Source organism: Lotus japonicus, chromosome 5 (genome assembly GCF_012489685.1).
Source record: "Lotus japonicus ecotype B-129 chromosome 5, LjGifu_v1.2".
Classification (NCBI taxonomy): Eukaryota; Viridiplantae; Streptophyta; class Magnoliopsida; order Fabales; family Fabaceae; genus Lotus; species Lotus japonicus.
Window position 1 is genome coordinate 6,151,529 of NC_080045.1, and position 144,179 is coordinate 6,295,707.

At 41.4% G+C, this 144,179-nt stretch overlaps 7 protein-coding genes, 1 long non-coding RNA gene and 1 pseudogene across 16 annotated transcripts in view; 4 read left to right on the forward strand and 5 right to left on the reverse strand.

Moving 5' to 3' along the window:
* LOC130721411 (annexin Gh1-like) overlaps positions 1–872 on the forward strand; it is an 11,351-nt gene extending 10,479 nt beyond the window's left edge. For all 4 annotated transcript variants that reach the window (XM_057572212.1, XM_057572214.1, XM_057572213.1 and 1 more), the window contains 2 exons: positions 315–389; positions 489–872. In XM_057572212.1, the coding sequence (XP_057428195.1) occupies positions 315–326 (12 nt within the window). In that variant the 3' untranslated portion in view covers positions 327–389; positions 489–872. The remainder of the gene's footprint in view (positions 1–314; positions 390–488) is intronic.
* A 26,373-nt stretch (positions 873–27,245) lies between these two features.
* On the reverse strand, positions 27,246–29,223 carry LOC130718221 (uncharacterized). Its single transcript, XM_057568744.1, has 4 exons — positions 28,944–29,223; positions 28,665–28,860; positions 27,980–28,066; positions 27,246–27,536 (listed from the first exon to the last, which is right to left on the reverse strand). The coding sequence occupies exons 1-4, from the start codon at positions 29,171–29,173 to the stop codon at positions 27,387–27,389; spliced, it is 663 nt and encodes a 220-aa protein (XP_057424727.1). The 5' UTR covers positions 29,174–29,223; the 3' UTR covers positions 27,246–27,386.
* A 3,739-nt stretch (positions 29,224–32,962) lies between these two features.
* Positions 32,963–33,663, reverse strand: LOC130718977 (AT-hook motif nuclear-localized protein 28-like). Its single transcript, XM_057569631.1, has one exon. It carries the CDS (start codon positions 33,533–33,535, stop codon positions 32,963–32,965), a length of 573 nt encoding a protein of 190 aa, XP_057425614.1. The 5' UTR covers positions 33,536–33,663.
* A 3,196-nt stretch (positions 33,664–36,859) lies between these two features.
* Positions 36,860–38,238, forward strand: LOC130718719 (uncharacterized). The gene is made up of 2 exons (XR_009012768.1): positions 36,860–37,059; positions 38,025–38,238. It is a non-coding gene; the product is annotated as an uncharacterized LOC130718719 (long non-coding RNA).
* Positions 38,239–52,636: 14,398 nt separating this feature from the next.
* Positions 52,637–56,643, forward strand: LOC130717837 (squalene monooxygenase SE1-like). Its single transcript, XM_057568213.1, has 8 exons — positions 52,637–53,042; positions 54,014–54,125; positions 54,220–54,394; positions 54,810–54,978; positions 55,220–55,438; positions 55,536–55,811; positions 55,962–56,240; positions 56,342–56,643. The coding sequence occupies exons 1-8, from the start codon at positions 52,803–52,805 to the stop codon at positions 56,450–56,452; spliced, it is 1,581 nt and encodes a 526-aa protein (XP_057424196.1). The 5' UTR covers positions 52,637–52,802; the 3' UTR covers positions 56,453–56,643.
* A 278-nt stretch (positions 56,644–56,921) lies between these two features.
* Positions 56,922–69,599, reverse strand: LOC130718978 (cinnamoyl-CoA reductase CAD2-like; annotated as a pseudogene).
* A 13,409-nt stretch (positions 69,600–83,008) lies between these two features.
* LOC130720529 (uncharacterized) lies at positions 83,009–87,077 on the reverse strand. Of its 5 annotated transcripts, none has more exons than XM_057571179.1 (7): positions 86,693–87,073; positions 85,938–86,060; positions 85,391–85,614; positions 84,957–84,993; positions 84,242–84,299; positions 84,030–84,154; positions 83,009–83,151 (listed from the first exon to the last, which is right to left on the reverse strand). In XM_057571179.1, the coding sequence occupies exons 1-6, from the start codon at positions 86,795–86,797 to the stop codon at positions 84,075–84,077; spliced, it is 627 nt and encodes a 208-aa protein (XP_057427162.1). In that variant the 5' UTR covers positions 86,798–87,073; the 3' UTR covers positions 83,009–83,151; positions 84,030–84,074. The 5 variants fall into 5 exon arrangements, with proteins under 5 accessions (XP_057427162.1, XP_057427161.1, XP_057427164.1 ...); XM_057571178.1 differs by lacking the exon at positions 83,009–83,151 and adding an exon at positions 83,171–83,390; XM_057571181.1 differs by lacking the exon at positions 83,009–83,151 and having other exon boundaries at positions 83,777–84,154; positions 85,938–86,052.
* Positions 87,078–87,881: 804 nt separating this feature from the next.
* On the forward strand, positions 87,882–91,177 carry LOC130718177 (probable pectin methylesterase CGR3). Of its 2 annotated transcripts, none has more exons than XM_057568693.1 (7): positions 87,882–88,041; positions 88,139–88,274; positions 88,399–88,438; positions 88,526–88,567; positions 89,418–89,795; positions 90,313–90,368; positions 90,553–91,177. In XM_057568693.1, the coding sequence occupies exons 2-7, from the start codon at positions 88,182–88,184 to the stop codon at positions 90,703–90,705; spliced, it is 762 nt and encodes a 253-aa protein (XP_057424676.1). In that variant the 5' UTR covers positions 87,882–88,041; positions 88,139–88,181; the 3' UTR covers positions 90,706–91,177. The 2 variants fall into 2 exon arrangements, with proteins under 2 accessions (XP_057424676.1, XP_057424677.1); XM_057568694.1 differs by having other exon boundaries at positions 89,421–89,795.
* A 14,391-nt stretch (positions 91,178–105,568) lies between these two features.
* On the reverse strand, positions 105,569–107,158 carry LOC130718979 (uncharacterized). Its single transcript, XM_057569632.1, has one exon. The coding sequence runs from the start codon at positions 107,156–107,158 to the stop codon at positions 105,569–105,571; it is 1,590 nt and encodes a 529-aa protein (XP_057425615.1).
* Between the last annotated feature and the right edge of the window lie 37,021 nt (positions 107,159–144,179).

Below are 144,179 nucleotides of genomic sequence, written 5' to 3' on the forward strand. Positions count from 1 at the left end.
AAAACACTACTAAACTAGGGTCATCATTGCTTATATGTATAATTCTTGGCTTATAAACGGTAAATATATAACATATCTTCACAAAAAAAGAACTCCTTAAATGATCTCTCAAGAGTGTTTTTTAGTGAATTAGAAATGGTTAGGAGGGTAGTTGTATATTGTCCCAAGTTATGAGACAGAATTTACTTTACTCAATCTGCATCTGGATTGTGCAGAATTGACTATTCTTTATCGTCTTGACTATACTCAATATGTATCTTCTATTAGGGGTTTTACAATTTCTTCTTTTTTCTGTTTCTATTTGGATTGTGTAGTGGATCAACTGATAGAAACATAAGCATTTGGAAGAGAGATGCTTTTGGGTGAAAGAATTAGATCTGAAAGCAATGGTATTTTATTAGCTCTTCAATTATTGAATATGTCTCTTTTGCTTCAATGATTATGGTCATGTAGATTATTTCCTATCTAATATGATTTTTCATCTTCAGTTAGTGCAGCATGTTGACACCACTGACTCTACTATGCTGCCAGCTGAAGAATCACAAAAGTGGTTGAGCATAAACTTTTATTTTTCCTTTTCTCAACAAGTTTATGTTGCTAGGTTCATATGAAATGCTATTGGGAGAGGAAATGTCAGAGCCGAGATAGAGAGGGAATTGGAAGCTCCACTAGAATAATAGAATTTTGAGATCACGTTTCTTGGAACAACTTCGCTGTGAGGATTTTTTTTCTAAGTATTTTGTAGTGAGCTTATGTTTGCTCATTTATCAAACAATCTGTTGGTTTGTAGATTTGTTGTCTCTGAATTGCATGTCCAGCTTTTTGTTGAACGCTTTGTGGTTTTAGTTCAATGCAGAGAATGTTCGGTGTCTCATGATGAGATATCTCTTCTTGCTTATATAAATAATAATGAATGAGAACCGTAACATGTAATTGTTGAGGATTGTTATCTTAAAGGTTCCCATGAACTGTTTTGAATTTCATGTACCAGGAATCAAGAGGCTGCAGGTAATGCTTATGCAGATATTGAATTGATACACTGATATCTGTAACATTAGAAAAGGTTTTATTTTAACATTTTGATGGCTTAGTTTTTTATGATTTTGAAGTAACACTAATGGTTAGTTATGATTGTCTTTGGAAATTGGGTGTGTGAATGCACAAGAAAGAATTATATACTAATGAATTCTGGTCAAATCAATTCCCCTTTTTTTAGATTCTGATATTTTTTTACTTGCATATCACTGGAATTCATTGTCAAGCTCAGCAGTAGTAGGAAACTATTGTATCTTGGTTTTTCTGTTTCATCTATGCTTATATTGTAATTAATTACTGATTTCATATTTGAACTACACTAAGTATAGTTTTAGTATGAATAATCTTTCATCTATCTTTGTCTTTGTTGTTGAGTACTAAATGACACATAGAGTCCTTCAAGTTCTTCCTCTCTACTTGAATGCTTGTACTTTTTAAAATACATGAGCTTTTTTAAAGTTCTAGAATCTGGCCATATGTTTCATCATTTATCTAGAATACTAATTAGTGTATGCTGTTTGTTCTTTTTTGTGGCTTGCAATATATTTTGTGGTTTGGAGTTTATCACTTGAAGCATGAAAATCGACTATGCTAAAAGAATTGGATCAGAGAAAGAAAGATCTGGTTTGTATGAACATTTTTATTCATCCAATTCTCTTTTTTAGATGGCGGCGAGAAACATTGCCAAAGATTTCATTTTAACTCATTAGAGTGAAAGCATTTACAAGCTTAAATGGCTACTTCATCGTGTTGCTTTATAACTCAGGTTTATTTGCAAAACATTTAACAAAGGGAGGGCTTTTATTGTTTCATGCTATTTTGTTTTTATGAGATGGAGGCTTATGAACTGCAATCCCACAATTCCTCATAAAGTGATTAACAAATATAGTGATTAACAAATTTCTCAATGGGTGCATTGGATAGTGAAAATACTTTCACGGGGAGTAATATATATTATAAACACCCACGAGAGCAACGAGGTTTAAGAAATTAAAAAATATCATGCTATAACTAATATAATTTTTATATTTTAAGAAGAATAAAAAACTGGATAAAAAAAGGAATTCCAATGAAAATATATAATTCCTTTTTGTTTAGTGTGATTGGAAAACTGAACTCTTAAGTCTTAACATAATAACATAATGCTATCGAAGATCATTAGGAAGAAGCAGCAGAACTGGTTAGAGCATGTTTTGGTGAGGAAGACTCCACGATGTATCCAAATTAAGCACATCTCTTGCAAATTAAGCACAATGATTTATACTATTTTACTACTTGGAAAATATATAAGATCCTAAGTGAGAATCGTCCAAGTAGAAAAGCTCCAAGAGAGATATTTATAGTCTTTTTCATAATATGTCATACAAAAATTAGAATATATATATATATAGTATATATTTATTTATGTTTAAATTATAATTTGAAAAAGCTCCCACGGGGAGGAACATTTTACATCAAAATAATTTTAAATGATATTAAATCTAAACCACTCATTTATGATTATACACTCACGATTTGATACTCTCACATCTCACAAAAATAGACTTCTTGATTGATATATTTCATTGTTTATGTCCACAAAATATATAAAAAATTATATTTTTTTTACACTGGATAAGTTGCTTTAATACAAATGATTTTTTGATTTATATTAATATTTCAAAATCATACAATAATATATATTAATTTTTAATCTTTTAATAGAACATTAACCGTGCAAAGCACGAGCTTAGATACTGGTAATATTGTTAATGCTCATGGTAGCATCAATTTCCGGGTGAATATGATTTTCCTCAGCAATTGAAAAAGAATATACGTGGTTTCATTCTAGTGAGGAATCGAAATGGTTCTCTTACAGTCTGTTTGTTTGAGGTGATTTAGAAGAGAGAGATGGAAGGGAGAGAGATAGAGGAGAGATGGGCCAAGCACCCTTGTTTGGTAACCAATTACTGTAGAGAAGAGAGAGATAAAGGGTGAGTTTTGATGGCTTTTTGTAGTCTTCGCGTTTTGCGAAGAGATTGGGGGCCAGCTCATTTTTTTTTCTTGTTCTCTGCATTTAGTGGCGGTTCTAAACCGCCACTATATGCTTCTGACCCACTAAAGTCCACTTTTCAGATAAAAAAATATTTTTTTATTCAAAAGTTAATTTTTTTCTCTCTCTTCCACATTAATATTTTTCATCTCTCTCTCCTCTATTTCTACCATACCAAACAACCTCTAAATCTACTCTATTTCTCACATATTTCTCTATACTCAACTTCTCTCTTCTCTACTCTCTCTTCTCTATCTCTTCTCTATCTCTCTCTTCTCTACCAAACAGAGCGTTAACGTTCATGGATGACAGCTCCTTCTCCAATGATTACTTTTGATTAATTTTTTTCCCTTTCCATTTTTCCACCTTCCACTAGAAGTCTAGAACGTGGATTATTGTAGAAGTCTTGGGGCAATTTACAAGAGTCAAATAAATACTAAAAAAGTTTCATGTGAATAACTAAATAAAGAGAGAAAGAAAGTAGAAAAGGAAGCAAGACACTATGTAGGACCCGGTGCTCCCTTGCGTATTTTATTGCCTAATGAAAGGGGTTAGGTATAATTATAAGGCTGACCAAGACACATAGACGTAGTGCTTATTATATGATTAGCCTAATTTTGCATTTTAATATGCCTCGGGTTAGTCAGATACCCCATTTTTAGTAGATTATGCAGTTTATGACATTTGTTACCAGAATTGAAGAATTTTAAAAAATCATAAAACGTATTTATAGCGATTTTAAACTATCACAAACTGTTCGGACATGAAAATTTACGAGTACTTAGTGAAGGTTTCAAACAACCGAAAATGTGTTTGATGTTTTTTTTTATTTAAACTTCACAATTTGTGATCGTAAAAAATTACCACAAACTACAAGCTTGAGTGTTGAATAAATGTTCCAATTTCGGGATGTCTTGCAATTGTTTTCCTTTCAATATCATCTTTCAAGGGAGCATAATGCTCGTCAAAGAATCCACCAACGTAATGCAGACATCATATCATATCGCTCAAAATAATTATGCAGTCAACAGAGATTTAGATTACTCACTACAAGGATTGAAGATCCAATTGTCAATAACTCTCATAGCTTACCTATAGGTTTCATACTAAAATTATTTACTCACCATGTTGGGATTATTTTGCGAGATTTTTCAGTTTCCTAGGGGCCTGCACAACGTTATAGCTAGTTGCCAAAAATAATTTAACTAATTTTGATTCAATTTTAAAATATGGCTAAATATATTGGCCCATCTGAGGCAGTTTGCTGAATGCCACCCAGTACCGCCGACAACTTTATCTATATATATATATATATGTATTTTTTAAATAAGGGTCTGAAAAAATTAAATATTTAAATAATACTTCTGAACATACGCATTGTTGATTGGGGTGTTAGTCTTTTTCTTTAAGGTATGCACCAAAGGTATTTAATTAGCCAACAACCAGTGATGAGTCTCTTTTGAGGTGTAAGATCATTGAAATGAGTTTACCTCTCAATAAATATTTTTCCATACACACTCAAGTCAATGTTTGAACTCTTGTCACCTTTGTAAAAGAACCTAGTAATCCATAACTATGTATGATTTGTTGGTGTTATGATGTTAGTGTATTGACACTAAGGACATATAAAGTCTTCGAATGTTAGCTCAAGTGGTAAGGACAAAAAGTGTTCTTGGAATGAACATTGAAGAGAGGTATAGTACCTAGAGGTAGAGAGATTGTGCTAAGAGAGAATGAGAATGAGAGAGAGAATGCTGAATTTCATGTATGATTTCACCAAATGAGCCAAAAAAGTCCCTTACAACTGATAACTACCTCCTATTTATAGAGCTTGGGTACTACCTATTGGGCCAATTGGGCCCCCGAGATCGAGGCCCAATTTAAGGCCAGGGTCCCGCCTCAGGGCGGGATACATGCTGGGCGTTGCCCCTCTAGGGGCTCGCCCAGTCCACTAGTCCACAAGACACCGAGCTCGAAGCATGAGAGCTAAGTGTGTCTTTTAAATGCTTTTACATACGTCCTACAGTACGCCGGAATCTACGCTGCCAACATGGCCTGAGAAAAGAGAAGTAAACTATATTGCCAACATGGCATGAGCAAAAAGAAACTAGCATTCTCAGTTACCCCGTCCACTGACTTGGCGAGCAACCCGAGCCGGCAAGTCCACAAGTCCACAAGTACTGACTTGGCGAGCAACCCGAGCCGGCAAGCCCACAAGTCCACAAGCGGCGAGAGCGATCACTTCGTACTGGCGATTAGTTGGAGCAGGTGTATGATCGTTCGCCGGCGGGAAGGGTAGCACGCGATGGTGTTTGGTTTTTATAGTGGCGAGGCCTTTCGCGCTTTCCCTTGTTTTAAAATCCTTTCAAATCCCTAACTGCCCCACGTGACTGCCCCACGTGATGTGTCAGTTACATCAATTTCCCTCTTTCTCCGGAACCGTCACTTCACTTTTCATAACCGTCCCATCGTGCGCAGTAACTCCCCATTGCACGCGACCCACCTTCCCAAAACCATCATGACTTCCAACCTTCCACACACGTCCAACACGCGTCACCCTTCCAGCTTCCCCCCCTCTCCTATAAAAACCCTTCTTCCCCACAATCATCCCTTTCCGCGACCTCTCTTTACTTCCTTAATCGCTTACCAAACTCCCTCTGCCCACTTCCGTTCCGGAGCCGTCGCTTATCACCCTTTCCGCTACCCACTCTTTACCTCCTACTCCGGTGAGTCCCACTGTCCTTATCTTTGCATCATACACATACTCATCTTTTCCTTTCTTTCACTTCACTGTCTTCTAAAAATGGCTTCAAACCCTACCTCCCCTAATCATCCCTCTTCCTCCTCCGGAAGCGACCCTGACGCCACCGCCGCCGGCGGCCTCCGTTTAGAGGTCCCGGAGATCCCTCCTTACCGACTAAAAACCTACGCTACTCTGCCCCTTCCAGTCCAAGTAGCCCCCAAACATGAGGCTATAGACCAACCTTCTATTTTCCAGAGTAGCGACCTCATTGTGCAGTTCGTGAACTCCCTGGGTGGTTTGTCTAATGACGATGAGTTTAACGCCAAACTCAGGATCTGGATTTGCAGTCCTGGGGATCGCCCCTGACTTCATAAGCCAGACGACGACGTAAAGAGATCCCATTTTTTCTTTGCGTATGAATACATGTTTAGTGAGCTTGGAATCAGGCTTCCCTTCTCGCCCTTTGTCCAAACCGTCCTCCGCGACATCAACGCGGCTCCCTGCCAACTTCACCCCAACGCCTGGGCCTTCATTCGGTGCTTTGAAATCTTATGCGCCGCTGTTGGCATCGCCCCATCCCCCACCAGTTTCTTCTACCTCTACGATGTTGACCCCAAGTCCATCAAAAACAAAGGATGGATCTCCTTGAAGGCCAGGGCCGGCCGGAAGTGCTTGCATCCCCACAAAAGTAACGCGAAGTCCTCTTTCGCGCGGAAGTACTTTCGTGTGGCGGTTCACCCCGCCTACCCAGAAGCATTCACCCTTAGGGACGGGACCGCCCTTTTCCCTCTTTACTGGACGGAGAAGCCCAATGGGATCACCGATCCTTCAGAGGAATCTTTGTCCGCCAACGACAAAGCCTTTCTTAATCTTCTCGCCCCACTCCCCATCCTTGACTGCACAACAGTCCTTGAGGGCGCTGACCTCTCAAGAACTCCCAAATACTTAGGTTGTCCATAGCTTACTTTTACTGTTAACATTTGCTTTCTTGTTTCCTATGCTGTCACTGATTCTTTTGTATTGTTGCAGAAGATATGAACTTCACGAACGCCGAGCTCCTGAAGGCTCGCGAGAGGAGAATGGCTCGCTTTTCCCCAAAGTTCAACGCCGAGGGCGAGGGGAAAAAACGGGGCGGCGCCGAGAACCAAAGTGAGGGCGCCAAGGCCCCTAAGAGGAGAAAATTGGTCAAAGCCTCCTCCGTCGCCGACACTTCAAACCCTGGCGCTCAGCCCTCCGCTGCCGCCGCGTCCGAAGGCGAAAGTGTCGCAAAAGCCTCCGCCGCCACAGCTACCGAGACAACCACTGTCCCGGCCTCCAATCCTGCCACCACGGACGTGGCCTCCGCAGCCGCCGCCAAGTCCGCTACTGTAGGTGCCACAGCTGCCTCCACCGGTGATGCAACTACCTCTGCTGATCAGTCACCAACCGCCGACACGACCGCCAACATCTCCCAACCTTTAACTGTTGGGGAGTCCGCCACCATTGATGCCACAACAGCTGCTACGTCATCTAATGCTCCCGCCGGGGGAAAAGGAAAAGAAAATGAATCCCACCAGTCTCCTCCCCGCCAGGACGCTCCTCCTAGCCCACCCCCAACAAATGATGGGGACTCCATGCCTTCCCCGCCTCATCAAGAGGAAAGATCCTGCCCTGGCGCCGCCATTACTTCTGAAGCAGCCCGGATTGAGCAAGCTCCTGCCCCCGAGGGCGGTTCTTCAAGCTATTACAATATGCTCCCCAACGCCATTGAACCCTCAGAATTCCTGCTCACTGGCCTCAACAGTTCACAAGTGCAGCGGGTGCCCCTGTACTGGTTTCGACAAGATTGGTGGTGAGGATAGGAGTTCCTTGAGGCGAACAAAAGCTTCCTCACACTCCGCCGTCCACTCAAATTCAACATTCTTGCGAAGGCACTTGAAAAAAGGGAAAGACTTGTCACCAGACTTAGGAAGAAACCGAGATAACGCTGCTATTCGCCCTGTCAAACGTTGGACCTCTTTCACATTAGAAGGGCTTTTCATCTGCTGAATCGCCTTGCACTTATCCAGATTTATCTCTATTCCTCTGGATGTGATCATGAATCCCAAAAACTTGCCACCCTGAACACCAAAAGAGCATTCATCTGCTGAATCGCCTTGCACTTATCTCGCCAAATGCTTCCTCTAGGTCTTGATGGTGGTCCAAACCACGTACTGATTTAACAATCATATCATCAACGTAAACCTCCATGTTTCTTCCCACCTGCCCAGCGAAAACCCTATCCATCAATCTTTGGTAGGTCGCCCCAGCGTTCTTTAGTCCAAACGGCATGGTGCGATAGCAATAATTGACTCTGGCGGTCATGAAAGCCGTTTTGTCCTCGTCTGCCGGGTGCATGCGGATTTGATGGTAGCCAGAATAAGCATCCATCAGGCTAAGCAGTTCGTTGCCCGAGGCACCATCAACAAGGCTATCGATGCTGGGAAGGGGATACGAATCTTTTGGACATGCTTTGTTTAAATCTGTGTAATCTACACACATTCGCCATTTCCCGTTCGCCTTCTTCACCATTACGACGTTCGCCAACCACGTCGGATACTTCACTTCCCTGATGAACTCTGCCGCCAGCAACTTGTCAACCTCCTGTTGCACCGCCTTCCCTTTGTCGCCACCCAAACGCCTCCTGAGTTGTGAAACTGGCTTGACACTTGGATTTAATGCTAATCGATGGCAGATGAAGTTTGGATCAAGTCCAGGCATGTCTTTGCAGCTCCAAGCAAACAAGTCTAAGTTCTCCCCAAGCAGCTTTGTCAAGCGCGTCTCCTGCTCTTCCGTCAGTCTGGTCCCAATCTTCAAAGTGCGATCGCCAAACTTTAGCGCCTTCGTTTCCTCAATTGGCGTGGGCCTATTTACTCGCCCTTCGCCCCGTGGGTCAAGATTTTCATCCGAAGCTTCAATTTCGTAACACCTATGACCGACCAACGCACTCTTCTTGCCGTACAAGTTAAGGCAATTATTGTAACACTCCCTCGCCATCTTCTGGTCTACCTTCAGCTTTCCAACCTTCCTACTGCTTAGCGGATACTTGACCACCAAGTGGGCTGTTGAAATTACAGCACAAAGGCGATTTAATGTATTTCGCCCAATGATGACATTGTAAGATGCCACCACCTGGAGAACTAGATATCTCACCTTCAAAACCCTGGCACACTCATCTTCCCCAAATATTGTGTCTAGGTCAATGTATCCTCGCACCATTACTTGCTCCCCCGCGAAACCTACCAAGGTTCCTGCATATGGAGTCAGATCATTGTCAGTTAGTCCCAACTTGTCAAATGCATCACCATAGATAATATCAGCCGAACTCCCCTGATCCAGGAGTACTCTTCTAACATTGAAACTGTTCATCCTTAACTGCACCACGATTGGGTCATCCTTATGAGGCTTTATCCCCTCAAAGTCTGCCATCGAGATTGTTATGTCAGGATGCACGAATCCAAAAGCGACCTCATGAACGAAATTAACGGCACGAACATGGCGTTTCCGCGCCGCATGTGTCGCCACCGCCGCCAAATCCTCCGGCGATGGTGTTTATGGTCCCGACGGGCGGTCCTGAGTGTTGAGCGAAAGTGTCATCAGCCCCTCTTGTGGCGATAGCCGCTGATTCTTGTTTTTTCTTGCCCTTAGTGTCCGCTCGCTCCTCCTCTCGCTTATGCGCTTTGTTTTGATCGCCACCATTGCGCCACGGACCTTGGCGATTTCCTTGATATCCCGCCCGAATCAACTTATCAATCTCCAGCTGCAAAGTCCAACAGTCGTCCGTATCGTGCTCGGCGGACCGATGAAACTCACACCACTTCTTGGGATTAGCGTCCCGTGGCTGATATTTTGGGGCCTCCGGTTCATCCACTAAATTTGCGTCCCTCGCCTCTCGGAGCATATCCGATAAACCTGTGTTCATCACCATATCAGTTTCCTCCCGCTGGCGATGAGACTTAGATTGCCAAGGCCGGCACTGTTCATAATCATCGCGCCGTGGATACAACTGCTCCTTGGTCGGTTTGAATACCGCCTTCCCCTTATCTGGCCTCTGCTGCTTGCCATCCCCCTTATCTTCGCCACTCCTATTTTTTTTCGCGCGCTTGGGTGATGTGTCGCCTTTTTCCAGTTTCGCGCGCTTTCGTTTGAAAGCATCGTCCTCTTCGTCTAGGATATAAGTGCTGGCGCAAGCACGCATCTCTTCCATCGAGCGTGCCGGCTTGCGTGTCAACTTGCTGTTCAACCCTCCCGGCAACAAACCATTCTTGAATGCCAGAGCACATGCTCGAGGTTCTTCATCCTCTACCTTAACCGATGCAGCGCTGTACCGTGCCATGTATTCCTTCAGTGACTCTCCATCTTGTTGTCGAATGTTATACAGGTCATTGATTGTCACCGGCTGATTCTTATTCGCCGAGAATTGCACCAGAAACTTGGATGAAAAGTCTCTGAAATTTGAAATCGATCCGCGCGGCAAAGTCGTGAACCACGCCATCGCCGTCGATTTGAACGTCGACGGAAACATCCTGCACTTCACCGCATCTGACGCCGCAATTATCACCATCTTCGTATTGAAATACAGAAGATGATCCTTCGGATCGGAATCTCCGCTGTAAGAATCCAGAACTAACGTTTTCATATTATCCGGAATCGCCACGCTCTCAACATCCTCCGAGAACGGACGGAACTCAGCCACGGAATCTGCTTCTCTGCTTCCATCGTCTCGCTGCTCGCGACGGTAGAAATCCAACTGAGCCTGTAGATGCTCATTCCGTTGCTGTATGTTGCCGATGCTGCGCATCAAATGGCGCCACTGCTCCTGTGTTACCGCCGGTTGTTGCTCCGGAGCAGGTGAATTCTCTGGTGAGCGCTCCAGAGATCCAACCTGTGAAGGCGATGGAGGAGGTGGTGGTGATGGAGGAGGAGAAGGCGGCTGTACTCCCGTCGTTCGTACCGGAGAATCCAGGACCACACGATGAGGCCGCCGAGGCGGCGAAATTCGCTGTCGCACTGGTGAATGATGCTGCCTCCTGCGTCGAGTCTCCATCCAAACCAGGAGTGACGCAAACTCGATCGGAAAACGAACACCGGTCACAGAAGCAAAATCAGAAAACCAGAGAATTGCCTAATCGCAATCAGAGATAACTTCCTGCACAATCAATCCACGTGAATGGGAGTAGAAAGTTTACAGTTCCCCACAGTCGGCGCCAAATGTTCTTGGAATGAACATTGAAGAGAGGTATAGTACCTAGAGGTAGAGAGATTGTGCTAAGAGAGAATGAGAATGAGAGAGAGAATGCTGAATTTCATGTATGATTTCACCAAATGAGCCAAAAAAGTCCCTTACAACTGATAACTACCTCCTATTTATAGAGTTTGGGTACTACCTATTGGGCCAATTGGGCCCCCGAGATCGAGGCCCAATTTAAGGCCAGGGTCCCGCCTCAGGGCTGGATACATGCTGGGCGTTGCCCCTCTAGGGGCTCGCCCAGTCCAAAAAGATTGAGTGAGATGAAAGGTGAAGGGTCCAAGTTCAAATCTTGAGGAGAGACTAATTTACAAACATTACTAACAACTAACATTTGCCTGAAAAAACTAAGGACATATAGAGCTGTCAATATGGGTTGACTCATGCTCAACCCTACTTATAGATGAGTTGGGTTGCAAAGTTAAATCATATTTTTTCAGTTTATTAGTGGCTTGTCTCACTTAACTTGCAGGTTCAGTGGGTTAAAGATGGATGTATTGAATTTACCTTTATTTTATTAATTTTTCTTAACAATTTTTTCTATACTTTTACCAGTTTTATATGAATTAAGAGCCTATGGGCAGGTCACCTGATAACCCTGAAACACGGTCACTACCTCAGCAGAGCGTTCTACCATAAACTTAAAATGTTAGTCATGCCATGACGGACATATGAATCGAGGTCAAGATCCATTCTATGGGTATCTCGCAGTACTCTTGACTCCTCTACATTGTTTCCTGCACTCTTTAAGCAGTTAATAATTTCCTTCCATTATGCAAATTGTCTTCCAATTCAAGCAAGTGTTTCTTCACCAAAAGATCTGGAGATAGGTAAGCCAATACGAGTTAGCAAAATTTCCTAAACAAATCAAAACAACTACTGAAAAAAAAGACCTAAAGAAAAATTAAGGGAAATAAAGCCCACATTGCCCCCGAAGAAGAGCTCGCTTAAATCTTGAACTGGGCTCATGCAGTGGCGGATCCAGGACCCCGGGTCAGGGGGTTCAAAATTTTCAAATGAACACACCGATACAAATAGTGAGATTTATACAAAAGAAAGAGAAAAAAAAAACAAGGCATATGTTCACTTCTATTCATAATTTTTCTAATATCAGGTCCATATATAAAAACATGAAAACCATAAAGGATCGTGGTTCTGATTATATCTTCTGGCCATAGACTATGCAGCTAAATATAACCTCCACAGAGGAAACTACAACTTTTTCCCCATTCAGTAAAAGATACAATCTAGATAAAGAAACGAAGCATATGAATAGAGACATTAGCAAGTTGTGTTGAAACAAATTTTTTTCATCAGTTGCACTAGCCTTCGCGTAAGCATACAACTACAAAGTATCTTTAGGGATATCATGGAACTATGACAAAAAAGCCTTATCAAATACTAGACCAATGTGACAAAGTGATTAAATCCATTACACACAAGATCAATTCATATCACAACTTGATTAGTCTCACCTCTTTCAATTAATCTCATCTTTCCACTGTATCTCCACAACTTCAAGCCAAAACATCGAACATCACATTAAATGATATAAGTCAGGAATTGTAAAGGCACCTAAGTGTATTCTGCATTTAGCTTTTTCAATTTTTATGATGCAAATGAATAAGAACAAAAGGTAACAAGGGTTGAGAATATTGCATACAAATTCTTCTGCTTTGGACATTTAGATATAGTCATCTTCAGTTGATTCCTCTTCCTCATCTTCAGTTGCTTCCTCATCTTCATTTGATTCCTCTTCTGATTCCACTTCTTCATCATCAGTTGCTTCCTCAACATCAGCATCTTAGGGAAAGTGTTCTTGGAATGAACATTGAAGAGAGGTATAGTACCTAGAGGTAGAGGATTGAGCTAAGAGAGGGTGAGAATGAGAGAGAGAGTGCTGAATTTCATGTGCTATTTCATCAAATGAGCCAAAAGTCCCTTCCACTTGATAACTACCTCCTATTTATAGAGCTTGGGTACTACCTATTGGGCCAATTGGGCCTCCGAGGTCAAGGCCCATCTGAAGGCCAGGGCCCTGCCTCAGGGCGGGATACATGCTGGGCGTTGCCCCTCTAGGGGCTCGCCCAGTCCACTAGTCCACAAGACACCGAGCTCGAGGTATGAGAGCTAAGTGTGTCTTTTAAATGCTTTTACATATGTCTTACAGTACACCGGAATCTGCACTGCCAACATGGCTTGAGAAAAGAGAAGTAAACTATATCGCCAACATGGCGTGAGCAAAAGGAAACTAGCATTTTCGGTTACCCAGTCCACTGACTTGACGAGCAATCCGAGCTGGCAAGTCCACAAGTCCACAAGCGGCGAGACCGATTACTTCGTATTGGCGATAAGTTGGAGCAAGTGTATGACCGTTCGCCGGCGGGAAAGGTGGCAGGCATGGGTCATGTGCTGATCATTCAATCATTGACTGGCGGTAACCCCGGCGAGCGACTGAACTTTGTTGTTGGTGTCACCCGTCAGGCGATGGTGTTTGATCCTTATAGTGGCGAGGCTTTTCGCACTTTCCCTTATTTTAAAACCTTTTCCAATCTTTATCCGCCTCACGTGGCTGCCCCACGTGATGTGTCGGTTACATCAATTTCCCTCTTTCTCCGGAACCGTCACTTCACCTTTCATAACCGTCCCATCGTGCGCGGTAACTCCCCATTGCACGCGACCCACCTCCCCAAACCATCATGACTTCCAACCTTCCACACGCGTCCAACACGCGTCACCCTTCCAGCTTCTCCCCTTCCCCTATAAAAACCCTTCTTCCCCACAGTCATCCCTTTCCGAGACCCCTCTTTACTTCCCTAATCGCTTACCAAACTCCCTCTGCCCACTTCCGCTCCGGAGCCGTCGCTTATCACCCTTTCCGCTACCCACTCTTCACATCCTACTCCGGTGAGTCCCACTGTCCTTATCTTTGCATCACACACATACTAATCTTTTCCTTTCTTTCACTTCACTGTCTTCTACAAATGGCTTCAAACCCTACCTCCCCTAACCACTCCTCTTCTTCCTCCGGAAGCGACCCTGATGCCACCGCCGCCGGCGGCCTCCGTTTAGAGGCCCCAGAGATCCCACCTTACCGACTAAAAACCTACGCCACTCTGCCCCTTCCAGTCCAAATAGCCCCCACTCACGAGGCTATAGACCAACCTTCTATTTTCCAGAACAGCGATCTCATCGTGCAGTTCGTGAACTCCCTGGGTGGTTTGTCGAATGACGATGAGTTTAGCGCGAAACTCAGGATCTGGATTTGCAGTCCTGGGGACCGCCCCTGGCTTCATAAGCCAGACGGCGACGTAAAGAGATCCCATTTCTTCTTTGCGTATGAATACATGTTTAGCGAGCTTGGAATCAGGCTTCCTTTCTCGCCCTTTGTCCAGACCGTCCTCCGCGACATCAACGCGGCTCCCTGCCAACTCCACCCTAACGCCTGGGCCTTCATTCGGTGTTTTGAAATCCTAAGCGCCGCTGTCGGCATCGCCCCATCCCCCACCAGTTTCTTCTACCTCTATGACGTCGACCCCAAGTCCATCAAAAACAAAGGATGGATTTCCTTGAAGGCCCGAGCCGGCCGGAAATGCTTGCATCCCCACAAAAGTAACGCGAAGTCCACCTTCGCACGGAAGTACTTCCGTGTGGCGGTTCATCCCGCCTACCCAGAGGCATTCACCCTTAGAGACGGGACCGCCCTTTTTCCTCTTTACTGGACGGAGAAGCCCAATGGGATCACCGATCCTTCAGAGGAATCTTTGTCCGCCAACGACAAAGCCTTTCTTAATCTCCTTGCCCCACTTCCCATCCTTGACTGCACAACAGTTCTTGAGGGCGCTGACCTCTCAAGAACTCCCAAATACTTAGGTTGCCCATAGCTCACTTTTTATTATTGACATTTCCTTTCTCGTCTCCTATGTTGTCACTGATCGTATTTCTTATTGTTACAGAAGATATGAATTTCACGAACGCCGAGCTCCTGAAGGCCCGTGAGAGGAGAATGGCTCGCTTTTCCCCAAAATTCAACACTGAGGGCGACGCGAAAAAACGGGGCGGTGCTGAGAACCAAGCCGAGAGCACCAAAGCTCCCAAGAGGAGAAGATTGGTCAAAGCCTCCTCCGGCGCCGGCACATCCAATCCTGGCGCTCAGCCCACCACTGCTGCTGCGCCTAAAGGCAAAAATGTCACTGAAGCCTCCGTCGTCGCGACTATCGAGCCAACCACCGTACCAGCTTCTACTCCTGCCACCGCCGGTGCGACCGCTGCTGCTGCCGCCGAGTCCTCTGTTGGCGCCACAGCCGCCTCTGCCGGCGCCAACGCCACAAAAGCTGCTGCGTCTTCCGACACTCCTATTGGAGAGAAGGAAAAAGAAAATGAAACTCCGAAGTCTCCCCCTCGCCAAGATGCGCCTCCTAGCCCGCCCCCAACACATGATGCGGGCTCCATGCCTTCCCCGCCTCATCAAGGGGAAAAATCCTGTCCTGGCGCTGCCACTACCTCTGAAGCGGCTCAAATTGAACAAGCCCCTGCTCCCGCGGTCGGTTCCTCAAGCTATTATAATATGCTCCCCAACGCCATTGAACCCTCAGAATTCTTACTTGCTGGTCTTAACCGTGACGTCATAGAAAAAGAAGTTTTGAGTCAGGGCCTTAATGACACCAAGGAGGAGACTCTTGCTTGCCTCCTATGCGCTGGGTGCATTTTTGCTCACGCATTTGAGAAGTTCAATGCCGCCACCGTTGAAGCTGAGCGGTTGAAGGCCGAAAGTGCTAAGCATCAAGAAGCCGCCGCTGCTTGGGAAAAGCGTTTCGACAAACTGGCGACGCAGGCAGGAAAAGACAAAGTCTATGCCGACAAGATGATTGGCACGGCGGGGATTAAAATCGGCGAGCTGGAGGATCAGCTGGCGCTGATGAAGGAAGAAGCAGATGAGCTTGATGCAAGCCTTCAAGCTTGCAAAAAGGAAAAAGAGCAAGCTGAGAAGGACTTGATCGCCCGAGGCGAGGCGCTGATTGCTAAGGAGTCAGAGCTTGCCATACTGCGCACTGAGCTGGAGTTAGTGAAGAAGGCGTTGGCGGAGCAAGAGAAAAAGTATGCGGAGTCCTTGGCCTTGGCGAAGTCTGATATGGAGGCGGTGATGCAGGCTACGTCCGAGGAGATCAAGAAAGCGACCGAAACTCATGCCGAGGCCCTCGCCACGAAAGATGCTGAGATTGCTTCCCAACTGGTAAAGATCAAAAGACTAGAGGACGAGCTAGCGACGGAGAAGGCCAAAGCCACTGAGGCGAGGGAACAAGCCGCTGATATCGCCCTTGACAACCGCGAGCGCGGTTTCTACCTCGCCAAAGATCAGGCCCAACATTTGTACCCGAACTTTGACTTTAGCGCCATGGGAGTAATGAAAGAAATAACCGCCGAAGGACTGGTTGGTCCCGACGATCCTCCCCTGATTGACCAAAACCTCTGGACAGCGACTGAAGAAGAAGAGGAAGAAGAAGAACAGGAGAAAGAAAACAATGAATAATGTAATTTTAACATTACTTTAGCTTTTACTGTCGCCTTGTAGTGTACTTTTCCGCCATTCGTCTATGTTTAAGCAACCCTTCGCCATAGCTTTTTATATCGCCGTTGGATATTTTGTAAATCATGTTGGAATGCTTCCGCCGTACATTTTTTAGTCGCCGCCTTCTTATGGCTTAAAAGATTTAAGAATAAGTTTCATAGTTTAACCCCTCAACACGCCAGAGTAGTAAAATACTCAACATCCTGAGTGACCAAGCACTCGCCTTCCACCTTATTCATTCGCCGACCTTATATCTTGCGCTATTTTTCACGCGTCATATGATTGAATTACGCCTAACGATTTCGTGCCTTAATTTTAACTAGGACTTGTTGCTTGGTATTCCACCACCAAGACTTTAGACGTTTTCCCCAATAGGAAGAAACGGCCTCCATTCTCGAGGACTTCGCCCGGGGCTTTGCCCGCTCGGGGCTTACAATGCTTGGATCCCAATGGCCATTTGGGGGTCCCAAGACTTTTGCCTAGCTAACGGCGCTCGTCGTATTCTGGCGAGACTTACCCAGCACATCGTTTACGGGACCGGCGATCACGTCAGACTTTCCGGAGGGTGATTCCCAGGCGTCAAAGGCCATTTGTGGAATCGCCACAACCTTCAGGGTTCCAGCAAGCCCCTTTGGGGATCAAGCTTGTCCCACTTAGTGATCGCCGTAATTCTTTATGTCGATCGGCAATTCCGATCGTCAGGGAATCCCTGGAATTTTTGGACACGAATTTCGTGAATTTTCGTTTTCTTTTATTGATGGAGCGCCTCATTAAAAAAACTCCTTTCGGAGAAAAAGAGCACGCCTTGTTATTGCAATACATTGGAGAATTTGAAAACACTTCAGAAAATCTTAAAGATATCTGGCTCCGGCGATTCCGCCTTGTTCACTTTCTCGCCTGCGATCAACTATAAAAGTAGCGCAAGCTCAAACCATTGAACGATCGAGGTAACCGCCTTCCATCCAGCTCTTCTAAGTGATAGGCCCCATTACCAAGAACTTTAATAATGCGGTAGGGCCCTTCCCAGTTGGGAGTAAGCTTGTTCCCCGGGGCTCCCGACCGCCACTTGAGGACAAGGTCGCCGACCTGCATATCCCGGACGCGAACCCTGCTGTTGAACTTTGCCGCCACGCGCTGCTTCATCGCTGTTTCCCGAATGTGCGCCTCGTCGCGCGTTTCCGACAAAAGGTCCAGCTCCATCGCCATGTTGGCCTGATTTTCCCCTTCAAAACCTGGTTGAGTCCGCCATGTAAAGTTGTCAATCTCCACCGGCAACATGGCGTCTACCCCATAGGTCATTCTAAAGGGGGTTTCCCTTGTAGTAGATTGCTCGGTGGTGTTGTACGACCACAGCACCACCGGAAGTTCATCCAACCACGCTCTCTTAGCCTCCGCAAGCCGTCGTCTTAGTCCTCGCAGGATTACCCTGTTTGCAGATTCCACCTGCCCGTTCGTCTGCGGATGCTCAACAGAGGCGAACCTCATCTGTATGCCCATTTCCCTGCAGAACTCCCTTGTTTGGCTGCTTGAAAACTGGGTCCCGTTGTCAGATACGATCGCCCTTGGGATTCCGAACCTGCAAACAATATGCTTCCAGTAGAAATTGACTATCTTTGCAGAAGTAATCTTGGCCAAGGGTTCGGCCTCAATCCACTTAGTGAAGTAGTCCACCGCCACTAATATAAACTTCATTTGTGCCCTGGCGGTCGGAAAAGGTCCGACTAAGTCCACACCCCACATGGCGAAAGGCCACGGGGCGCTCATCGTTACCAACTCCTTTGGCGGTGCCTTAGACAAATCCGCAAACACTTGACATTTCTTGCACTGCTTCACGAAGTCCATACAATCTTTCCTGAGGGTGGGCCAGTAAAAACCCGCCCTCAACACCTTGCAAGCCAAAGACCTTCCCCCGATATGGCTCGCGCACACTCCTTCATGTACCTCAAACATTATCACTTCGTACTTCTCTGGCGGTACGCATTTCAACAATGGCGTTGAGAAACCACGGCGATACAAGTGTCCGTCAATGAGAGTATAGTGACTCGCCTCCCGCCGTAAACAGCACCACCGGAAGTTCATCCAACCACGCTCCCTTAGCCTCCGCAAGCCGTCGTCTTAGTCCTCGCAGGATTACCCTGTTTGCAGATTCCACCTGCCCGTTCGTCTGCGGATGCTCAACAGAGGCGAACCTCATCTGTATGCCCATTTCCCTGCAGAACTCCCTTGTTTGGCTGCTTGAAAACTGGGTCCCGTTGTCAGATACGATCGCCCTTGGGATTCCGAACCTGCAAACAATATGCTTCCAGTAGAAATTGACTATCTTTGCAGAAGTAATCTTGGCCAAGGGTTCGGCCTCAATCCACTTAGTGAAGTAGTCCACCGCCACTAATATAAACTTCATTTGTGCCCTGGCGGTCGGAAAAGGTCCGACTAAGTCCACACCCCACATGGCGAAAGGCCACGGGGCGCTCATCGTTACCAACTCCTTTGGCGGTGCCTTAGACAAATCCGCAAACACTTGACATTTCTTGCACTGCTTCACGAAGTCCATACAATCTTTCCTGAGGGTGGGCCAGTAAAAACCCGCCCTCAACACCTTGCAAGCCAAAGACCTTCCCCCGATGTGGCTCGCGCACACTCCTTCATGTACCTCAGACATTATCACTTCGTACTTCTCTGGCGGTACGCATTTCAACAATGGCGTTGAGAAACCACGGCGATACAAGTGTCCGTCAATGAGAGTATAGTGACTCGCCTCCCGCCGTAAACATCACCACCGGAAGTTCATCCAACCACGCTCCCTTAGCCTCCGCAAGCCGTCGTCTTAGTCCTCGCAGGATTACCCTGTTTGCAGATTCCACCTGCCCGTTCGTCTGCGGATGCTCAACAGAGGCGAACCTCATCTGTATGCCCATTTCCCTGCAGAACTCCCTTGTTTGGCTGCTTGAAAACTGGGTCCCGTTGTCAGATACGATCGCCCTTGGGATTCCGAACCTGCAAACAATATGCTTCCAGTAGAAATTGACTATCTTTGCAGAAGTAATCTTGGCCAAGGGTTCGGCCTCAATCCACTTAGTGAAGTAGTCCACCGCCACTAATATAAACTTCATTTGTGCCCTGGCGGTCGGAAAAGGTCCGACTAAGTCCACACCCCACATGGCGAAAGGCCACGGGGCGCTCATCGTTACCAACTCCTTTGGCGGTGCCTTAGACAAATCCGCAAACACTTGACATTTCTTGCACTGCTTCACGAAGTCCATACAATCTTTCCTGAGGGTGGGCCAGTAAAAACCCGCCCTCAACACCTTGCAAGCCAAAGACCTTCCCCCGATGTGGCTCGCGCACACCCCTTCATGTACCTCAGACATTATCACTTCGTACTTCTCTGGCGGTACGCATTTCAACAATGGCGTTGAGAAACCACGGCGATACAAGTGTCCGTCAATGAGAGTATAGTGACTCGCCTCCCGCCGTTGTTCCTTCGTGCATTGCTCCACTTCTGTCGGGTCCCCCGCCAAGATAGATTTTATGGAATCCATCCATGTTCCCCCTCTGTTCACGCAAGCCATGAGCTCGCCTTCGATGCTTGGGTACGCCAGCGTTTCCTGAATCACACTTTTGTTATTGCCGGGCTTCCGCGTGCTCGCCAATTTGGCCAGCGCGTCCGCCCGCTGATTTTCTGCCCGAGGAACGTACTCCACCACGACCTCTTGAAAAAGTGTCATCAAATACCGTACCCACTCAAGGTACTTGATCAGATTAGGATCTTTGACCTGGAAAGTTCCCTTTACTTGATTCTCCACCAATTGTGAGTCCGTTCTTATCAACAAACTCCCGATCTTCACTTCCCGCGCCAACTTCAAGCCGGCGATGAGAGCTTTATATTCTGCTTGGTTGTTCGTTGCTTTGAACTCGAATTTCAGGGATTTCTCCAACACTAGTTCTCCCGGCCCTTCTAACGTTACTCCCGCGCCGCTGCCACTACTATTGGAGGATCCATCCACGAAGAGAGTCCACTGAGTGTCCACTCTTTCAAACCGATCTGGAGTCAACTCGACCACAAAGTCAGCTAGCGACTGCGCACCAACCGTGCCCCGCTTATCATATTGCAAACCATACTCTGACAATTCAACCGACCAGGCGACCAATCTACCTGATAAATCCGGTTTTTGTAATACTTGTCTCAAGGGCAAATCCGTCCGCACCTTCACGGGAAAACTCTGAAAATAAGGTCTCAACCGCCGGGCGGTGACGAGGACCGCCAGCGCCGCCTTCTCAATTTTCTGATATCTGACCTCCGCGCCCTGGAGTGTGTGACTAACAAAATAAACAATTCGATGCTCGCCATCTATCTCCTGCAACATCACAGAACTCAGAGCACTATCGCTCACAGCAAAATACAAATGCAGCGGGTGTCCCTGTATTGGTTTCGACAAGATTGGCGGTGACGATAGGAGTTCCTTGAGGCGAACAAAAGCTTCCTCACACTCCGCCGTCCACTCAAATGCGACATTCTTGCGAAGACACTTGAAAAAAGGGAAAGATCTGTCACCAGACTTGGGAAGAAACCGAGACAAAGCTGCTATTCGCCCCGTCAAACGTTGGACCTCTTTCACATTAGAAGGGCTTTTCATCTGCTGAATCGCCTTGCATTTTTCTGGGTTTATCTCGATTCCTCTGGATGTGATCATGAATCCCAAAAACTTGCCCCCCTGAACACCAAAAGAGCATTTCTCCGGGTTGAGGCGCATATTGTGCTTCCTTATTTCGCCAAATGCTTCCTCCAGATCTTGATGATGGTCTAAACCACGTACTGACTTAACAATCATGTCATCAACGTAAACCTCCATGTTTCTTCCCACCTGCCCGGCAAAAACCCTATCCATCAATCTTTGGTAGGTCGCCCCAGCGTTCTTTAGTCCAAACGGCATGGTGCGATAGCAATAATTGACTCTGGCGGTCATAAAAGCCGTTTTGTCCTCGTCTGCCGGGTGCATGCGGATTTGATGATAGCCAGAATAAGCATCCATCAAGCTAAGCAGTTCGTTGCCCGAGGCACCATCAACAAGGCTATCGATGCTGGGAAGGGGATACGAATCCTTTGGACATGCTTTGTTTAAGTCTGTGTAATCTACACACATTCGCCATTTCCCGTTCGCCTTCTTCACCATTACGACGTTCGCCAACCACGTCGGATACTTCACCTCCCTGATGAACTCTGCCGCCAGCAACTTGTCGACTTCCTGTTGCACCGCCTTCCCTTTGTCGCCACCCAAGCGCCTCCTGAGTTGTGAAACTGGCTTGACACTTGGATTCAATGCTAACCGATGACATATGAAGTTTGGATCAATTCCAGGCATGTCTTTGCAGCTCCAAGCGAACAAGTCTAAGTTCTCCCCAAGCAGTTTTGTCAGGCGCGTCTCCTGCTCTTCCGTCAGTCTGGTCCCAATCTTCAAAGTGCGATCGCCAAACTTTAGCGCCTTCGTTTCCTCAATTGGCGTGGGCCTATTTACTCGCCCCTCGCCCCGGGGATCAAGATTTTCATCCGAAGCTTCGATTTCATAACATCTATGACCAACCAACGCACTCTTCTTGCCATACAAGTTAAGGCAATTATTGTAACACTCCCTCGCCATCTTCTGGTCCACCTTCAGCTTTCCCACCTTTCCACTGTTTAGCGGATACTTGACCGCCAAGTGGGCTGTCGAAATTACAGCACAAAGGCGATTCAATGTATTTCGCCCAATGATGACATTGTAAGATGCCACCACCTGGAGAACCAGATACCTTACCTTCAAAACCCTGGCACACTCATCTTCCCCAAATATTGTGTCTAGATCAATGTATCCCCGCACCATTACTTGCTCCCCCGCGAAACCTACCAAGGTTCCCGCATATGGAGTCAGATCATTGTCAGTTAGTCCCAACTTGTCAAATGCATCACCATAGATAATATCAGCCGAACTACCCTGATCCAGGAGTACCCTTCTGACGTTGAAACTGTTCATCCTTTACTGTACCACAATCGGGTCGTCCTTATGAGGCTTTATCCCCTCAAAGTCCGCCATCGAGATTGTTATGTCAGGGTGTACGAATCCAAAAGCGACCTCATGAACGGAATTAACGGCACGAACATGGCGCTTACGCGCCGCATGAGTGTCGCCACCGCCGCCAAATCCCCCGGCGATGGTGTTGATGGTCCCGACGGGCGGGCCTGAGTGTTGAGCGAACGTGTCATCAGCCCCTTTTGTGGCGATAGCCGCTGTTTCTTGCTTTTTCTTGCCCTTAGTGTCCGCTCGCTCCTCTTCCCGCTTGTGCGCTTTGTTTTGATCGCCACCGTTGCGCCACTGACCTTGACGATTTCCTTGATATCCCGCCCGAATCAACTTATCAATCTCCCGCTGCAAAGTCCAACAATCATCCGTATCATGCCCGGCGGACCGATGGAACTCACACCACTTCTTGGGATTGGCGTCCCGTGGCTGATACTTTGGGGCCTCCGGTTCATCCACTAGATTTGCGTCCCTCGCCCCTTGGAGCATATCCGATAAATCTGTGTTCATCACCATATCAGTTTCCTCCCGCTGGCGATGAGACTTAGATTGCCAAGGCCGACGTTGTTCATAATCATCGCGCCGTGGATACAATTGTTCCTTGGTCGGTTTGAATACCGACTTCCCCTTACCTGGTCTCTGCTGCTTGCCGTCCCCCTTATCTTCGCCGCTCCTATCTTTTTTCGCGCGCTTGGGCGACGTGTCGCCCTTTTCCAACTTCGCGCGCTTTCTTTTGAAAGCGTCGTCCTCCTCGTCGAGAATATAAGTGCTGGCACGAGCACGCATCTCTTCCATCGAGCGCGCCGGCTTACGTGTCAATTTGCTGTTCAACCCCCCCGGCAGCAAACCGTTTTTAAATGCTAAAGCACAAGCTCGAGGCTCCTCGTCCTCTACCTTTACCGACGCCGCGCTGTACCTTGCCATGTATTCTTTCAGTGACTCCCCTTCCTGCTGGCGAATATTGTATAGGTCATTGATCGTCACCGGCTGATTCTTATTTGCCGAGAATTGCACTAGAAACTTGGATGAGAAGTCTCTGAAATTTGAAATCGATCCTCGCGGCAAAGTTGTGAACCACGCCATCGCCGTCGATTTGAACGTCGATGGAAACATCATGCACTTCACCGCATCTGACGCCGCAATTATCACCATCTTCGTATTAAAATACAGAAGATGATCCTTCGGATCGGAATCTCCGGAGTAAGAATCCAGAACTAACGTTTTCATGTTATCCGGAATCGCCACACTCTCGACATCTTCCGAGAACGGACGGAACTCAGCCACGGAATCTGCTTCTCTGCTTCCATCATCTCGCTGCTCGCGACGGTAGAAATCTAACTGAGCCTGTAGATGCTCATTCCGCTGCTGGATGTTGCCAATGCTGCGCATCAAATGGCGCCATTGCTCCTGTGTCACCGCTGGTTGTTGTTCCGGAGCAGGTGAATTCTCTGGTGAGCGCTCCAGAGACCCCACCTGTGAAGGCGATGGAGGAGGTGGTGGTGCAGGAGGTGATGGAGGAGGAGAAGGCGATTGTACTCCTGTCGTTCGTACCGGAGAATCCAGGTCCACACGATGAGGCCGCCGAGGCGGCGAAATCCGCTGTCGCATTGGTGAATGATGTTGCCTCCTGCGTCGAGTCTCCATCCAAACCAGAAACAATGCAAACTCGATCGGAAAACCAAACACTAGTCACAGAATCAAAATCAGAAAACCAGAGAATTGCCTAATCACAATCAGAGGTAACTTCATGCACAATCAATCCACGTGAATGGGAGTAGAAAGTTTACAGTCCCCACAGACGGCGCCAAATGTTCTTGGAATGAACATTGAAGAGAGGTATAGTACCTAGAGGTAGAGGATTGAGCTAAGAGAGGGTGAGAATGAGAGAGAGAGTGCTGAATTTCATGTGCTATTTCATCAAATGAGCCAAAAGTCCCTTCCACTTGATAACTACCTCCTATTTATAGAGCTTGGGTACTACCTATTGGGCCAATTGGGCCTCCGAGGTCAAGGCCCATCTGAAGGCCAGGGCCCCGCCTCAGGGCGGGATACATGCTGGGCGTTGCCCCTCTAGGGGCTCGCCCAGTCCAGAAAGCAAATCAAAATTCCAGCCAACAACATTCGAAAGCTCCTGGACCTGGTACTGGTAGTGCTCCTTTTGACAAATTCAACATTCCAGCCAACAATTGACAAACTGATTTCAGCAAATTCAACAATTGACAACATACACTACTTTCAAACTCAGCAAAAGGGAAAGCAAATCAAAATAATAGAAGTTAGGGTTTTCAATTTGGGGTTTAGGTTTTCAATTTGGGATTTTTCAATTTGGGGGTTTTCAATTCCAACCAACCTTCAAGCTTCAACAGAGAGAGAGAGAGAGTGGGTGGTGGCGTGCGCCGGCCGCTGGTGGTGCTGTGGTGGTGGACTGGTGGCGTGGCCGCGTGGTGTCACTGGTGTGTGTTGTGCTTGAGAGTTGAGAAGTAGAAGTGAGGAAGAACCAGAGTCGTGACTCGTGAGAGAGAGAGAGAAGGTAGTGAGCAGAGAAGGATTGTGGTGGGCTGGTGGCCGGTGGCGGTGGTGCGTCGGCTGGATCGGTGGAGGTGGTGGTCAAGAGAAGGAGAAGAATCGTTCGTGAGTGTGGTGAGAGAGAGACTGAGAGTGAGAATGGCTGAATGAGTGCGTGAGAGAGAGTGAGGCTGCTGGGACCTGGGTGCAAATTTTTAATTTCAGGGGGTTCAAAAAAAAATTACTATAGGGGGGTATGTAGGAATTTTTTTTTTCAGGGGGTTCAACTGAACCCCCTGAACTGAACGTGGGTCCGCCCCTCATGTTGAGATTAGTTAAAGGTGACAAGGTGAATAGCGTTTCAATTTTTACATGTTCCAACTTTCTTTTTCGGGATTGTCTATATGACCCATGATAAAATTTAGGTTAAATAATTCATCATCCAATCACATTTAAGATAAATGAGTTGGAAATAAATTAATAAATAAAATATAGAAATTCCAACTCACTTATCTTCAATGTGATTGGATGATGAGTTATTTAACCCAAACTTTATCATGGGTCATTTAGACAACCCCTTCTTTTTCACCTCATTTTCAATCGTTTTATTTTCATACCTAATGTTTTATCACATGACATATCTATCACTCATTTCTTCTCTTTTTATCTCTCTTATGGAATTAAAGTGTGAATGAAGTATTATTATTAGATATTACCCATTCACTATGAATGATATATTCGCTCACGGCCTTTTATTCCTCACAAACACATAAAACTCTCTTTTTGTGCATATGGAATGCAATTTTTTCTACTCATTTCGCTCCTAAAATTATACTCGCACTCTAAACTTGATGCTTCATGATTAAACACCATTCAAGGTCAAGTTTAACCAACGAACACCACCACATAGTAAAAGTAGTTGTCTGAATTAAAAAAAATAGATTAGTTCCATGCTAAAAGTTAACATAAGATGCGTAACTATATGAAAAATTAGATGCAAATATCATGCAGTATACACATACATCAAATCTACCATACACATACATCAAATCTACCATAATACCCTTAGAGCTATTATGGTTTGGGCCAAGAGTTTCATAAATTCTTTTTGATTCAGTTATGGTGTTTCTAATAACAAATCTACCATACATCTAACAACAAATCCAACTTCTCATGAATGATCTAAGTTTGTAGATATTGAATATCTTTTATTAGGGAGCATATCTGATGTGGTTTTCAGAAGTAAGTTAATCCATGCTAGATCATAGCATCAACTAGCAAACATACAAAGCCATTGCCTAAAGTTTCAGTTCCACTCAATATTGCACTTTACCTTCCATCTTGAGGGGGAGTATTAGAACTGAAAGATGAATTTTCAATTCTATTATTTCTTTTATGCTAGTTATTAGTTGCAGGCGGTTAGCAAAAGTCAGTTAGTTATGCAGATATAACATTCAGTCTAATAGAATGTAAATGCAACTTACGTTCATTCTTTCTGCTTGATGACAACTTGGCTCACATTGAGCTTTCCCCTTCCTTGATTCAACATCCTCTCATCCTCTGAATGAAACTTAGCCCATTTTCAAGCCATTAAATCAAACCATGAATTCAGAATTATTACAATATTGAAAAAAAAAATACTTGTTCTAGTTTTCAAATACAGAGCAGCTATTTTCTGAGGCTGACTCCTTAACAGGCCATGAATAAGTGTTGTTTTGTACTGAAGTTCGGGACTTTTTTTTGTAAAAAGATAAAGAAGTTATGAACATGTCAAGAGAGAACTCATCATCTCAACTTTCATAAAAGCATTATGCTAAATCATCAACTAATAAAAACATTTACATTATAAAGGCTCATAAAGGCTCACGGGAAAAATGACACCTTTATGTGAACCTACTTCTATTAGAGACAAAATCCTTTGAATGTAAGCCATTTATTTCTCTATTAACATTCTACTCTCTGTATTACATATTTTAGAAATTAATCAGCAAAGTTGTGTTAGAAATGTAAGCAAAAAAAAGAAACTTCAATTTGGCCACAGCTTAAGCACTAAAATATCTGATAATAGTAACTAATACTGTCCAACATTGAAGGAAAAGACACTAACAAGGAATAAAACTAGCAGACCCAAGAAAGAACAGATATTAGTTGTTATTTCATTAGTTGGTCTGACACTATCTACGTCAATTTTTTCTCTTCCTTTTAGAGCTCTTGCTTGGATTGGTCTTAGGGTCTTGATTCGATTGAGATGCTGATGACTTCCCTACCGCACAACTCCACAGAGCCCTTTCTACATCAGATGGGGTAAAGGAGGCCCCTTCAGAACTTAGTTCCTGCAAAACATTTTCCCACCGGACATTCAAGAAATTAACACAGCCAAATTCCCTGTAAGCAAAGGGGCATATTCACTTCATCTTTTACAGTGGTTCGTACTTCATATCACTTGACAGAAGATGGTCACAGTACTTAATAAAACATGATTAACTATTACTTTTGCAACCAAAATCGATGCCCAAATTAAAACCAAAAGAGAAAAGGACATGTAATGCCCCAGGGCCTCCATTGGAAATTTAGACAAAAGAGTACTTATTTTAATCATGTCAATTGCTGATAAAATTGTTTCATCAACATAACTACAGCATCATCACAATGCAGTCTAATATACTCCAGAAATGAATGGAATATTATCAATCGATCTCCCCCTATCTTATATTAAAATTCAAAACACAAGCATCAAGCATGAACCCCTTCTATATTATAAAGCATAGAATAATACCTTCGCTTTTGTCTGCAGTTTATTGACGAAAATTAGATATTGCTTCAGCGTATAATATTTTGAGTTTCCAAGAGCTGCTTCCATAGCCTGCATTGCAATTCAGTCAATAATCTCATAACTACTTAAAAAAAAACTTATTTGAGCTAAACTTATAATATAAGGCCGTTTAAGAAAATATCTTGAGTACCTGTAAGTTCTTTTAAATTTATTTTGATAAAGTTCTCATATTAGCTTATCAATAAATACTTAGAGTATGTTTGAGTAAATAACTTAACTAAGTAAGCGATAATGTGATAAAGAGTTTATTTATAAGTTAATTTGAGAAGCTCATTAAATAAGCTCAAAATAACTTATTGGTAGGTACGCTTGTCCTAAAGCTAATATCAACAACTTACGAAAATAAACTCAAAACAACTTTAGATTATAAGCTAATTTTAAGAATTTGCAAAAACACTTGCATAAAACTGCTTATGCTATGAAATAAGCTCTTCCAAACGCGGCTTAGGCTCACTTATTAATTTTCTTGACCTTATTTGATTAAGTTTCCTAAATAAGCTTATCAAAACGTAAATACAAACACACTCGGCGCATATTTGCAAATCCTTTTATAATTGATTCTAAAGACAAAATACTAATAATGATAATGACAAGGTGAGTGAACATGTGAATTGAATTGAACAAATACCTCGTCGGACATGAACGGGGCTAACTCCGGCGTGAAAGCAGCCAAGACAGCAGAAGCAGTGGCCGGACCAACGCCTTTCAAAGCGCTCAGCTCAGTAACCGCTTTCGACACATCTGGAAGACACTGAAAAGCCTTCTCAGAAGCAGATTTCACAACAGCATCATCTAGAGAGGAAACAAAATTCAACAAACGCGGCCTGAAACAAGAAATTCAAAAGAACAAACATCAACAGATAGCGATTATGCAACTCCATGAAAATTGAAACCAAGAAATAGGAACCTCGATTTTCCGCGTGTGAGCTTCCATTGCATGAGTTTGGAGAGTTCGAGAGTGGTGATGAAAGGGTTAGGGTTTCGTTGGTGAAGAAGGGAAGGGAGTTCGTTGCGGTAGAATTCATCGAGAGATACCAAATCAGGTTTGTTTTTGTGGAGAGTAAGAGATTGGATTCGCGATGGATATGCAGAGAGTGCTTCCTGCCAAACACTCACCTCTGAGCATCCAAAATCCATTTCCTTTCTTCACCCTTGCTGCTGGACTCCAACGTCTAGTTAATTAATTCCCCCTTCGAAAGAAAACTTTTCAAATTTTAAATGTTTTTCCCCACGGTAAACCCAATGCCGACATGTGATAGCTTTGAGACTAATCTGCCAAGGTTCAAGTGGGTATGTCTCCCTCAACAAATGTTTTTTCATAAGCACCGCTCAAAATTGAACCTTAAACAAAATATTTAAGGAGTTCAACTATCTACCAGTTGTGTTACACCTTCTTGGTTCAAATTTTCAAATGTTTATAGGGTTTTAATTATACTAATTTTGTTATTGATTTTCTGTGGATGGAAAATTATAGAGATCAAAAGGGGTGGAAAATGGTATAGTCATGTGTTTGGGAGACATGGGAGACACATGAATGAATTGAAGTTTGAAGAAAGTACTCCCACCATTCGAAAATAGTTGTTGTTTAAGGTAATGCACACAGTTTAAGAGCTAATTAATTAATATACAATTTGACTGTAACACCCTTATTTAAATTTGAGTTATATTAAAAAGAGAGAATGAGAGTTATTGGTTAAGTTAGGTTTTTTCCAATAATGTTTTCATAGTAAGGTTTTAACGAGACACTTTTATAAAGACTTACTTTCCGCGGAATTTGGGTTTTATGTTGTTTTTCATTCACTTTTTTTTTAGTTGTCTAGTTGTTTCCTTTATTTGTATTGGGTTGAAGTACCCCTTATACTTCATTCATTTCAATAAAATTTGGCTTATCTAAAAAAAATGATTAGTGAAAAGTGTGATAGGTGGAAATTGAAAGTTGTAGGTAAAAGATATAGTACTAAATATAGGTATATATGGAAGAAGATGCGATAAGTAGTTTCAAAATTTCTAAAACAACTATTTGGAAAAATAAGTGAAAAACTAAAATAACACCCATTTAGAACAGAGGGAGTACTGTAGAGCAAAAACGACATGTCAATTTTCTTCTTTTTGTAGTGAAAATCAAAATCGAGATAAGAATTAATGAAATGTTTGAAAGAGGGGAAACAATTGGAAAGGAAATTAGTGCCTTGAAAATGGCATGAAAAAATAAATGTGAGTTTATTTGGTCGGCATGGAAAACATCAAATCAAGCAAAACTGTAGACATGGGTCACAATAACACTTTTTTTGTGTATTTTGTGAGGAAGAAAGTTGGTAGGATCGATTATGTGTGAAAATAACGTTTTGATATGTTTAAATGAGAGTAAAAAGGGGGGGTCTTCAACATCGCCTTGATATCGAAAATACTCTTCCGTTCCGCACATATAAAGTGTGGTATTACTTTTACAACTGCAAATGCAAAGTGACAAATTATTTTTTAAAAAAGTAATAAAAAATTAATTTCGCGCTGTATATGTGCGGTAAGTAATACCGCACTTTGTATATGTAGAAAAAGTAAGAACTTTTTTATGTATACCGTGTTTATATGTGCGGTCAGTGGTGTTTATATCGCGCTTCTGTGTGTCGTGTATGGCATTTCTTCTACGCTTATAAGTCCGGCATTGAAACTTATCAAATCGCACTTACAAGTGTTATTTGCTATTTTTTCGTTTGAGTATCTGTTTTTCTGCCCCCTGTAACTGTTTTCTTTGTTACTTTGTGTTGTTTTTCTGTGTTTTCCTAGCTGAGTAGGCTGTTCTCAGCTCTAAACCCTCTTTAATTATATATATTATCTTCTATTTTCGAAAAAAAATATCGTTTGAGTTCTAACTCAACACATTATGTCACCAATAGATTTATCAAACCGGACTTATAAGGGCGAGAAGCTATTTTTATCGCACATAAGTGCGAATACATTTCTTGTACCAATAAATGAGAATCCAACATAGTTCAGTTACAGAAAATATGTTAATATTCTTACATACATAATACATAAATAATACTTACTGTACAGTGACCGACCGTGATTTTTTTTTTTTTGTCTTAAATGGTTTAATTTGGTGGTGGTTACTAGTTGATGCATTGATGGTTGTTATTGCAATCCTTTGTCACTTCTTTAGCTCTCTGTGGAGATTCTTTCTGATCTTAGAAAATTTGTACTTTTTTTCCTTCACCAGGTTTTTCAATGGGGTTTTTCCAGGCAAGGTTTTAATGAGGCATTTTTTCTTTGGTCTTTTCTCCATTGAGGTGTAGGGTTCTCTTTGTTAGTTGGAGGAATAATGTTTTTTATTAGATGTTTTTTTTTTCTTTTCTTTCTAGCTTCCTATCATCTTGTATTGGGTTGAAGTACCCATTGTACTTCATTTCAATATATTCATTTTGGCTTATAAAAAAATACATATCTTACATCAACACGTGCTCTTTAGGTGTTCATCGTCCAATATATGCAAGCCCAAGTAATGACTCTGCTCTTTTATTGTTTTGAATGTCACAACACTTTTAGCATCCAATTTTCTTCAACCTTCCAAGGTTTGACTCTTAGCTTACAAGTGCACTCACACTTTCTTGTAGGTGAATTGTGTGTCAACTTGTTCTTGTATGATACTCACACAAAAACACACCTATACATATATGTCAGGATCATGTTTTGTGAGCTTCTATAAGACCAATTTTTTTAGGGTAAACCAATGAAGAATAATATCAAAACAACTATGGTAATTTAACTCATCTCCAAACATTGAGTATCAATATATAACCAATTACCATTTGGGCTTAAAGTTTGGAAGAATTTAAAGAATTTTTTGTTTGTTTGAGGATTACATTTTTTTCCCGAATTCAAAAGGCTTATTTTTGAAATAATATTAAACTCGAAAACAACCATCTCAAGTGGAACACTTTTCTCCAACCATAGTACCACCCTCATAGTAGTAGTGAATTGTTGTTATATAATCACCCCTTACATATAGAAAATGTATGAAATATATATCCCCAACATCATAATATCATCTTACAACTGAATAAACTCATTTTAACTGATAAAGAATTATAGATTGAGCTTGAAACCCCTAAATCATGTTTCCTCGCGTAGTTTAGAAGAAACCTAATTGATTGTGAATGTTAAGAATCAGCAATGCTACATGGTACGGACTCAACCCATTACGAAATGTAAGAATTAGTTATCTATCTAATTAAATCTTGTGTTTGACGGAAATTACGGACCCATGACACATCAATAACAATTGTTTAGCCAATCACAATTGTTCCTTGTGTTCCGTCAAGTTATAATTTGTAACTTCAACATTTTCCATTAAGAATCCATTAAAATAATAAAGCATACTAAAGTTGTGTTAAAATTATTTTAACGATATTTTAAACAAGTGATATACCTTTTTTACTAGCGTATTCTAGAATCCCTTTATTTTTAACTTTTAATTAGCGATGTCTTTAAATCCTTGCTCATTTAAAAAAATCCTTTGTTGATAGATTAATAGAGAATTTTAGTATAATATCATCCACGGTTAATGTTTTAAACGCTCACATATACTCACATGTATATGTTTTACATAATATAATATTGTAGTCTGGAAATAATTCAACTAGACTACTAAAAGTCTAAAACCACCAAGTATTTGCAAGGGCATAGAAACAATGGAACTACATGCACATAAAAACAAACATAAAATATCATTTGATAAAGACATGGAAGCTGACAGTAAGCCCATCACTATTTGTCTTAAGACATAGAGACACAAAAAAAAAACGCATATAACAAAGAAAACATAACAAACACACAGAAGGTGACATTAAACTTTAACTCTCAAACTCACTTCAACGGGTTTGACTTAACACCAAGAAAAACACCATAAACAGACATGTTGGAAATGACCTACGCATTGTTGGTGTTGACCACTATGATATTGGAATCACTTGAATGCTGATCACTGAAAGAAGAGGAATGCTCTTCGTCTTCCTCAATCAGTATGTTTCCATCGATGGAACGAGCCTTGTGATATTCAAAGTTCTTGGATATTAAGGCGTTGACCACTACATTACTCGCAGCCATGACCTTCCCTGCAACAATCCCATTATAAACGACACCCTGACTCCCAAATACGCGAATCGTGAAGTTTTTCACACAAGGAAGGTTATTAGCAATGGAAAAAGAGTGAGGGAAGTGAAAATTCATGTAGGTTCCACTCAGAGAAATCATTCTGTAGAGTCCGGGGTAGATCAAAGTAGAGCCATAGAGAGGATCAGGATGGCGAATATGAATACCTGACACAATACCAGAACCACTTGTAACAATGAGGTTAACTTGATGGGAGCAAGCAAAGTCGATGAGAAATTGAATGACATCATTGTCAGGAGGGATTTCAATTACGATGGAATTGAGGGTGTTGTCAATGATTGGTGATTTGGGCTTGTTCTTAGAGCCACGGGGCCTTCCCCTTGGCCCCATGGAGAGTGGTGAAGTGTCTAGTTCCTCCTTTGGGAAGGTAGGGTGCTCATATGTGGGTGGTGGTTGTGGATGGGAGGGTGGAGTAGGGATTTGTTTGTTGTTTGTGCTGGTGTTTTGTGGTAGGCCAATCATCATGTTGTCTCCTCCTCCTTTGGTCGAACCACCTAAGGCGGAGGGGCGACCAATGGGCTTCGAGGAGCCATTCTCGGAGGTTGGGGAGATACAGGGTACACAACTGTTGTCAACCATTGTTGTCTAAGAGAAAGAAAGAAAGATCTACTTGTGCAATGTTCTTATTTTAGTCATCGCAATTTATAAGTCTCATATTCACTATGCATGTTGAACATTAATTATTATTATTATTATTTTATAAAAAGAAAAATTTTAATGACTATAAATAAATTATGTAAATAAAATTTACATGGAAATCAGACATTAATTATTAATATTTTATTATTATAAAAAGAAAAAAACTTAACCAATGATTATATTGGTCATGGGCTTTATATGGACATCTAATTATATTTCTACTACCCTTAGTCAAGAAAAAATTATATGGACATCTAATTATATATCATTATCTTATCACATCATAATTGAATTAAATTTGTACAAATAAATAATATAATATTTTTTTGGAAAGGAATAGATAATATAAAATTACTAAACATTGATATAAGGTTTAATACTAATACGTGGTCTTCTCAACAAAAAAAATTACTAATACGTGGTCAATATATAGTTATTGATATCAACAAGCAAATGTTATTTTATCAACAAATACAAACAAATAGTTACAACCTTTTGGATTTAATGTTTTATCTACAACCTTTTGTATTAAATGTTATTTTGTTTGGTCAAAAATTAAATCAAAATATATATATATATATATAAAAGTAAAATTGACTTGACTTATACATTAATAACAATAGTAATTAGTTATTAACAGCCTTTTGTATTAATCATTAAATTAATTACTAATGATAAAATATTATAATTTCTTATATTTAAAAAAATTACTATTTAAATTTTAAATATTTGTTTATCACAAATTTATAAATTTTCTTCAAAACAAGAAAAATAAAAATAATAATAGTAATAAAGTAAAATATACTTAACAATCACATTAAAATTATTGATTAGTTATTAATAATATTTTATATTATTCATTATATTAATTAATAACAATATTTTTCAATATATTAAAATGAAATATTAATATTATTTATGTTATTAATCATGAGGTTTTTGAAAATAATAATAAACTTTACATTAATAAAAATATCAAATTATATATATATATATATATATTAATAAAAATATTAACTAGTTATGAATAGACTTTATGTTTCTCATTACAATACTTTCTAATTGTAAATTATTTTAGTTTCTCATATTTAAAAACAAAATAATTATTATTTGAATTTTAAATATTTATCAAAACTTTAGAAGTTTTTATAGTAATTAAAATATTAATTAATTAATTAATTGAAATTTAATTTAATAAAAATATTAATTAGTTAAAAATAACCTTTTATATTTTTCATTATAGTAATTAATAATCGTAAAAATCTCCAATTTATCATAATTAAAACTAAATATTAATAAGATATATATTTTATTAATAATAACAACTGGAGGAATAATTTTTAGTTAAAATAATAATAATAAATAATTGACTTGGGATTTACTTTAATAAAAATATTAATTATTTTTATCATATTTTATATTAATTACTTTTTTTTAAAAATCAACTTTTCATATATTAGAATTTAAATTTAATCATCAATCACACGTTGAAGAATTGTTTTTTCTTACAATAAAAAGAAATTTGTTGGCATAAAACACACTATTGGAACAAACTCTTCCATGTGAGAAAACATTCCTGGCACATAACTCACCCATTTCAGCACCTATCACCAAAACGATAAGCAGCACCCCCAAGGCACTAAAGCCACGCTTACATCAGAAGAAAAAACATAACCAAATTTCTACCACACAATAAGTTGTATCTATAACACGAAACGTTGCAATCACTTTAACGCTTTGTTTGGTAGAGAAGAGAGAGAGAGAGAGGGCAGAGAAGACAGAAGTTGATCAGTAGAGAGAAGAGAAATATAGTAGATTTAGAGGTTGTTTGGTATGATATAAAGAGAAGAGAGATGACGGAGAAAGAATGTTACTTTTTGTATTTAAAAATAATTATTTCTATTGTAAAAACTTTCTAGCGGTTGAAAGTTAATTACTGGCGGTCTCAAACCGTAAAACGCCAATAAAGTGCAATTTGAGAAGAAAGTCAGAAAAAATATAAAAAATCATATGTCATTTCTGACCGTCTGGTGTGATTACTGGGGGTCTCAGACCACCTGTAAAGTACAAAATTATGTAAAATAAATTCAAGCACCCACTCATCTCTATTCAATTTGGAGTGACAAAAAAAGTGGTGGGTCCCACCAATTTTTCTCCCCTCTATCTCCCTCCTCTCATTCACCAAACACACATACTTTGTAACATCCCAATTTTTAGCATAGTTTATAAATATAAATTACTATCATTTAACCTTCAAAAGAATTTGCTCAACCTTAAATTTAAATTAATATGAATAATTATATTGCTGGTCTTGTGAAAGTTTTCTGAAAATTATATTTAATGATAATTAATATGAATAGTATGAATTTTTAGATAAAAATTATATTTTCAAAAGTACTAAAATATCTAGATACATAACATTAAAATACTAGTATAAAATAAAATATTATTTTTAGAGTTTTACAAAGAGAAGCCACGTGGTGACATATAATGGGTATGTAAAGAAAGATCTAGTTTTGTAAAATATATTATAGGTACATTTATGAAATTAGGAAATTAGTATATTAACACTTACTAGAGATAGATAGAAAGAAAGGACAGATAAATAAGTGATATAATTAATTATATAAAGAAGAGAAAGATAAAGAAATAAGTGAAAGATATAATACAGGATATGAAAGATAAAATTAATAGAAATAAGATGAAAAAGAAAATGAGTACAAATACATTATATGATGAATTAAGTCATAACATATTTATAACTCATGATGATGATAAAGAGCTACGTGTGTGGCACTGCTTAAAGAAAAAACAATGGTAATGAAGAGAAGTTACCAGAACCTTGCTACGTGTCCTCCCAAATTGAGAAGAATCTGTTTCTTAATCATTACTTAATAAATTAAAATCTTTGATCTAACCAATGGGAGAAGGAAATGTGGCCATGGTAAATGATTACACTGGTTAGAAACTTGGCTATAAATAGGAGGGGATATGCTTCGCATGGACACAGGGAGAAGTAGAAGAACAAAAGTTTAGTGGAAAGAGAGATAGTTAAGTGTGAGGAAGAGGGGAGAAACAAGTGAGGGAGAGAAAGAGTGAAAGAATGAAGAGAGACGGAGTGCTATGTGTGAGGAAAAATGTAGAGAAAGAAAGAAAAAGTGGAGATGGAGCCGAAGGAAGGAAGGAAGACATGAGGGAAAATATAAATTAGTAAGGTGATAACTTTATCTACTCCTTTTTAATTTTAATCACTCTATCAACCTAATTTGTCGTAACCATATATATACTTTATTTTAGTTTTATGATCACATATACTCTCTTTTATCTATCTCAACTTTACTTAACTTTACTTAATTATGTCTACTTTATTTAGAACTATTATCTTTTGATCTGTCTATTCCCTTTTAATTTTAAGTTTATGTTTTATATTTCTAACATTAACTTTTATTAATATAATTTGTTATTATATTCCTATGTCTTGAAATGGTCGGCTCTGCCGCCTCTCTCTAGTTACTTGAGAAGTTCAACTTATTCCTATTTAGCTGTTTTTATCTTAAATGAAAATGTGCATAGACGAATTTTATGCCGTTTTAGTTTCATTTAGTATTTTTAAACTTTGTACACTCACAATTTAACTTATATGATACTACTTAAGAGATCATGTAACATTGTGGGGCAAACCTGGTGACCTTAAGATGACCAGTATAGGCAAATCCCGAATGTTATGTTAAGAACAACACTGCAGGGCAAACCTGGATACTCAAAGGTCGGATCCAGTTGAAAGGCAAATCCTGGGTGTTAAGGCATAAATATGAAATGTTAATTAAAAACACTTTAAGTGAAATGATCCTCCAGCAGTTGAGGTGATCTAGTTGCATAGTTCCTGGAACACAGGTTCCTAGGCAGGGGGACGCCCTTGCATTCGGATAGAGCTCTAAACCGCAGTTGGGAATATGCAAAAGTGGTCGAAAAGGCCAAGAAAGTGATAACAATGAAATAAAGAATGATCTTTAGTTTTAAAGAGGATTAAATGTGTGATTTTCATTGACTAAACTAGTATCTATTTTTGAAATGTTTACCATCCATATAACTATTTAATTTATGTTTGTTTTTAGAGTGGATATGGTTATCACTGAGAATTGTAAAACTCTCATTCCTTCACTTTCATGTTTTTTTTCAGAGAAAACAAGCAACTCGCTTGAGACATTCCAGATAGTAGACGGAAGTATGTGTCGTGTACGCAGGATCACAAAAAGTTAGTTAGAGACACGTCAAATAGTCGGATCATGGTCACAATATAGGTCACCATGTGCATAAGGAGTCTTTAAATTATTTTCATGACTCTGATAATGTAGTTTTGAAAGAACTATTAAAAATAAATTGATTTGTCCATTCGATTTTTAGTATTTAAGTATTTCAACACAATTATTATTCTTTCTTTTTACACGTTATTTTTAATATATGATATTTTATAGTGTATAAAATTAGGGGTGTTACATACTTCCTCCTTCCCCCTAACTCTATCTTCCTATCTCTCTCTACCCAAACCTCTCTCTACCAAACAAAGCCTAAAGGACCCTCCAAAAATCTGCCATCAACCTTAAAACAAACAAACCACGCTTCTCACTTGAAATCAATCCCACCCTTAATCCAGTCATAACTCACCTCAACAAAGCCAGGCCCAGTGTTCCATCACGAACATTGAGATGAGGTATAGTACCTAAGATGCAAGGAACGTGGTATGAGATTCCTAGAGAGAACGAGAGTGTAACCACTTAGAGAGAGAAAGTAACTGAATTTCAAGCTTGTTATTTCTCAAATGAGCTAAGAGTCCCTTACAATTGACATCTCCCCTATTTATAGTTGGGGGAGTTGGGCCTAGCGCCTCTAAGTCATCTTAATGGGCCAGTTCCGCCTCTGAGACAAAAGCCCAAGTCACTGACGTGAATCCTACCTTAGGCCAGCGCCCCTGGGCGAGGGACTCGGGGGTCTCGCCCAGTCCACAAGTTCACAAGACACCGAGCTCGAAGCATGAGAGCTAAGTGTGTCTTTAAGCAGAAAAAATGAGGCGATGGACGCGAGAAACTAGCTAATGCCAAACACAAAGCACAAGAATAAAGAGCAATTGCCAACATGGCTTGGTAATTTTAAAGCTTTAAAAATTTAAAATTCCGAGTGCCTCGTCACGCTCCCCCGGCGACTTGAACCGCAACTTTTTGACATGTGCCGAGCCTGCGCCTCACGTGGCATCCTGAGGTGACATAAAGGTCAGCGAATCCGGGGAATCCCAACCACTATCTTTGAAACGTCCCCTCGAATCGTGGTAAATCCTGACAGTTTGAATTCAAACCAATAAGCTTCAACCGTTGTGACCATTCATTTAATGTGATGCCTTCTTTTCCCGAAATCTACGCCACACTCCTTTAAGTGATCATTCCACCTCTGCCATGATGAGGCATGACTTCCCAACCGTTGCTTACCCCAACTTTTAAAACCCCCCTTCCTTATTCATTCACCACTTCCGGAACTCCCACAATCTTTTGAAATCGACAAACTAGCACCCCCTTTTTCACCCCTATCCTTCCTCTCCGCAAGATGACCTCCCAACGCCGCACCAAAGGATCCTCTTGATCCCGCAGTGCCGCTCCCGCTTCTCCTCCTATAGTTAACCCTTCCCCCTAGGGATTTCCTCTTCCGGAAAATGAAAAGAACGCTTTCTGGCATCGAATCTTCGCCACCTTGCCCCAGTCCACAACTCAAGAGCCATCTCAGGAGGCCATCTGCCAACCTTCTGAGCAGTCCACTGATAAGTCCATTGCCAAGACAGCCCGCCAGGCTGGTGGGCTTTGCCGCGAGAAGTCCTTTGAGGATATCCTCATCACCGGTCGGGGTTTGGAGGTTCGCCGTCCCTGGAAGCACCGTACGATCGAGCAAGGCGTGGAACAACCCCACTTCTTTTACGTTTATGAGTACTTCTTCCTTGACCTGGGGATCAAACTACCTTTCTCCCCCTTCCTCTGCCAGGTTATGTGGGAAATCAATGTCGCCCCAAGCCAACTTCACTTGAACGCTTGGGCCTTCATTCGGTGCTTTGAGATTCTCTGTGACGCCATTGGTCTTGAAGCAAAAACCTCCCACTTTTTCTACTTCTACGACGTGGAGCCGAAATCTCTGAAGACTCCAACTCCTGGGTGGGTCTCCCTGAAATCTCGTACGGGTCGGCAGCGCCTCTAACCTTACAAGAGCAACGTCAAGAAGGGACCTGGGCGCCGATACTTCCGCATACTCGTGAATTCTTCCTACCTTGAAGCTTTCACCCACCGAGACGGGACTGCTCTATTCCCCTTTTATTGGACTGATAATCCTCGCGATGTCTCGGCGCCGTCCGACACGTCACTGAGTAATGAAGATAAAGCCATCCTTGACTTTTTCGTTGGGCTCCCCATCCTCGAGTGTTCATAGCTGCTCAAAAAACACCCTCCGCTCCTTTTTAGGAAGGTTAAACTTTACTGAAGTCGCGCTCAGGCGCGCCCTAGCCGCCGACCCGCCTGTGTTTCTTCCCACTTTCAACACTAACGGGATTAAAAGCAAACGCGCTGCCGCGAATGCTGAGGCTAAGGTCGCCGCTTCCCCTCTAAAGAAGCGGACCAAAAAATCTGGTGCAACTCTTTCCGAAACGGCTGTGACGGCCGCAAACGTCGTTGCTACGGGGTCTGGCGAGCCAACACCGGACTCCATCCCTGGCGAGCCTGTACCGGGTTCCATTCCCCCGCCGGAGGGGGACCAACCGATTCTGGCCTCCACCGGCGGGGCTGAGTAGCCTTCCTCCACAAGAAAACCCCAAAAATCCAAAAGAGGCGCCCTTGGTGTAGACGGAGAATCAAGGGTAGCGACTTCCTCGCTTCAGAAGTCGAAAAAGAAAAAAGAGAAAACCAAGAAACCCAGGGCTGGCGAGACATCTGCCTCTCGCCAAGACCTAGATCATGCGGGCGAAGTGGAGCCCTCACCCCTTCCTGAGGAAATCACCGCCGATCAGCATGCTCCCGAAGATGTTCCCTCTTGTGCTCCCCAATCGACCCTCTCACCAGATCATTCATGTCACCAAACCGGGACAAGCCCCCCTAGGGCCTCCCCTGACCCCACCACTAGTCTCGGCAGTGGAGGCCAAACCCCCGCTGCCCTGCTTCCGCTTCAACGTTCTTCCCCTGCCGCCAGCCATCCGATTGTGGACGAGCAGATGTGCCCTTCTCCAAGTCAGCGGCCTTCCCCTGCCGACTTCATGTTATCTGACCCTTTCCTCGCCAGTGTGAGAGGAACCGAGAATCCTGATCTTGACGGTGTGGCGCGAGAAGCCATCTTAAGCCTTTTGCGTGCGGGGTGTCTCTTCGCCACGCTGTCACAGGACTCGGACACAGCCGCTGAAGCTGAAGAGCTTCGCCAAAGGGCTGAGGGTTATCGCCACGCTACACTTAAAGCGTATGGCGAGCGGGACAAGTTGTTGACCCAGGTAGCGACTCAAGTGACCACATTGAACAACTTGGGTAACGAGATGAGTTACCGCGAGGATGACTTGTTCGCTGTTGAAGGCAGAGTGGAGGAACTGGAGGACGAGCGGGACGGTTTGCAGCAGGAACTGAGGGCAAAGGCCGAGGCGATCGCCGCGAGTAGGGCTGCTTGCCTCATAAACGACAAAGAGATCGCGTTTCTTCAAAGTGAGTTGGGGTCGACGAACGAATCCCTCGTCGAGGTGAGATCTGAGTTGGGAGCTAAGGCCAAAGCTATTGCGGATGCGGAACATCGTGCGGATTCTGAGGCCAAGACTCTCCGGGCGAGGTTGGAGGCCAGGGCTGCTGCTGAGGCCGTTGAAGAGCGTGGTCGCGACTTCTTCCTCGTCAGAGCTCAAGTCCAATATCTTTATGAGGGGATTGATCTCAGCGGGACGGGAGCCTTCAAGAAAGTCACTCCCCATGGATTGGTCGGTCCGGACGACCCCCCAGACTTCAACGCTGCATATTTCGCGGCTGCTGAAAAGGCGAGAGAAAAAGAGGATGTTAATGTAATGTGAATATTTTGTGTTGATTTTTCCTTACCTTTTTTTTTTCATTCATTTCTTTTTTGTAAATATATCGCTCGACATTATTTAGTGAAAATTTGCCGTAATTTCGTTTGTTTATTTCTTTCTTCGTTCGCGCCCTCATGCCCTTTAGGCTTTGCGTTTTATGCTCGTGTAGCGATTTTGAACGTGTGCTATCGAAACTAGGACTTTAGCTCAGCCTGAGGCTGAGGCTTTCTCCGCGCACCAATATTTCCCGGAAGAGCAGGTGCGGCCTCGCCGGTTTTATCCCGGCGAGGGCTTACGATTGCTAGGGACCCAATGGCCATATAGGTTTACCCAGACTTATGCCTAGTTTTTTTTTTCTCGCCCATATTTCGGGGAGGTCTCGTTTGCCCATATTTCGGGGAGACTTTTTGGGATTGACTGCCCGCCCTTGAGCAAGGAGTCTACCCGCACACATCGCCAACGAGAGGTCAGCGATTCGCGCCAGACTTTCCGGAGTAATCCCCGGACATCAAGGTCTTGTTGGGATTTCCACCTTTAGGGAATTTTTTCCACCGGGCGAACGTGACATGTTAGTTGAATTGCTACCTGGGTAGCAGCGGTTCGCGTCGGACTTTCCCGGAGCGATCCCCAGACATAAAGGTCGTGTTGGGATCGCCACCTTCGGGGAATGTTTCCCATCGAGCGACCATCTTATAGTAGTCCAGCTAGGAGTATTACTTGGGAATATCCTTTTGTATTTGATTTTCGTAAATTTTTACATTGAGGGATGCCTCCTTAAAAAACTCCCGTGTCGGAGAAAAAGAGTGCATCTTTATTTTTAATCCTAGTTTTTTGGTTGCTCCCTGTGTCGCGTCCTCAGCCCTGTCTTCCACACACTTCTGCGTCTAGTCCCTTGGGTCAAAGTATCATCCCCATCACCATATCCTTCGTGCCAGACGTGCTTGCTAGCCACTCATTGCCATTTCTGGGCTGATTTCCTTCCATGCCCGCCTCGTGGTGGTGAGGAACTTCCCCCATCTTGCCCTTCTGCCTGTCGTGCTTGGACATCTCTGGCTTAAAAACTACTGCACCCACAGGCTTCCAATATTTCAACTCTCTTTTTGCCTTCCCCCGGCGACGACTCACCGGTTTCCTTCTCCCCGCCCTCCTTTTGTCCGTAGACCACTCGCGCGCCTCAACATCCCTTTTCTCGCCACTGCCCTGCTGGACGATGCGCTGGTCCATTTCCTGAATCATTATTCCCTTTCCCTTTTTCTCTTCTCGCTCTGAACTCGAGAGACTCGGTTTTCTGAACATCGGTAATTTCCAGAATTTTGGGTCTTTTGGGCTCCAGCTGAAGAGGTCAAAGTTGTCCTTTACCAGCTTCTCTAAACGTCTCTCCTGACTAACCGTGAGCCTGGGCTCGATCGCTAACACCCCTCTGCTAAATTTGTACGCTTCTAAGTCTGCGATCACGTTCGCCCAACGCTCCTCTGCATAGGTGTCTGTAAACTGCCCATCTTTACCTGTCCTGCCACCTGCTCTGACCTGTCCTGCGTTGCTCCCTGATCTTGCTACCCTCTTACCAACGCTCCTCTGCATAGGTGTCTGTAAACTGCCCATCTTTACCTGTCCTGCCACCTGCTCTGACCTCTCCTGCGCTGCTCCCTAATCTTGCTACCCTCTTATCAACTTCCTGCTTCGATCCCCCTTGCCTACCTTGATTTCCTTGGACGATCTCAACTTCATGACAACTGTGCCCCTCGCCAGCTCCTTTTTTCCCATACAAGCTGAGACAGTTGTTGTAGCATTCCCTCGCCCTCCTTTGTTCAACTGCAATCTTCCTCACTTTTCCACTTATCAGCGGATATTTCACCGCTAGATGTGCCGTCGAGATTATTGCGCAGAGGCGATTGAGTGTGTTCCTTCCAATGATGACATTATAGGATGCCACAACCTGCAATAAAAGATACCTTACACGGAGTAGCTTGGCGTTATCGTCGATACCAAAGACTATGTCAAGATCTACATGTCCGCGTACCCAAACTTGCTCGCCCGAGAAACCTACCAATGTCTCTGTATAAGGCATCAAATCCTTGTCCGTCAGTCCCAGTTGATCAAAAGCATCCCCATAGATGATGTCAGCGGAGCTCCCTTGGTCCAAATGAACCCGCCGCACGTTAAAACTGTTGATCCTTATCATCACGACCACTGGATCGTCTTTGTGCGTCCTGATCCCATCGAAATCGGCTGACGATATCACAATATCTAGATGCTGGAAACCGAACGGAGTTTCATACTGTTGCACTGATGTCACTGCTCTCACGTGCCTTCTCCTCGCCGACGCTATATCTCTGCCCCCGCCGAATCCACCTGCAATTGTATTTATTGTACCGACTGGCGGCTCAAGGTCTTTATTAAAGGTCTCCTCCGCCCCCTTCTTCCTCGCGGCCAGTGTTTCCTTCTTGTCTGCGGTTAGCGTGCGCCGGCGGTCGTCTCGCCTGCGGTCATCCTGCTGACGGCCCCCTCTGTACTGATTTCCTTGTTGCTGCTCTCCATTCCATCGATCGCCACAGTCATTTATCTGCGATCGTCCTGCTCGAATGAGCCTCTCAATCTCGTTTTTCAGGGTAAAGCAATCTCCCGTGTCGTGGCCGGCTGAGCGGTGGTACTCGCACCACTTTGTTTTATCCAACGCCACTCGGGGCGGGCCAGTATCTTTCTCGCCTTCCTCAACTGTGTGAGTTGCTTTGACCTCTCGAAGCAACTCCGTCAGATGGGCATTAAGACTCTTTCCTGACTCCTCTCGCCGGCGAGGGTCAGCTTGATGCCACGGTCTACGGCACTCGAAGTTTTCTTTCCTAGGATACAATGGCTCCTTCGCAGTCTTTTCTCCTGTCCTTACCTTCTTGTCCCGCTTTTTGCTGCTCTCTCCTCTTTCCTTCCATTTTCCTCCGGTGATGCGTCCCCCAACTCGCTGTCTTTCTCCTTTTTCGCGCGCCTTCGCTTGAAAGCATCATCCTCTTCGTCCAAGATGTAGGTGTTTGCTCGCGTCCGGTTCTCTGCCATGGACCGAGCCGGTTTACGGCTCAATTTGCTGTTCAGCTTCCCCGGTTGCAACCCGTTCTTGAAGGCGCGCGCACAGGCGTGCGGCTCTGACTCCTCAATTTTGACTGATGCTGCGCTGAATCGTTTTACATATTGCTTCAGAGTCTCGCCCTCAGATTGACGGACGTTGTAGAGATCCTCGATCGTCACCTGCTTGGTTTTGCTGGCGGAAAACTGGACGAGGAATTTTGACGAGAAATCACGGAAGTTGGTGATGGATCCTCGGGGTAGTGTGGTAAACCACGCCATGGCTGTGCCTTTGAACGTAGCTGGAAACATCATGCACTTCACAGCATCCGAAGCGGCACTGATCACCATTTTTGTGTTGAAGTATAACAGGTGCTCTTTGGGATCAACTTTCCCGTTGTATGTCTCAAGGACAATATTCTTCATGTTATCTAGTATGGCAACCTCCCTTACTGCTGCTGAGAACGGCCTCCGCCTCGTGTTCCCCTTCATCTTGCTACTCATAACGATATTACTCGAGCTGTTCTTGCAAGTAATCGTTCCGCTGTCGTATATCATCAAACTACGGATCAAGCGCCTCCAGTCTTGGTCAGAGATCGGTGCCTGAGGTGTCGGATTCTCCTCTCCCGAAGCTCCGGGTGAGTGCGTTGGTGATCTCTGTTGCTCCGGTGAAGTCGGCGGTGAAGGTAACGGAGGTGTTGGAGAAGGAGGTGGAGGTGGTGGTGGTATCGGAGGAGTTAACTGATCGGTTTCTTCATGGCGAACTTGTTCGCGTCGCGGCCTGCCTATCACGCGACGTGGAGGTGAGCCGCGACGCCGCTCCTGATCTTCGTCGCGTCGTCGATGACGTGTTTCCATCGATCTTGATTGGTGAACCGAAGAACTTCAATCGAAAACTAAAAACTGAGGAAAATTCCCTTGGAGAATCGAATTTCTCCAAACCGAATTGCAATCCACGTAGTATGGGAATCAAAATCTACCGTTCCCCACAGACGGCGCCAAATGTTCCATCATGAACATTGAGATGAGGTATAGTACCTAAGATGCAAGGAATGTGGTATGAGATTCCTAGAGAGAACGAGAGTGTAACTGCTTAGAGAGAGAAAGTAACTGAATTACAAGCTTGTTATTTCTCAAATGAGCTAAGAGTCCCTTACAATTGACATCTCCCCTATTTATAGTTGGGGGAGTTGGGCCTAGCGCCTCTAAGTCATCTTAATGGGCTAGTTGGGCCTCTGAGACAAAAGCCCAAGTCACTGACGTGAATCCTACCTTAGGCCAGCGCCCCTGGGCGAGGGACCCGGGGGCTCGCCCAGTCCACCCAGAGACCCGCATCAGTTCTAAAGTTCGGCGCCATAAAAAGGAGTAGAACATAGCACTTCCCCATGTCATTATTCAATGCAAACCAAAATCCTCAATCTTGTCTGGTTCAACCAATTTTGAAGAGACAGACTCAGGCGAGAGGGAGCCCGAGCACGAACGTTTGGTTTCTTGTTATTGTAAATGCGATGGAGTTTAAATGTGGGCCTTATTCTCTTTTTGTCATCTTCCCGATCTTCTTCTTTACCGCGTGTGTATTTTTTATTTTTTTATTATGTTCTATACAATGACAGTGCAAAACACCACAAGTTGCTTTGCTGACTGCCACAATTATTTATATGTTGTATTTAAAAATATTTTTTAACACAAAAATTATTTTTTTCTCTCTCCTTTACATCATTTGCTCTCTTCTCTTAGCTTTCTCATCTATCTTTAATGTACTAAACAATCTACAATCTCTACTCCATTTTTCATATCTTTTTCTCTACTTATCATTTGTTTTCTATCTTTATCTCATCAACTAAACAAACCGTACAACAACTTGTGATTTGTGTCATTGTGTGCTTCTATTTTTTTTTTTTATCCTTGAAATCTGTATGGTAAAACAAAGTTTAAGGCCAAATTCAAAATCAAAACGGTAAAAACATGTATTTTGGTGGTTAATATATTTCAAGGGCACAATTTTAAATGAAAAAAAAAAACACATTTGGAAACTGTTTGTTTCGCATGTTAGAAACTTTCAGTAGATAAGTTACAAATAGATGCTAATGAGTACACATGATTTTGACTATTTTTTTACTCTTAAGTCTTAATACATTCTTTGTTATTAGCAAAATTTAAGTGTAAAGCTCGTTAAATCACGTGAGCGCCATACCATTTACGCTTTTGGGTATATCGGGAAAACAACATATGAAAATATGTTTAAAACAATTTACAAGTACGTTATAAGTTATTTACATAAATTTTTTTAAATACTTAAATAAACATTTACGCTATAAAATAAATATTAGGATCTACATAGACTTGTGTGACTTTTTTTTAATGGACCCTCTTGCCGTCGTTCCCTTTGTTTTGATCACATACGAAGTCAATATATAGTTGGCTAAAATCCAACTACGTGAAGAAGACATGTTATATAGAGATGACTTGACTTGTAGTTGTAATTGTAGGAGTAGAACTTATATATAGAAGACTTGGAAAATATAATGGAAGACTTGGAAAAATAATGCCATTTTGACCTCTATGGTGTTAACATATTTTAGACCACTTTACCTTCAATATTCCTTGAATATATAGTCATTACAAGACTACCGGTAGTTATTGATGACTTTTTACTAAGGTCAGCTAATATCCATTAGTAATTTATGCAGTGCATGTACTCCGGAGAAGAAAAAAAAGGTTACCGATGGCTATGACCAATGGTAAGTTGCGAGAAAGCTAAAGAGAAATCCAAAGTAGAACAAATGAATACTCTACTATGGAGTTGTGAAGGAGGAGTGCTCATAATACTTGTAAAGGATGAATCATAGGTAATACTTGGTAAAGGAGGACTCTCGAGAATACTCGGTAGAGAAGAAGTCTTGCTAATACTTGTAAAAGGAGAAGTCCTGCTTATATATACTTAGCTCAATTGAGTAGAAATTTTGGTTGAAGACTAAGGGCTGGACGTAGCCCAGGTTGGGGTGAATCTGGATAAAATCTTGTGTGTTTTTCTTTTACCTTAATCTCTTGTTTACTACTCGGCTTATATTTCCGCTGCAATATAATAAAGGAGTTTTCTCTTTATGAAAACTGATTTGGAAGTTACTCAACAAACCAATTGTTATTTGCAAAAAAAAAAATTCATTGGCACAATTCAACCAACCCCCTTCTTGTATTATTCCATTTTATTTCATAAACAACTATGATAAACTATCATATCATCCTCAATATAAGAAATCACTTTTGCTCAATAAAAAATATACGCCGAATAATATAATTACTTTTTTTTGCTTCATCAGAAAATTACAAAACAAACTAACGGAACCTAAGGAATATAAAGGGAGTCCTTCAATAGAAGGTACTCAACATCATGATCCAGATTGTCAATAATCCAAGACCCAAAATGACACATTTCATGACGCCCTTCGCATCTCAGACACACAAACATAAACCATGAGCCTTTGGTCTCCTCGAGATAATTTCCCAGATGTCGGCATGTCTCATTACTCCGAGTTACAAAGCTTTAATTCGACATACATCCAAAGGTCTCCCCCAAATTATGAACGCCAGGCTACACAACCCACCACTTGGAGGCACAAACGATAGGTCGGCCCACACCCCAAGGAAAAATACAAATTAAATCCCCTTCAAGATCTTTCCTGTTCAAAGCTTGTCAACGACACACTGCACTAGACTTCCCGCACTCAAGGATAGATTGGATGATATTCAACAAGATCTCCACCACCCACTTCACGAGACACCAAGACAACCACGGAGGATTGACGTGTCAAACGCAAAGAGGATTGCACACAAGAAAAGGAGCGGCGTTGAAATTTCCTTATCCTCCTCGACCCTCACATTTAAACTAAAAAAAAAATCATTGTTGTCTAGGACTTACCATCAAGATGATTTGAGGGATGATCGCATAGCACACTACATTGGAGACAGCAAATGATGTCGACGTTACCTTAGTCTCTGCGACCATTTCCTACTAAATGGAGAAGACCAAAGCTAGGGGATTAGCATATATATGCAGCTTGAATATCTCTTTATTTTTGTTCTTTTCGTTCTTGTTTTCTCTTCTCTTCAAGTCTTCTATTTATAATCAGGTGGAGTGTATCACTTGAGAGATGTGAGCTTGAGCTCTTCCTTCTATCATGTTCTTTTGTGAATCCTCTCTCTTTGTAATGCTAGAGTTTGAGTAGCATTAAATGAAAATAGTCATTCTAACTTCTCGTGTGAGTAAGTCGATTCATACCCATGATTAGGGAATCCTTGAGGTGTGGGTCGACCCATCGCTTGTGTCTCGAAGTGGTGAGTTGTGAGGTCTCGTGTTCATAGGTAAGTGGAGGCCTTTGGATTTATGGCAGCTTAGCACTTTGTAACTTGGAGTAAGAAGATATGTCAGCATCTACGACCCAAAGCCCATGGTTGATGGTGTGCTGAGATGCGAGGGGTGTCATGCAATGTGTCATTTTTTGGGCGAATTTACTTGGGAGTTGCGAGGATGACTCAAACTTGGGTGGTTATCTTGGGTGTCTTAAGTATGTGTCAGTTGACCCATGAATTTTAGCCGCTTCACTTGGGCTGAATAATATAGCGAACATATAGGTGAACCAGAGATATCGAGAACAACAATTGATCGACTTCGGTCAACAACAACAGTGTTGGTCTGAGTAAATGAATTTACCGAGCTCGAGAGTATCAGAGAATCCAGAACCTAATCCCCTAGCTTTGGTCTTCTCCATTTAGTAGGAAATGGTCGAAGAGACTAAGGTAACGTCGACATCATTTGCTGTCTCGAATGTAGTGTGCTATGCGATCATCCCTCAGATCATCTTGATGGTAAGTCCTAGACATCGATGATTATTTTTAGTTTAAATGTGAGGGTCGAGGAGGATAAGGAAATGTCAACGCCGCTCCTTTTCCTGTGTGTAGTCCTCTTTGCGTTTGACACGTCAATCCTCTGTGGTTGTCTTGGTGTCTGGTGAAGAGGGTGGTGGAGATCTTGTTGAATATCTGCCAACCTATATATCCTTGAGTGCGGGAAGCCTAGTGCAGTGTGTCGTTGACGAGCTTTGAACAGGAAAGATCTTGAAGGGGATTTAATTTGTATTTTTCCTACATAGAGAGCGTGGTTTGAGAAATAAGTCAATGTTACAACTCAGGTTAGTTACATGGTATCACGATTCTTAACTCGTGCAGGTAAGTCGGTTCGTACCCATGATTTGAGAATCCTTGGGGTGTGGGCCGACCTATCATTTGTGCCTCCAAGTGGTGGGTTGTGTAGCCTGGTGTTCATAATTCAGGGGGGACCTTTGGATGTATGTCGAATTAAAGCTTTGTAACTCGGAGTAGACATGCCAACATCTATGCAATTAGCACGAGGAGACCAAAGGCTCATGGTTAATGTTTGTGTGTTTGAGATGCGAAGGGCGTCATGCGATGTGTCATTTTGGGGTGGCTTAACTTAGGAGTTGTGAGGATGAGTTGAACTTGGGTTGTTATCTCGGGTATCTTAAGCATGTGTTAGTTGACCCATGAATTTGAGCCACTTCACTTGAGCTGAGTCATATGACAAACATATTAGGTAAATGAGATACCAAGAACAACAATTGTTCATCTCCGACCAACAACAACAATATTGGTATGAGCAAATGTATTTATCGAGTTCGGGAGTATCAGAGATATCTAGAACCTAGCTAATCCCCCGACTTTGGCTAGCTAGCAATGAAAGTGTTGGTTTGAGCTAAGATGAAAAATACCAGGTTGAAAAGTATCAGAGATATCCAAAAGAGTCTCCAACCTCAGCTTTAAATACCAAGTAGTAAGACCGGCTTTCTTTCATACACAATACTCAAATGTGAGATTTTACTTAATGATAATGAGACATGTATCATTAAAATTAACCACACTTTATTAAGATGGATGAACATGTTAACTTTTTTAGTTTTTCAAAATATCCTCACAACCAGCAGTCATGAGACTATCCCCTCGAGATTCAGAAATCACATAAATCCTTACTGGTGCCAATTTTCTAGTTACAAGTATCAAACATTACTCTGCTCGCATTTTGTCCCTGTTAACTGAATGTTCATTTAGATGCATTGCCAGCATGCCCACAGCCCCCATATTTCTCTTTTCCCCAATATTTTTTGGATTTACATGCAGCCCCTTGATTTGCTACCCTCGGTTTTGCTTTTTTTTTCTTCTTTCAAATCGGGCTACTGTTTATTAATTAATACATCTAACAACTAACATATCCTTTTCTTTTTCAAAGGAGCTAGTAACGTATAGGTGCAAGAAAAAAATGAAATAAAAAATAAGCCATGCTTTCCACGCAGAGCGCGCGAGGATTTAGCTTACTTGGTCAATGATATTTTTTTTCTTAAAAAAAAATTGGTCAATGAGATTGGTCCCAATATTCATGCTGTAATTATTTCAATATTTATGTAAGCTTGGGTTGAGTTATGAAAGATCTGTATACCACATGCACTATAAGTAGTCATGAAATGATGGTAAAAGTAAGGTATAAATCATGATATTTTGACGCACATCACCCATTAACTAGACGTTATAATATTCCTCCAAATTATGAATCCTACATATAATTGCTAAAGGTTAATGTCTCTCATGGACTAGCTGACATAGATGCAAGTAAACCAGACATGTCCTTAGCTCTATATAAGCATTATATTGAGTCAACTTGTATTCACACCAACCTCGTGTACAAGATATTGATGCTTCACCCGTCAAGTTAGATGCTATATATAATGTATGCAACCCTCCAAGTCCTAAGCATTTTACTTAGTGAATTTGTATTTGCGACAACCATGTTTAGATGACAAGTTATCAACCAAATTTGCTTAATACTATAAGTAGAGGAATTTAGTTGAAAAAATTGAAACTCCATTGATCAAAACCACACATTCTTCAAACTATAAGGTCTAAAATGCAATAAAACCTATTTTTTTTAGGTTTAATTACATGTCTTTATAGTTTAAAAAATGTGTGATTTTAGACCTTCTAGTTTGAATGGCTTCAATCAAGTCCCTTTTACTTACAAATCTGAACAAATACTATTCAAATACTAGATGGCTCTACCTTACTAGATTCCTATCCAAAATGTAAAGAAAAAAGCTAACATAGATTACATTTTGATTAACTTGGAAAGTGACATCACATGTATCGTCATAACACGCAACCCACATGAAAAATTGTGATAAAAAGTCAATTTTTTTATATTAATTATCGGATAGTTATTTAATACTATGAGTTTAATGAATATGCACTGTCAGTGTAAAATAGTTTTACACAAACATCCAATCAATGTTTATCACGTAGGAATGAGAGTTACATTTATTTTTAATTTTAATTAAAATAAAAACATACTTGCTTATTTGATGGAATTCAATTGGATGTCAGCATATCCATTAAATTCTTAATGTATTTGGATCATATTTATTGATTATTTAAAGTAGATGATTAGATTAGAACAATTAAAATTAAAGGATCAGAATTGTGCATTTGTAAAACTATAGGGACCGAAAGTGTAATTAGGCTTATTTTGTCTCTATCTTTCAGATACAGCTCCCGTGACCGTCGTAAAACCCGACCCTCGCATCTCGCACGTCCTTATAAAATGTCCTGCATTCGAAGGCGCTCGAGATTCCGTTACTCACACCAACCGAAAACCGTTCAAAACTCTCTGCCAGCGTGGCAGAGAGAGAGAGAAACTAGAGCGAGAGAGCCACCACCTTCTCCTCCGTCGCCGTCGCCGCCTCTTCTTTCCGGCGAGATTCTTCCTATTCGCATTTCACGATGGTGGATCCTTGCATGCTCGGTTGGATCCTCTTCTCCGCTCTGAGCCTCTTCGCGCTGTACAGCGTGGTCTTCGCCGGGAACAGCCGTGGCTCCTCGCAGGGGAAGGCGGCTCCGCGTTCGGAGAACGTGACGACCGCCGCTGGAGAATGCGGATCGGAGAAACTTGACGGAGATGCCGATGTCATCATTGTTGGAGCTGGTGTTGCTGGCTCCGCCCTGGCTCACACTCTCGGCAAGGTAATTTAACCGTCTGTTTCGTTGTTGATGCGTGCGTTCCTCTTGCTTGTGATTCTCAATGATGAATGAATATGGCTTTGTCGACGAGAATACTAGCTATCATTTGAGAAATTTGCTATTGCTTTTCTTCACGCGTTTAAATTTTTTGGAAATTTTGAATCTCTATTGAGAAGAGTTGTTTCATCAATGAAAATATGGCATGTTCTGTTTCTGAATTATATCTACCTGTGTTGAATAAAAATGGCTTCATTACAATAAGTCCATTTATTTGAACTTGACAGTTTTTGAGCTGGATTTAATGTATCTGATATAGAATGACCAAGATGTTTATTACTTTTTATTAAGAAAAATTGAAGAGAATATATTGAAGGACAAGAAATCAATAATTGAAGTGCGTGTTTGGAAATCCTTTAAATCTAAAATTAATTCTGGGGGAGAAACTTCTGTGAGTGACTTATGGGGGTGTCAGAACTGATTCTGAAAAAAAGAAGCTGATCTGAACATGCTAGAAGTGTGAAATCTTATTTGTTTGATATCAAGATGCAGAGCATTAGTTAGGGGCGGTGAACTTGTTTCTGCAATTGGAGATCTCATGGGATTGTGATTTTTGTCATTTCTTTATTGCTTGTTGGATAGCAGACCTCTGTTTAATGAATTGACTATATACACTTGACGATTCTGTGAACATGCTTTACACATCTGGTTTAGGTGTCATACACTTTTCAGTTATACTATATGCTATTAGGACCACATAAGAGAATCAACCTTAAATCTGGGTTATGCCGCATACCTTTCCATGGTGGATCATCTATATTCGCAGTAGTATGTTATTGTGTGTTTTGTGTTGTTGATCAGTTGGATTCAGGACATACATATTCTTCAGGGGGGGGTTATAACTCTTATGAATTGAATTAAGGTAGTATTGTTTTCCAGAACAGATAGGTTGACTGTATAAATTTCATGTATTATAGGATGGACGTCGAGTGCATGTTATCGAAAGAGATCTGAGCGAGCCTGACCGAATTGTTGGGGAGTTGCTACAACCTGGGGGCTATCTCAAATTAATAGAACTGGGACTTGAAGGTAGTGTAGATCTTAACTATGTGCTTATTGTTTATTGTACTTCAAGACTCTTTGCTGATCATAAGACCTGGATCTGTCTTGTGTCTAACTGCAGATTGTGTGGAGCAAATTGATGCTCAACGAGTGTTTGGTTATGCTCTTTTCAATGATGGGAAGCATACTCGTCTCTCTTATCCCTTGGAGAAGTTTCACTCAGATGTTTCTGGCAGAAGCTTTCACAATGGCCGTTTTATTCAGAGGATGCGAGAGAAGGCTGCATCCCTTCCCAAGTATGATTTCTTCCTTTGTGAATAGTTAATATATGCTTGTCTATCTTTCCTTTCATAGATCTTGTTTGCCATATATAAAGATTGACTTGTTACAGTGCTGCAAGGATTACTTTCTGTTGTAAATTCAAAATTTGACCTTGGTTTCTACATTTCAGATAGATTCCATTTGGCTTGATTTGGTTAGATACTTTAATCACGTTACATAAATCAAAATTGTTCATCGAAAGTTGTTATGCTATTAGCTTCTGTCTCCTAGTATTTGATTTTCATCATCCTATGGACAACCAATTGATATAAATTCGAATACAATTAGAAATGATATTTGAGAATTTTGAATGTAATTTTTCGTTCCTCGATTGTGCTAAAGGTATTTTCTCATTTTACATGGTGTATTTCCTTTGTAAATCTTCTGTAGCGTACAATTGGAGCAAGGAACGGTCACTTCCTTACTTGAAGAGAAGGGAACAATAAAAGGTGTGCAGTACAAGAACAAAGATGGTCAGGAATTGACTGCATATGCTCCCCTTACCATTGTTTGTGATGGCTGTTTCTCAAACCTGCGTCGTTCTCTGTGTAACCCTAAGGTGAGAGTTCCTTTCAGTTTGATTCTCCAAAGGAGTTTCAAGGGTCAAATCGGTCAACTTCTTTCTATGCAATTACAGACAATACTAAACATTTTGCATTAGAGTTGTTTTTTGGGTTTACAAAACAAGCCTGTTTAGAGTTTTTTTTTTTTTTACTACTGAAGGTTCTTTGTCATGCTTGTAAGAAAGAGCAATTTGTGGAATTCTGGGTTATTAATATGCCATTATGCTTTATTTGCAGGTTGATATTCCATCTTGTTTTGTTGGCTTAGTTTTAGAGAACTGTGAACTTCCATGTGCAAATCATGGCCATGTCATACTGGGAGATCCTTCGCCAGTTCTCTTCTATCCTATAAGTAGCACAGAGATTCGCTGTCTGGTTGATGTACCAGGTCAGAAGGTTCCTTCTATTTCAAACGGTGAAATGGCAAAGTATTTAAAGACAGTGGTGGCTCCACAGGTACCCATTTCTTATAAATTGTTTTTTAACCCTGGCATGTGGTAATCCTTTGTTCACCTCCATTGTTAAATGATGATGAAGTGCCAAATTATTGCAGATTCCTCCTCAGCTTTATGATTCCTTCATAGCTGCGGTGGACAAAGGAAACATAAGGACAATGCCAAACAGAAGCATGCCAGCAGATCCTCATCCTACACCTGGAGCCCTTCTGATGGGAGATGCATTCAACATGCGGCATCCACTAACAGGGGGCGGAATGACTGTTGCATTGTCTGATATTGTGGTACTGAGAAATCTTCTCAGGCCTTTGCGTGACATGAATGATGCACCCACACTTTGCAAATACCTTGAATCCTTTTATACCTTGCGCAAGGTAATGTTGTCTTCCTTTTTTTTTTCGCCCCTCTTACCTATTTTTTCTATTTCTTTCCCTTTGCGTCTTCACCCAACAACTTAAGTTTTTGGATAGTTGGTTGATGACAAGCTTAAAAACTAATGCTGGTCCTCAACTTTCAATTTGCAGCCTGTCGCATCAACCATAAACACACTGGCAGGAGCTCTTTACAAGGTTTTCTGTGCATCCCCTGATCAAGCAAGGAAGGAAATGCGCCAAGCTTGCTTTGATTATCTGAGCCTTGGAGGCCTATTCTCGCAAGGACCAGTCTCTTTACTTTCAGGATTAAACCCTCGTCCGTTGAGCTTGGTTCTCCATTTCTTTGCTGTTGCTGTATTTGGTGTCGGCCGTTTACTATTACCATTTCCTTCACCTAAGCGGATATGGATTGGAGCCCGGTTACTCACTGTATGTATTTCTTATAATCAAATTGTTTTTAATTCAGTATTTCAAGCCAGAACGAATATCAGTGAGATTAACTCTGCAAAACCAACTTTATCTTTTGTCAGGGTGCTTCTGGAATAATCTTGCCCATAATAAAGGCTGAAGGGATTCGTCAGATGTTTTTTCCTGCCACTGTTCCAGCTTATTACAGAACCCCCCCTGTTGCAGAACAGTGAGTATCATCGAATACATTTTGAAATGTTAATGTGCTCTCAAGATGTGCTAGCTTTATTCTCAATTCTGTGGAATTGGAGATAAGGTTGGTGTTCATAGATCTGCAAACATTTTGGCCTTTTTTTAGTGTGTATTCTTTGTAGTCTCTGTAACAGGCACAATATTATAAGTGAATGTATGATTTCTTTTTTTACTCCTTTTTGCTATATAAGAAATTAAATTCGTTATCTCAAACCAAATTATCATCAGCACCAGCTACTTAAAGTCTTAAACTATGCATAGCATTGTTGCATAAAAAAAATTATGCATTTAAACGAATCTGTTTGATTTAATAGTCATTTTAAAATTAGATATGGGCAAAATGCCAAACGATATATTCTTTTTTAACATAACCACTTACAAACAATATGGGCTTTGATTACTTATATATACTATCGTTCTCTGCAAAGTGCATGTCCAAAACATGACAACTGTATGTCTCATTATTTTTGTCACTGGCCACGTAATAAGTTGTGATTTTGTTTCCATGATAAGGTTTACAAAATGTCCATATGCCAAACAACACATATTACCATGTGCTTGTTGAGAACATGGTTTTTGTGCCTTGGAGAGTAACTCAAAGGTCAAAATTGCTAATTATACAAAAATTAAACTTCTCTGGAACTTGAAATGTAGGATACGTATCATGTAAAATCTTGGTAAGTTCAGAGAAGTGTGCCACTCATACAGCTAGACAATATCTTCCACTAGCTGAAGCAGACTCATATGCTTGAATATGGGCTTCTGCAACATCTTTCACATTGATCCATCCAAAAAGTAAAATTTGGAAATCTTTGCAAACCTGCACCGAGCAAGTGAAAGAGTTCTTCTATTAAGTAAATTGGAATCTATTTGGCAGACAGAAATCATGTTCTCAAGAATCTCAACAAGCACTTGAATGGTTAAAGTCTTGCATGTACCACAGACCAATCCAAGGATGTAGTTGTGTCCATCTTATCTTTTATAGCACAATAATTTTTTTTTTTATGATGATTTCAATCAATGGTTTTATTTAGATTGTTTGAGGTTTCTATACTATAATGTTTATCATTGTGACTACTATGTACTTTGAATTCCCTCTCTTTGTCTCTTTGATTCTTGTGCTACAAGTTAAGAAACAAAACCTTGCAATATCATTCAATTTGGCTGTTAAGAACAGTACTAAACAAAGCACAAGGTGTTATGGTTAAGAACTTAAGATGCCAATACCTTAAACATCACGTTTAACTAAAGATTCATAGTTATGATGTTCATCTCCTTATACTTTTTCCTTTTCATTTTCTCATACATCATATAATCCCGATGCAGATAAAGCAGATGATAAATGCTTGTAGAGCAGAAAACTTTATCAGTAAATAAAAATTACCATTTATAAGGTTAAAATTGAAGCGACACCTGAATTAAGTTCTGGTTGCAAGAGAGGCCCTATGCACATTGCTGGGTTCATAACAATCAAGTCAATATCGTTTTCATTTAGAATTTCCTGGCAGCAATTCTCGGCTGAAGTCTTCGAAAATGCATACCACCTCTGAAAAAAGACTTGTAACATATTTGGATCAGCTTCTCTTTCATCAGCACCAGCTCTACTCAAATAAACTTCTTCCCAAAATTGATTCTGACTTCAGAAGCACCTCCATAAGGGTTTCCAAACATGCACTTATATACAATGAAAACAAAAAATAAGCACACAATGTCAACACAGTTAAAGGGCATGTTAACACACTACTCATGACAAATTATTACATTTGTGTACAATGCAGCAAATATATTAGCATTATTTTTCAAAAGCAATTGTCTAGTGAATAGTAGGCTAAAAGTACTACTGCTACTCAAATAACGTTAATTAGCAAGAAGATTGATTCAGTTTGACATGCTTAATGGACCAGGTCTGCATTAGAATTACAGGCACTGAATATCAAAGTTGTATACAAGGAACTTACTTTGCATATAATGTAACTGATCGGGATGATCACGGAGTGCTGGGGCAGCCAAGAGGGAAGAAGGGCTGGTGTGCTGACGAGCTGGGTGATCCCGGGAGGGGCTCCTGCAGGGGACTCCAATGCCAAAGTGAGTAAGGGAATCGAGTAAGTGAGTGGTGAGGTGAAGAGAATAACGTACCTTAGAATGGATGTGTCGCCTCCCTTATATACACGTTGGGGTATTAGGGTTGGAGCCATGCAACGTCATGCATGGTCCGTACCGGTGGACTAGGAGCCGTTGGATCCTTATGCTCCTCCTGTTGTTAACAGTGATCCAACGGCCTAGAATCCCTAGGGACCCACCTTCCAACAACCCTAGTTCCGTAGGGTGGTGGGCCTAGGTCAACCTCTAGGTGGTGGGGCCCAGGTTCTTGGATCAGGGGAGGATGTCGTCTTGCTTGTGATACAGGGCCCGGACATCCCACCCCGGTCGTCCCCTCGGGGCCTTCACCGGGTAACCCTGATCGGGTACTAACCATACTGGGGGTAGAGGTCGGTGTGTCTCCGTCCGTCCCAGAACAGTAGTCCCTCAGCTCTGGTCGACTACTTTAGTGGGCCTGGAGCTTTGGGTGAGGCCCTCCTAGGTGAGGCTCGCTTGAGCGTCCTCCCGTCATTTTGGTCGGTTCCTGTCAGCCCCTACCAGAACAATAGTCCCCCAGCTCTGCCCCACTGTATGAGTGGGGCATGAGCTTTAGAGTTGTGTCCGGACGGGTGGAGGAGGAAAGGTGGGTGCTCCGGACGACCCGGCATACAGTGGCGGGAGAGGGGTAACCGGTCGGCTCCCTTCGTGGTCTTGGGACGACTGGGCTGTCCCGAACTCCAAACGTTATGCAACAGTAACGTGAAGCGACGTTTATACGGCGTAATTAATGCGTCTGACAAAGTGTGGCACGCGTTACGTCGTTTCGTTCTCCTTGCTGACGTGGCGGAAGCGGATTGGACGAGATTTTTCCCGCCTCCCCTAGCGTCATCATTACAGTCGTAGGGTTTGGTGAAGCGTCGCTTCCCATTCCTGAGTTTCCTTATAAAAGAGAAGGATGGGCTTCATTTGTGCTTTTTCGCACCTCAAGCTCTCCTATTTTCTTCCTTAAAGTTCTGAATTTCTGCGTCGTTAGACGTTGTTTTCGAGGTGGTCGTTCCTGATTTCCTGGTGGTCGTCCCCGTCATTTCCTTTGTAAGTTCTTCTCAACTTCTTCTGCCTTTTATTTTATTTTTCTTCCCTTTCTTCCTAGTTCCGTTCTCTAGGGATTTCTAGGGTGCGTCTTCCGGGTGGGAGTGGTCTCCTCCCCCCGCGCGACGGAAGGACGGTCCATGGACCGTCCCTTCGGCGCAGGGTTTGTTCTCCCTGCCGGGGACAAAGGCGGATCCTGGCGGGTTTCCCCTTTAAGTCGTGATCAATGAATTGTAATATTGAGACGACGTTTTCCCTTGCGCAGGTTTCGATATGGCTGGTGCCCAAAAGAGAAAAGGTAAAGCAGTCGGGGAGAGTTCCAAACCGAAGCTGAGTAAGGACGCTCCAAAACGGAAGAAAATCGATTGGAAGAAGTTTCCCCATCTGGAGGGTGACTTGGCACCCTTGGACGACTGGTGCAAGGAGATCTTGAAGATCGAGTCCTGTTATGCTAACAAGGACGAGGGACACTTCCGGAAGCAGTATTATCTGTCACAGAAGCAAATCGATCCTGAGCATGACGTTCTTGCTCCTGGAAAGACGGAGAGGCTCCTGCAAACTCCCCCATTCGGCATCTATATGCATATTTATACGATGAAGAAGGTGAAGGTGCGCATGCCGCTTACCGATTTTCAGGTCGCTGTGCTCAGACACATGATGGTGGCCCCCTCCCAACTTCACCCAGGGGGTTGGGGTTTCGTGCGGGGCTATGAGACTACTTGCGCTCTCTTTAGGCAGGTGCCCTCCCTGCCTCTATTCTTCCATCTTTTCGCGGTCGTCTATACCCAAGGGCACGGTGGACACGGCCTGGTGACCTTGAGAACGGTATTCCCGATATTTAAGGCCTTTGCCGATTCGTATAAGGATTTCAAGGACTAGTTCTACCGGGTGGTGCCAACCTCGCCTCCTCCCTACTGGTGGTTTGAGCGGGGTCCGAGCGGCGGAATGCGACCGCGCTTCCCGTTGGCCTGGAATGCAGCTCATTATAGAGAGAAGGTGACGTCGTTTAGTTTCTCGGACGAGGGCGCCCTATCGGAGACCGATATGGAATTCAAACGGTTGTTGATGGGTGTTGTTCGTTATGTCATGGAGGGGGACAAGAAAGTCCCGGTTCGTCCCCTTCGTTGTTATGACTTGTGTTCCTTCAGCGTTCGGAAGAATGCTAAGCTATTGCGTAAGTTATCTATATATTATGCCCTCCGTCGTTTCTTTCTTTCTTTTGTTTGCTAATGTCGTTCTTCTTTGGGCAGGTGCTATGGCAGACATTGATCGGACCCTGTTGGAGGCGTTGCAGGTGGAAGACGGTCATACCACGGATCAGGAGGCAGATCAAGAGACTAAGGTTCCCGAGGGTGAGCGCCGATCGGGGGGGAGGAAGGTGTTGGAGATCAGCCGGTCCCCGATCCTAAGAGTGCGGAAGGGGTTGAGGTAGGAGGAACTTCTGGGTCTGCGGAGAAGGCTTTGGTGGAGGGTGGCCAGGGAGGTGGTTCTCCTTCGAGGGGTGTATCCCCAGGGGGTCGGGGCTCTGTTCCCGTCCACGAGGAGGGTCGGTCGTCTGATGAGGAGGAGGATGCCCGGAATCCGGCCCCAAAGAAGCGGAGGGTGGAGAGCAATCAAGACCACCTTGAAGGCGAGGGGCGGAGTCCTAAGGCGGAGCGGGTGGAGCCCGTTACTGTGGTGACCCCCACGGGGATTTTGATGTGGGGTCCTAGGGCAGCCAACTGCCGGGAACATCTAGATCAGATCGACGACCTCTTGCTAACGGAGAGCGACCAGAAGTACCTGGGTGATCAGGAGCCCTACGCACTCCTCAATTATGCTCTTCGGGCCTCGCTCAAGACTGCCTCTGTTGTTCGGTATCTGCAGTTGTCGGCTCTGCCGGAATTGGAGGAGCTTAGACAGAAGGCTGAGAAAGATGGGCAGTTGATATCTTCCATGAGTGAGGAGCTGGAAGCGGGGTGCTCTACGATCGAGGAATTGAGCAAGGCGTTGGACAACGCGAAGGCCGAGAATGAGCAGCTGAAGAAGAACGTTTTGGACGGCGATGCGGCTCGTCAAGACTTGGGGGAACGGTTGAAGCTTGCTGAGGAGTGCGCCGAGACCGGTGCGGCTCGATTGAAGGAGGTGGAGAAAGAGTTGGCGGAAGAGAAGGCCGCTCGGCTTCTTGAGCTCGATCAGAGTGCTGCTCTGAAGGAAGAGAAAAAAGAGCTCGAGGCCAAGGTCGCTTCTCTGGAGGCTGACAAGAAGAAGTTGGCAGCCACCGTGTCGAAGATTAACAAGGCTTCCTTCAACAATGCGGTGAGCCAGCTTTCGGTTGTCAACCCGGATTTGGACACTGGGCCCATTGGCTATCGAAAGGTTGTCTCCGGGGGGCAGATCGGGACGGTGGATTCCAAGGGGAATTTCATCTTGACCTTCCCGGCTGAGCAGGCCCCCTGAGGGGATTGTTGTGTTATTTTATTTTTTGCTTAAGTGTTTTGAGTCCTTCTGGACAAGTGTAATCGTTAACCGTTTGTAATGAAAACTTTTGGTGGTAATAGTAATAATTAGGCTGTTCGGTTTGTTTGATTTTCGACTTATGTTATTCAGCTTGTCCGGTTGGGTCTTGTAACTATTGTGTCCGGTGGGACTTTTAATTTTCGTGCCCGGAGGGTCTTCTGGTTAACGTGCCTCGAGGGCTTTTAAATTTCGTGCCCGGTGGGTCTTGTAATTTTCGTGCCCGGTGGGTCTTATAATTTTCGTGCCCGGTGGGTCTTATCGTGCCCAGAGGGTCTTTAAATTTCGTGCCCGGTGGGTCTTATCGTGCCCAGAGGGTCTTTTAATTTTCGTAGGTCGGCGTCTGTGCGAAAATAGATAAACAAAACACTCATTCTTGTTTCTTTATAAAAAATGTAAGTGTTTCTTTCGTCTACAAGAGGAGGACTGGAAACAGTTCCTTGATTCTAATTTAAAATGAAGCTTGACTTAAGGACATTAAAAAAGAAAACTGGGCTTGGGGTGCTTGGTCGGGCAGAGCTAACTGTAGTAGCGGTTCAAGTTGGCGGCGTTCCAAGTGCGGGGAATCTCTTCCCCAGAGAGCTTTTCCAACTTGTAGGCGCCGGTGCCGGTTGCTTCAGTCACTCTGTATGGGCCTTCCCAGTTGGCGGCCAACTTGCCTCTTTCGGTCCCGCGGGCTCCGATGCTGGCGTTGCGGAGGACTAAGTCCCCGGGCAGGAACGCGCGGTGGACGACCTTCCTGTTGTAGCGGATGGCTGCGTGCTGCTTCGCGATTAATTCCCTGCAGTTAGCGATTGCCCTCCTTTCCGCGAGCAGGTCCAGGTCTTCGTGAATGAGCTGATCGTTCTCCCCCGGGTCGTAGCCAAGGGTGCGAGCGCTTGGTTCTCCAATCTCCGCTGGGATGACTGACTCGGTTCCGAAAGTTAGGCGAAACGGGCTTTTCCCAGTCGTTGAGTGCGGGGTAGTGCGGTATGCCCATATGACATGATCGAGCTGCTCCGCCCAATTGCCCTTAGCGTCGTCCAGCCTTTTCCTAAGTCCTCTGAGGATGACTCGGTTTGCAGCTTCCGCTTGCCCGTTCGTTTGGGGGTGTTCCACTGAGGTGAAGTGGTGCTTGATATGCAGTCCGTCTACTAGCTCCCTGAACCCTTTGGAGGTAAATTGTGTACCATTGTCGGTAATCAGGACTCCAGGTACCCCGAACCTGCTGATGACGTTCTTGTAAAAGAAACGTTGTATGCGGGCTGAAGTGATCGTGGCGAGGGGCTCTGCCTCAATCCATTTGGTGAAGTAATCCACCGCGACCATCAGGTGTTTCAGCTGTCCCGGGGTGGTCTCAAAGGGTCCCAAGAGGTCCATTCCCCATTGGTGGAAAGGCCAAGGGGAGACCGGAGTCGAGAGTTGCTCGGGTGGAGCTAAGCGGTGGTCAGCATGCTTCTGGCACGGGTCACACTGTTTGACGTGATCGGCAGCGTCTTTCTCCAGGGTAGGCCAGTAATAGCCGGCCCGGAGGACCTTTCTTGCCAGAGAACGCTGCCCTCGTGGATCTCTGCGAGGACATAGTCCGCTCGTTCCTTTGATAAGCACTTGAGAAGTGGAGTGGAGAATCCTCTCTTAAAGAGGTCATCGTTTATGATGGTGTACCAGGAAGCGCACCTAGTCAGTTTCTTTGCTTCCGACTTATCGGGCGGCAGCCAGCCCGTTGTGAGGTGCTTGACAATAGGGGTCCTCCAATCCTCGTCCGTGCTAATGCTCATGGTGTTGACTCCAGCGGGACGGTTGGGGTCCACGACATAAGGCAGGGCCAGTGTGCCTTGAATGACTGTCCTGTTCAGACCGGGCTTTCCGGTGCTTGCCAGCTTTGCTAAGGTATCCGCGCGGTCGTTTTGAGCCCTTGGGACGTGGTGGAATTCTACCTTACGGAAAGTTGTGGCCAGCCGTTTCAGGTGGGAGAGGTATTGCTCGAGAATTGGGTCTTTGGCTTGGGCTTCGCCGTTAGCCTGGGAGACTACCAGGAGGGAGTCGCAGCAGACGAGTATGTCCTGCGCCCCCAGGTCTCGCGTCGTTACCAGACCCGCTATGCAAGCTTCATATTCAGCTTGGTTGTTAGTGGTTGGGAAATTAAAACGCAGTGACTGTTCTACGACCATCCCTGTATTGCTTTGGAGGACGATCCCAGCGCCCCCCCTCTTTGTTGCTCGAGCCGTCAACATGGATGACCCAGGAGATTTCCGTCGGGGGGTCTTCATCGCCCGTGAGTTCCACCAGGAAATCTGCTAGGACCTGCGCCCTGATCGCGCGTCTGGGTTCGTACTGGATGTCATGCTCGGACAACTCGATCGACCAACTCACCATTCGTCCGGCTAAATCTGGCTTATGTAGGACTTGCTTGACTGGTTGGTCTGTGCGAACTATGATGCTATGGGATTGGAAGTATCTTCTGAGTCGCCTGACAGTGGTTAGGAGGGCGAGTGCCACCTTCTCGAGCATCTGATATCGGAGTTCTGCACCCTTAAGCGAACGACTGACGAAGTACACGGGTAGTTGGATTCCCACCTCCTCTCTCACCAGCATGGAGCTCACAGCCTTGTCCCGAACGGCTAAGTATAAGTACAGGGGCTCCCCCGGTTTTGGACTTGACAGGATCGGTGGAGAGGTGAGAATCTCTTTCAGCCGAGAGAAGGCTTGCTCGGCCTCTTCCGACCAAGCAAAGTTCGCTCCCTTCTTTAGTAGGGCATAAAGAGGTAGGGCTCGTAGGGCGGCCTTGGGGAGAAATCTTCCGATTGCAGCCATCCGTCCTGCCAGTTGTTGGACTTCTTTGACCGTCCGGGGGCTTTTCATGTCTACGATGACCTGGCACTTCTCGGGGTTTAGTTCAATCCCGCGACTTGTGAGCATATATCCTAGGAACTTCCCGCTTTTGACCCCAAAGGTACATTTTTCGGGGTTGAGGCGCATATTGTGCTTCTTTAGTTGTTCAAAGACCACGGCGAGATCGGCCGCGTGGTCTCTTCCCCTTGGTGTTTTCACGATAATGTCATCGATGTAGACTTCGACTGACTTCCCTATAAGTGCCCCGAAAATCTTGGTCATCATCCTTTGGTAGGTGGCCACTGCATTTTTCAGGCCGAACGGAAGCATAGTGTAGCAATATGTCCCCCGATCGGTTATGAAAGCAGTCTTTTCTTCATCTTCTCTATACATCGGAATTTGGTTGTACCCGGAATACGCGTCCATGACGGACAAATACTCGTACCCCGAGGAGTTGTCCACCAGGGCATCGATGCTGGGGAGTGGAAAAGGGTCCTTCGGGCAGGCCTTGTTCAGGTCTCTGTAGTCAACGCACATCCTCCACTTCCCATTAGATTTCTTGACCAGGACCACGTTCGACAACCAAGTGGTATACTTGACTTCGCGAATGATCCCGGCTCGTAGAAGTTCGGTTGTCTGTTCCTTGATCGCTTCCTGCTTCTCTGCACTCATCTGTCTCTTCTTCTGAGCCACTGGCTTGAATTTCCGGTCTACTGATAGCTTGTGGTTGCAGAACGTTGGGTCGATGCCCGACATATCCGCGGATGACCAGGCAAATAAGTGCCCGTTACTCTTCAGAAGGTCTTCCAGTCGGTTCGACAGGTCCTGCGGGAGGTCTCGTGCCAGCTTCGTGATTTGCTCGGGGCAATGGCCGATCTGAACAGACCGAGCCTCCCCATCAGGCTTAAGATGTTGGTCCTCCCTGGACTGGTCCACTCTCAGGTCGATGTCGGTCAAGCATGCTCCTGCTCGGAGGTGGAAGCTTTCGATTCTTTTCCCGTGGTCGGGCTCCTTCCTTTTGCGATCCTCTCGTGCCATCCTGCAGCTGGAGTTATAACACCCCCTGGCCATGGTTAGGTTTCCGCGTACGGAAACTGCCCTTCCGGCCCATGGGTACTTCAACATCAGGTGGTGGGTGGAGACAATGGCCCGGTAAACATTGAGGCTTGGTCTACCGATGATGGCGTTGTACGCTGTTGGGCATTTCACCCCCAAGAACCGGGCCTTTACAGTCCTGCAAACATCATGGTCTCCTAGGGAGAGGTATGTATCCAAATATCCTAAGGGCAGAACTATGTCCCCAGTGAACTCGATCAAGTCGTGGTCATAGGAGATCAGGTCTTTCACAGATAAGCCTAGGGTTTTGTAAGCATCATAAAACATAATGTCAGCGGAACTACCTGTGTCGATGAGAACCCGTCGTACCTTACCGTTTGCGATGAGGGCTTCCACGACAATCGGATCGTCCTCCTCGCCGGTGTCCGTGCCGTAGTCGTCTTCCGTGAAGGTGATGGGTTCCTTCTGCTGCGGTGGGCGGAGGGAGCTAGGGCGAGGCCGTCCAGCGGCTGACATGATGACTCGAGTACTCCTCTTCCGACTGTTGTTTGATGGTCCGCCGGCGGCCCATCCTCCAGCAATCGAACCGACACTGACTAGGTTAGTCCCGTGGCGCCTTCGTACTTCATCTTGGTCCCGCTGATCTGGAGATCGGCGTCGATCTGGACTTCTACGACGATCGAGGCTCCTGCGTCGGTCGGGACTTCTGCGACGATGAGGGCTCCTCGCCCGAGGGGGTGTTCGGGCTCGGTTCCTGGGCGGAGTCCGAGCCCGGGCCCTGGGCGGGGTGGGGGACCTTCTAGGAGGTGGCGAACGCGGACGAGGGAAGTCGCCTGAGGAGAGAGCGACGTACTTTGACAATCTCCCGATTCTGACTAGTTCTTCTACTTTGTCCTTCAGGTTCAGGCACTCGTCCATGTTATGGCCGGGGCTGTCATGGAATTCGCAGAACCTTTTTGAATCCAGCTTATCCCCCCGCGTGAGTAGTGGGGGGGGGGGGCTTGTCCCTGAGGTCGGTGGAGGCTTTCTCCCGCAAGATGCGGGAGAGGGAAGAGTTCAGGGGGGTGTAGCTATCGAACTTTTTCCGTTTTTGCTTTTTGTCATCCTGGCTCTTCCGTTGGGGCTCGCAATCGCGCTTAGTTTCGCCGGGGTCCCGGGCTTCCTCAGAGGGCCTATGGACTGGGTTTTGATTGGTTGACCTCAATGTCGCCGCTTCCTCCATGTTAATATATTTCTCTGATCGGGTTTGAAATTCCTCTAGTGTCCTGGCTTTCTCCCCATCCAGGGAAGTCAAGAAAGGACCTGGCCTGAGCGCTTGTCGTACCAAGATTAGGCGGACTTGAGGGAGGAGGTCCGGAATGTCTCCCGCTTCTTTGTTGAAGCGGTTAAGGAAGGCCTTCAGGGATTCCTTCTCGCCCTGCTTGATCAGGGCTAGGGTCTCTTCTGATTTCGGAATGTTTCTCACTGAGGAGTACTGGGCTAAAAAATTTGACCCCTTCCCACTTGTGAATGGAGTTGTTAGGGAGGTTCTGGAACTAGTTCATTGGGCCCTTCCTCAAGCTCATCGGAAAGCAGCGGCAGTAGATCGGGTCGCTAGCTCCGGCATACTGCATGGTTCCCACGAAGAAATTGATATGCTCAGTCGGGTCGGAGTCACCCTCGTAGAGTTTCATTTTAGGTCTTGACCACCCTGGGGGGAAAGGGGTCGCCATGATGTCTGGAGAGAGAGGGCCGTTGATCGTCTGCGGTAGGGTAACCAAGGCGTCGTGCGGGTGGACCGGGTCCCTGAGTGGTTCCCTGGTGGAAACGGGGCTCCTCTGTCCGGAGTAACTCCTGCGAGGGGAGTGGTGCCTGCGGTGATGGGAGGGTTGATTTACGGCTCTTTCCGTAGTCTGTTCTCGGCCATGGTCGTCTTGGTAGTTTGAAGGTGGGAGTGGTCTCCTTCCCGTCTCCCCCTTTTGAGAGAACGTCGGATCCAGTCTGGATCGTTCTTCCAGTTCCTCCAGTTGGCGGAGGCGCGCTCGGAGGGCGCGGATTTCGTCCCGAGTGTTGCGGGCCTGGACATTGCGCTCCAGCCCTACCTCCGGAGGATGCTCCTTCTCCATCGCCTTAACTCGGGCCTCAAGCCTGCACAGGGCTTCGTGCGCAGCGTGGGGGGTGAGGATCCCTGGCTCCGGGGATCTTCCCCGAGGCGGAGTTGGAGGGGTAGTCCTCTGGGGTCGGGGGGAGGGTTGACAGTTCGCAGATTCATCAAGTGTTTCCACATGGCCCTCGGGAGTTGGGTTGAAACGGCGAGAAGTCTATCGTGTCTCTACCATTGCGTCTCGTAGCTGTTCTTGTCTCTGACGGCACGCGGTGGAGGAAATGTTTACTCGATCCCCACAGACGGCGCCAAATGATCAGGATGATCACGAAGTGCTGGGGTAGCCAAGAGGGAAGAAAGGCTGGTGTGCTGACGAGCTGGGTGATCCCGGGAGGGGCTCCTGCAGGGGACTCCAATGCCAAAGTGAGTAAGGGAATCGAGTAAGTGAGTGGTGAGGTGAAGAGAATAACGTACCTTAGAATGGATGTGTCGCCTACCTTATATACACGTTGGGGTATTAGGGTTGGAGCCATGCAACGTCATGCATGGTCCGTACCGGTGGACTAGGAGCCGTTGGATCCTTATGCTCCTCCTGTTGTTAACAGTGATCCAACGGCCTAGAATCCCTAGGGACCCACCTTCCAACAACCCTAGTTCCGTAGGGTGGTGGGCCTAGGTCAACCTCTAGGTGGTGGGGCCCAGGTTCTTGGATCAGGGGAGGATGTCGTCTTGCTTGTGATACAGGGCCCGGACATCCCACCCCGGTCGTCCCCTCGGGGCCTTCACCGGGTAACCCTGATCGGGTACTAACCATACTGGGGGTAGAGGTCGGTGTGTCTCCGTCCGTCCCAGAACAGTAACTCCTATCAGTCAAAGAGATTCAAGCACAAGAGCATGAATTCCAAAGCATAGAGCGAAATGAAACATCTAAAGGGACTAGTAATATACTTAGGGCACATTTATACCTCTTGCTCCCTTAAGAAATCTGAAAACCATGTCTAACCACTGCTTCAGGGGTTCAAGGCCTTCCACTATAGAAATCGGCACCAATAGAAGACGTTAAAACAACTCGTTTCACAGGAAGTGATTTTGCACATGATTTAACAACATCCAGTGTTCCCTTCACCGCTGGATCAATTAATTGAGCCTGGCAATAGAAAAACAGCATTCAAAATTTTATAAACAGGAAATTGTTCTGTTTTGAAAGTGGTAATTTTCTTTTCATGAAACTTGGTAGCCAGATTGTATTCAATTAATATCCTGTTTCCAGCAATCTTTTTTTTTTAACTTGTTTCCAGCAATCTACTACATCGAAACTACATTATATGAAGAAAATGTTAGTGTTTTTTTTCATCTGTTAAGTTTAAATTAAAGATTAAATAATTGGTTTTCTAATTATTTTATTACGGTTAAAAAAAACTAATCCAGTATGTGGTCCATTCAGCACACTAACTAATTGAGAAAATCATGATACCCACTAAGTTAGTTGAGAGAATTCAGGTAATTACTCCCATATATTTCAACCATGTGTGAGTTTTGTGATGGACAAAAAACTTTATGAAGAAAAACTTCTGCTCTCTGTGACAACAGTTCACTAATAGTTTGCTCCTCTCCTCAGAAAATAACACCACGTTTGAGTGAGTGAGAGTTTGGAAATCAAAGCAGACAAGAGCTGTCAATATGGGTTCCAACCCGCGGGCCAGCTCGACGGGTTGGTTAAATGAGCCGGGTTGGGTTGGTTAAATTCCAGCTCGAAAAGAACTTGGGTTAGTGCAACCCGGCTCGTTTAACCCGCGGGTTATACGGGCCAACCCGTCGGGTTAGAGTTATTTTTAATTAAAAAATTATTTTATTTCTCTTTAATTCCAGGTTAGTTTTATGGATTAATTTTAGGTTAGTTATTTCTCTTTGTAAGACCCAAGTTTTTAAGCTTAGAATAAGTGGAAGAGATTTCCATTTACGAGTAGGTTTGATGTATCGTGAAGGAAAAACCTGAACAAGAGTTTATCGGATGAAATAAATTTATGAAGGAGAAAGTTCAGGAAAAGTCTAAGGATTGCATCAAAGTCGATAAAAGGTTTAGCACGATCGATATACGCATAAACCTAGGGCAGAAACCCTGGTAAATAGCTAGTTTCCACTTAAAGTCACGATGGAAACTAATTCCAAAAATCTTCAGAGAAATGTTAGAACTTCTCTTAATTCATATATAACAAGCGTTTCGAGGCGAAACTCTAGGATCTACGAACGTCCGATTCCAATCATCGGAAGTTTGCCGAAACTAAAACCCTGATAGTTCAAAAACCCTAGAACCAACCGACGATGAAGACTTTTTCTATTCGGAGCTTCAAATGACGATTCCACACGCGTACACCCATTTCTCTTGATGATTTCAATCTTTCTTCAGAAGGAAGTTTTCTATTCCGACATCCACTGCAAAAAGTAACTTATCGGGTAAAATAGTTTTACACCGACTTTGCGTTAGTCACCTAAAATACAAGGAAACCTCTGTTGAGTTTTGGAATTCTGTCGCCAAAACCTATCTTAGAATTCACGGAGAATGAAGCCGGAAAAATCGGAATCACTCTTATATTTTTATCTTAACTCTATGAGTTAAATCCTCCGATATCTAAACTAATCTGTACCGGTTTACAAAATATCTTCTCAAAATATCTTTGATAAATATCAATTCATCCTTATCCTATCTTTGATAAATATCTATTCATTCTTATCCTATCTTTGATAAATATCTATTCATCCTTATCCTATCTTTGATAAATATCTATTCATTCTTATCCAATCTCTGATAAATATCTATTCAACCTTATCCGATCTTTGATAAATAGCTTCCATTTCATTCCCTATATATATGTGTAACTTGAAGAATGAAAAGGAAACAAAATTCTCACCCAAAAACCCACCCAAACCCGCGGCCAAGAGGAAGGAGGAGGAGAAGAGTTTTTCGCTGATTCTTGCCTGATCGTTCCATAGTTCGTTGCTACACGTAGGTCTCAAGGTACTGATGCTAATCCTTACTTTTGATCGTCAATTCCGTAGCTTTTCACTATGTCTTTCTGTACTCTTAGTTTTGAGGTTTTTGCAAAACTATCCAAATAACTTCATCTTTCTATCTAAACTTATTCCCTGCGTGCCCCTGAGCATGTTTAGCGGATTACATTTTGCTGATTCTCGTCGAATTGCTGCCAAGTTTCAATTCTGCTCATAATACCCATTTTTGGCTAAAGTTCCAACCTTTGGACTGAAAACTATCGACTTAGCTTAGCGTTAGTAAGATTAGTCGTCATAATCATCGTTAGTATCAACCCCATCCAATTTGCTTTTCGAAATTTCAGTTTTGAAATTCTGAGCTAAAAATATTGACCAAAATACCCCTGCGACAGTTTTCGATCCGATAATTTTTCCGAGTTTAGATTCACCTTAGTTACGACTAATGATAACCTAGGAACCAAGTTTGATCGAAGAAAAATCGACACACACAATTACCATGTGTGGCCGTGAGCACCCTAGGAGGAGGAAGAAAATTCTTTTTTCAAAAAAACTTGTCCTTTCGCGCTAGATTATCGTACCTCGGAGTATATGCTACTTCGTGTAACCTTAATAAGTATTGATTGCTGGGTTTCTGATAGATTCTGAGGGAATTCTGTGGTTTTTACTCTAAAGGTTCTTTTGAGGAATTTCCTGAAGAACAAGGAGCTGATTGTGAAGGAGCGTTTGAAGAGAACCCTGGAGAATCTACAGGTGAGGGCTTCTCACTGAACTATTAGCTAATGTTTTAGGTGTCGACGAATTCGACTTGATTTATGTGTTATGCACTTAATTGCTAAATGTCTGAAATGATTTCTAAGGCTTCGGCCAAGCTTGTTGATTTCATGATGCCTTGATATTGTGTGCTAAATGATTCACATGTTATGTGCTAAATGGTTAATTTAGGATGTGTGATATCTGCTCTATATGCTAAGTGCTACATGGTTAATCTAGGATGTGTTAATATATGTGCTATGATTGTTGGATTGTGCTAACTTAACTATGCTATTGCACCTATATCTGTTATGCTTCAGAGTGAGGATAACGGGCATGTCATGCCGATTTTATTTTGAGATTTTGGGGAAGTTTGATGGGACGGACCGAGGTTCATACCCTATTATTGTTTTAGTGGATCGAGACCTTCTCAAAGGAAAATTGAGTTTGAAAATGATATTGGAAAAACCCCATTTGAATTCACGTAAGAACTTGGGTTGTTCTGTCTAAGGCAAGAAGGGCTTTTAATGAGGCATTGTGCCCGGCCAGCTTACCTGGGAACTTCTCGGGCCATTACTTGGGTGATGATGGACCTTTTGTTTTGAGACCTTCTCCAGGGAATCATTGGAATTATAGGATCTTGGAAACTAATAGGATTAGAGACGAAACTTAAACAATTTCATAATGAACCTCCATAATGTATTAAACAACCTCAAAACCCTTAATATAATGATAAAAAACTCAGACGAAAGTTTAGGGCTTGAACATTAAGTTTTGAAAATGAGAAGTGTCGTCGAATCCAAGTTATGGGAAAACTGTAAGTTCTGAGTATGTTGATACTCCTTCGCTCTTTGAGCAGTTTGTTTAGCCATCCAAGGGATGAGCCGAGAAGCTTCACTGAGGCGTGAGACCTTGTGAAAGCGTGAATCTTCACTGAGGCGTGAGACCTCGTGAAAAGCATGGATCTTCACTGAGGCGTGAGACCTCGTGAACAGCATGAAACTTCATTGAAGCGTGAGACTTCGTGCAAGTGTGTAAATTCACTGAGGCGTGAGACCTTGTGAAAGCATAAAACTTCACTGAAGCGTGAGACTTCGTGATTGTATAAGACTCCACTGAAGCGTGAGACTTTGTGAGAGCATTGATGACTCGAAGAGTTATCGTGAGTGTTTGCACTCATTTTACGATTAATTGTATTTTGTCGCAGAATCGACATTTGCCTTAGGGTATTCTTTTTAGAGACAAATAAGTTAGCTAGAACACGTGGCGACGTGTCGAGTGAGGTCGGAGACGTTGTTTGGCTACCCACTTTGCATTCATGCACACATTTTGAGGTTAATACACGGCGTGATACCGGACCTCGGTGGATTCCAAAATGGTCATAAGACCCGGATTTCCATATAAGAACATTGCGGTGATTCTTAGTAGCAGACGGAAATGGCAGACCTTCGGGTTCACTGCTGATCTGACTACACTTTGTGTGGTGTAAGAGACACGCGAGCGGAAATGGTCCCACCGTTGCTGGTGCTAGGATTGACTCGTTGATGCCCATCCGTTCCGGAATGCATTTGTTAACCAGCATTGCATTTCATGCAACATGCATACTGACTTAGTTGCCGAGTGTGATTGATACTTGTTAATCCTAATTGATGCATGTTAATTGTCATTATTATCATTTATATTCATTGTGAAATATACAACCCTAGGATGTTATCTCTAACTTATAAGCCTAAGTAGCTATCTCTATCTGTATCTATTGGATTTATTACTTACAGAATTCTTTGGAGTTGACCCTCGCGTCTTCTGTGTGTGCTTTGGCGGACTACGCCCTTTGTCAGATGTCCATGGCGGACTGATTCACGATGGTTTACCCTTCGGGGGGAACTAGGTTTGAGATGCTGGAACAGAAGCGCATCGCGATAGCGAGAGGAGGACGGATGGTGTACATAGACTTGGTCGTTCTGGATTCAGATTCGGACGACGATCACGCTAGCACGTAGTTCTGAGTGCTGGTGTGAGCTCCTCGAGATAGGATTAGTGTAGGAGTAGAGTCTTAGCTCTGACCGTCATTGTTTTCTTTGGGAACAGGGTAGTTTCCCGCCGATAGCTTTTTGTGTGGTTTCTCTACGGAAATCACAGAGAGTTGGTTGGACTAGGGGGTTTCTTTTAGGCCGTTTGGGCTAACTCATTCTCATTTTGAGGTTTGTGTTGCGGACACTTAACCTTTACTTTTGGTCTGTACATTTTGCCTACGGGCGTTACCTTCTGTTACCTCCCGTCACTGGAGGTTTACTCGTGACGTGGTTTGCTACTTACAGCGGGGGCTGTATTTATACTATATATTAGTTCCGTTATCTCTTGTTGGGAGTTTATTCCTTCAGTCTTTGGTTCTATTATCAAAAAAATATATATATATCACGTTTTTCCGCTTAAACTTTCTTTTTGGTTACTAAAGTGACGCCACCGAAATCGGGGTGTTACAAATTTTAGATAGAAAAATTAAAATTTTCATTTCTTTTAATTTAAGTCAATTTTTTATGTTTTATTTATTATTATTATATTATTTATCTCATTTTAAATGTGACAGTAAAATAATTGTGTTCTTAAATCCTGTAAACAAAATTCTTTTTCTATATTTGAAATGTGAGATAAAAATAATTGCGTTGATAAACCTCTTTTTATGAGTTGATACCAATTTCTATAAGTATTTTTTTGAAATTATTTTTTTATAACATTTTAAACATTTTCTAATCCAATTTCTCAATTTTTTGTATTTATTTCACTCAACCCGCGAGCCAGCCCACCAACCTGCGAGTTCGTTGCGGGTCGGGTTGGGTTCATATTTTCCTGACTCGTTAAGACACCGGGTTGACATAACCCAACCCGTTTTGAACCCAACCCATACGGGTTGACCCATATGGGTCGGGCTGGCCCGTATTGACAGCTCTAAGACAAGGGTTCCTTATCATCAATTTCTCGCAATAGCTGGAGGTAATGATATAAATAAGTATGTTGTTTTGTAAATTGACATGTTTAGATCAATTTAGTCTTACATTTAGTATCAGAACGCATGTATTATCTCTGCCTTGCGTGGTAATTTGTGATTTCCATGAATAAACCCTTCCTAAGGATGTTTTAATTCAATTAATATGATTATGCCCTAGTTGTTAAAACGTTGAATTCAAGTAATAGTTATTAAACCATCTAAATCTAAGTCCTCTTAATGTCCTGTCATGAATCAAGTCCAATGATAAATCATTTAAATATAAATCTCTCTTAATGGTTTGACTTGTAGTTTTCCTTATCTCCCCGTAACTCCAAATATTGGATATCAATTTAGTCTACCCTCTTTATTGGTGCTTCTATAAACCATAGATCTTCTCAACACATGTCCAAACCATCTTCTCTCTGAGAAACATCATATGAAGAGGACATACTCCTAAAGCAGCAACATTGGTTGAGTATATTAGCTTTCCTCAGTAATGGGCCCAAATGATAAGACTAACCTTGACATATGACTATTTATTCCTTCATGAACATCTATAGAGACCCATCTTCATTTCCAGAAGGATTTTCTTTACAATATACTAAGTCGCAGATGAAAGATTTTTTATCACTCTACGTTTGAATCTCTCAAGACTCAATTGTAGTATAATAAAGGATTTTATCGTATCCACAAGGAGGTGTAATACTTATGTCGTTCAATAGTTAACAGACTCATATGATGGTTTCACAAAGTGATTGATTTTTGTTTGAACATGACAAAAAATGAAAAACAAATAAACTAATGGAGAAACAACAGGTATGAGGTATGAGGAATTGTTGGGATTAGATTTCATTGAATGACCTCTGTGCGTTCTAGTGATTCAAATACAAACCAAACCTAAGAATATGATTCATCTACACCATTTCAACCCTACTGCATCGATGTCTCGCATGAGTGGATAACATTAACTATCTAATCCTAAACATTGATGTCTCACATGATTAAGAAAGATAGTTATCATGAAGTTTGGGTGTTTAAGTGACTAACAAACCTAACTCTATGTCTAGCAATTAGGATTATTAGGTGATTAACTCTAATTCGAACTCAAACGTTGTAGCTTCCGCTCACAAGTCGAATCAAACAAAATACCATAGGTGACCAATCTAAGATATAACATGAATATCAAGAGAAAACCACTAAACCAACAACTAGAAACATGCTTTATATTGAAGAGAATCACATAGAGAGCATAAGTATCATACAACTACATCAAATCCCAACAAAAGAGATATTAGCTAGAGAAGAAGAACGAGAAGAACCGAAACCGTCGCGATGTCTCGCCGCCGAATCTGATACCGAAGTCTCTTCTCTAGCCTCCTAAGCCTCTCTCCTTGTCTCTCAAGTGTTTCTCTCAGTTTCTAAGTGATAACGAATGCATGATTCCAATTTTGGTCAGACAACTCTTAACTTTCTGCATCAAAAAGTTGGGATTAGAATTGAAATTATTATAAAACCTATCCTTAACCTAAATTGTAACACCCCGATTTCGGTGGCGTCACTTTAGTAACCAAAAGTAAACTTAATGCGGAAAAACGTGAATATTTTTTTTTCGATAATAACTAAGACAAGGCTGAAATAAATAAAAACCCAACAATAACAATAATCAGAACTAATATACAATATATAAACAGCCCCCGCTGTAGTAGTAACCTCGTCACGAGTAATCCTCCAGTAACGGAAAGAAAAGTGTAACGCCCGAAGGCAAATGGTACAATCCAAAAGAAAGGTCAAGTGTCCGCAACACCATCCCTCAAAACTGAGAATAAGCTGGCCCATCGGCCTGAAGCAAGACCTCCTAAGTCCAACCAACTCTCTGTGATTCCCGTAAAGAAATCACACAAAAAGCTATAGGTGGGAAACTACCCTGTCCCAAAAGAAACGAATGATGTTCAGAGCTAAGACTCTACTCCTACACTAATCCCATCTCGAGGAGCTCACACCAGCACTAAAACCTACATGCTAGCATGATCGTCGTCCGAATTCGAAATCCAGAGCGACCTGGTCTATGTACACCGTCCGTCCTCCTCTCGCTACCGCGATGCGCTCCTGTTCCAGCATCTCAACTCTAGTTTCCCCCGAAGGGTGAACCATCATGATCTAGTCCGCCATGGACATCTGACAAAGGGCGTTTGTCCGCCAAAGCACACACAGAAGACGCGAGGGTCAACTCCAAGGAATTATATAAATAATACCACCAATAGATATAAATAAGAGAATAGCCACTTAGGCTTATAACTAGAGATAACATCCTAGGGTTGCATATTCCATAATGAACTTAACAGCAATAATAACAATTAACATGTTCCAAATAGGATTAACAAATAACAATCACACTCGACAACTAGATTAGTATGCATGAATGCAGGATGATTAGTCAAACAACGTCTCCGAATCTCACTCGACAGGTCGCCACGTGTTCTAGGTAAATTAAAGTCTCTAAAAGCTTACCCTAAGGTAAAGTCGATTCTGCGACAAAAGACACTTCTTCACAACAACACATAACCCACGAAGATCTCCAAATCATCCGACTCATCTCAATCCGATGGTCACAACTGCTCAACGAGCACAGAGTATCATACTCTCGGAAACTAACGGTTTCCCGGACTTATCCCCAGGATAGCCCAACAATTAGGCATGTCAAGTCGATCCAACCCCTTGGGTTGAACATACGAACTCGCACACGCAACTCCCACGATTAGGCATGTCGAGTCGATCCAACCCATCGGGATGAACATACGGACTCGCACACGCAAAAAATGACAACGCCAAGTCGGTTCACTCAAAAGAGTCGAACATACGAACATTGCGCGTGTCCAATGACTATCGCCGAATCGATCCAATCCATCGGATTGAACATACGGATCCGCGCGAGTCGAAAGGTTATCGCTGAATCGATCCAATCCCTCGGATTGAACATACGGATTCACGCGAGGTAAAATGGCAATCGCTGAATCGATCCAATCCATCGGATTGAACATACGGACTCACGCGTGCCTGCGTGACTACCGCCGAATCGATCCAATCCATCGGATTGAATATACGGACTCGCGCGTGTCAACAATTATTGCCGAAATGGCCCAACAACATATAGCTGCTCCAACAGCACAAGAGCATCAACATACTCAACACTTCTCAACTTCCTCAACACCTGGATCCGACGACACTTCTCGTTTTCCAAAACTATGATTTGCATCCAAAGCTTCCTTCCGAGATTATTACCATTACTTAAAGATTTAGAGGTTGTTTAATGTCTTATGAGTTTTCTTTACAAAATAACTATCCTTTTAGTCTTATCGCAAATCCTATAAGTTCTCGGGATCTCCTAATCCCCAAATGACTCCAGAGAATGTCTCGATCCACAAACATCATAACAAGGTCCGAATCTCATTCGTCCTATCAAACTTTCTCAAAACTCTCAAAATAAAATCGGCATGACCTGCCCGCTATTCTCACGATTCAGAATCTCAGATTATAGTGCAAAAGCAGAATTAACTCATCACAATCAATCAACATGTCATATGTCAATATCTTAAGCAATAACCACATAGCACTTAGCATATAAGGCATGCACCACACATCCTAAATTACCCAATTAGCACTTAGCATGTAATTCACTCATCAAAAACATTCAGTAGATGCATCATCTACATTGTCAGCCGAAGCCTCAGAAAACATTTTCCAATCATACACAATCCAGTGCATAAACAGTAAACAATGTCGAAAGCATCGACCCTAAGCATTAACTAGATATTCAGTGAGAAGCCCTCACCTGAAGGTTCTCCAGTATGATCGTCAAGCGCTTCCTCGCACTCAAAGTGTTGTTCCTCAGAGAAATCCTCAAAAGCACCTTTACAATGAAACCACAGAATACTATCAGAATCTATCGGAAACTAAGCTATCGATACTTACTAAGGTTACTCGAAGTAATCTATACTCTAAGGTACGATAAACTAGCGCGAAAGGACAAGTTTTCGGAAAAGGAAATTTTCCTCCTCCTCCCCTATAGGGCTCGGCCACTTTTCACAATTGTGGGACTCGATTTTTCTTCGATCAAACTTGGTTCCTATGCTATCATTAGCCGTAACTAAGGGTATTCTGAACTCGGAATAATTATCGGATCAAAAACTGTCGCAGGGGTATTTTGGTCATGATTTTTAACTTAGGATTTTCAAAACTGAAATCCCAAAAATCAAATTTGACAGGGACGTCACCAACGACGTTTATGACAACTAATCCTACTAGCACTAAGCTAAGGCGATAGTTTTCAGCCTAAAGGTTGAAGCTTTACTTCAAAAACTCCAAAAATGGGTATTTTAGGCTAAAATTGATTCCGGCGGAATTCCGGCGACATAACGGAAAATCTAACCCGGCAGAAGTGATCTTGGGCACATAAGGAAGAGGTTTAGAATCAGAAATGAAAGATTCGGGATAGTTTTGCAAAAACCCATAAACTATCAGCTCAGAAAAGTCTACAGAAAAGCTATGGAAAAAGCGATCAGAGGTATGGATTAGCGACTATACCTCGAAACCTTGAAGCAGCAACTGATTGATCGACGATCAAGCAAGGATTGAACAAAATCTTCTCCTCCTCCTCTCCTCTCAAACTCGCGGCCTTTGGGTGGGTTTTGGGTAGTTTGTTTTGATTTTTCTTCCTTTCTTTGCTATATATAGAGGTTGGCAAAACGCGGGAAAATGAAAGTTTCGCGAATCTGATTTTTCCGGCGTCATTCTCCGTGAATTCTAAGATAGGTTTTGGCGAAAGAATTCCAAAACTAAAATGAGGTCTCCTTATATTTTTGGCAACTAAAGCATAGTCGGTGTAAAACTATTTTACCCGATAAGTTGCTTTTTGCATCGGATGTCGGAATGGAAAACTTCCTTCTGAAGAAAGATTGAAATCATCAAGAGAAATGGGTGTACGCGTGTAGAATCTTCATTTGAAGCTCTAAATAGAAAAAGTCTTCCTTGTCGGTTGATTCTAGGGTTTTGAAATACCAGGGATTCGGTTTCGGCAAACTTCCGATGATTGGAATCGGACGTTCGTAGATCCTAGAGTTTCGCCTCGAAACGATTGTTATATATGGAAAAAGATAAGTTCTAATATTTCTCTGAAGATTTTTGGAATTAACTTCCATCGTGCCTAAAAGTGAAAATTAGCTATATACTAGGGTTTCTGACCTAGGTTAAGCGTATAACGATCGTGCTATAACTTTTATCGACCATAATGCAATCCTTGGACTTTTCCTGAACTTTCTCCTTCATAAATTTATTCCATTTGGTAAACTCTAGTTCAGGTTTCCCTTCACGATACATCAACCCTAATCGTGAATAGGATTCTATTTACTTGGCATAAGTTTAAAAACTTGGGTCTTACATAAATAATTACTAAAATAATAAATCGAGTATTAAAATGATATAAATTGAAGCACACAAGTCAAATATGTGCCTAAAATCATTCAAATATACGTAAAAAGGACACTTATCAGCAGGGCCAATCCTGGCATTTTGGAGGCCCTGGACAAATTATAAAAATGGGCCCCTAATAAATTTTTTTAAAGAACATTATCTATTTAAATTGTAAATAGCATCAACAACTTGTATCTACATGTTTCTCTTATTAATTGTGAACACCATCAATACAGAAGTACAAAACTGATCTTTTATTTCTTTTTTGGTCAAAGCTGGTTGTTTCATTAAAAGATGGCCAACGGCCCGAGCCCACTAGGGAGAAACAGAGAGTGCCAAATACAAGAGAAACCAAGAATGTTGACCAAAAAAAAAAAAAAGAAACCAAGAACAAAAGCTAAAAACATCCTAGCAACAAGACAAGGAAACAGTCAGACATGAGGGCACATGGTGGGCCCCAGGCACTAAATACAAAGAGTGGAAAACAAAGACTGGTCTTGCAGTAGGGCTGTCCACCGATCGGGTTCGGTCGGTTTCGGGCCGAAAAAGGTCCACCGGCCGAACCCGCATGACATAAAACTGGGCCCGTAACTGACCATGAGATGTGTCGGTTTGGATCGGTTTCGGGTTGGTCGGGTAACGGGCGGGTCGGGTCGATTCCACCGGGTTTTGCAGAGAACAGAAAGATGAAGAGCAAAGAACCCTAATTTGAGTAATTTCATTCAATTTCATCAAACAAATTAACCAAGAACAACATACTATGTCAGATCAGATCCGGATATACCATTACCAACTTACCAAGAAGTCAAGAACAAGTTTTCAATTGCTTTTCTCATGCGAAATAGCATGTTCACTTCATCTTGCGATATCAGAATCGATTAAGGCAAAATGAAGATAAACAGGCTATCTCGGACCAGAGAAGCATGGAAGAAGAAGGCAAGAAGTCATGCAGATGCAGTGGTGGAGTGACTAGGGTAGTGGCGGCACAGAGGATGGCGGCGCAGGTATTGAGGAGAAGGGTGGTGGCGGCGGTGAGGAGGTAGGGTTTGGAGAGAAGAAGAAGAGGAGAAGAGAATATGAGAAGGGTGGTGGCGGCGGTGAAGAGGTAGGGTTTGGAGAGAAGAAGAAGAGGAGAAGAGAAGAGGAGAAGGGTGGTGGCGGCGTTGAGGAGGTAGGGTTTGGGTTTGGAGAGAAGAAGAAGAGGAGAAGAGAAGAGGAGAAGGGTGGTGGCGGCGGTGAGGAGGTAGGGTTAGGGTTTGGGTTTGGGGAGAAGAAGAAGAGGAAAAGAGAAGAGGAGAAGGATGGTGGCGGCAGTGAGGAGGTAGGGTTTGGGTTTGGGGAGAAGAAGATGAAGTGAAGAGGCAGAGGCCAGAGAATGAGATATTAGGGTTTGGCCGGTTTGGGTTTGGGGCTTTGGGGTTTGGGCTTTAAAAACTTGGGCCGGTTGATTTTTTTTTATATTAGGTTCAGTCGGTTCGGTCGGACTGGGCTCCAAACCGTAACCGACCGAACCAAACCATGGGGAGCCGGTTTTTCCCCAACCTCAACCCGCCACCCGACCCGCCCGAACCGAGGAGGCCTTTTTTTGTAACGGGCCGGTCGGGTTCGGTCGGGTTTCAAACTTCTGGACAGCCCTATCTTGCAGCACCACACCACTGTCTCTAGATCCATGCAGCAATAAAGAGAATTTTTTTTGGAAAACAAAGACTAATATTTTTTTTCGGAAAGTTTAATGAGAACTTTTTTTTTGGGCCCCTTCATTTTGGAAGTCCTAGGCTGTGGGTCTGCCTGCACAGACCCAGGGCCGGCCCTGCTTATCAGTCTCCTAATACTACTTATTCAGTTCCTGCACGTGGTAGAATCAAATTCAACCTAATAAATGGATATTTTGGCTTCAACTACCATAATAATAATTCAAGGTAAGGATAATGTATTGAATGAAGTAAGGATGTAAGGAGATGTAAGTGTAACATTAGAAGTTAATTGCCACATAAAGCAAGTAGATCTAGAAAACTATTGAAGATAAAGATAGCACTATCCGAGCTAAGATTTGGTGGCCTAATATGAGATAATGATACTTGTTGGCTTGGTATTAATCTAGATGAAGATGTGTAATACAAATTGCATGAGATACAAAAAATTTAAGCTTCTAGAATTGTACATGATAAGATAAAAATGGATGTGAAGAAGCTGACCACCTGGATCAAAGTCCCTTGAATGATAAGCACATACAAATCTTCCCTGTGCTTTTATCCAACCAAACTTTCTGCAAAAAGAAAACCATATATTCAAATATTAATTCTTCCTCCCAAAAATGATTTATAAATCAAATAATTAATCAACCAAACCAAATTAATTAATTAATCACCTTAGTGCCTCCGTCAAGAGTATTAAGGCGGCAGAGGGCGGCGTAAGTGGCTCTTTTGCTTGAATCGAAGGGAAAATCGGTGAAGATTTTCCTGACAATCGCACCGTAATTGGTGGGTAGCTTACAAAATCGACGGAGGAAGCGGCACGAAAGGCGCGATTCAAGGTGGCTAGCTAGCAGATCTGAGGAGGCTATCAACTATCCATATTTTCTGCTCAATTTATAGACCCAGAATTCCAAATTACAACAGATCATAGATACCGCCCATGATTTTATTTCGAAATTCGAACTCTCCAGCCTCCATTTTATAGATGAAAAAGGGTCTGAAATGAAATAGGAGAACCGCGAGAAATTCAAAATTCAAAATCATCTAAAAAAATTGGAGAAGACCGCGCCATAGATCTGACACCTCAGCGGATTCGAGCAAAACGCGTAAGCAACCAGCGATTACGGGAATGGACATATATCAAATATGTGCTTTTTCGAACTGCAAATTTATCAGATACGGGTAAGGGAAATTTGTCGAATATGTGCTCCACTAACTTTTACAGATATACAGTAATACAGCAGGTTGAAGATGGTAATGACAAAAAATTTTCCTCCAAGTTGACACGTGTAAGGATGCTTATAGGATGACACGTGTAATTTTTTCCTTCTGAAAGGCTTGTGGATTGTATCTAGTGTAGATGAAGAAACCGTGTCAGGTTGCCCTAAAATTTGTACCACCTGAAGTTGTTCAAAGTTCAAACCCACCATGGTTAGTAGAATTCCATTTATTACCTCATGACTTGAAACGCATCGAAACCTAGATCTGCAATCAACGTCGTCACTCTCTCTAATATACTAAGGTTCCAAAAAAAAAATATTCATACTCACTCAATCACCATCTTGAATCCTAACTAGGATTGTACTCGTGCGATGCACAACACGGAATAGTGATTCGATAATTTTATTAAAGTAAATTGAATAATTTACGAATGAGTTCTACGATTTATTGAAATAAATTTAGTAATTCACATTTCGTTCTTGTTTATCCCATGAAAATCGTCAAAATCTGTGTTATTTTTGTTATGTTTATGAAATGACAGTTTATGAAGTAAAAGAAAAAAAAATAGATATAAAAAACATAAATTTGAAAGTTTTTTCGTGGTGAAAAATGAGTTAATTGTCTCAAAAAATCACCCTGGAATGTAATAAAGCCACATTACAGAGGTCATGGACTTCTAGTTGGAATGCTAATTAATTATATGTGTATCTATTATACGAGTTGTAAAAATGAAAAAGCCTCTAAGCATAACAGACTTTATAATACAACACCACTATAATATAATCATTGCCCAAAACTTCAATGATAATTTTGAATACCTCGCATCCTTCAAGGTCCCAGGATCGTCAGGCAGAGTTAGGCAATTAAGGATTCTGGTTCTTCCTTTCCTTCTGTATGGCCTCATATGAACACATTACTTCTTTGAACTTGGCCTCTGCAGCCTCTGTCATGTTATCACATACATGAATCTTGAGTAAAAATACCATGGATTGAGATTACAAGTTCTTAAAGATAGCTAGTCAAGACCTACCTCTGTTCTCCTGGTTCTGGTCAGGATGATACTGCATTGCCTTGGTCCTAAATGCTGTCTACCGAAAAGATAAGACAAATAAATTATAAAACGAACATGAGACATAACAAATAAGCAATAATTTATGCATAATATGCATGTCCAAAACAACCGGACAAAGGTATAGATTCAAAGTAGATCCTTGCTAGTTGTTGCCCCATTATATAAACCTTCTACTGCACTTTTACGAGTTTACATTTTACAAACTAGTTGTTGCCTCATTATACATATATCATTAAAAGTTAGAATATATGTGATAAGAACTCCTTGACTCTCTAGAGCATACCACAGGACTTTTAACACCTTACCATTGGGTTTTGTTAGACCATCACCAAATGTGAAGAATAATAGAACATTCTCTAAACAGGGAGACCAGTCAAAATAGTTGATAAAATGTACACACAAATTATGGCAGTCTTAATGACATTATTTTTCACAAGATTTCACTAATTTCAGACAAAATTATGAAGCTAGTTGTTTAAGAAAATGGTGCTAAACCTACCATCCATCAAATAATATCAATGAAGTGTCAATTGTAGCCATATGTTACACATATCAGAGGCTGATACAAAAGATGGATAAAAAAACTATCATATAGCTTTATTATACCGATGTGATGAATAGTGGTGAAGCATTCAGTAATATGCAAGTGGATTATTGTAAAAAGATAAATTACCTTGATCTCAGCATCAGTATATGGTGTTGTTCTCAACCTGAGATCCATCAAAAGAAGGAACCTTAAGTCACTAATCATAGAATGCAAAAACAAGCATGTTATTGCTAACTTTTCATGCAGAAACAACATGATCAATGCATGCTTTTCCATTCACATGTAACGGTTTATCAGCTTTGAAAAGATACCAAAATCACTTACTTTATTGTTGGCTCACATATACTGTTTAAAAATGAGATGACATTACTGATCCGCAGATGTATCATCATATATTATATTCACTTAAAAAAAAAAATCTTGTTATCAAACATTGTCTTCCTCTCAACATATATCATTAATAATATGAACTGTGTTATATTGTTGAAAATATTACTAGGGTTATTACAGCATTCTGATATAATTGCTGCAGATATAACATTCTAGATTTCTATGCTTACCTGTCAAGGCCCAAAACTGAGTAGTGATGTGATAAATAGCTTCTGTTCTCTCTTGGATAATTGTTCCACTGGTCTTTGAAAGATGCTTCAGCCTTCCAATACCAGTCGTCCCTCTGGAAATGCTGATCATATGCACCAGGACCGGTTTCCCTCCAGCTCTCATACCTTCTTCTATGCTTGTTCCTTTCTCTATTAAACACACTTTGCATACGCTTTATTCGTTCCTAGAAATAGCAGTAGAAAATATTACCTAGGCTCAAGACAGAAACTGCTGAGCATAAACCAATCAATTAAACACCTAAGATAACTTAAAAGAAATAAATGACATTTCTTTGGACCCTAGTATAATCAACTAACAAAATTGTTTCAATTGCAAGGTACTGTGGTTCAGGTTTCCCCATCCAAAAGATCACATTCACAGCACATCTTCCATCTTAAATTTTTCAAAAAAGGCAATGCATATTTTCATATAAATCATAGTCACCATCATCACCATACCAACACCCACAACAAATAAGTACAGAAGTAAATGTTATTAAAAACTCACCACTCTCTCCATCTCCTCCTCATACTCCTCTTTCAATCGCTTATTGTATCTTTTCCATGCTTCTTCTTGAAAAGCTGTTCGGAAAGAACTGCTACTCCCTCCTTTCCCCTGCGACCTGGACAGCTACAGAAGAGTTCAATAATAACATGTATGATCAGCTTCAGCATCATTCAAATCTCTTGCTAACGGTTAAAAAAAAGGAAAATCCTTAGACTTCTCATGTAAAACAAAGAACCTGAAAACATGCAATATGTTCATTCCAAAATTTATAAAAAAGAAATGCATTTCTGCTATTGAAAAATGAAAATGAGTGAACTACCAATTTCATCCTAATGTTGTCCACTAACTTCAGATTAAAAAAATGTCCAGTCTAATTGTTTCAGGTCATATTAGTCGTGAACTAACTTAACAGGTAAAAATACAGGTGGAGAATTAACATGACTGACATTAGTCTAGTTAATTGTATGTTGGTGGATATGCGCCTATACTATAAAATAGTAAGTTAAAATAAGTTCTTCCAAACGCGTGGATGAAATATACCGCTCAAATTGTATGTTGTAAAGAAAATTGATAATGTGAACTGTGAATTTGCAACTTATGCTACTAGAATAAAGGATTAAAATTGATTATGCAAACCCTAAGATGAAACGAAAGAGGGGAACAAAATTAAAATAACAAAAAATTATGCATAAAAGAGAATTCCAATCTACTTGAACAGCAATTTGAAACGAAATTGAAGAAAGTGGAGAACTCACGGCGAAGCCGGTGACGGTGGCGCTAATGATGCCGAAGGCGAAAACTCCCCAAAGCTTGATAGCCTGGGCTTTCTCTTCGTTCTTATCAGTCGAGTCTTCCTTCATTCTAAATCAAATTCAATCACCAATTGCTCCTCCACAATCCAAACACATCTATCTTTTCTTCTCAATTTCTCTCTCTCACTCTGAAACTCTTTCCTTTGTCCTGATACAAATTGCCATATATTTATCCTCTTCCTTCTGCATGAGCATGAGATTCCCGTTGATCGAATTCCCCAGAAACAAAAGATCAAAACCGAAAGTCTGGCACCGCATCAGCCTAAACACAAGACAGAATTAATGTATTATCATTTCGTCAACTCTCAAATATTATGAGTTTTTTTCTTTTTTTTTTGAGTAAGAAATATTATGAGTTTAATAAATATATACACATAATGTAAATAAAAATTTATACAAATGTCTAATCATATTTCATTATCTCGCTATATTCTAATCAAATAAAATATTAAAAGTAATGGAGTCCTCTTTACTTTTAGAGGTATCATGGATGGATGGTTAATGTCATGTGATTAATACGTCACGAGTGATCATATTAAGCGATTGATCATAAAATGTGCTATATTTTCATGAGTCAATCATATAGTTAAGGGACGACACTAACAAGCACCTTATCACGCCTCGAGATTTAGCGAAAATACTTATTACTAAACTACTAACCAAGTACTTTTTTTTTGTCATTAACAGATATGTGTGCCACCGTTCACGAGGTTGTATGTAGCTAACTCATTTTTAATTCTTAACATAAATTAATTTGTTTGAAAATTCGTGTAACTTTTAAACAAAATGACCTTATCTTGTCGATGGTACTTGGATTAATACCAAGTGCTTAGCGACATTTGTATTAGTGAAACTAAACTCATACAATAATGCAAAACATTAAGGATTAAGAGATACAAATTTATTTGTTTTTGTCAATATGTTGATACAAATAGCTAAAGGTGAACCCTAATGTGGTGCAATTTTACACTTAGCAAAGGTGAAGCTAGTAAAATGCTAAAAACAAGAAAATTATTATAACCTTAAAACAAAATGAACAGATGATCAAATTGGGCCATAGTTGGGTCAACAAGAAGCCCATTATCAATGATCAGTTGGGCACCGTTGGTCTATACCAACCGACACTCAAGCAAGTTGCATTGCACCAAAGGTTCCAATTTTTCGTTGGCAGAGCATAACGACATACCAGGACTCTCTCTGTTTCCTTTATCCCTCTCTCTTCTTCTATTTCTGTCATCACGCGTGATTCAGATCCATTTCTCACAATGCAACTCCCATAACACTCTTCACTGGTAAATAATTCAGATCCATCTCTATCAATGCGTGATTTCGTTCTGGTTTTCATTTTCAATTTCATTTACGCATTCATTCGATTTCTCACGTTTTCAGATTACTTCGTCACTGTTTCTATTGCGCAACAACAACATCTGTGATGTCGAGGAGACCGGGGAATCCTTCTCGAAGGTTCGGGGACAGTTCCAAATCTAGGTCCTCGCCGATTTTGTCCGTTGGCCTCATAGTCTTGGTCAGTGTTCATTTCACAATTCATTCTATTCACACAGCAATTCATAGATTCAATTCAGATTTACAAAATTACAATACATTGTTTCTGATTTCCTGTGCTTTTTTTTCTTTGGTTAATTTTATAGGGAAGTTTGTTTCTCATTGCGTATTTTTATAGGGGCTCAGGTTCGTCTTCTATGATTTTTTCTTGCTTCAATTTGGTTTAGTTATTATATGATGCGGCGCGATTGAGAATTTTTTTTCTTATTATAGGTGGATTGGGGAGCCATTTGGATTCTGTAAGCAGGGTTGAAGGTAGAATTCAATTTTGTTTTTCGCGCTGAATTTTGATCTGTTTCGATTTATTAGGCCAGTTGAAGTGTTATGGTTGTGTTTGTTATGATGTGCAGTGCATTAATTATGCCATGTATTATTTTATTTTCCTTAATTGTTTGTAACCTATGTGGAAAACATCTAGTGTTATTTATTTTCCTAGTTAATTACCCTTTTGATGAATTTCAGTTCACTTGGATTGGATGTCTTAAACAACAATGCTAGGTTGTGTCTTGTGTGTGAAGTGTGAACATGTGGGAGGTTTGTCACCTATGAGCACTTTGTTCTTTGAGATCTGTGCTCTTGAAGGATAGCTTGCTGTATTAAATGTGATTTCCTTTTTTATTTTCTGGTGTTGTTTTTCACTTTTTTAGCAGTCAAGACTTCACTTGAGCCATAGAATTTTTAAGATGTGAAGTCGGGAAAAAGCACAATGATGCCTTATCTCCTTTTGGGTCCATTATAGGCGTTCTGCTTCCTAGAGTCTACCGCATATAGAGAAGACGTACAGTCTGTTTTGATTCACGTTGGATACTCACCTCAATGGATGTCCGCGGTTTACCATTTAAAAAGATGAATGGAACTCTTTCCATGAATTGGGATGATTCATTTCATTTTTTTCTTAATTGATAATGAAGTGATCATTAGTTCATTTCAAATTTTTAAGGCATTATTAATCTTAGGTAAGATTTTATCAGTTTTAGTAGCATTTATCTATTATAGGTGGATGGATTGACATTTTGTCAATTTGTATGTACACCGACAGTCAGCTTTATCTTTCCATTTAATTGGCTTCCTGAAATGTTGTAATAATATCCATAACTTCCAAAAGCAGGTGATTATTTGTGCAGTGGAGAGGTCCAGCGAGCAATTCCCATTTTACAGAAAGCATATGGAGATAGCATGCATAAAGTATTGCATGTTGGTCCTGATACTTGCTATGTGGTCTCTAAATTGCTAAAGGAGGACGAAACCGAAGCCTGGGGTATAGAACCATACGATATAGAGGATGCTGATAGTAATTGCAAATCACTTATCCGTAGAGGCAGCGTGCGCGTGGCTGATATCAAGTTTCCTCTACCATATAGGCCAAAGTCTTTCTCTCTTGTAATTGTTTCAGATACTCTGGATTACCTATCTCCCAGATACCTCAATAAAACTCTTCCAGATTTGGTGAGGGTATCAGCTGATGGTTTAGTGATATTTACTGGTAAGAGCATTTTACAGAAACTTGAAATTAGAGCAGATTCCTATCTATGAATAAAATTTATTTTTCCCTCCAAAGAGATTCCTTTTGATATAAAACTTGCATTAAATCAGTTAGGTTCGTTACAGTTACAACCCAAAATAGGGAAATAAAGGTAGGGCGTATTCACCGAGTTACTTTGATTCACTACTCATATGCTGAGTTCAGTTTTTGGTAGAGCTCAGCATTGTTGATTGATTCATGTATTGAATCCCACCTAGCTGTTGTTTAATCCAAAGGCTTGGTTATTTTTTGTTGAATTGGAATGTAGCAGTATTATGGTATTTGTTTTAAGAGTAGACTTGCTGTTTGAAGTTGTGTGCTAGTTTTAAATAAAACTACGCTAGAAAGATCTCTTATTTGACTTAGTAATTTTGATGTGTTACTAGTAACTTGAGCTTTGAATAACTCAAAAGACAATTTTAGCAGTCAATAATATTTTGGACCTGTCACTGACATGTGATATTGTCTAAACATGAAGGTTTTCCCACTAATCAAAAGGCCAAGGTAGCAGATGTTTCTAAATTTGGAAGAGCGGTGAGTGAATTTTACTTAGTAATAATATTTATCTATGTTTTTGTTGTTTTAATTCAATTACTGAGCTTGGATGAATAGAAGGTCCTTGATTCTAGACATTCAACCTTTTTGAAGCAGAGGGTATTATATTATATTTTAATGTAAAATGTGGTGGAAAATAAATAACTGATTCCCGTTGCTTCAGGCCAAGATGAGGAGTTCATCCTGGTGGGTCAAGTATTTCCTTCAGACCAACTTGGAAGAAAATGAAGCTGCTTATAAGAAGTTTGAGCAAGCCTCAACAAAGAGTTCATATGTTCCCAAATGCCAGATATTCCACCTGAAGTCACTCCATTGACTTGTGAGATGATTAATTGCATGTTTGGATCAGCTCCTCTCACCATAGAATCAATTCTGAAAATCAAAGGCTACTTAAAGAAGCTTCTTCTCAGAATTGATTCTGACTTTAGAATCAATTGTAGAAGGATTTCCGAACATGCACTGAACATGTAGCATTGGAGTTCTCGTAGCTACTTCTCCATGTTCATCTAAAACATTTTTCTACTATAAGGGTAATTTAATTCTTTGAAATATACTCAGCCATAGATGGTGTATGACTTTTGTTGTTGCTTGAAATAGATATCTATTCTTTCAAATACCAGTCCTTGGCGGCAAGGGACAAATCCATTTGGTATTTAACTAAGTTATCAAGTTGCATTTAGCATTTAGGTGATCTATAAGAAAAGGGGCAGTGATTGTTGTACTAAAGTAATTCTCCTTTTTTGTTTTATTTTTCTGATATAAATTAATTTCCCTGTATTGGTACACCACATTGTATCTTCTTTAGTTCGCTTCTATCACTACTTTGTTACTGTTATAAAGAGGAATAAGTAGATCTATATATAACATAAGAAAATTTTGACATGAGAAGATCCATTCCCATAGATTTTTCATAGATTGACCAAAAAATAATGATTTTACATAGGAAACTGCAAAAGATGGTGTAATGTATGATTAAGCTGTTTTAATTTTATATTTTGAACTTTGAAGGTTAACTTTTTTTTTTTTTTGTCAAATGAAGGTTAACTTTGAGTGGACTCAGGTTCATAATGAAGGAAAAGTTTATTATGCACAAGGAAATGCTTGTGCATCCTTGCACAAGCACTTTTTTATTCCTATCATAGGTTACCTTCAGGGAAAATATTTTTATTAATAAGTATTAAAATAGTAATTATAATCTCCAGACATCAACTCCCAAAAGTGAAGAGTTTAGGTTTACATCCTTTCCATCTTCCTTCACTCCTCCACCGGAATCCCGGCAACCTCCTTCATCTCTCCCATAGCCTCGCCGACACACATCCATGGACGTGCCGCCACCACCACCTCCTCCCTCCTGACCTCGTTTCCTTCCTTCTCAGCCGCATCACCACCTCTTCTCCCTCTTTCCTCGACAAAACTGCGCCACCGCCATGCTCTTCTATGTCCAGTGCCGCCGCCGCGCCTCACCGTGTCGGGCTCTTGCCGTCGTTCCACGTGGAGCCACCACTCACAACAAAGACTAGCCTTTCAAAGGCGACATAGATCTGGTTCTTCTCCTCACAGACTTGTATCTCAACCTCATGTTAGAAATTTGGGTATGATAATCCTGGATAACTTCGAAGAATCGTGTTCGTACACTTTCCGAACAAAGTATTTCGACCCTATTCTTGCCTGGGTTCACGAAATCCTTGTTGGGATAATTCTTGAAGAACAATCTGCTTCAGACAAATGAGAACAGATCAGGAATGTAGAGAGAAATCTCGGTTTTTGTTTCTGTGTATAAAACTGAGGCCAAATAACTCCTTATAAAGGAGTTTGTTTCAGCGGGACCCCAGCCAGGGGCTCCGCCCCTTGGAACCCCGCAATCTAATCGCGGTCAATTATGCGTTGGCTCAACAAGCGTGCACTCCGCACTACCCTAACTCGTTTCCGAGCTTAACGCATAATCGCATCGGCCTACAATAAATCACATTACTACTAAAATCCATTGATGATACTAAAATCACCAACAAATCCCCCCCATTTTAGTATAATCCTTGATCTACTCAGTATATATATAATAATATAGACAAGTGTATAACACACAGATATAACAATCAAACAAATGCATAAATGAAAATGTCTTGCGATTGAATTTTCATCTTAGTACAAATACACATTCCAAATACTCGAGAATCGGGGTGTCATAACGATTGAACCCGTCAACCCATTTGAATATTTGAAGATATCGTACACATATGTTTCTATAACACTCTACTATTCATACTTGACACTTTACAAGCCATGTGTCCTTATCCATTAATAAGCATATAGGAAGCCAAGTCCAAGCTTCTTGAAGCGGCAAAACTTCATGCTCACATAGGTGATCCTTTTAATCTTGCACCTGCATTTGCAATTTTTCAAAGAACCATTAAGAAGATATACTTCAACCTAGTCATCACTTGCAGGTCTGAGCACATACCTTGGGAAGATAAATACAAATGCTCCAATCTCTAACTATGATCTTTCCACATTGAATTCTGCTTCTAACGTTGTATTAGAAGGGAATTGGGTATACCATAGCTAGTAGATTTAGATGGACTTTAATCCCATCCCAATTACCGACTTCGTCACTAAGTCTCTAGCTAACCCCTTCGTCAAGTGATCAGCTAAGTTTTGTTGCGACCGAACAAACTCAATGGATATCACCCCATTCATGATTAAATCCCTAATCATACTATGTCTAACACCCAAGTGTCTAGACTTTCCATTGTATATTTGACTATAAGCTTTAGCCAATGTAGCAGCACTATCACAACGGATAGAAATTGGTGATATCGGTTTAGGCCATATTGGAATCTCATATACCAAGTTTCTTAGCCATTCCGCTTCTTTACCAGCAGCAGATAATACTACAAGTTCAGATTCCATTGTAGAACTAGTTATACATGTTTGCTTTTTGGAAGCCCATGAGATGGCACCTCCCCCAAGCAAAAACACCCATCCACTTGTAGAGGATGAATCTTCAACATTATCCGAATAACCCTCTAACACCGAAGGAAATCCCACATATGACAATCCATAATTCATAGTACTCTTCAAGTACTTGAATACCCTAGTTATCGCATGCCAATGATGTCTACTAGGATTACTAGTAAATCTGCTCAACTTTCCAACCGCATAAGCAATATCCGGTCTAGCGCTAATCATAGCATACATCAAAGAGCCTATAGCTCTTGAATATTCGAGCTGATCCACAGGTTTACCTGTATTTGGCATAAGTTTTTCACTCGGATCCATGGGAGTACTAACCGGAGAACAACTTTCATGATTAAACTTCTTGAGTATTTTCTCAATGTAATGAGATTGCGTAATTACAATCCCCTTATTCTCCCGTTTAATCTTAATACCAAGAATAACGTCCGCTTCTCCCATATCCTTCATGGAGAACTTTGATGACAAAAAATTCTTCGTCTTATCAACTTGATTTTGGTCGGTGCCAAAGATCAACATGTCATCAACATATAGACAAATGATAACTCCTTTACCAGATGTATCAAATTTGCTATATACACATTTGTCAGCTTGGTTCAGAATGAAACCACTAGACAAAACAACCTCATCAAACTTTTGATGCCACTGCTTCGGAGCTTGTTTCATCCCATACAACGACTTAACTAGCTTACACACCTTATGCTCATTACCAGGCATTACAAATCCTTCAGGTTGCTTCATATACACTTCTTCCAAATCACCATTCAGGAATGCAGTTTTGACATCCATTTGATGAATCACTAGATTGTGAATAGCCGCTAAAGCAATCAACAATCTAATAGTGGTGATACGAGCAACTGGAGCATAGGTATCAAAGTAATCAATTCCTTCCTTTTGTCTAAAGCCTTGGAAAACCAATCTAGCTTTAAACTTATCAATTGTACCATCGACTTTCATCTTCCTTTTGAAGATCCATTTGCAACCCAACGGTTTGCAACCTGGTGGTAAATCAGATAATACCCAATTATTATTTTCCATGATAGAACCAATCTCTTCATCAATTGCTTCTTTCCAAAAAGCAGAATCTCGAGATTTCACAGCTTCATCATACGTTCTTGGATCCTCTTCTATACTATAGCAATAATAGTATTGATTATCAATCTGATCCTTTGATCCTTCAACTAGATATAATTGAAAATCAGACCCATAAGATTTAGGTTTTCTAGCTCTTTTGCTTTTACGAGGTTCGAATGTCTCACTTGGTACATCATTTGAATGATCATCCTTTAGATATTCATCCGAATTTGGTATAGAGTGCTTTGGTCTAGGTATAGAAGAGAAACAATTCTCATCAAATATGGCATCTCTCGATTCTATAATCGTGTTAATAGAAATCGAGTCATTAGGTTCTATAACATAAAACCTATAAGCCTTGGAATGCTCAGCATATCCAACAAAGATGCAAGCTACACCCTTTTCAAGTTTTCCTTTTAGGGTCCGGGAGTCTAACCACGGCCCTGCAACCCCAAACACGTAGAAATGTTAAATTGGGTCGTTTCTTATACCAAAGTTCATATGGGGTAGTCTTGTTCTTTTTATTAGGAACTATATTTATCAAATAGCAAGCCGTTAACATGGCTTCTCCCCAAAACCCTTCACTCAAACCAGAGTAAGATAACATGGCATTCACCATTTCTTTAAGAACTCTATTTTTCCTTTCAGCCACACCATTTTGTTGAGGTGTATAAGGTGCCGTAGTCTCATGAATGATTCCTACAGATTGGAAAATACAGGATCATAATATTCACCACCTCTATCCGTACGTAATGTTTTAATTAACTCATTCTGTTGCAATTCAACTTCAGTTTTATAAATTCTGAATTTATCTAAGGCTTCGTCCTTAGCATGCAACAAATAAACATAGCAGAATCTGGATGCATCATCTATGAAAGTGACAAAATACTTTTTATGCCTTAATGATGGAGTAGCATGCAAATCACATAGATCACTATGTATCAATTTAAGTATGATAGATTTCCTTGTTATACTTTTAAAAGGTTGCCTAGTGATCTTTGTTAACATGCAAGTTTTACACTTTTCTACATTTCCATCAAAAACAGGAATTAAATCATCTTTAGACATTTCAAGCATTCTTTTATAATGTACATGTCCTAGACGAGCATGCCATAAAGATGATTTAATAACATTCGAATTAGACATAAATACAGAACCAGAATCATTAGGAACTCCATTCAAATTCATCATGAACATACCATTATTATAATATGCAAATCCTACAAACACACCAGACTTCGATAAAACATATTTATCGGATTCATACACTTGCTTGTATCCAAGCTTATTCAATACAGGACCAGAAATTAAGTTCTTACGTAGTTTAGGAACATATAAAACATTAAACAAAGTAATAGTCTTTCCAGAACTGAATTCTAACACCACGCTTCCTTTGCCTTCAACAGGATCAAAGTGATGATCTCCCATGTAGAGGACAGATCCATCTTCCACTGGAACAAAAGTCTTGAACCAGAAACGATCCTTGCAAACATGTGTTGTGGCGCCAGAATCAATCCACCACGCGATAGCATCATCCTGCACATAAAATGCTTCAGAAATTAGTGAAACCGAATGTTTAATAAAACTATTCAAATCACAAATTGATTTCTGACCTTGGTTTTGGGATTGGTCCTTAGACCCTTTTCCCGAACCACTTACATTCGCGTTGTCGTGCTTTTTGCCTGAACGAAAATCCCTCTTGAAGTGGCCTGTTTTTCCACACTTCCAACATTCTAGTTTCGGTTTCTTGTTAGAACCGAAACTACCTTTGTTGTTCTAGAAAGCACGCTTCTTTCCTTTGTTTCTATTGTTATCGTTCTTACCACCCTCTTCGATCATATTAACCGAGGGTCCAACAACTTCTTTTCCTTTTCCCTTGTCACCCTCCTGCGCCCTTAGAGATTCTTCTATGCGCAAGTGACTTCCAAGTTGAATCAAAGACAAGTCGTCTTTTCCATGCTTCAAATTGTGTTTGAAATCCTTCCACGAAGGAGGCAACTTGTCTATGATACTTGAGACATATATTGTTTCATCCATCTTCAATCCGTGTTGTGTGAACTGTCCAAGGATTCAGAGGAGTTCATTGAATTGTTCCATGACAGACCTTGATTCAACCATCTTGTAACTGTTGAAATCGGTTACAAGAAACTTTTTACTAGATGAGTCCTCTGCCATGTACTTGAATTCGAGACAATCCCACAATTCCTTTGCAGATTCCACGTTTTGATAAATATCAAATAAGGGATCAGACATACCGTTAAGAATGTGCCCTCTGCATATGTAGTCGTCGTTCTCCCACTTTGATCTGCGCCTTATATTTTCAACCGTGTCATCCTCCAGAAGTTCTGGAATTGGTGTAGACAGAACATACACCACCTTCAACGCTGTCAACATGAAATGCATCTTCTTCTGCCAACGCCTGAAGTCTTGTCCTTGAAACTTGTCCAATTTTCCGAAATTAGTAGTCATCTCCTTGACGGTGCTTCCTCCAGCCATGATTATCAGAATACTTTGTTCGTTTGTTAGAAATTTGGGTATGATAATCCTGGATAACTTCGAAGAATCGTGTTCGTACACTTTCCGAACAAAGTATTTCGACCCTATTCTTGCCTGGGTTCACGAAATCCTTGTTGGGATAATTCTTGAAGAACAATCTGCTTCAGGCAAATGAGAACAGATCAGGAATGTAGAGAGAAATCTCGGTTTTTGTTTCTGTGTATAAAACTGAGGCCAAATAACTCCTTATAAAGGAGTTTGTTTCAGCGGGACCCCAGCCAGGGGCTCCGCCCCTTGGAACCCCGCAATCTAATCGCAGTCAATTATGCGTTGGCTCAACAAGCGTGCACTCCGCACTACCCTAACTCGTTTCCGAGCTTAACGCATAATCACATCGGCCTACAATAAATCACATTACTACTAAAATCCATTGATGATACTAAAATCACCAACACCTCAGATCTCTAGCTCTAACAACTACCCATGCTTCTACCTCTTCCTTTCCTTCTAGATCCAGCAAGGGAGCAAGAACCTGGGGCCGTTCCAGTAGGAGGAGAGCTTCATGGGGCGGATCTGGCCGAGAAGCATCAAGGGCCTTGAAAGACGAGATTTTTGGAGTAGAAGTGAGAAGTGACAACAATGAACTTGATGAAGGGTTTTTATTTTCTGGGTCTTTTTATTTTCCAGTAGGCCGAGAGTTTCATGGGTTTGATGAAGGGTTTTTATTTTCTGGGTCTTTTTTGAAATGAAGGTTATGAAAGAGGATTAAGGATAAATGTTGTGATTAAGAAATATGTTTTTTGTTTGTTTAAAAAAAACCGGAAAACCCACTATTGTGGGTCAAAATGTGGCTTGTGCAAGGTTGCACAAGCATTTCCTTGTGCATAATAAATTCCTCCCATAATGAACAGCACCATTTCTATTGTTGGAGTTTATTTTGGGTAAGCAAATGGGCTATAAGGCCCTAACATAAGAACATAAACTACCGACCCTCAAACAACTAATAGAGGAAAGATCAAAAGTATTGCTCAAAGTAATAGTCTAGAACAAAATCAAAGATCATAGAGAATAGTTAAACCAAAGGCAATTTTTCGCCAAACCATATGTAACACGATTCGCCTCTCTAAGCGTAGGAAACACTTGTATGTCCTCTCCAAGTTGATTGAGTCTACGAAACTCCTAAACCAGATTGAAGGCTGGATGCGTACAAGCACAATCCATATTTAGAATGTGAACAACACTTTGGGAACCAAATTAGGATGATTTTAGTGAAGTCATGAGACTGAGCAAGGTGCAACCCTTAATCACAACCAAAATTTCAGCTTGAAGGACAACCCTTAATCACAACCCAAATTTCAGCTTGAAGGACAGAACAATTACCCTATATTGGCTGAGCAAGCTGATGCATTTTATGAGAATGGGGTGTGGCCTCGCGGACCAAATGCATCTTTCATAGCACTAATTCCCAAAGTAGACTCTCTACAAGGATTGAACGATTTTTGACAAATATCAATAGTGAACTGCATGTATAAAGTAATATCCAAAGTATTGGCTAACAAGCTCAAAGGAGTAATTGCGAGTGTTATAGATGAATGCCAGTTTTCCTTCATATGGGAGAAAAACATGTTGGACAACATCCTTGTTGCTAATGAGGTAATTCATGAAGCGGGGAGGAGAAAACAACCAACATTTGTGTTCCTTCATGAACATTGAGATGAGGTATAGTACCTAAGGTGTAAGGAACGTGATATGAGATTCCTAGAGAGAATGAGAGCGTAACCGCTTAGAGAGAGAGAGTGCAACTGAATTTCAAGTTTGTAATTTCTCAAATGAGCTAAGAGTCCCTTACATTTGGTATCCCTCCCCTATTTATAGTTGGGGGAGTTGGGCTTAGTGCCTCTAAATCATTCTAATGGGTCAGTTGGGCCTCCGGGATGAAGGCCCAAGTCCCTGGTCCGCTCCTCGCCTTAGGCCAGCGCTCCTGGGCGAGGGACCCTGGGGTCTCGCCCAGTCCACAAGTCCACAAGACATCGAGCTCGAAGCATTAGAGCTAAGTGTGTCTTTAAACAAAAGAAACAAGGCGATGGCCATAATTAAGAAGCTAACTAGTGCTAAAAAATAAGGTCTGAAAACAAAGAACAATTGCCAACATGGCTTGGTGATTTAAAGCTTAAAAATCTACAACGCCTCGTCACGCTCCCTTGGCGGCTTGAGTCCACAAGCAAGCTTGTGGCGATGACGCTGGATTTGCTCGCCCTGCCATAGTTACGCACGTGCCCTGAATCATGACTTTTGATATGTGTCGAGCCTGCGCCACGCGTTGCACCCTGAGGTGGTGCAAAGGTTAGCAAATCCATGGAATCTCAACCACTACCTTTGAAACGTCCCTCCGAACCATAGTAAAGCCTGACAATTTGAATTCAAACCAATAAGCTTCAACCGTTGTAACTTTTCATTTAATACGCTGCTTTTGTGTCCCGAAATCCGCGCCACACTCCCTTGAGTGATCATTCCACCTTTGCCATGATGAGGCACAATTTCCCATCCGCTGCTTATCCCAACTTTTAAAATCTCCTTCCCTCACTCATTCACCACTTCTGAAATTCCTACAATCTGCTGAAATTGACAAACTAGCACCCTCTTCCTTTCCCATCTTTACCCTTCCTCCTAGCAAAAGTGACTCCCGAACGCCGAACCAAAGGATCCTCTCGATCCCGCAGCGCCGCTCCCGCATCTCCTTCTCTGGTTAATCCTCCCCCCTCCGGGGGATTCCCCCTTGCTGAAAATGAAAAGAACGCTTTTTGGCACCAAATCTTCGCCACCTTACCCCAATTCATAACTCAAGACCCCACTCAGGAGGCCATCTGCCAACCTTCTGAGCAGTCCACTAACAAGTCTATTGCCGAGACAGCCCGCTAGGCCGGCGGGCTTTGCCACGAGAAGTCCCTCGAAGATGTCCTCATAACCGGTCGGGGCTTGGAAATCCGCCGTCCCTGGCAGCACCGCACGATCGAACAAGGCGTGAAGCAACCCCACTTATTTTATGTTTACGAGTACCTCTTCCTCGACCTTGGGATCAAACTACCCTTCTCCCCTTTCCTCTGCCAGGTTATGAGGGAAATCAATGTAGCCCCAGGCCAACTTCATTTGAACGCTTGGGCCTTCATTCGGTGCTTTGAGATTCTCTGTGACGCCGTCGGTCTTGAAGCAAAAACCTCCCATTTTTTCTACTTCTACGGCGTGGAGCCAAAATCCTTGAAGACCCCGACTCCTGGGTGGGTATCTCTGAAATCTCGTACGGGCCGGTAGCGCCTCTACTCTTACAAGAGCAACATCAAGAAGGGACCTGGGCGCTGGTACTTCCGCATACTCGTGCATCCTTCCTACCCTGAAGCTTTCACCCGCCGGGACGGGACCGCTCTGTTCCCTTTCTACTGGACCGAGAGTCCTCGCGATGTCCCACAACCGTCTGATACATCGCTGAGTGATGAAGATAAAGCCATCCTTGGCTTTTTCGCTGGGCTCCCCATCCTTGAGTGCTCACAGTTGCTTGAAGCTGCTCGCAAAAACACCCTTCGCTCATTTCTAGGAGGAATGAACTTCACCGAAGTCGCGCTCAAGCGCGCCCTAGCTGCTGACTGATGAAAGGATATTTAATGAAGAGGTGCTACTAACTACTATCAAATCCCTTTCAAGACTCAATCGTAGTATAGTATCGGGTTTTGTCGTCTCCACAGGGATTGTGTTGCTACGTATTAATCTTACTAGCTAGATGTTGGATGAATGACTTAAATGTAAAATGTGGGTTTATTTAAATAAAGGAAAAACTATAATTAAAGCGATAAAAGAAGTTCACAGAGGCAAACAAAGAAGAAAACATATTTGAAAAATGAGTTCACTTGATTTACAACTTATTCTCAACAAATATACTTTTATAAGATGAAATTAACATTTAAGATGCCGATAAGAGTTATTCACCCACTAATTTCTTAGCTAAGCGAATCTACCCATTAAGAACCTAGCCTTAATCTCTTAAGCCCTAGTGATAATAAAAGGAGCATTATAGCACATACCTACCCGATAAGACATTCCCAAGCTCTGTTCCTAACTTAAGAAGTTCATGTCCTAGTGGATAGAATTTCTGACTGTCACTCAAGAAATCCTAATAGTTCCTACTAGATAATCCTATCCTAGAGAGGTGAGTATCCCGACTTGTCACTCGGTATAGATCTCTTTTCCAACTCATGATATTCATACCTACGAGTTAATGTCTCCTATTATCACCTAGAAAACCTAAACCCTACCTAAGACATGCCTTTCTTAAGATGACTGATGCAAGGGTGGTTTCTCTCATTTACTAAATTCACACCAACTTCTCAATTGTCAGGCAAATCCTAAAAATCATCATATTGGCAAAAGATACATGAACGTGCAAAGAGAATCAATAACCTAAGACATAGGAATTTTCCCCCTTTTTTATGAACTAAGCCTACATTAACCCATATCAATTTCTCAATCTATTTATGAATTAATATAGACTCTTTAAATTACCAATTAACCAATTGAAGCATTAAACATAGAGAGAAACACCAAATAATGAAAATCCATAATTATAATTGCATAATAGTATATTGAATAAGAAACAAATCAAGTTCTATCATCCCAAATACTAAAAGAGAGTCAAAACACAAAAACAGATAAAGAGAAAAGCAAAACCCAAAATAGAGCGGAGCCTTGGACATCCGGAGAAGCTGCCACCTCCTCCATGGCCCTGACACCGGCCCTCAAGGGCCTAACCTTCCTCTCCACCAAGAAATTGTCTCCAAGCCTCCCAAAGGTGTTTATTAGGTTTTGGAGAAAAGAAATATGAAAAAGATCCCAAAAAAATAGGTTAAAAGCTGATTTTATAGTGATTTTCGTGTTCTGTGCCTATTTTGTCTTTTCTGGCGCAGGAGATGATCTGGTGCGGTCAGGTTCACTGTAATATGGTGCACCCTCGCGTGTCTGTACGTTGGATAGAAGAAGCTGCTACATGGCGCATTCAGACGCGCAGGCACACGATAAGATAGAGGACGTGTGGTACACTGGATTACACCTCCTGCCAGCTACGAATTTTTGCATTTTTTCCTGATTTTCTCTCTCTTCTCATATCTTCTCCTAAAATAACAATAACATAAAATAAATAAAAGATAAAAATAAGATAACAACTTAAAATAAACTTATCTAATCCTAAATTAAACGAAATAAATCGTAATAATATCTAGAAAATAATATAAAATGTAGAAAAATACTAAAACTAAATAAAAATATTAAAACGCATAAAATAAGCCTAATGTGTTCTAAAATGACTAAAATAACTTAAATAATATATTAAAATGCATGCAAATAAACTAAAAAAATAGCCTTAAATCCCGGGTCATCACTGACTCTCTTGAGTTTCCTCCCGTTTTTAATACTAACGGGGTTAAGAGGAAACGTGCTGTTGCGGATGCTGATTCCGAGGTCGTCGCCTCCCCTCAAAAGAAGCGGACCAGAAGATCCGGTGTTGCCCCTTCTTAAACGGTCGTGGCGGCCCCAAACGTCGTTGCCACGGGGTCTGGCGATTCAATACCAGACCCCATCCTTCCGCTGAAGATTGACGAGCCGGCCCCGATGTCCACCGGCGATGCTGTCCAACCTTCCCCAACAAGAAAATACCAAAAATCCAAAAGGGTCGCCCCTGGCTCAAATGAAAAATCGAGGGTCGCGACTCCCTCGCCTCAAAAGTCAAAAAAGAAGAAGAAAACCCAGAGACCCAGGGCTGGCGAAACATCTGCCCCTCGCCAAGACCTGGTGGGCGGGAAAAAGTCAAACCCCACGGGCGATGCGGGGTCCTCGGCCTTTCCTGAGGAAATCATCGCTGATCAACATGCTTCTGAACATGTTCCCTCTGGTGCTCCCCAAACGACCCTCTCTCCTGACCATTCATGTCGTCAAGCCGAGGAAAGCCCACCTAGGGCTTCCCCCGCTCCCACCATGAGTCATGGCAGTGGAGACCAAACCCCTACCGCCTCGCTTCCGCTTCGCCGTTCTTCCCCCGCCGCTAGCCATCCGATTGTTGATGGTCAGACGTGCTTTGTTTCAAATCAGCAGCCCTCCCCTGTCGACTTTATGCTAACTGACCCTTTTCTTGGCAGCATGATAGGAACTGAGAATTCTGACCTTGATGGTGTGGCGCGAGAAGCCATCTCGTGCCTTTTACGTGCGAGGTGTCTCTTCGCCAGGTTTTCGCAGGACTCAGCCACAGCCGCTGAAGTTGAAGAGCTCCGCCAGAGGGCTGAGGGTTACCGCCATGCCACACTCAGAGCGCATGGCGAGCGTGACAAGTTGCTGACCCAGGTAGCGGCCCAAATGACTAAACTGAACAATTTGGGTATCGAGATGAGCTGTCGCGAGGAAGACTTGTCCGCTTGTGAAGAGAGAACAGAGGTGCTGGAGAGCGAGCGGGACGATTTGCGGCAGGAACTGAAGGCCAAGGCTGAGGCGATTGCCGCGGGCAGGGCTGCCTGCCTCGTCAAAGACAAAGAGATCGCGTTCCTTCAAAGTGAGTTGGGGTTGACGAACAAATCTCTCGCCGAGGTGAGATCTGAATTAGAAACAAAGGCCAAAGCTGTTGCAGACGCGAAATACCCTGCGGATTATGAGGTCAGAACTCTCCGGGCAAGGTTGGCGGCCAGGGCTGCTGCTGAGGCCGTGGAAGAGCGTGGTCACGGTTTCTTCATCGCCAAAGCTCAAGTTCAATATCTTTATGAGGGGATTGACCTCAGCGGGACTGGAGCTTTCAAGAAGGTCACCCCCCAGGGATTGGTCGGCCCGGACGATCCCCCAGGCTCCAATGCTGCATATTTTGCGGCTGCTGAAAACGCAGGAGAAGCAGAAGACGTTAATGTAGTGTGAATATTTTGTATTTATTTTTCTCTTACCCTTTTTTTTGTAATTAGTATCACCCCACGTTATTTAATGAAAGTTTGCTGCGATTTCGTTTGTCCATTTCCCTCCTCGTTCGCGCCCTTGTGCCCTTCGGGCTTTGCATTTTGTGCTTGTGTAGTGATTTTGAATGTGTGCTAGCGAAACTAGGACTTTAGCTCAACCTTAGACTGAGGCTTTCTCCTTCACACCAATATTTCCCGTAAGAACAGGTGCGGTCTCGCCGGTTTTATCCCGGCGAGGGCTTACGGTGCTAGGGACCCAATGACCATATAGGTTTACCCAGACTTATGCCTAGTTTTTGTTCTCGCCCATATTTCGGGGAGGTCTCGTTTGCCCATATTTCGGGGAGACTGTTGGGATAAACTGCTTGTCCTCGGACAAGGAGCCTACCCGCACACATCGCCTACGAGAGGTCAGCGATTCGCGCCAGACTTTCGAGAGCAATCCCCAGACATCAAGGTCGTGTTGGGATTGCCACCTTCAGAGAATTTTTTCCACCGGGCGAATGTGACATGTTAGTTGAGTTGCTATCTGGGTAGCAACGGTTCGCGTCGGACTTTCCCGAAGCGATCCCCAGACATCAAGGTTGTGTTGGGATCGCCACCTTCGGGGAATTTTTCCCACCGAGCGACCGTCGTATTGTAGTCCAGCTAGGAGTATTACTTGAGAATATTCTTTTGTATTTGATTTGTAAAAGTTTTACATGGGAGGGTTGCCTCATTAAAAAACTCCCGTGGCGGAGAAAAAGAGTGCATCTTTATTTTTGGTCCTAATTTTTGGTTTTGTTGCTGTGTCCTCGTTCCTGCTTCCTTTGCTGCGTCCTCGGCCCTGCTTTCCACACGCTTCCGCTTCCAGCCCCTCGGGTCAAAGTATCATCCCCATCGCCACATCTTTCGAGCCCGACGTGCTCGCTATCCACTCATCGTTATTTTTGGGCTGGCTTCCTTCCATGCCCGCCTCGTAACAATGAGGAACTTCTCCTATCTAGTCCTTCTGCTTGTCGCGCTTGGACGTCCCTGGCTTGAAAACTACCTAACCCACAGGCTTCCAATATTTTGACTCTCGTTTTGCTTTACCCGGGCGACGACTCACTAGGCTCCTTTTCCTTGCCTTCCTCTTGTCCTTAGACCGCTCGCGCGCCCTATTATATCTTTTCTCGCCGCTGCCCTGTTGGACGATTCTCTGACCCATTCCTTGAATCGTGATTCCTTTTCCCTTTTGCTCATATCGCCCTGAATTCGAGAGATTCGGTCTCCTGAACATCAGCAGTTCCCAGAGTTCTGGGTCTTTTGAGCTCCAACTGAAAGGTCAAAGTTTTCCTCTACCAGCTTTTCTAAGCGTCTCTCTTGACTAACCGTGAGCCTGGGCTCGATCGCCAACACCCCCCTGCTGAATTTATACGCTTCTAAATCTGCGATCACACTTGCCCAACGCTCCTCTGCATGCGCGTCCGTGAACTGTCCATCCTTGCCCGTCCTGCCATCTATCCTGACCTGTCCTTGGTTGCTCCCTGATTTTGCTATCCTCCTGTCAACCCCTGCTTCGATCCCCCTTGCCTGCCTTGATTACCTTGGACGACCTCAACCTCATGACACCTGTGTCCCTCGCTAGCTCCTTTCTTTCCATACAGGCTGAGACAGTTGTTGTAACATTCTCTCGCCCTCCTTTGATCAACTTCTCACTTTTTCACTTATCAGCGGATATTTAACCGCCAGGTGTGCCTTCGAAATTACTGCACAGAGGCGATTGAGTGTGTTCCGTCCAATGATGACGTTGTAGGATACCATAACCTGGAACACAAGATACCTTACGTGGAGTAGCTTGGCATTATTGTCGATACCAAAGACTGTGTCCAGATCTACATATCCGCGTACCCAGACTTGCTCGCCCGAGAAGCCTACCAATGTTCCTGTATAGGGCATCAAATCTTTGTCCGTCAATCCTAATTGATCAAAAGCATCGTCGTAGATGATATCAGCGGAGCTTCCTTGGTCCAAAAGAACCCGCCGCACATGGAAACTGTTAATCCTCATCATTACAACCACGGGATCGTCTTTGTGTGTCTTGATCCCTTTGAAATCTGCCGACGATATCACAATATCAGGATGCTGGAAACCGAATGGAGTTTCATACTGTTGCACTGATGTCACTGCTCTCACGTGCCTTCGCCTTGCCGACGCTGTGTCTCCGCCCCCGCCGAAGCCACCTGCGATTGTGTTTATTGTCCCAACTGGCGTACGTCGGCGGTCGTCTCGCCTGAGGTCATCCTGCTGACGACCTCCTTTGTACCGGCTCCCTTGTCGTCGTTCTCCATTCCACCGACCGCCACGATCGTTCATCTGCGATCGTCCCACTCGAATGAGCCTCTCAATCTCGTTCTTCAGGGTAAAGCAATCTCCCGTGTCGTGGCCCGCCGAGCGGTGATACTCGCACCACTTCGTTTTATCCAACGCCGCTCGGGGCGGGTCGGCCTCTTTCTCGCCTTCCTCAACCGCGTGGGTTGCCTTGACCTCTCGAAGCAACTCCGTCAAATGTGCATTTAGACTCCTCCCAGACTCTTCTCGCCAGCGAGGGTCAGCTTGATGCCACGGTCTGCGGCGCTCAAAATTTTCTCTCTTGGGGTACAACGGCTCCTTCGCAGCCTTCTCTCCTGTCCTCACCTTCCTGTCTCGCTTTTTGCTGCCCTCTCCTCTCTCCTTACTCCGTTTCTCTTCTGGCGAAGCGTCCTCCTGTTCGCCGTCTTTCTCCTTTTTCGCGCGCCTTCGCTTGAAAGCATCATCCTCCTCTTCCAGAATGTAGGTGTTTGCTCGCGTCCGGATCTCCGCCATGGACCGAGCCGGCTTGCGGCTCAGCTTGCTATTCAGCTTCCCCGGCTGCAACCCGTTCTTGAAGGCATGCTCACAGGCGTGTGGCTCTGACTCCTCAATTTTTACTGATGCTGCGCTGAATCGTTTTACGTACTGCTTAAGAGTCTCGCCCTCGGATTGGCAGATGTTGTAGAGATCCTCGATTGTCACTTGCTTGGTTTTACTGGCGGAAAACTGGACAAGGAATTTTGATGAGAAGTCACGGAAATTAGTGATGGACCCTCGGGGTAGCGTGGTAAACCACGCCATGGATGTGCCTTTGAACGTAGCTGGAAACATCCTGCACTTCACAGCGTCGGAAGCGGCACTGATCACCATCTTTGTATTGAAATATAACATGTGCTCCTTGGGATCAGCTTTCCCGCTATAGGTTTCAAGGACAATATTCTTCATGTTATCTGGTATAGCGACCTCCCTCACTGCCGCTGAGAACGGCTCGAATTCAGCTACGGCCTCCGCTTCGCGCTCCCCTTCATCCTGCTGCTCGGAACGATAATATTCTAGCCTTTCTTGTAAATAATCGTTTCGCTGCCGTATATCATCAACGCTACGGATCAAGCGCCTCCAATCTTGGTTGGAGATCGGTGCCTGAGGTGTCGGAGTCTACTCCCCCGAAGCTCTGAGTGAGCGTGCTGGTGATCTCTGCTGCTTCGGTGAAGTTGGCGGAGAAGGTAACAGAGGCGTTGGAGAAGGAGGTGGAGGTGGTGGTGGAGGAGGAGTTAACTGATCGGTTTCTTCACGGCAAACTTGCTCGCGTCGCGACCTACCTCTCACGAGACGTGGAGGCGAACCGCGCCTCCGCTCCTGATCATCGTCGCGTCGTTGACGATGTGTCTCCATCAATCTTGGTTAGTGAACCGGAGAACTTTAAACGAAAAACTGAAAACTGAAGAAAATTCACAAAGAGAATCGAACTTCTCTAAATCCAATCGCGATCCACGTAGTCCGGGAATCAAAATCTACCGTTCCCCAACGACGACGCCAAATGTTCCTTCATGAACATTGAGATGAGGTATAGCACCTAAGGTGTAAGGAACGTGATGTGAGATTCCTAGAGAGAATGAGAGCGTAACCGCTTAGAGAGAGAGAGTGCAACTGAATTTCAAGTTTGTTATTTCTCAAATGAGCTAAGAGTCCCTTACATTTGGTATCCCTCCCCTATTTATAGTTAGGGGAGTTGGGCTTAGTGCCTCTAAATCATTCTAATGGGTCAGTTGGGCCTCCGGGATGAAGGCCCAAGTCCCTGGTCCGCTCCTTGCCTTAGGCCAGCGCTCCTGCGCGAGGTCCCTGGGGTCTCGCCCAGTTCAATTTGTGCTGAAAACTTATTATGAAAAGGCTTATGACTTAATGAATCGAGACTTCTTGATTTATATGCTTAGAAGATTGAACTTTGGCGAAATATGGGTGGGGTGGATTAGAGGGTGCTTGAACTCTGCACAAGTTTATGTTTTGGAAAACGGAAGCCCAACAAAGGAATTTAGAATGAAGAAGGGAATTAGGCAAGGAGATCCCTTGGCCCCTCCTTGTTGCTAATGAGGTAATTCATGAAGCGGGGAGGAAAAAACAACCAACATTTGTGCTGAAAATTGATTACGAAAAGGCTTATGACTCAATGAATCAAGACTTCTTGATTTATATGCTTAGAAGATTGAACTTTGGTGAAAGATGGGTGGGGTGGATTAGAGGGTGCTTGTACTCTGCATCAGTTTATGTTTTGGTAAACGGAAGCCCAACAAAGGAATTTAGAATGAAGAAGGGAATTAGGCAAGGAGATCCCTTGGCCCCTTTTCTATTCTTAATTGTTGAAGGGCTAAACGGATTACTTAAGCTTGCGGTTTGGAAGGGAAAGTTTTCTCCATTCAGATTTAGATCTGCAGGAGGTCCTAAAGTCCCATCACAACAGTTTTCTGATGACACCATCTTTTTTGGAGAGGTAGTGCATCACATATTTGCAATAAAGTGCATGTTAAGTTGTTTTGAGCTGGTCGCAAGATTGAAGGTTAACTTTTTAAAAAGCAAGATTTTTGGGATAGACATTGAGAATAGGTATTTACAGAGCTATGAGTTCATGCTATGTTGCTAGCTGATGCAGATCCCGTTCTTTTACCTTGGCGTACTAGTGGGTGGAAATCCTAGAAAACCTTCGTTTTCGGATCTAATCATCAACAAAATACGTAAAAAAAACTAACGAAATGAAAACATAGGCATCTCTGTTTCAGAGGTAGGATATGTTTGATTAAAGCTATTTTATCTTCACTCCCTCTCTATTTCATGTCTTTCTTCAAGATGCCACCTAGGATAGTGGCAAAATGTAATAGTATCCTAAGGAGGTTTCTATGGGCAGGATTGGATGGCTAGAAAAAGATTGCATGGGTCAAGTGGGAGAGAATATGTAGACCGAGAAGATAAGGGGGTGGGGAGGTTTGAGTGGAACTGGGTGCTACTAGATAGAGATGTGATAAGGATTAAGGAACTTAAGAGGTTGATTGGGAGTTTTTCTCCCAAAATGGGACAGAGCGTTAATTATGTGTGGACAAAGGAAGGGTCATGTATTTACTGTGTTAAGTCAGCCTATGAAGTTCTCCAAGGCGAGTCTGTGGAGGTGAAAGGGAAGCTGTTCAGCAAGCTCAGGTCGGTCAAAGCTCCATCGGGCATGATAGCTTTTGCGTGGAGGGTTCTAATGAATAAAGTGCATACCATACTTGATTTGGTGAGACATGACACTCTTCCATCTCGCGTTGGGATATATTGTATATTTTGCCTTAATGATGAGGAATCTTTCTCTCATTGTTCTTTAGATGTGCAGTGGCCTGAAAGATGTTGATGAGAATCTTTTGGTGGATAGGCGTTGTTGGTCAATTTGCAAGTGTATAGAAACCTCCGGGTTTTAAAATATCGAACCACAGGGATTGTGAGTGAGAATTGTGGATTTAAGCCTAAAGTTTGCAAGTTTTGAAAACAGTAAAATTCTGAAATTGATTTTGATTGTTGATGACAAAGGATTTGCAAAAGAGCAATATTGAAAGTGTTGAAAATAACAATTGATGAAAATGCCTTGGGTTTTTGATCATCTAATCCACTCTAGTCTACCTATCCTATGCATGTGAAACCTTGATTTATCCCTTGTTGCTTTAGCCTATGTACTTACTAATTGATTCCTCACAAAAGTAATTCTCCCAAATTGAAAGTTAAGCCCAATTCCTTGTGTACTCAATCATTCATTTGAGGTTTTAAAGCATTCATATTCAGGCCAACAAAACCCTGCCCTCACTCTATTCCTAGAAGCAAGCATAGAAGGATTTATTCCAATTCATATCCCTAAATCATAACAAACTTCCATTTGGTTATAATCTAGCCTATAGTAAGGGTGCACCAAAGCTAAACATGCATAATGGAACTGAAATACAAGGTTAATCAAGAACTCATGCATAGAGATAGGATTTAGAAAACTAAAGCTTCATAGAATCTCTTAAACCCAAAGCATAAAAGAAAACTAGCCACTCATGGCTAGAGAATTCATACAAGAAAATGTTAAAAACCTGAGAAAAATTACAAGTTGGAAGCCTCCCACAAGCCCCAAGGTTCTCCTCAGCTCTAAAACTTAATCCAAAATGAGTAAAAATATCTAAGTCCTCAAAGAAATTGGCTAAAACCTTATTTATAGACAAAATGAACGAGTCTGGGCGCTCAGGCGCCAATTCAAAGCATGCCTAGGCGCCAATTCCAGAAAGCTTGGAAAATGTAACTGGCGCCTAGGCGCTCAAAGCTCGCTGGAAAGACTTTTTAGCTTCTTCATAACTCCTGTTCAAGCCCCTTTAAGCCTTCCTTCAATTTCATGCTTCTTGACCTTCCTTCTCCTTTAGTTTCAGACCTGAAAGCTTAACCACCAAGCAAAGGAAAATATCCAGAAGCTCAAAGAGCTTATTAGCAAAGAGGACCCTCAAATAACATAAGAAAATCATGCAAGTCCTAAACTTACTTAAAATGCAAGAAAAGTCCATATAAAACTACAAAATTACCAAAACAAAGTCAAGACACAAAGAAAGATAAAAATGCATGAAACACTACATGAGACTCAACAAAAAGACTCAAAACAAACAAAGAAATGACCCTAGAAACACTACTAAATTAGGGTCATCAGGCGTGACTACAATGCTATTAGGGAATGCCGAGGATCTTTTCTTGCAACACGGAAAATGTGTGTCGATTGGTAAGAAAGCTTTGAGAGCCGTGAATCTGATAAGGACTGCCACTATTGGATCCATCAGGTATTGGTGAAATTGAGTAGTGTTTCGGGGTGAAGTAGTGGATATTGAAAGAATTGTGGACATGGCTCAATTCAAGGCATGGTTGTGGTTAAAAGAAAGCAAGAGGGGTTTCTTTGCATCTGTTTACCAATGGAGCCTGAATCTGTGCCAGTGCATCAGAGCCTTGTAGCATGTTTGCTATGAATTTATGTTGTTAGCATGATCTGTTTCCTTGGAACCATGTGGTGGGATTAATGTTTACTGAAGAGGATTTCAGGGTCCAATGGTTTCTATTCTTAATCATATAGGCATTGACTAGTTTTTCTCCTTGGAAATGTGGACAAAGAAACATCCTAGTCCAAATCCAACATTGCTCAAACTCTAGTAATCGTGTCTCTAGCCCAGAAAGTAACTACATCTCCACGACTCTAGAGGACCTCCACCACATTTAAATAATTAGAGGCACATAAAACCTTCTTAAAACAAATTTCCCAGCCATGTTTCAATCTCAATTCCTCTACCAAAATTTCTGCTAAGAGCGCGTTGCGACCATAGATAGCCGCCACTCCTAAAACCCAGTGTCCTACCCCATTGTGTAGAACCGCCCCACATTGCATCCTCCTCTTCAAAGGATTCCAACTTCCATCCACCGCAGTATGCAGTGTAGGAACCATCGATGCAGCAAGAGAAGGTTGTGTGCCGTGTGTCAAACGCTGACCGAAATACGTGTGCGCAGATGGCCAACACCAGCAATTATGAGCATCAAGAAAAATCTGTCGAAGCGCGTAACTCATATACCAAGATTTCTCCTTAAAGATATGGTTGTTTCTCTACTTCCAAGACCACCAAAATACAGCTACTGCAAGCGTGTTATGCCTTTCCAAAAGTATATTTGAGAACCATTGTTGGAACAGTTCATTAACTGCAATTGAGGGAAGCATCGAACGGAAGTGAGACAAGAGGGAGGAGGAACCTGAGCAAATACGAAATAGATGATGCACATCTTCGATCTCCAAAGGATAATGGGGACAAGAAACTTAGTTATTGAGATGATTCAGGTGCCTTTTGGCATTGGTGGTTAGAGCTGCCTTACAAACAAGCCATAGGAAAAAACAATTTTTTTTTCCAGCACTTTGCACTTCCAAACACCATGCCAGTAGTACAGTGGATTCCCTTGAGTATGGTTCAGAGTTCTAGCAAGCAAATCATAGGAGGATGCCATGGAGTAGTATCCATCATGTGAAGCTTTCCAAAGGATAAGTTCTGCACCCGAAGGATTAGAAGGCAAAGTACCTTGTGTTATCTCATCTAGGACCTGTTAGGCAAGTACCGTATGCAGCTCCATAAAGTGACACTGACCATTTCTCCATAAATTCGAAACCTTCAACCCAGTACTCGAAATATGAACAAACAGTATCCGATCAAAAATCCTCTTCGTTCCAAGCTAATATGTATACGAGAGCAAAGATGTACCATCCACGAGATACGAGACGTATCCTTGGGCCAGTTTGTCCTTGGCTTTCATGATGCCTTTACATTTATATATGAATCTTTATACTTGTATCTACTTGCAAGCACCAGGCTGGTAGGGACATACTTCTGAGACAAGGCTCTCACCTAAGGCTTATCATGCAACAAATTATCTACTAGTTTTCCTAGCTTATCCACATTGTTCAGTCGAGTACTACACACGCCAAGGCCCCCCATAAGCTTGAGGCAAGCAATTTCCCGCTAAGGAACAAGATTCCAGCTACCGTTTTGATCACCCCTAGACCAAATACAATTGCGGATCTGCTCGTCAACAAGCTCACCAACTGAGTCTAGAAGCCACAAAACCAACATGTCAGAAACTAGGAGGGAGAATGGGACTTATTTAGCAGGGCATAGATGACCTTCTCTATTCAGCAATTAGTTCTTCCAAGATGCCAAACAGATATTAATCTTATCTATAATAGGCGCAAAGTCAGCCATCATTACTCTCCCTTTAAAGAGAGGGAGTCCAAGATATTTGCGCAAATTGATAGTCCTTGTGATACCTAGAATAGCTTAAAGCTCCTATTAAACACCTTGATGAATTGTGTCTATGGAATTAGATCACGGTTGACTATATTTCTCCTGTCTTCTACTGAAAGCTCGAGATATATTCCTCTTCTAAAGGAGAGAAATGTAGTCAGTAAAATACATTTATTGGGTAGTGGACAATGTGCACACATATTTTATTTTGGTTCACCCAAAGTCAGAAGGTTACGTCAAGTCCTTGGCTTCCGCCAAGCTTTTCACTACAATCCAAGTATCAATGACTTCTCCTTACAAGTATTCTCAGGCCTTCTCCTTAACAAGTATTCTTTTACCATGCCTCTTCAGGCACATACACAAGTATGCTTTGCCATGCCTCTTCAGGAACTAACAAGTATTATTTCACATTCATCTTCAGGAACTGATAAGTATTATTTCTCATGCCTCTTCAGGCACTCACAAGTATTCTTAGGACCTATTATTGTACAAGCCTCTTCAGGCTTCCCAAAACTGAATTTGGGTTACATGAGGTACGATTCATACATACTAAAGAGATTCTTTCAGATTTAGCACAAAACATTCATCTCTAAGAGTTGTATAGGATAGAGCTGATAGAATAAAAGTGCTCTCAAACCTAATCTCTATGACTTAATCAACCAGTAGAGTGAGAGTTGAGGACACATGATCATAGTCACTTTCTGCTTTTCTCTCTAAGGCTTAGAACTTATATCTTTTCTTTAGAGCCCTTTTTTTATACCTTTTTTCACTCTTTATTTTTCTATCATAGGCATAGATAATATTTATTTTTCACATGAGCCTTTTTTCTCTTATACTCCACTCTTTCTCTTTTTCTTGAGGTCTTCAAATACATAGTCTTGCTTAAGTAGAACATCTGCTTCCAAGAGCTGTATGAACTGACTACATGCTTCTTATATTTATGAACAATTTTTAAGCTTGTGTAAACCCATGTAGGTCATGTACTCCATGGTCATTTGAGTATACTCCCCCACAACTTGTGCACGGTGTATCTTTCACTATTTCAATCTTCTAACTTTCATCTTCTCCTCTTCACTCTGTTTCACACACAATCATTTTCATTTTCATTTTCTCTCGATCTCTATCTTTTTCTCTAGTTATCTCTCTTTCACTTTCTCATTCACAACCCTTTCGATCTTTTTCTCATCATTTCATTTGTATTCAGTCTTCAGCATATGATCGTTGCAAAGCTGGTATCTTATTGGGTAGTTTGTAGATGGTCTTCTTGTAGATGTTAGAGAGTGAAAAAGAGCCATTCTTCCCACAAGTACTATAAGAAAAGTTTTTTTTGGCTTGTGTCAGATAGATGAAGACTTAGTAGTACAAAGGTAAGCTTTCAGCATGTCTTCATCGTCCATGATAGCTTTGAATTGTACTTATGTTACTTCTTTTCCAGCCATGAGTGTTCAGAACTGTGTTGACCCTAGAAAGCTTCTTGACTGTTGATGCTAAGTGTCAGGTGTGAATTTTCTCCTTTTGGAAAATAAGTGTTGTAACATCCCTAAATCTCCGGGGTCACTTTATTAATCTTTTTAAAAAACGTGGCTAAATTTTAGCCGAAATATAAACCTTTTGGAAACATAGCTAACAAATAAAGAAGTAGTAACTGGAGAAATAGACTGAATAATTTATTTTATTAATAAAAGCTTTGGAAGCGTACAATGATTCTTTCAAATTACAACATAATAATTAAACTAGTGTTCGACCGCCCCCGAGCCAAGACAACAAGAAGGTCTCTAGGTTAGGTCCGAACCCTATAAACAAACTCAGCTCACCCCCAAGTACAGACTCAATTATCACACTCAATACCCGACTCATAGGCCGCGTGCCCTCCAAGGCCTCCTCCAACGCTCGCATCCTATCGTCTTGCTTCCTCGGCTCTCGCCAATCCCATAGCTGAACCATCAGTCCCGCGGTCGATGTCTCGAGCCTTGTTGTCGTCCACATCAAGCAGGTATAGGGTCGCATCTTGACTGATCACACGCATGTAAGATCAAGTTTTGATCTAGTAGTACAACTCTATGTTTTGATGATTACAAGTTAACCTTTTGATATGAACAATTGTGGTACTCTAACGTGTTTTTCTGAGTGTACTATTTACAGGCTCTGACCTCAACTCAATCTCACACAAATCAGAAGCACTGTGTATAAAGAGTGACCCAAGCAACGCTTTCGCATTCACCATGTTCAGTATGAACAGTGGAAAAGCTTCAGAAGTTCTGAAGCTATACAAACTCTGATGTGGACTCAGTCGCTAGAAGCTCTGAAGATCCAGAAGTTATGATAACCAAGAAACACTGAAGGTTCAGATGTTCTGATGGTGTAGAAGACTCTGAAGATCCAGAAGCTGAATAGTGGAAACTCTGAAGTCCAGAAGCAAGAAACTCTGAAGGCCATGTTCTTCCCTCTGAGTTCAGAATCAGAAGATACAATGGTCAGAGGATCTGTGCTTTCCCTCTGACTCTGATCAACCGGCTTCACAAGTTCCAATATGAAGTATTCCCCTGATCAGAAGTCTCCTAGGTTAAAAGGTCAAGTCGCTATCCAAGTACAAAAGCAAGTGTACCTTCCTGACGACCTACCTAACGTTCTCAGCCACAGCAGAAGCTGGATTTTCCAGAACTGCCCTCCAACGGTAGCATTTCCCATGCAACGCTCAACCCTAATCCTTGGAGTATATATAAAGGCTGAAGATTGAAAGAAGCGGCGAAGAAACTAAGTAGAAGCAACATACACGCGCAAGACATATTCAAAATATTCTAAGCTTTCTTTCATCTTGAAATTCATTGTGTTTACTATAAGCTTTTTAGAAGCACTTTCTTTGTAAACAAGAACTTCATATACAGTTGTATAGTTTGCCTTTAGGAGATCAAGGTTGATCGGATCCTAGAGAAGACTAAGAGAGTGAATCTTAGTGTGAGCTAAGTCAGTGTAATTGTTAGTCACTTGTAGGTTTCAAGTGCAGTTGTAACCGATCGTGAGTTTGCTAAAGGCATTTTTGATTCTCTGAAGATGTCTCATGAAGGAAACAAGAAAGTCAAAGAATCAAAGGCATTGTCTTTGATCCAAAAGTATGAATCCTTCATCATGGAGCCAAATGAGTCCATTGAAGAAATGTTCTCCAGATTTCAATTGCTTGTAGCTGGCATACGACCTCTCAACAAGAGCTACACAACAAAAGATCATGTCATAAGGGTCATCAGGTGTCTTCCTGAAAGTTGGATGCCTTTGGTGACTTCAATAGAGCTCACGAGAGACGTTGAGAATATGAGTTTAGAAGAACTCATCAGCATTTTGAAATGCCATGAGCTGAAACGCTCAGAGATGCAAGATCTGAGGAAAAAGTCCATAGCCTTGAAATCCAAATCTGAAAAGGCTAAGGTTGAGAAGTCAAAGGCTCTTCAAGCTAAAGAAGAAAAATCTGAAGAAGCATCAGAAGATTCTGATGAAGATGAGCTGACTCTGATCTCCAAGAGACTCAACCGCATCTGGAAGCACAGGCAGAGCAAGTTCAAAGGCTCTGGAAAGGCAAAAGGCAAGTATGAGTCCTCAGGCCAGAAGAAGTCTTCAATCAAGGAAGTCACATGTTTTGAGTGCAAAGAATCTGGACACTACAAAAGTGATTGTCCAAAGTTGAAGAAAGACAAGAAGCCAAAGAAGCACTTCAAGACCAAGAAGAGTCTGATGGTGACATTCGATGAATCAGACTCAGAGGATGTTGACTCTGATGGTGAAGTCCAAGGACTCATGGCCATTGTCAAAGACAAAGGAGCAGAGTCAAAGGAAGCTGTTGACTCTGACTCAGAATCAGAAGGAGATCCTAACTCAGACGATGAAAATGAGGTATTCGCTTCCTTCTCTACCTCTGAACTGAAACATGCTTTGTCTGATATCATGGATAAGTATAACTCTTTATTGTCTAAGCATAAAAAGTTGAAAAAGAACTTATCTGCTGTCTCTAAGACTCCTTCTGAACATGAGAAAATTATTTCTGATTTGAAAAATGAAAATCATGCTTTGGTAAATTCTAACTCTGTGCTTAAGAACCAGATTGCTAAGTTAGAAGAAATTGTTGCCTGTGATGCCTCTGATTGTAGAAATGAATCTAAGTATGAAAAGTCTTTTCAAAGATTCCTAGCTAAAAGCGTGGATAGAAGCTTAATGGCTTCAATGATCTATGGCGTAAGCAGAAATGGAATGCATGGCATTGGCTATTCTAAACCAATTAGAAATGAGCCTTCTGTGTCTAAAGCTAAATCCTTGTATGAATGCTTTGTTCCCTCTGGTACCATATTGCCTGATCCTGTACCTGCTAAAGTTGCTAAACATCCTCTTAAAAAGGGATCTTTCTCTATGACTAAATATCATGCAAATATTCCTTTAAAATATTATGTTGAGACACCCAAGGTGATCAGAACCTCTGGGGTAACTAACAAAAGAGGACCCAGAAAGTGGGTACCTAAGGACAAGATCATCTATGTTGCAGATATCCTTGATAGCTCCACTGAAACACCAATCATGGTATCTGGACAGTGGATGCTCGCGTCACATGACGGGAGAAAAGCGTATGTTCCGAGAGCTGAAACTTAAGCCTGGAGGCGAAGTTGGCTTCGGAGGAAATGAAAAGGGTAAAATTGTTGGTACTGGTACTATTTGTGTAGATAGTAGTCCATGCATTGATAATGTTTTATTGGTAGACGTCTTAACACATAACTTATTGTCTATAAGTCAATTAGCTGACAAGGGTTATGATGTTATATTCAATCAAAAGTCCTGCCGGGCTGTAAGTCAGATCGATGGCTCTGTTCTGTTTAACAGCAAGAGGAAGAACAACATTTATAAGATCAGATTATCTGAGTTGGAGGCTCAGAATGTGAAGTGCCTTCTGTCTGTTAATGAAGAGCAGTGGGTATGGCATAGACGGTTAGGGCATGCCAGTATGAGAAAGATTTCTCAGCTGAGCAAGCTAAACCTTGTCAGGGGCTTACCCAATCTGAAGTTCGCTTCAGACGCTCTTTGTGAAGCATGTCAGAAAGGCAAATTCACAAAAGTCCCTTTCAAGGCAAAGAATGTTGTCTCAACCTCAAGGCCGTTGGAACTTCTGCATATCGACCTTTTTGGACCAGTGAAAACTGAGTCTATAGGTGGCAAGAGATATGGGATGGTTATCGTTGATGACTATAGCCGCTGGACATGGGTAAAGTTTCTAACCCGCAAGGATGAGTCTCATGCTGTGTTCTCTACCTTCATTGCTCAAGTGCAAAACGAGAAGGCTTGTAGGATTGTGCGTGTCAGAAGTGACCATGGTGGAGAGTTTGAGAATGACAAGTTTGAGAGTCTGTTTGATTCCTATGGAATTGCACATGATTTCTCTTGTCCCAGAACTCCTCAACAAAATGGTGTTGTTGAGAGGAAGAACAGAACTCTTCAGGAGATGGCTAGAACCATGCTCCAAGAAACTGGCATGGCTAAGCACTTTTGGGCAGAGGCAGTAAATACAGCATGTTACATTCAGAACAGAATCTCTGTGAGACCAATTCTGAATAAGACTCCTTATGAATTGTAGAAGAACATAAAACCCAACATTTCTTATTTTCATCCTTTTGGCTGTGTTTGTTATGTTCTCAATACTAAGGATAGATTGCATAAATTTGATGCTAAGTCTTCTAAGTGTCTATTACTTGGTTATTCTGATAGATCTAAAGGTTTTAGATTTTATAATACTGATGCTAAGACTATTGAAGAATCTATTCATGTTAGATTTGATGATAAGCTTGACTCTGACCAGTCAAAGCTAGTTGAAAAGTTTGCAGATTTAAGCATTAATGTTTCTGACAAAGGCAAAGCTCCAGAGGAAGTTGAGCCAGAGGAAGATGAACCAGAGGAAGAAGCTGGTCCCTCTAACTCACAAACTCTGAAGAAGAGCAGAATCACTGCAGCTCACCCTAAGGAATTGATTCTGGGCAACAAAGATGAACCAGTCAGAACCAGATCTGCCTTCAGACCCTCTGAAGAGACCTTGCTGAGTCTGAAAGGATTGGTGTCCTTAATTGAACCCAAGTCCATAGATGAAGCTCTTCAGGACAAGGATTGGATTCTGGCCATGGAAGAAGAACTGAATCAATTCTCCAAGAACGATGTTTGGAGCTTAGTGAAGAAGCCTGAGAGTGTCCATGTTATTGGAACGAAATGGGTATTCAGAAACAAGCTAAATGAGAAAGGAGAAGTAGTCAGAAACAAGGCAAGGCTAGTTGCTCAAGGCTACAGCCAGCAGGAAGGAATAGACTACACTGAAACATTTGCTCCGGTAGCAAGACTGGAGGCAATTAGACTGTTGATCTCCTTCTCAGTAAATCACAACATAGTTCTACATCAGATGGACGTAAAGAGTGCCTTCCTAAATGGTTATATCTCAGAGGAAGTCTATGTTCATCAACCCCCAGGTTTTGAAGATGAAAAGAAACCAGACCATGTGTTCAAATTGAAGAAATCACTCTACGGTCTGAAGCAAGCTCCCAGAGCATGGTATGAGAGACTTAGCTCATTCCTTCTGGAGAATGAGTTTGTAAGGGGTAAAGTAGATACAACTCTTTTTTGCAAGACTTATAAAGATGATATCTTAATTGTGCAAATTTATGTTGATGATATTATATTTGGTTCTGCTAATCAATCTCTATGCAAAGAATTTTCTGAGATGATGCAGGCTGAATTTGAGATGAGTATGATGGGAGAATTAAAGTACTTTCTGGGAATACAAGTTGATCAAACACCAGAAGGAACATATATCCATCAGAGCAAGTACACTAAAGAACTTCTGAAGAAGTTCAATATGCTGGAATCTACAGTGGCCAAGACTCCAATGCATCCTACATGCATTTTGGAGAAAGAAGATAAAAGTGGTAAAGTATGTCAGAAGCTCTATCGTGGAATGATAGGTTCACTTCTATACTTAACTGCATCTAGGCCAGACATATTATTTAGTGTTCACTTATGTGCTCGTTTCCAATCAGATCCAAGGGAAACCCACTTAACTGCTGTTAAGAGGATCCTAAGGTATCTGAAAGGCACCACTAACCTTGGCTTGATGTATAAGAAAACATCAGAGTATAAGCTTTCAGGTTATTGTGATGCTGATTATGCTGGAGATAGAACAGAGAGAAAAAGTACTTCTGGAAATTGTCAATTTCTGGGAAGCAATCTAGTCTCATGGGCAAGCAAGAGGCAATCAACCATTGCACTATCAACTGCAGAGGCAGAATATATCTCAGCAGCAATATGCAGCACTCAGATGCTCTGGATGAAACATCAGCTGGAGGATTATCAGATCCTTGAGAGCAATATCCCAATTTATTGTGATAACACTGCTGCAATCTCGTTGAGCAAGAATCCTATCTTGCATTCAAGGGCAAAGCACATTGAGGTAAAGTATCACTTCATTAGAGATTATGTGCAGAAGGGCGTACTTCTTCTGAAGTTTGTTGATACTGACCATCAATGGGCAGATATCTTTACAAAGCCCTTAGCAGAGGATAGATTTAATTTTATTCTGAAAAATCTAAACATGGACTTTTGTCCAGAGTGAAGATGGATCAGAACCTCTGACTATGATACTTCTTGATCAGAAGATGTCTAGTCCAGAAGGTAACTCAATCAGAGTGTGTGTGCCCACTGGTACTGACTCTGAAGCTGAGACAACAACACGTGTGTCAGAATTTCTGATGCATAATTCCTTGTGCCCGTGTGACAGTCTGTTATGACTGCGTGTAGATATGCTTATCTCCTGTGTGTGATTGTGTATTTTACTGTTACTATCTATCTTTAATTTTCAACCGTTGATCTTACAGTGCTTTTTGAATCAACAACGGTTATTTGATAAAACCCACTATACACACACGTTCTCGTTCACTTCCGGTTTTCACTCTCGCACTCTCTGCTTTTCAAAACCGCCTCTTTCTTGATTTCTCTCTCGATCTCTCTTCATCCTTCAAACTTCATCTTCTACCTCAAACCTTCAACCTCTTCAAAATGGTGAGACAAACCAGAAGATCTACTGCAGATACACCTCAGTTCCCTCACATGGAAGTTGGTTTGGCAACGGGTCAAAGGGGCTCTGAGAACCCGGCACAAGAACAAGTTCAAGCTCAAGAGCAGATTGTTCCTATTGCAGAACGGGGCTGTGCCGTTCACTGCGTATTTGCCCCTGAGGAACTCCAAGTCCTGGCAGAATGGAGATTCAACCTCGACAACCTGGCTGCAAATGGGTTTGATCTTCGTCCTGAAGTCCAAGCTCAAGGTTGGGGAAACTATTTCAATCGACTTCGAGGACCGGTGTATGAGAAATTGGTAAAGGAATTCTGGAAGCACGCAGACTGCGATGACACTCAGGTGGTCTCTCACATTCTTGGCAGGAAGATCATTATCACTGAGAAGTCATTCGTGAATCTGCTAGGAGCAGAAACTGCTTATGGGTATCGGTTCCAACTGACGGAATCCAAGCTGAAACCCATCACCAAAGACAAAGTCAACAAGGCCCTGTACACCACCTTCAAACCGGGCAAGACGAGTTACAAGGTGATGGATCTTCACCCCAAACTCAGAATCTGGCACAAGATCCTGCTCAACTGCATCAATCAGAGACCGAAGGGCAGTTCCCCAGATTACATCAACTTCAACCAGAAGGCGATGCTGTTCTTCATTCAAGACAAGGAGAAGATCTGCCTTCCCTACTTCCTGTTCTCCTACTTAAAGGAATGCATCCGGAAGTCTCGCACCACCGCCTCCATCAAGTCTGCAATCAAATACATCCCTTTTGGGAGGCTGCTCTCAGACTTTCTCATTGAAAGCAACTTGGTGCAAGATTTGATCGATGCTGGTTGCACAGAGGATTTGAGCACAATTGTCAGTGATGTCTTCACTGCAAACTCCTTGAAGAAGATGGGCTTAATCCAGAAGAAGATTGCTCCTGCTCATGAAGACTCATCTTCTGAGATCAGAGGAAGAAGAATGCCTCTGAATGACTACCCTCTGTGGACTCAAGCAGACCATCCTGAAGCCATCAGATGCTATGTTGAAGACCTCAGGGCTCAAGGATTCGAGATTGACCTTGATGATCTCATCAGCAGACTACCACCAGCTCCAGAGTTTCCTTCTCCTCCCAAGAGGAAAGCTCAGAGGAAGATGGTTCTGGACGAATCTTCTGAGGAATCTGATGTCCCTCTGGTCAAGAAGACGAAGGGAAAGCCTGATGATGGTGATGATGATGATAGTGAGGATGGTCCTCCAAAGAAGAAGCAGAAGAAGGTCCGAATCGTGGTGAAGCCTACTCGGGTGGAACCAGCTGCTGCAGTGGTCAGAAGGACTGAACCTCCTGCCAGAGTGACTCGATCATCAGCACATTCAAGTAAGCCTGCACTTGCTTCTGATGATGATTTGAATTTATTTGATGCACTCCCTATTTCTGCCTTGCTTCAACACTCCTCAAATCCCCTCACTCCTATTCCTGAATCCCAGCCAGCCGAACAAACCACCTCTCCACCACATTCCCCAAGATCTTCCTTCTTTCAACCTTCTCCTACTGAAGCACCTCTCTGGAATTTGCTTCAGAACCCAACCTCTAGGTCAGAAGAACCAACATCTCTCCTTACCATTCCGTACGACCCATTATCTTCTGAACCAATCGTCCAAGACCAACCCGAGCCCAACCAAACAGAACCACAACCCAGAACGTCTGATCACTCTGCTCTCAGAGCATCAGCACGTCCTGCTGCCAGAACCACGGATACAGACTCTTCAACAGCCTTCACACCTGTATCCTTCCCAACCAATGTTCTTGACTCTCCTCCCTCCAATACCTCTGAATCAATTAGAAAATTCATGGAGGTTAGAAAAGAAAAGGTATCTGCCTTGGAAGAGTATTACCTTACCTGTCCAAGCCCTAGGAGATATCCTGGCCCTAGACCTGAACGTCTAGTTGACCCAGATGAACCTATCTTGGCCAATCCTATCCAAGAGGCAGACCCCTTAGTTCAACAAGCTCACCCTGTCCCTGACCAACAAGAGCCCATTCAACCAGACCCTGAACCTGAACAATCAGTGTCTAACCAATCCTCGGTTAGATAACCTCACCCTCTGGTTGAAACTTCAGACCCTCACCTTGGAACCTCTGAACCCAATGCTCCCATGATTAACATTGGTTCTCCACAAGGTGCCTCTGAAGCCCATAGCAGCAATCACCCAGCCTCTCTTGAACCCAACCTCTCCATAATTCCCTATACTCACCTTCAACCCACATCTCTCTCTGAGTGCATCAATATCTTCTATCATGAAGCCTCTTTGAGGCTCCGCAATGTGCACGGTCAGACTGATCTCAGTGAGAATGCTGAAAATGTGGCTGATGAGTGGAACAATCTGAGCACTTGGCTAGTGGCTCAAGTTCCAATTATGATGCAGCTCCTGCATGCAGAGGGCAGTCAGAGCATTGAGGCTGCAAAGCAAAGGCTTGCTAGGAGGGTGGCTCTTCACGAACTCGAACAGAGAAATAAGCTTCTTGAAGCTATTGAAGAAGCCCAGAGAAAGAAAGAACAAGCAGACGAAGCTGCACGTGAAGCAGCAGCTCAGGCTGAACAAGCCAGACTTGAGGCAGAGCGTCTTGAAGCTGAGGCTGAGGCAGAGCGACTTGCACCAGTTGTGTTTACTCCTGCTGCTTCTGTTTCCATTCCAGAACCTCAAGCTGCTCAGAATGTTCCTTCCAGCTCTACTCAGACAAGCTCATCCAGACTCGACATCATGGAACAACGTCTTGACACTCATGAATCCATGCTGATTGAGATGAAGCAAATGATGATGGAACTTCTGAGACGCACTGACAAACCTTAGTTTTTAGGATCTCTTCTTTTTCTTCTTTTTCGTTAACTTTGTTTTCCTTTTGTTAAACTCTGTTTCTTTTTATTTATTTATTCTCTTTTGTTCGTTTGTGATTATATATGCATATATATCTATATACTTATGTCACATATGTTTGCAAAAGTCTTTTTTATTCATTGTTCTATGTTTACATCATATTTCTTTACATCATATAATCTAGAATGGAGGATCCCTCCTCATTCTTCTGCACTCCTGGCGCTGCTCTGACCTATCCTTCTCCAGACGCTCCAGTACATGCTGGATGTTGTTGAGTCTGACCTTTAGCTCATCTTTCTCCAGAATCTCTTCTGAAGTCCTGAGCTTCTTTTCCAAGATTTCTTTTTCTTCCAGCAGCTTGAGTTCAAGCCGGCTGAGTTCTTGCACCTCCTCCACGAAGACAAGAAATTCCTTCAGGTCTCTCTCCAACTCTGGACGCAGGTCCTCTTCCAGCAGTGTCCGTGTCAGCTCCGCGATGGTAGTTGCACCCTCTGGATGCCTGATGTTCAGGAACAAGTCCTCTTCAAAGGCCTTCTTCCTCAGCTCTTCTAGTGCTACGTTGTATGATGCCATTTTTTTTTCTTACTGAAAATTATTCGAGGTGTGAAGCTTACCTTTCTCTCCAACGCTTTTTATAGGCTTCACTTTCTCTCTGAAAGTTAATGCTATTACAGTTTCTCGAGGTTAAGTTCTTGGTAACTGACCCTTCTATTTACTCACTTGACCGGTGGTAAACGTTCATCCCTTGCATTAACTCTTCTATTTATTTTCGCCTAACTATGATTCTTACATCGTTTTCATTTTCTTTAAACTTAGACCTTCTCTGAGGGGGAGTACCTTGTACTTCAAGCTAAGTTTTTCACACCCCAAGCTTTTTGCTTATGACAAAAAGGGGGAGTAAACCCAGTTTTTGATGTGTAAGATGTGTTAGTGTGATTTATTTTTCTTTTGGAGAATTTAAGAGTTCCACCTTCATGACCATAGATGTGTCACTGGGCAAATACAAGGAATACATTTCACTTCTTCTGAAGTGATTCTAAGTTGACTCTGATACCCAAGACTCTGATACCTTGTCCCTGACTCTGATCACTTATGCGCTCTGATTATTCGTTCTTCATCTATGTCATAAGTTTTTCACTCTGAACTCTTACATCATTTAGCTCAGAATCTAGACTTTACTAACGTTTTCATCAAGTATTAGATTCAGGGGGAGCTAAGCTCAGAATCAAGCAGTGACTTGAATTCAGAATGAGCAAGATAAACTATTCACATCAGGATAAGTATTATTCTATATCTCTAAACTCTGAGTGAATTCAGTTTAATGTTTAAGAATTGTTCATCAAAAATCTTAGTTTTGTCATCATCAAAAAGGGGGAGATTGTAAGATCAAGTTTTGATCTAGTAGTACAACTCTATGTTTTGATGATTACAAGTTAACCTTTTGATATGAACAATTGTGGTACTCTAACGTGTTTTTCTCAGTGTGCTATTTACAGGCTCTGACCTCAACTCAATCTCACACAAATCAGAAGCACTGTGTATAAAGAGTGACCCAAGCAACGCTTTCGCATTCACCATGTTCAGTATGAACAGTGGAAAAGCTTCAGAAGTTCTGAAGCTATACAAACTCTGATGTGGACTCAGTCGCTAGAAGCTCTGAAGATCCAGAAGTTCTGATAACCAAGAAACGCTGAAGGTTCAGATGTTCTGATGGTGTAGAAGACTCTGAAGATCCAGAAGCTGAATAGTGGAAACTCTGAAGTCCAGAAGCAAGAAACTCTGAAGGCCATGTTCTTCCCTCTGAGTTCAGAATCAGAAGATACAATGGTCAGAGGATCTGTGCTTTCCCTCTGACTCTGATCAACCGGCTTCACAAGTTCCAATATGAAGTATTCCCCTGATCAGAAGTCTCCTAGGTTAAAAGGTCAAGTCGCTATCCAAGTACAAAAGCAAGTGTACCTTCCTGACGACCTACCTAACGTTCTCAGCCACAGCAGAAGCTGGATTTTCCAGAACTGCCCTCCAACGGTAGCATTTCCCATGCAACGCTCAACCCTAATCCTTGGAGTATATATAAAGGCTGAAGATTGAAAGAAGCGGCGAAGAAACTAAGTAGAAGCAACATACACGCGCAAGACATATTCAAAATATTCTAAGCTTTCTTTCATCTTGAAATTCATTGTGTTTACTATAAGCTTTTTAGAAGCACTTTCTTTGTAAACAAGAACTTCATATACAGTTGTATAGTTTGCCTTTAGGAGATCAAGGTTGATCGGATCCTAGAGAAGACTAAGAGAGTGAATCTTAGTGTGAGCTAAGTCAGTGTAATTGTTAGTCACTTGTAGGTTTCAAGTGCAGTTGTAACTCTTACCTGATTAGTGGATTGCCTTCATTCTAAGAAGGAAGAAATCACCTTAACGGGTGGACTGGAGTAGCTTGAGTGATTTATCAAGTGAACCAGGATAAAATCCTTGTGTGCTTTTCTATCTCTTATCTTTAGCACTTAAGTTCTCAAAAGATTTGTCAAAATCTTTAAGGTGGAAGTTTTGTTCTGAAAACGTTATTCAAACCCCCCCCTTTCTACCGTTTTTCATACCTTCAACGCATGCTTGCTGTCTAGGCGTTAAGCGCCCCAAACAACAAACAACAAACAAGAAAGGGTCAACTTCTAACACACACACATCATAAGTAGGGTATACTACCCTATCAATCACAAGTTCTTCCCTAAGCTAACATTCACAAGTAGGGGAACTATATTAAGTTATAAGTTTCACAAGTATAGAGGGAACTATCTCATAGTTCTAAGTTATTGTTAGTCAATGCTCGTGCACATGCATGCTGACGCTTTGGATATTCATAAGCCGATCCCTCTTGGAAAGGCTGGACGAACACGACTCCACGATCGGGGCTGGACATCTACAACGCATCGCTGCCCAACAACTTGATGATCGGGGTTGGACCTCTCCAACGCACTGTTGTTTCACGTTCGTCCTTATTCAGGGCCTCCCCTGAATGCCTGATGACCCGGGTTTAGTAGTGTTTTTAGGTTTTTTCTTTGTAGTTTTTGAGTCTTTTTCTTGTGTCTCATGTAGTGTTTCATGCATTATCATGCATTCTTACTTTTATTCGTGTTTAGGCTTCATTTAAGTAATTACATAGTTTTATAAGGGTCTTTCTTGCATTTTTATAAAGTTTAGGTCTTGCATTAGTTTTTCCATTGTTTTGTGAGGACTAAGGTGATTAAAAGCCCTTTGAATTTCTGGCTATTTTCACTTGTCTTGGTCCTTTAGTGCTTCAGCAGATAACTCATGGAAAAGGAAGGCCAAGATGCAAAGGAATTGAAGGAAGCATTCAAAGGAGGAGTTACAAAAGCTGAAAAGTCACCAGAAACGTGAAGCTGGCGCTCAAGCGCCCTCACCTGGCGCTCAAGCGCCAGGACTCCAGAAGCTTGGAGCCTTGCATCTGTTATAGGGGTGCTCAAGCGCCCCAGATCAATGCTTGAGCGCCCAGCACAACAGAAAACACGTTTGTTTTGCATATAAATAGGATTCTAGTCATTTTCTCTTGTATTTTTTCATACTTTGTAAAATTCAGAGGTAAAGGATCATCTAGGAGAGTGAGAGAAGACTTCCAAGCTTGTGTTCAAGGTTCTTAGCCTTGCCATGCTTGGCCTTTCCCACATGTTCTTCTTCTTTCCTTGAATCCCATATCCATGCTTTATGTTTCAAGTTAGAACATGTGCTAGCTTTATGCTTTTCTATAATAGAACAGAAGTTTGTTATAGATTAGGGACTTGTTGTGGGATTACCTCTTCTATGCTTGCTACTAGGATTAGAGGAAGGGTTGGGGTTTTTTGGTATGAACTTTATAATCTTTATGCTTCAAACAAATGTTTAAGTACGCAAGGAATTGGGCTTATCTTTTGGTTTGAAAGAATTATCTATGCGAGGCATCGATAGGTAGTTGCTTAGGCTATAACATCAAGGAGAGATTCATGAGAACATGTGCTTAGAATGATGTGCTTGAATTGATTAGTTGAGCAAGAACTCAAAGTAAATCACTCTTTCTTTTCATTCTCTGTTTCATTTCTGAATTTATATTTTCTTTTTCCTTATTACTACTTCGACATATTCTTGCCTCAATAAAACAAACCTTCAAATTCAAAGCTTGAACCGAATCTATTCACTCACAATCCCTGTGGTTCGATATTTAAAACCGGGTGGATTGTACACTTGCGGATTTACCAACAAGTTTTTGGCGCCGTTGCCGGGGATTGTTTGTGATTTTTGGTTTATGTTACGAGTTTGAAGTTTAGTCTACCTAAGACTCTAACTTAGGGCTGAATGGGAGACAACCCATGTTCTTTTTTCTATTTTGTTCCTATGTATCAATTTAACTGATTCGTTCTTGTTCCTAGTGCTTGTTGTGACCTGATCAATTATAACATGATTTGAGGTTTTGAATTCTGTGAACCTGACCTAGAATGGATCAGCTAGTGAATTTAATTTTAATTAGATTCATTGGTCATGAGTTGATAAGTTGATACATAGGATCTTCTTTTTCTGTTTTACGTTTCTTCTTCTAGTTTTTTAGGAAATAAAAGCCATTGGAGAACACTTGGAAGCACTCAATCACTTGAAAGGAGGTTCTTTTCTTACTCTGGGTTTTAGTCCATGCATTGTTAGCATATTTTTCTTTTATAGATTTTGTTTATATTTTTTATTTTTTATCATGCATTTTTTATTATAGAGTCTTTTGTACCTTGGTCTTTATTCCTTATGCTCAAATGACATGTTCCCAAGTCTTACTCACTCACATGATGCTGGTTTTGAAAATGTTTTTAATTGGATACTTTGTGCTTTCTTTTGGGGAGTGATTGTATGTTTGGGAAAGAGAGGGAGAGACTTCGGTCTTCTAAGTGTTGTCTTGAGGATAGAGTTGATGTGAGTCCACAAGGGTCCATCTTTGACCCTTCGCTATATAATTTCCATGGAGGATCCTGACTCACTTGCACTTCTTGGTTCTGTGTTTCATTTCATGCGTCCTTGAGTGTAGCTTTAGGAGACTTGCATTCTTGAGACTGGTAGGTTTTCTTGTACTTCAGAAATTGTTTTATAACATCTTTGTCCCTAGTTGAGCCTTATGGAGATTTCCTTGGTATCTATGTTTAATGGGCTGGTTGTTTGGAGGATTCAATGGGGAGTTGTGGTTCTTAACTCTTGATGGAGCTAGTTTATAAAAAGTGCATTTGTCTCTTGCCCCAAAGAAAAAATTGAAAAAAAAAAGTCAAAAGTGAAAATGAGCTCCATGGCCCAGTGGAGTTCCAAAAAAGGAGAAAAAGAGAAAATGAACTCCATGGTGTGGTGGAGTTCCAAAAAAAAAAGAAAAAAATCTGAAACAAAAAGGGGTTAAGAGACTTGAGTGCTAAGTATCGATAGCTTGAAAGCTCCGGAATTCCAAATTGGACCACACTCAAATTTTGTGCAGCCTTAGTCTTCCTTAGGGACCACCTACCATGTGCTTTACCTAGCCCACATTATAACCATTTTCAAGTCTCATTGGATAATGCATTGTCAACTTTAGTTGCTCTTGAGTGAATGATTCCCAGAACCTATGAACTTGCTTGTGTGCTCAGTGCACTAAACAATTGTCTCATGCTAGGATGTTAGCTCTAAATGCTTCTCATAGTGGACTCTAATTCTTCTTTATCTAAGAGTAGCATGAAGTTGATTGTTGAATCTTTCTCTTGGAACTAACTGCATTTACTTGATCCCCCGGTTTTCTGAAAATGTATCCCTCTTTTGGCATGTGTGTTGGGAGTTTTTCTTTGTGCTTGAGGGCAATCTAATCTTAGTGACGCTCGAGGGCGAGCTGTCGTTAAGTATAGTGGTGTGATGACCCGGGTTTAGTAGTGTTTTTTGGTTTTTTCTTTGTAGGTTTTGAGTCTTTTTCTTGTGTCTCATGTAGTGTTTCATGCATTATCATGCATTCTTACTTTTATTCGTGTTTAGGCTTCATTTAAGTAATTACATAGTTTTATAAGGGTCTTTCTTGCATTTTTATAGAGTTTAGGTCTTGCATTAGTTTTTCCATTGTTTTGTGAGGACTAAGGTGATTAAAAGCCCTTTGAATTTCTTGTTATTTTCACTTGTCTTGGTCCTTTAGTGCTTCAGCAGATAACTCATGGAAAAGGAAGGCCAAGATGCAAAGGAATTGAAGGAAGCATTCAAAGGAGGAGTTACAAAAGCTGAAAAGTCACCAGAAACGTGAAGCTGGCGCTCAAGCGCCCACACCTGGCGCTCAAGCGCCAGCACTCCAGAAGCTTGGAGCCTTGCATCTGTTATAGGGGCGCTCAAGCGCCCTAGATCAATGCTTGAGCGCCCGGCACAACAGAAAACACATTTTTTTGCATATAAATAGGATTCTAGTCATTTTCTCTTGTATCTTTTCATACTTTGTAAAGTTCAGAGGTAGAGGATCATCTAGGAGAGTGAGAGAAGGCTTCCAAGCTTGTGTTCAAGGTTCCTATCCCTTGCCATGCTTGGCTAATCTCTCTTCTTTTACTTTGGTTTTCTTGTAAGACTTTTCCTTTTAAGTTATAATCTTAAGTTCTTTTCCACATGTTCTTCTTCTTTCCTTGAATCCCATATCCATGCTTTATGTTTCAAGTTAGAACATGTGCTAACTTTATGCTTTTCTATAATAGAACGGAAGTTTGTTATAGATTAGGGACTTATTGTGGGATTACCTCTTCTATGCTTGCTACTAGGAATAGAGGAAGGGTTGGGTTTTGTTGGCCTGAACTTTATAATCTTTATGCTTCAAACAAATGTTTAAGTACGCAAGGAATTGGGCTTATCTTTTGGTTTGAAAGAATTATCTATGCGAGGCATCGATAGGTAGTTGCTTAGGCTATAACATCAAGGAGAGATTCATGAGAACATGTGCTTAGAATGATGTGCTTGAATTGATTAGTAGAGCAAGAACCCAAAGTAAATCACTATTTCTTTTAATTCTCTGTTTCATTTCTGAATTTATATTTTCTTTTTCCTTATTACTACTTCGACATATGCTTGCCTCAATAAAACAAACCTTCAAACTCAAAGCTTGAACCGAATCTATTCACTCACAATACTGTGGTTCGATATTTAAAACCGGGTGGATTCGTACACTTGCAGATTTACCAACAATGTCACCATCGACTGGCCTAGTCTAGGTCACTAGCTGTGGCCAACCAAGCCCAGTCCAGGTCACTTGGTCCACAATGCATGCCATGCAATTCAGTCATCATCACTAGGCCCTAAGCCTATCACGTTCATCTCTTATGAACAACATATCATTGCATAATAACTTGCATGCATATCAATAAATGTAGCTAACACCCTGGGCATATAGGCATGTTCATAACAACACTAGCTAACATTTATTGCATTATTATCACACAGCATATCTAGCACATACATCATCGATAGTCCTAGCATTATGCTTTCTAACATTCACAACCACAAGCAATTTATCTAGGGCGAGGCTGAAGTGCCCTTACTAGCATATTCATCTAGCATAAGGTCCTTAACATTTGATAGTCGTACAATCACAATCGAGAATTCTAGGCCGTAGCCGAAGTGCCCTTACCTCAAAGGTACGCTTTCCTAGAAGTCTCGGGTTGCTCCTTGAAGCTAGGTCTACACTTGGAAATTTCCTACCAACGAACGAACAGAGTAACATTACTAATCGGACAATCAGATCGATCATAAGCCCATGCCCTTATTGATCACGAAATTCCACCCAAAAACCTTGAAGATCCAAAACCACTTCCTTTATAAGATCAAACATTCTTTTCTAAAACATTTTGCTTGAAGATCATAAGAACACTTGAAGAACTTTCGAAGAAAACATAATTTTCGCATAGATTCAATCCTCCCAAGATCAAGACCTCCTTTATAAAATCCTTTGTTTGAAGGTCATAAGAACAAAATAAGAACATCAAGAACTCCTTTAAGAAAAACTCTCAAATTGATAAACATCTCTAAGCAACTTGATTAAAATCATTCTCTTATGGATTTGGCAGATCAGCTTAAGCTGCAACCACAGAGCATATTGAGAATGACCTTTCTCAAGGCTTAGAAACTAAACTAACCTAAGAACAAGAAAAATAAAAAGAAGAACAAGAGAGGGAGAAGAGAGAACTCACAGCTACAATAGGGAGAGCTTGGTGACTTGGTGTGAAGAAATGAGAGGGGGGGGGATAGTCTATTTATACTAGACGTTTGGGGACAAAGCATTGAAGGGGTAATTGAATGCATTTTTCTCTCCGAAACACTTGAAAAATTCGGTCAAAGCTTGGTCAAACCAAGGGCCTCTTTGCAAATTATTTTCTAGTCTAAAACTCCCTTTAAAACCATGCTTTAATCCTCCATTTAATTGAAATTAAAACCTCAACTTTTAAGCATTCAAAAACAAGTCCTTGCTGACTTTAAATGAAGGAATCTTTATTTTTAAAATAGTCATTTTAAAATCAAAACATTCAAAGACAAGTCTCTCCATGAAAGCCTTCATTCCTTGATTTTCTCCTCCTCCATAAACACCATGAATCACCTTAAAAACATGAAAAAGACCTCACCTTTCTTCCTCACTCCTATTGGCCGCCCATTCCCTTCTTCCCTTCAGATTTTTCTCTCAAAAACTCATTCAACACAAAACCAAGTCAAGGACATGTGATTAAGTGCATTAACCACCATGTTTTCCCTCTTAATACACCATAAAACCTCAAATTTGAATTTCAAAACCTCTTCATCTTTTACATCTCCAAAAATTCGACCAAGCCTTCATTAAGGCTCAAAAAATATTTACAAAATTATTTATTTAATAAACCATAGGTTTAAAATAATCAAATACATTTTATTTAAATAAAAACTCAATTTATTTAAATAAAACCCTCAAAAAATAGAAGAAAGGAATATTCCCTCATGGAATATTTATATAAATATGCCCAACACCTCCCCTTGAGGTGTGTCCCACGAAATTGTCTTCGCTGACTCGTTTCGCCAACTTATCGCCTTTGTCGGGCCGATTTTGACCTAAAAGTCGCCGTCGCAGAACCGTAGCAATATTACAGTCAAAACGCTCGTAATACCGCGTACATCGACGTCCAGACATTACTAAGACCTAATATTTCCTCTAATAAGAAATCACCTTTTATAAAGGCATTATATCACATATAGCACAAGTAATTCATCGAATATTATTAAATAATATTATTTAAATAATATGCCCTAAAATGTGCTTCATAGCTTTCTGATGACTTGGTAGGTTTGTACTTTTACTTCTGATTGTTGTACTCTTGTCAGACTAGGCAAGTCACGTGTGAACAAATTTAGCTCTGTTTCACTTTATTCAGTGGACGATTTATCTCTATTTTTCTTAGCCCATTCTTCATAATTGTAGTTCACTTTGTAATTGGATCCTTTGGCATAAGTGTTCTGGTCAGACGATTGAGTTCTTGAACATTGTAGTTGGAAGAAAAATAAGCTCCGGACGATCCAAGCTATGGACAATGTCTTCTTGGAAGATAGAGATCAGCCTATGCTTGTGCGGACAATACCAGAAGATGAAGATAATTCTTGATAAAAATAGCACTTGGATTTGTGTACTTCAACTGACTTTTCTTCGGGGTTTCATACTCTTTGCTTTGCATTGACCTTTCTCATTCTTCATGTTGATCTTCAGTAGTAGCTTTGTCGTTTTGTCATCATTAAAACATTTCTTCTTCTTAAGCGAGAAATCATTTGAACCTTACACTATAGACATCATTCAAGGTTTGTGCAAGCAAACACATCTGCTCCTTACTCGCCTGACAAAATAGTAAGACATCGTCTGCAAAGAATAAGTGGGAGATTCAAAATTAAGTTCTATTATTTTTTCAGTTCTCCAAACAGAGCAATGGTAATTGTGCACTTTAGTCAAAACAGAGCAATGAAGGAAGTGTGAAGCTCGGTTAGGGGGGAGCTTCTTTGATCTATATCTGCACATGCTAATGGTGGAGGAGAACATTAGAGTCGTAGTGGAGGCACCACTTCTTCAGATACAGAGTAAAATGGACCCTAAACTATGATGAAGATGATAAAAAATGAGAAAGAAAATCAGTAAAGGAGAGAGAGAAATTATTGTTTTTGAAATATAAGAAAAATGAAATACATAAATACCCATAACATAAAATACTTTAAAGTAGAAGAATTATAGTTTCTTGTAAGAAGGAAAAAGTGTTAACCATAATCCATTTGCATATTTGGGCAACCCGTTGTTGTTGATCCCACGTTCCAGTTTGTTTAGTCCTGGACGTGAGGGGGTGTGTTAGAAGTCTCACATTGACTTGAGATAAAGCATATATAATCTTTATAAGAATAGTGCAAACCTCAATGCACTCGAATTCATGTGATATTTTATTCAACACTAGTTCCTTTTATTTATTATGGTTTTAAATCTTATATATGCTTATGATATTCAAATAAAGATTTAAAAAATTAGAATTAGTACAAAATTAAATATGTAATGATGAGGAAATAATTAAATGATGCCGCTATACAAATTTGTCATGCAGTCAAAAATTTGAATCTCGTATGGAATGATAAATGAAATTGTCATATAATAAAATCATTAGCGTAATATGAATGTTTGACATTTGAGAATCAATCCTCATTTAATTTCTTTCCCCAATTTATTTAAATATTTAGTATCCTTTAAAAAACCAAGCAGAGATTGATATATTTAGTTATAATATGGTTCAAGTTTTGGTAAAAAAATATAAAATTTATTTATCTTCAAGTATGACTTAAATGATTGATTGTATTACTTTAAGTTCAAATTTGATAACTGAAAAATAATTTTATTAATTTTCATATCATGTTTCATGTTTCAGGTTATTTATTTGACCTTTTTTATTTTACGCGTATCCAATTCATGCATGTAATATAATTCATTATTTTATTATATTTTTAGAATAGTCTCATAACTAATCAACAACTTTTCATCATAAAATGGATACAAAAAATTGAAGAGTCTATATTCATTTCAAAAACAATGGATACAAATGAGATTAGAGAAGCTTCTAAATTTCCCCTTTGCAAATCTTTATTTGTAAGTTTTTATTTTTTTCTATTATTATTTCTTCCAGATGTATTCCACCAATCCGTATTGAAGCATCATGTAATCCTGCACATAATTAATGCAACATCAACATAGTGAAATAAGCATGTACATGTGCACATGATTAATATACAAATTAAAAAGAGAGACTTACGTGCTGCAATCAGAATTAGGTTGATTAGAGTACGGAATAGTGATGTTACATAGTTGCGGGAGGTGTTTGGCTTTGTCAACATCAATATTATATTCTACAGATGCTTTTTTCAAACAATCACATATATCCCTGCGATTTTGAGTGGTGTTAGCCATTTGAGCTAAAGTGGTTACTCCTCCACAGCAATAAGCCGATGGTTGCACAAAGCTTGTGAAATATGGTAAACATGGAACCAAATACGGTATAGCATCAAAGCATGAGATTTCATCCATTTGGCTTGAAACAAATGAGGTTAATAGTATGCCTAATGTCATAACAAAAATGAAAAAAGACGCCATTTTCCCCCCTTGCATCCTAATTAGTAGATATGTGTGTGAGTTTGTCTATAGAGTTTAGAGATATGATCAATAGTGTGAAGGGTGCCTCAATTTATATTAAAATTCTAATGACATTTTATGGAAATATTATTCATTAATTTGATTCTTTTCTACTTTGAATATAAGACTTAAATGTTGTCATTCATCTACAAGATCAAATGTGATAATTAATGAAGCATGTCTTGTTCTGAAAGCGTTAGTCAAACCTCATATTTGGCCTATGTGGTTGTTTGAAAAAAGCTTATGCACAATTTAATGTGAATGCTGACAAAGCGAAACAGCTCCCGCAACTCTGTAACATCTCCCTTCCGTTCTCTTTTGATCCTAGTATTGATTGCAACACATAAGTATCTCTTTTCCATTAGTATCTTAATCATGTGAACATGTACATGCTTATTTCACTCTATTCATGTTTTATCGATTCTGTGCAGGATTCCATGATGATTTTACACGGTTTGGTGGAAAAAGTTCGATAGAAATAATAGGTGAAAAAGATAAAGACTATACACTTACGGATCTGCAAAGGGGAAATGTAGAACCTCTTCTAATCTCATATGTATCCATTGATTATGTAATGAATATACAATCTTCCAAAATTTTTATCTATTTTATGATAAAAAGTTGTTGATTTGTTATGATGAAGTTCTAAAAATATAGTAAATTAAAGGGATCTGATATATGCTTGAATTGGATACGCGTAAGAGAAAAAAAAGTCAAATAACCAACCTGAAAAACGAAACATGATATAAACAATGGTACAGTTAACTATCAGTTATCTAATTTGATTTCGAGGTAATAGAATCAATAATTTTAGTTATGTTTGAAGATAAATCAATTTTTAATTTTTTTTACCAAAACCCGATCAATAGTTTAACTAATTAAATCAATCTCGACTTGGTTTTTTTAAGTATACATAATTTTAAAATAAATTTGGGAAATAAATAATTGAAATGAGGATTGATTCCCAAATTTCAAACACCCGTATTCTCCTAATGATTTTATTTTATGAAAAATTCTTTTTTCAATTAACGTGAGATTCAAATTTTTGACCGCAATATCAATTTGTATAGCACTATCATCGAATCATTTTCCCACTGCTATACTTTTTAGTTTGTACTAATTCTCATCTTTTAAACCATTATTCAAACAACACCAACCTATAAATATTTAAAACAGGCGTGGCCGAGTGAGCGGCTAATGTATGTAAATTTGGTAAAGCATGCAGGTTAGTTTTCTTAGGCACCGAAGGGGTGGAGGTGGGTAGGGCCTACTTCTTGATGCTCTGGTAGTTCGTTTTCTCAAAAATGGACTGCGGTTCGTTTTCTCCTGGTAGGTTTTTGGTCATTGTTGGATGTGCCTGGGATTCGAGTCTTTCTATCGGTTTTTTATTATCGTATTTTGGTTTTCCTTGGGTTCGTAGCTCGTTGTTTTCTTTTTTCGTATTTGCGTTGTAACGTCCATTGGTGAGAGGACTTGTTCTCGCCTCCGATTATTATAATTTTCTTTTGCTTTCAAAAAAATATATTTAAAACCACAATAAATAAAAGAAACAAGTTTTGAATAAGATATGTTCAAAAAAAAAGTTTTGAATAAGATATCGAATGATTTTGAGAGGATTGAGAGGCGGACTGAAAATATTTACTCCCGCTAGATTTTTTGAAGGAGTAAATTAGAATTCACAAGTTTCTTCTTCTTTCAAGATCACCAATTCTTCTTCTTGATAGTAGTTTGAGTTATAGGTATTTATGTAATTTCTTTTTTCTTAAATTTTAAAATCAATAACTTCTCTCTTCCATTTTATTATTTTCTTTCTAATTTTCGACCAGCTTCACCATCGTTTATGGTCAATTTTGGTCTGCATCTCAAGTAGTGGAACCTCCGCTATTACTCGAATGTTCTCCTCCACTATCACCATGTGCAGGTGCAAATCGCAAAGGTTTTCCCCTTAGCGAGCTTCGTACTTCCTCCATCGCTTAGTTTTGACTACAGAGCACATCTACTGTTGCTCTATTTTGAGATGAGATAAAATCATTAAAGCGATAATGAAGATGGTCCTACAGAAATAGAAGAAACCTCACAACAGTTATGGGGAAATTTACGAAATGTTGAAGCAGATGTGAAATTTTGCTTTTTGGTGAATTCGCGAAATGCTTAAAAATATAATAAATGTAGCCTCACATCATTGTGAACCTTATTAGAGGAAAAAATGATGCGCAATAGCAACAAGGAATTGCGAGAGAGTGGTCGAGTTTTTGAAGAAAAAGAATATGCAGATACAAATAAAGTTCAAAAAAAGTGATGACATATTTATTTGTACCCAATAAGTCAAGTTCCATTTTAGAATAAAATAAATGATAACTTTGTCCATAAAAGGTTTGGAATGGTAATTTACTCCTACCAAAAATATAGTGAGAGTGTTATTGGAAACTCAACAAAAATATACATGATGCATGATGTGTATCGTTCGAGTTTTCTCTCTCTCTCTCTCCCTCTCTTTCTCACATCCATCTCATCATTAAATTTCTTTAATTCTGCAACTAGTGAATCAAGGCTATAATGACTAAATCGTAAATTTATAAAGAGTCTAAATATGTAGTTTAACTAGCATTTTCGAGCCAAGACATGTTTCATCAATTATAATATTTGATCCTGTATGTGGACGACCACATTGAAGTCCCATATCAAGAGTTGAATGGAAATAAATAAATGGATAAGTTTGCCATAAAATGTCATTATAATTTTCTTATAAATTGAGGCACCATCCACACTTCTAGTCATATCTTCAAACTCTACACACAAACACACACACATATCTACTAACCAAGATGCCTGGAAGGAAAATGATGTCTTTTTTCATTCCTGTTATGACATTTGGGATAATGTTAACCTCTTTCGTTTCAAGCCAGACGGATGAAATCTCTTGCTTTGCTGCCATACCGTATTTGGCACTGTGTCTACCATATCTCACAGGTTTTGGGCAACCATCGTCTTATTGCTGCGTAGGAGCAACCACTTTAGCTCAAAGAGCTGACACCACTCAAAATCGCAGGGATCTATGTGGTTGTTTGAAAAAAGCTTCTGCACAATTTAATGTGAATGCCGACAAAGCGAAACAGCTCCCGCAACTCTGTAACATCTCCCTTCCGTTCTCTTTTGATCCTAGTATTGATTGCAACACGTAAGTATCTCTTTTCCATTAGTATCTTAATCTTGTGAACATGTACATGCTTATTTCACTCTATTCATGTTTTATCGGTTCTGTGCAGGATTCCATGATGATTTTACACGGTTTGGTGGAAAAAGTTCGATAGAAATAATAGGTGAAAAAGATTAAGACTATAAACTTACGGATCTGCAAAGGGGAAATGTAGAACCTCTTCTAATCTCATATGTATCCATTGATTATGTAATGAATATACAATCTTCCAATTTTTTTTATCCATTTTATGATAAAAAGTTGTTGATTTGTTATGATGAAGTTCTAAAAATATAGTAAATTAAAGGGATCTGATATATGCACGAATTGGATACGCGTAAGAGAAAAAAAAAGTCAAATAACCAACCTGAAAAAGGAAACATGATATGAACAATGGTACAATCAACTATCAGTTATCTAATTTGAATTCGAGGTAATAGAATCAATAATTTTAGTTATGTTTGAAGATAAATCAATTTTTAATTTTTTTTACCAAAACTCGATCAATAGTTTAACTAATTAAATCAATCTCGACTTGGTTTATTTAAGTATACATAGTTTTAAAATAAATTTGGGAAATAAATAATTGAAATGAGGATTGATTCCCAAATATCAAACACCCGTATTCTCCTAATGATTTTATTTTATGAAAATTTCTTTTTTCAATTAACGTGAGATTCAAATTTTTGACCGCAATATCAATTTGTATAGCACTATCATCGAATCATTTTCCCACTGCTATACTTTTTAGTTTGTACTAATTCTCATCTTTTAAACCATTATTCAAACAACACCAACCTATAAATATTTAAAACAGGCGTGGCCGAGTGAGCGGCTAATGTATGTAAATTTGGTAAAGCATGCAGGTTAGTTTTCTTAGGCACCGAAGAGGAGACTATTGAGGCCTTTTTGAATCACCTATAGTCGACCCATCCGGAGAGGGGTGGAGGTGGGTAGGGCCTACTTCTTTATGGTCTGGTAGTTCGTTTTCTCAAAAATGGAGCGCGGTTCGTTTTCTCCTGGTAGGTTTTTGGTCATTGTGGGATGTGCCCGGGATTCGAGTCTTTCTATCGGTTTTTTATTGTCGTATGTTGGTTTTCCTTGGGTTCGTAGCTCGTTGTTTTCTTTTTTCGTATTTGCGTTGTAACGTCCATTGGTGAGAGGACTTGTTCTCGCCTCCGATTATTATAATTTTCTTTTGCTTTCAAAAAAATATATTTAAAACCACAATAAATAAAAGAAACAAGTTTTGAATAAGATATGTTCAAAAAAAAAGTTTTGAATAAGATATCAAATGATTTTGAGAGGATTGAGAGGCGGACTGAAAATATTTACTCCCGCTAGATTTTTTGAAGGAGTAAATTAGAATTCACAAGTTTCTTCTTCTTTCAAGATCACCAATTCTTCTTCTTGATAGTAGTTTGAGTTATAGGTATTTATGTAATTTCTTTTTTCTTAAATTTTAAAATCAATAACTTCTCTCTTCCATTTTATTATTTTCTTTCTAATTTTCGACCAGCTTCACCATCGTTTATGGTCAATTTTGGTCTGCATCTCAAGTAGTGGAACCTCCGCTATTACTCGAATGTTCTCCTCCACTATCACCATGTGCAGGTGCAAATCGCAAAGGTTTTCCCCTTAGCGAGCTTCGTACTTCCTCCATCGCTTAGTTTTGACTACAGAGCACATCTACTGTTGCTCTATTTTGAGATGAGATAAAATCATTCCAGCGATAATGAAGATGGTCCTACACAAATAGAAGAAACCTCACAACAGTTATGGGGAAATTTACGAAATGTTGAAGCAGATGTGAAATTTTGCTTTTTGGTGAATTCGCGAAATGCTTAAAAATATAATAAATGTAGCCTCACATCATTGTGAACCTTATTAGAGGAAAAAATGATGCGCAATAGCAACAAGGAATTGCGAGAGAGTGATCGAGTTTTTGAAGAAAAAGAATATGCAGATACAAATAAAGTTCAAAAAAAGTGATGACATATTTATTTGTACCCAATAAGTCAAGTTCCATTTTAGAATAAAATAAATGATAACTTTGTCCATAAAAGGTTTGGAATGGTAATTTACTCCTACCAAAAATATAGTGAGAGTGTTATTGGAAAGTCAACAAAAATATACATGATGCATGATGTGTATCGTTCGAGTTTTCTCTCTCTCTCTCCCTCTCTTTCTCACATCCATCTCATCATTAAATTTCTTTAATTCTGCAACTAGTGAATCAAGGCTATAATGACTAAATCGTAAATTTATAAAGAGTCTAAATATGTAGTTTAACTAGCATTTTCGAGCCAAGACATGTTTCATCAATTATAATATTTGATCCTGTATGTGGACGACCACATTGAAGTCCCATATCAAGAGTTGAATGGAAATAAATAAATGGATAAGTTTGCCATAAAATGTCATTATAATTTTCTTATAAATTGAGGCACCATCCACACTTCTAGTCATATCTTCAAACTCTACACACAAACACACACACATATCTACTAACCAAGATGCCTGGAAGGAAAATGATGTCTTTTTTCATTCCTGTTATGACATTTGGGATAATGTTAACCTCTTTCGTTTCAAGCCAGACGGATGAAATCTCTTGCTTTGCTGCCATACCGTATTTGGCACCGTGTCTACCATATCTCACAGGTTTTGGGCAACCATCGTCTTATTGCTGCGTAGGAGCAACCACTTTAGCTCAAAGAGCTGACACCACTCAAAATCGCAGGGATCTATGTGGTTGTTTGAAAAAAGCTTCTGCACAATTTAATGTGAATGCCGACAAAGCGAAACAGCTCCCGCAACTCTGTAACATCTCCCTTCCGTTCTCTTTTGATCCTAGTATTGATTGCAACACGTAAGTATCTCTTTTCCATTAGTATCTTAATCTTGTGAACATGTACATGCTTATTTCACTCTATTCATGTTTTATCGGTTCTGTGCAGGATTCCATGATGATTTTACACGGTTTGGTGGAAAAAGTTCGATAGAAATAATAGGTGAAAAAGATAAAGACTATACACTTACGGATCTGCAAAGGGGAAATGTAGAACCTCTTCTAATCTCATATGTATCCATTGATTATGTAATGAATATACAATCTTCCAATTTTTTTTATCCATTTTATGATAAAAAGTTGTTGATTTGTTATGATGAAGTTCTAAAAATATAGTAAATTATAGGGATCTGATATATGCACGAATTGGATACGCGTAAGAGAAAAAAAAAAGTCAAATAACCAACCTGAAAAACGAAACATGATATGAACAATGGTACAATCAACTATCAGTTATCTAATTTGAATTCGAGGTAATAGAATCAATAATTTTAGTTATGTTTGAAGATAAATCAATTTTTAATTTTTTTTACCAAAACTCGATCAATAGTTTAACTAATTAAATCAATCTCGACTTGGTTTTTTTAAGTTTACATAGTTTTAAAATAAATTTGGGAAATAAATAATTGAAATGAGGATTGATTCCCAAATTTCAAACACCCGTGTTCTCCTAATGATTTTATTTTATGAAAATTTCTTTTTTCAATTAATGTGAGATTCAAATTTTTGACCGCAATATCAATTTGTGTAGCACTATCATCGAATCATTTTCCCACTGCTATACTTTTTAGTTTGTACTAATTCTCATCTTTTAAACCATTATTCAAACAACACCAACCTATAAATATTTAAAACAGGCGTGGCCGAGTGAGCGGCTAATGTATGTAAATTTGGTAAAGCATGCAGGTTAGTTTTCTTAGGCACCGAAGAGGAGACTATTGAGGCCTTTTTGAATCACCTATAGTCGACCCATCCGGAGAGGGGTGGAGGTGGGTAGGGCCTACTTCTTGATGGTCTGGTAGTTTGTTTTCTCAAAAATGGAGCGCGGTTCGTTTTCTCCTGGTAGGTTTTTGGTAATTGTTGGATGTGCCCGGGATTCGAGTCTTTCTATCGGTTTTTTATTGTCGTATGTTGGTTTTCCTAGGGTTCGTAGCTCGTTGTTTTCTTTTTTCGTATTTGCGTTGTAACGTCCATTGGTGAGAGGACTTGTTCTCGCCTCCGATTATTATAATTTTCTTTTGCTTTCAAAAAAATATATTTAAAACCACAATAAATAAAAGAAACAAGTTTTGAATAAGATATGTTCAAAAAAAAAAGTTTTGGATAAGATATCAAATGATTTTGAGAGGATTGAGAGGCGGACTGAAAATATTTACTCCCGCTAGATTTTTTGAAGGAGTAAATTAGAATTCACAAGTTTCTTCTTCTTTCGAGATCACTAATTCTTCTTCTTGATAGTAGTTTGAGTTATAGGTATTTATGTAATTTCTTTTTTCGTAAATTTTAAAATCAATAACTTCTCTCTTCCATTTTATTATTTTCTTTCTAATTTTCGACCAGCTTCACCATCGTTTATGGTCAATTTTGGTCTGCATCTCAAGTAGTGGAACCTCCGCTATTACTCGAATGTTCTCCTCCACTATCACCATGTGCAGGTGCAAATCGCAAAGGTTTTCCCCTTAGCGAGCATCATACTTCCTCCATCGCTTAGTTTTGACTACAGAGCACATCTACTGTTGCTCTATTTTGAGATGAGATAAAATCATTCAAGCGATAATGAAGATGGTCCTACACAAATAGAAGAAACCTCACAACAGTTATGGGGAAATTTACGAAATGTTGAAGCAGATGTGAAATTTTGCTTTTTGGTGAATTCGCGAAATGCTTAAAAATATAATAAATGTAGCCTCACATCATTGTGAACCTTATTAGAGGAAAAAATGATGCGCAATAGCAACAAGGAATTGCGAGAGAGTGGTCGAGTTTTTGAAGAAAAAGAATATGCAGATACAAATAAAGTTCAAAAAAAGTGATGACATATTTATTTAGTACCCAATAAGTCAAGTTCCATTTTAGAATAAAATAAATGATAACTTTGTCCATAAAAGGTTTGGAATGGTAATTTACTCCTACCAAAAATATAGTGAGAGTGTTATTGGAAACTCAACAAAAATATACATGATGCATGATGTGTATCGTTCGAGTTCTCTCTCTCTCTCTCCCTCTCTTTCTCACATCCATCTCATCATTAAATTTCTTTAATTCTGCAACTAGTGAATCAAGGCTATAATGACTAAATCGTAAATTTATAAAGAGTCTAAATATGTAGTTTAACTAGCATTTTCGAGCCAAGACATGTTTCATCAATTATAATATTTGATCCTGTATGTGGACGACCACATTGAAGTCCCATATCAAGAGTTGAATGGAAATAAATAAATGGATAAGTTTGCCATAAAATGTCATTATAATTTTCTTATAAATTGAGGCACCATCCAC

Bases quoted from the DNA above. Each gene is read 5' to 3' on its own strand.
- LOC130718221 (XM_057568744.1), bottom strand. From the start codon at position 29,173: ATGGATTTTGGATGCTCAGAGGTGAGTGTTTGGCAGGAAGCACTCTCT. The intron at 28,067-28,664 runs GTATTTGTTCAA...ATTGCAATGCAG, and splicing joins CCCCGTTCATGTCCGACGAG to GCTATGGAAGCAGCTCTTGG. The intron at 27,537-27,979 runs GTATTATTCTAT...AATGTTTTGCAG, and splicing joins AACTGCAGACAAAAGCGAAG to GAACTAAGTTCTGAAGGGGC.
- LOC130718977 (XM_057569631.1), bottom strand. From the start codon at position 33,535: ATGGGGCCAAGGGGAAGGCCCCGTGGCTCTAAGAACAAGCCCAAATCA.
- LOC130717837 (XM_057568213.1), top strand. From the start codon at position 52,803: ATGGTGGATCCTTGCATGCTCGGTTGGATCCTCTTCTCCGCTCTGAGC. The intron at 53,043-54,013 runs GTAATTTAACCG...CATGTATTATAG, and splicing joins TGGCTCACACTCTCGGCAAG to GATGGACGTCGAGTGCATGT. The intron at 54,395-54,809 runs GTATGATTTCTT...AATCTTCTGTAG, and splicing joins AAGGCTGCATCCCTTCCCAA to CGTACAATTGGAGCAAGGAA.
- LOC130720529 (XM_057571179.1), bottom strand. From the start codon at position 86,797: ATGAAGGAAGACTCGACTGATAAGAACGAAGAGAAAGCCCAGGCTATC. The intron at 85,615-85,937 runs GTGAGTTTTTAA...TGCTATTTCTAG, and splicing joins AGGAGGAGATGGAGAGAGTG to GAACGAATAAAGCGTATGCA. The intron at 84,994-85,390 runs GTAAGCATAGAA...GATGGATCTCAG, and splicing joins TCAGTTTTGGGCCTTGACAG to GTTGAGAACAACACCATATA.
- LOC130718177 (XM_057568693.1), top strand. From the start codon at position 88,182: ATGTCGAGGAGACCGGGGAATCCTTCTCGAAGGTTCGGGGACAGTTCC. The intron at 88,439-88,525 runs GTTCGTCTTCTA...TTCTTATTATAG, and splicing joins GTATTTTTATAGGGGCTCAG to GTGGATTGGGGAGCCATTTG. The intron at 89,796-90,312 runs GTAAGAGCATTT...CTAAACATGAAG, and splicing joins TGGTTTAGTGATATTTACTG to GTTTTCCCACTAATCAAAAG.
- LOC130718979 (XM_057569632.1), bottom strand. From the start codon at position 107,158: ATGAAGAATATTGTCCTTGAAACCTATAGCGGGAAAGCTGATCCCAAG.